The sequence below is a fragment of the Argopecten irradians genome, chromosome 5 (genome assembly GCF_041381155.1).
Source record: "Argopecten irradians isolate NY chromosome 5, Ai_NY, whole genome shotgun sequence".
Lineage (NCBI taxonomy): Eukaryota > Metazoa > Mollusca > Bivalvia > Pectinida > Pectinidae > Argopecten > Argopecten irradians.
This window is the reverse complement of record NC_091138.1, coordinates 18,065,853-18,210,031: the sequence shown is the minus strand read 5'-3', so window position 1 is coordinate 18,210,031 and position 144,179 is coordinate 18,065,853. Positions and strand designations below refer to the sequence as shown.

At 35.3% G+C, this 144,179-nt stretch overlaps 8 protein-coding genes across 14 annotated transcripts; 7 read left to right on the top strand and 1 right to left on the bottom strand.

The window, feature by feature from the left end:
* The first annotated feature begins 5,067 nt into the window (after positions 1–5,067).
* On the top strand, positions 5,068–15,477 carry LOC138323092 (nose resistant to fluoxetine protein 6-like). The gene is made up of 15 exons (XM_069267440.1): positions 5,068–5,829; positions 6,127–6,272; positions 6,745–6,844; positions 7,278–7,374; positions 7,641–7,810; positions 7,924–8,091; positions 8,614–8,707; positions 9,303–9,395; positions 9,626–9,791; positions 10,277–10,356; positions 11,333–11,455; positions 12,116–12,242; positions 12,778–12,964; positions 14,701–14,843; positions 15,104–15,477. The coding sequence occupies exons 1-15, from the start codon at positions 5,295–5,297 to the stop codon at positions 15,221–15,223; spliced, it is 2,349 nt and encodes a 782-aa protein (XP_069123541.1). The 5' UTR covers positions 5,068–5,294; the 3' UTR covers positions 15,224–15,477.
* Positions 15,478–16,827: 1,350 nt separating this feature from the next.
* LOC138323091 (nose resistant to fluoxetine protein 6-like) lies at positions 16,828–27,825 on the top strand. Its single transcript, XM_069267439.1, has 15 exons — positions 16,828–17,448; positions 18,936–19,081; positions 19,320–19,419; positions 19,818–19,914; positions 20,324–20,496; positions 20,687–20,854; positions 21,881–21,974; positions 22,985–23,077; positions 23,444–23,609; positions 24,018–24,097; positions 24,683–24,808; positions 25,638–25,764; positions 26,026–26,212; positions 26,495–26,637; positions 26,859–27,825. The coding sequence occupies exons 1-15, from the start codon at positions 16,914–16,916 to the stop codon at positions 26,976–26,978; spliced, it is 2,355 nt and encodes a 784-aa protein (XP_069123540.1). The 5' UTR covers positions 16,828–16,913; the 3' UTR covers positions 26,979–27,825.
* Positions 27,826–28,991: 1,166 nt separating this feature from the next.
* Positions 28,992–41,099, top strand: LOC138323089 (nose resistant to fluoxetine protein 6-like). The gene is made up of 15 exons (XM_069267436.1): positions 28,992–29,654; positions 29,783–29,928; positions 30,886–30,985; positions 31,458–31,554; positions 31,846–32,024; positions 32,384–32,551; positions 32,822–32,915; positions 33,581–33,673; positions 34,072–34,237; positions 36,402–36,481; positions 37,205–37,330; positions 38,380–38,506; positions 39,021–39,207; positions 40,295–40,437; positions 40,591–41,099. Exons 1-15 carry the CDS (start codon positions 29,108–29,110, stop codon positions 40,708–40,710), a joined length of 2,373 nt encoding a protein of 790 aa, XP_069123537.1. The 5' UTR covers positions 28,992–29,107; the 3' UTR covers positions 40,711–41,099.
* An 8,647-nt stretch (positions 41,100–49,746) lies between these two features.
* On the top strand, positions 49,747–65,741 carry LOC138323085 (polycystin-2-like). 5 transcript variants are annotated; one of them, XM_069267430.1, is made up of 16 exons: positions 49,748–50,275; positions 56,175–56,288; positions 56,779–56,906; positions 57,048–57,310; positions 57,576–57,803; positions 57,955–58,117; positions 58,231–58,467; positions 58,698–58,879; positions 59,198–59,417; positions 59,709–59,842; positions 60,068–60,185; positions 60,463–60,789; positions 61,325–61,504; positions 62,249–62,263; positions 62,657–62,673; positions 64,101–65,741. In XM_069267430.1, the coding sequence occupies exons 1-14, from the start codon at positions 50,038–50,040 to the stop codon at positions 62,255–62,257; spliced, it is 2,541 nt and encodes an 846-aa protein (XP_069123531.1). In that variant the 5' UTR covers positions 49,748–50,037; the 3' UTR covers positions 62,258–62,263; positions 62,657–62,673; positions 64,101–65,741. The 5 variants fall into 5 exon arrangements, with proteins under 5 accessions (XP_069123533.1, XP_069123531.1, XP_069123530.1 ...); XM_069267429.1 differs by lacking the exon at positions 62,249–62,263; XM_069267431.1 differs by lacking the exon at positions 62,657–62,673.
* A 10,150-nt stretch (positions 65,742–75,891) lies between these two features.
* LOC138323084 (uncharacterized) lies at positions 75,892–80,365 on the top strand. Its single transcript, XM_069267426.1, has one exon. The coding sequence runs from the start codon at positions 75,953–75,955 to the stop codon at positions 78,149–78,151; it is 2,199 nt and encodes a 732-aa protein (XP_069123527.1). The 5' UTR covers positions 75,892–75,952; the 3' UTR covers positions 78,152–80,365.
* Positions 80,366–85,878: 5,513 nt separating this feature from the next.
* Positions 85,879–110,107, top strand: LOC138323080 (piwi-like protein 1). Of its 2 annotated transcripts, none has more exons than XM_069267422.1 (20): positions 85,879–85,993; positions 89,442–89,588; positions 93,454–93,619; positions 93,950–94,025; positions 94,206–94,490; positions 94,796–94,991; positions 95,247–95,365; positions 95,674–95,754; positions 95,964–96,077; positions 96,358–96,549; positions 97,978–98,056; positions 98,790–98,888; positions 99,241–99,381; positions 99,566–99,868; positions 100,397–100,492; positions 100,835–100,951; positions 102,529–102,912; positions 103,707–103,774; positions 106,129–106,306; positions 106,512–110,107. In XM_069267422.1, the coding sequence occupies exons 2-20, from the start codon at positions 89,478–89,480 to the stop codon at positions 106,596–106,598; spliced, it is 2,892 nt and encodes a 963-aa protein (XP_069123523.1). In that variant the 5' UTR covers positions 85,879–85,993; positions 89,442–89,477; the 3' UTR covers positions 106,599–110,107. The 2 variants fall into 2 exon arrangements, with proteins under 2 accessions (XP_069123523.1, XP_069123522.1); XM_069267421.1 differs by having other exon boundaries at positions 93,947–94,025.
* Positions 110,108–113,684: 3,577 nt separating this feature from the next.
* On the bottom strand, positions 113,685–117,583 carry LOC138323082 (uncharacterized). Of its 2 annotated transcripts, none has more exons than XM_069267424.1 (2): positions 115,607–117,583; positions 113,685–113,806 (listed from the first exon to the last, which is right to left on the bottom strand). In XM_069267424.1, the coding sequence occupies exon 1, from the start codon at positions 117,575–117,577 to the stop codon at positions 116,471–116,473; it is 1,107 nt and encodes a 368-aa protein (XP_069123525.1). In that variant the 5' UTR covers positions 117,578–117,583; the 3' UTR covers positions 113,685–113,806; positions 115,607–116,470. The 2 variants fall into 2 exon arrangements, with proteins under 2 accessions (XP_069123525.1, XP_069123526.1); XM_069267425.1 differs by lacking the exon at positions 113,685–113,806 and adding an exon at positions 113,813–115,394.
* Positions 117,584–121,437: 3,854 nt separating this feature from the next.
* LOC138323081 (ubiquitin carboxyl-terminal hydrolase 39-like) lies at positions 121,438–133,458 on the top strand. The gene is made up of 14 exons (XM_069267423.1): positions 121,438–122,210; positions 122,892–122,955; positions 123,401–123,495; positions 123,991–124,127; positions 124,549–124,645; positions 125,006–125,061; positions 125,526–125,751; positions 126,301–126,446; positions 126,720–126,765; positions 127,041–127,264; positions 127,750–127,811; positions 128,485–128,626; positions 129,062–129,148; positions 132,427–133,458. The coding sequence occupies exons 1-14, from the start codon at positions 121,496–121,498 to the stop codon at positions 132,529–132,531; spliced, it is 2,202 nt and encodes a 733-aa protein (XP_069123524.1). The 5' UTR covers positions 121,438–121,495; the 3' UTR covers positions 132,532–133,458.
* Positions 133,459–144,179: the final 10,721 nt, after the last annotated feature.

Genomic DNA, 144,179 nt, shown 5'->3' with positions numbered 1-144,179 from the left:
CTTTTTTTCTTTACTGTTGAACATTTACCACAATTCATGAAATGCACCACTGGTCATATGTGTAGAGAAGCAAAATTGATATTAATGCGCCAAACCATTATGTTATTGTAGCCTGGCATTGCAGGGGTAGGGCGTTAGAATTGGACCTGCTGCCCCTAAGGCATGATTGTAAAAGGCGATTACATTTCGTATTTTATCTTATCTGTGCTTCCTAACGTCTCCCTTTTCACCACATCCCTTTGATTGGGCTCTGTGAGCTAGGCTCTTGGTTCTGTCCCCTGGCCGAGACACATAGTCTTTAACAATGATAGTTTCTGCTCCTGTTTCGCGCTCAGCTCAGTGGGTGGAACGACTGGTTTGCTCGATGTCAGTATGTGACCAGGTTCCGCTATACAAGATGACACAAACACGTACCACGCACTTGTTGTAATCACCCAAAAAATCGTTTTAAAGCATTTGTATAGTTCGTAACATATATGTAATAAAAGCACGCACTGCCCAGCGGATAGGACGTAATGATTGTACCTCCTGCCCCATTGCAAATCATAAAAGGAAACTAAATTTCAAATTTCTTCCGTTCTTGTTAACCGACATTGTCCTCCTTAAATCGAACGTTCGCCCCTGTGAGGAAGGCTTTGCGTTCTGTGTCGTGGAGGAGATATACCGTAGACATTTTATGTGAATATATACAATATGATGTTAGAATTTTTTTATTTAGTTACGAGTCTATAACAAAATCAGCGCGTTTGGCTATGTTGGGCCACCGTTCAATTCCACATGTAAATATATATGTTGGAGGGTAGACAACAGAGGAATGAAATAAAGACTTGCGTAAACAAGACACACGTTTTCTTGTGACACTGTTATGTAGGGTACGTGAGTATCACATGGGTGAAGGCAATGACCTTGTCACTAGTGTAATATTGGGCAATGACACACTTGGAACAGACGTCATTCTAGTTAGATATAGTGTATAAATATAAACATGACGTAACATATTACAAATCACACATACACATTTCGTAATATTGTTTGTGATGACTAAGAAGGGCGAGACCTCGAATTGATGTCTATTGTAGCAACTTTTCAGTAGAGTTAAATTTAACCCAAGGAGAGTCAAAAGAAATCATTTAATACTTCAAGTAACAATCATTAGCCTTCGTTATTTATGAATGCACCTTATATGATAATTCCACAGTTAATGAAGATGCCACTTTCAACGCGCTTCTAAGAAGTAAGATGAGATTTTTCGTACAAAACAATAAAGCTTGATTAATTGTGATTTATTTAATTTCATATGTTTGTTTGTTTGCTTGCTTATTTTAACGTCCTATCAACAGCCAGGGTCATGTAAGGACGGCCTCCCATGTATGCAGTGTGTAGCGTGTGTGGCCCTGCAGGTAGGGCGTTAAAATTGTACCTGCTGCCCCTATTGCATGTTCGTAAAAGGCGACTAAATTTAGGATCTTATCTTTTCTATTCTTCCTAACTGACTTTATGTTTCCTAATGCCTTCCTTGGCACCGCCTCACTTTTGGCCTTGAGTTGAGCGTTCGCCCCTGTGAGGAAGGCTCTGGGTTCTGTCCCCGGGCCGAGACAGACCAAAGTCTTTAAAAGTGGTAGTTTCTGCACCTGCTTGGCGCTCAGCATACAGGGATTAGGACGACTGGTTCGCCCGTTGTCAGTATAATGTGACCGGATGGGGTGTGTTTCTTTGTGTCTTCGGCGGCATGCTTCAGTGATATAGCACTATAAAAAGGGCAACAGTTCCACTATACAAGAAGAAACTAACACTTTTATAGACCGCAGTCTCCCAAAAACATTCCCAGGGGCGAACGCTAATTTCAATTGGTTAGAAGTTTGAGGTTAAAGGTAGGCATTATCGAAAGATATCGTACAATTATTTATGCCTAATTAAAACCTAAGATCCTAAATTTTAGTCGCAATATCCTTTAGGAATAAAGTCAAAGGGGCAAAAAAGGACGGACAATTTTTTTCTAGACGCTTCATCACCCAAAAGCCAATTGAGATAATGCTTAAATAATAATATATAACAAAGTATGACATAACTGTTAAAAAAGCTCCACTGACAACATAGCATAAATGAAGTTTACTCTTAGGGCCCAATTGATAGTAAAATCTTGTATACCACATATATGTCTAATTAACGCTAAAATGCATATGGAATATTTTTTGCTTTTGTAATCAGTTCCTCATTACATATCAGAGATAGTGTTTCAAGATGCAATTAATTATTCTAAATACTTTTAATTTATGTAAATTAAGTAAAAATAAGACCCGCAAACATTTTAATGATGGTTATAGTGTAAAGCATGTCATATTCACATAATTTCAGTGAGTTATTTTTAAACAAAACTGATAAACAAACTTAACAATGGTTACGAATTGAAATTGCATGATAGAAATCGGACTGGATGTTCTGTGTGGAAATTATAAGCGCTATCGTTGAAATGAAATGATGAAAGGCATTAACGAATAAGGCTGAAGAGATATTTTAAATTGATGTTTTCAATGTTTTGTGAGCAGAACGTAAATACAACGTTATTTCTGTAATTCATGTAAGACGATTAAAATGTATCTTAATGGTTTAGTCACCAGATGTGAATTGTGTCTTTTTTATAGGGTAGGGCGCCGGAGATAATACAGATATAATCATGTGACAGTTATTTCGAAATAAACAGAGATAACCCGTACTGTAATACAACTTGGCATTGTCAAGTAGTCCGTGTACTCGCAGAACGATAACAACATTACTCGATGACCTCCCGGGAAGATTGCTCATGTCCTAAGTATGCTGTAGTGCTTTTCGGGTTTTTGTTTGTTTATATAAAACTGAGTGCTTAGAAAATCAACTTTATTACACATGGAGAAATTCACAATGTACACTTGGTAAAAAAAATAGCAAAGTGTAGGTATCGGTATAGAAAAAACCAACATTATTTAGACAAAATTAACAAGTGATAATTCAAATGGGTGACCTTTACAAATGTCCTCTAAATGCCTCCACCAGTCATATTCCATTGCATTCGGTATCCAAAAGAGCCAATTCAAACCAATTTTCACAGCAATCAGACGATTTCTTTATTTCTTTATTTTGACCAATTAATATGTAATTGCGGTATGGTTTTCATTTCAATTCGAGAAATTGCCAAATTCACGACGAAGAAAAAGATAATTATAATGACAAGAAGAAACAGGTCAAAACTAATAAGGCCTCCACTTCGTACGGGGATTTATGTAATATGGAGCAGTATATGCACATACAATGTATATTTGAATAGATAATTAGTATGAAAGGATGATGATAATTATATAAAAAAAAATCAAATACCATTGCTTACAACCGATTACTTTGTTTGTTTGTCTGATTTATTAACGTCCTATTAACAGCTATGGTCATGTAAGGACGGCTTCCCATGTATGCGGTGTGTTGCATGTATGTTGTGCGAGGTGAGTGTACTGGGAGACTGCGGTATGTTTGTGTTGTGTCTTCTTGTATAGTGGAACTGTTGCCCTTTTTATAGTGCTATATCACTGAAGCATGCCGCCGAAGACACCAAGCAACACACCCCACCCGGTCACATTATACTGACAACGGGCGAACCAGTCGTCCCACTCCCTGTATGCTGAACGCTAGGCAGGAGTAGAAACTACCACTTTTATAGACTTTGGTGTGTCTCGGCCAGGGGACAGAACCCAGAGCCTTCCTCACAGGGGCGAACGCTCAACTCAAGGCCAAAATTGAGGCGGTGCCAAGGGAGGCATTAGCAAAGATAAAGTCAGTTAGGAAGAAGAGAAAAGATAAGATCCTAAATTTAGTCGCCTTTTACGATCATGCAATAGGGGCAGCAGGTACAATTCTAACGCCCTACCTGCAGGGCCATACAACAACCGATTACATTTTGACGTTTTTCACGTTTTGTGTAATGTAGTGTATGCAACTAAGTGAAAATAAAAATAACTATTTATTTTTCATAAATTGCGAAACAAGTTATTAAACATATAGAAATAACGTTCGGTGACCAGGATGTAAGCGCACGAGGGGTCTTAAAGTGGGAGGAAACAGGAGTGCCAGAGAAAAACCACGTGATCGGGTAGGTGACCTTCCGACCTTTTCACGCCCGTGCCACGGATCGAATCCCGGCCGACTAGATGAAATGAGCATGATAGTATTACCACTATACAACCGATCACCGGAACAACTATGACGTATGTAAAAGAGGCAATTTTATCATTCCTTGTCTTCTAAAAGGGAATCAATGAATCGGTTAATTGACAAAAATATTTTGGAAACACATTTTGGATTATCTTTTTAGTTAGATCCTGTTTATTGAAGTCCCAAAATCCGTGTCCGCCTCTTTTTTTCATGATTTGAATAATTAGAAGAAGAAAAAATAAAAAAAAATAAGATAAAACAAGACAAATCCTGTTGTAAATCAAGCAGAGATAACACTTAATTGAAGTAAAGATGGGCGGAGATGTTTGATAAAAATTCAAATAAATATTATGTGTTCCACTTTTTAAACGAACCGGACATTGTAACGTCGTTGCCGAGAACTGAATGACTACCGTTACCGCTTAAAGTCTTCATGAACTTTCCAACTTCCGTTTGGCAACGGCCGTAACTTCTATGGCGAAATGAAAGCATGTTGACAAGCACCGAGCTTCATCAACTGATATGTCAAAGTTACTAAGAAATCATAATAAATGTTCCTGATATAGCTAAATTCCACTACAAATTGTAATAATATCGGGGTCGAATCTAACAGCATTTGCAGCTAGTTATAATATTGTGATTCTAAAAATCTATGAGATTACCTAGTACAGTCGTACTTATCACAATTGCTAAACTTTTCAATTCGTGTGAAGATGTGAGACTATTTGTTCACACTATAAATACTGGGTACCTTCTGTAAACACTTATTGTAGATAACTTATCTCATTTAAGTAACGCCACCGCAAATAACCGTTTCATTCCTGTGTTGTCTACTTCAAATATTTCACTGATCACGAATACCGTATTCGTCACAAAGATATAAATAATAATAGAGATAACATCTCAATATTTGGTCTTTCTCTGTACCTGACGAGGTCATAAGAAAGAACGAAAAGGAATATTTGTTTTAATAATGGGAACTGTTATGTGACCGTTTGGTGACCTTGACATTCAATCGTGTCGTCAGGGTCAGTTTTACAAAGCCGTCCATATCAGTAGTCAAACCACAAGAATAGATCAATTTATACCTTCACAGGTTTTAAAAGATTCCGGACAAGATGTTTATTAAGAAAATAATTGTATGTGTTATTATTTTAACGACATGTTTGTTGGATAAAACGCTAAGTGACCTTTCAACGAGTGCTGCATTACCTCAGAACAATAGTGTCATTATAAACACAACATCCGGTACCACAAGTGTACATGCCCCACAGAATGGCACGATCTCCAATTCCTCAACATCAACGGGAAAACAGATTCCGAAATATTGGCAAGATTTACTTAGTTTTCTTCAAAACCTAAACTTTCCAGGTGTTTTTCAGGACCAGATCGGAAACTTTATTCAGTCTAACAATGTGTCTTTCCCCATTTCAATCCTGACACCAGAGAATCTACAGAAAGTGCTCCTGTTACAAGGCCCTGCTTATAGTAACTTACAAGGTCTTTCTCAGTATGCCGGGCAGCTTGCGAACATCCCAGACGAAATAAGGAATTTTACTGATGAGTTGGAACAAGGCATTTCTCCACAGTGTTACGGTCACTTACAGTCAATTGTCTCTGAAGTCTTCAATCGAGAACAATGGGCGATAAAGAGTAAGTAATAACACTTAAAATATGTTTTGTTTAGGCAATTTGATGGTTCATAGGGTTTTACATTAAGCTGAAATTAAAAAAACTAACAGGCAAAGTCCATTTGTTATATATCGTTTTTGACATTCAATAATCTGATGATGGGGACATCCATTGATTGTGCAGCGCAATTTCAAAGCTCTGGTGTAGGAGTATATGTTTCTTGTTATCTTATTTATCTAAAGCTGAAATGACAGAAATATGTTTTTCATGTTGATTTTCTTTGTTTTACCCGGACATATTTTTATCTTTGTCTTTAAGTGATAGATGCAGCAGGTAAAATTCAGTCGGGATTACTTGATGGGAACCTGGTGTGGCCCGGATCTTATGACGAGTGCCTGGCGGTGCATGCCGTGAGGTTTGATGGGAAGTACTGCTCGGCCTCTCTACCACTTACAGACTTATTGGTACGTTATGGTCTTCTCAAGACAAATATAAAAAATCATGTTTCACGCCTTCTATTATTCAAGTAAAAATAGTCTTTAAACCAGTTCATGTTATTTAACCCAAATGTGTGTAGTGATTTTATAAACTAAAGAATCATTTTCTCTGGGTCAATTATATTAAATTTCGGTATCATTTTTAACGTAATTGAGTTGGTAGTAGAATGTATAATGTATTTCACTATAAATTAACAATAAAAAATCTGCAAATGAATTAGTTATGATGTCACGACATGACGTCAGAAGCTTAATGTGCAAAGCAAAATGACTCGTGAAACTGAGTTTTAAACTTGATCAAATTACTTTTTTTGCAATTGTGATGACACGAATCTTCAGTATAATGCATGTTGTAAAATATTATCTAATTTACGCCATAATTAATTAAATAAGAAGCCCAATACATAATGTTCCTTTTCAAATGATGTGCTATCTTCAGGGGGCCGCCATGCCTATCCCAGGAGGGGTCACTGTGAAAATGGGGATTTGTATTCCTGATAGTTGTACTTCAACAGAATCAAAAACAGTGTTGGATCTCTGTAAGTTGGGATAAGACTTCTATTTTTTTATATCTTAAAGTTGTAAGTTGTAAGAACATTTTTTAAATAAATATTGATTTACTCGATTTAATTGTTTTTCAATTGATATGATTTGATATTTAGACAGTAGATATAAATGAAATAGATCGATATGTTTTTGTTGTTGTAATTTTTTCAATCATTATACATAGAGCCGAGTTGTTAAAATGTGCCGACATATCAACACCAGCCCTGAACTACTGGGTCGCGAGTTCGTATCTGGTGGGGCATTTGCCAGATACTGACCGTTTGTCGTTTTTTTACTCCGGATACTTCGGATTTCCCCGTCTCCTTAATCTGGCTCATTCTTAAAAACATTGGCTGTTGACATGCCAGTAAGCCAATTCAACCAAACATATATTATAGATATCGAATCGAATTATATTATTGTCAGTGTTTGGAATGGTACCAATTGGAAAGACTAAACTCAAAACATCCTCAGTTGAATGTTCAGAACCTAAAGAGTACGACGCTGTCGGTATAGCTGGAATGTAAGTATGACGTTAGCATATTTCAATGCGACGTAAAAATATAAATAAGTAAAATTAGAAATGTCTTAAAGGCGTCTATGTTTCTGCCTCTAGATTGAAGGTTGGTTAGTGTGAGATTTATAGTGAGATAATAATAACTGATGTCAATGATATATCAAACAACGTTTACTATCTGAAATAAATCACACTTAAACTTATAGAAGTTGTGTGATGTTGGCTGTAGATGATGAGTGTGTAGCAGTATTCATTATTGGTTTATATTCCAGTACAGTGGTTGGTTTGTTTGCCGCGCTCATGTTGTTGTCGACCATGTTTGACCTTGGTTACCAATACTACCAGCAGAAAATTACGAAAAGAAAAGAAAAGATTGAACTTTCTCCTGAGAGCAAAGACAAAGAGAATATGGTAAAAACGTCAAAAGAAGCAAACCGAGCAGGTGATACATATTTGAAAGGCAACAAATCTCTAGACTAACACGCGGGTTGAATCTTTTTTTAAATGGCAATTATATTTTGATTATATCCTGCTTGTATTTGTTATCAATTCAAGGCACACTAGCAAGGCTGGCCATGGCGTTTTCTGTGTACACCAATGGTAAGAAGCTGCTTAATACAGAACAAGGAGGTGGAGCTCTCAGTGCCATCAACGGTATCCGATTCCTTAGTATCTCCTGGGTTGTCTTGGGACATGCATTTGCCTTTGGTCAAGCTGGGATTAGTAAGTAAAGACAAGTCTGTAATAATTATTACCCTGATTTACTAAACGTGTTTTGTAATGTCGCTTAGTCAAGTCTTGGTATTTCGGTGTTAGATCAAAGCACAAACCTTGTATCTTGTTTTTGTTTAAAGCTTGTTTATATTCTGGTTTTGCTGGAACCAACATTGATCCAAAAGTTTTCATTATAATTTATCACATACCATAAGGGATCGAAAACAGAGCCGGAAAAAGTCCGTGTGCATGGTATTTGTGCCACGTACATTTGGAAAACTATATTCTTTAAAATATATTGTCTATCTGTAAAACACATTTGATAATTATGGAAAAATATCAATGTCTTTATGATGTCCGATTACTTACAAATGTCAGTCAAACGTTATAAAAGATAGTAATGAATGAATTAAAAGGAGGGATGGATATTACGTCACTCTTGTATTGGAACCATCCAAGTTAGAAGCTTTAAGGCAGAACATTGGTGCCCCATACATACAAATAATCATTACAAACACTTCTGTAACCTAGGTAACAAGACATTTATCCAGACATTCTTCAACGGTTGGCCTTCAATGGTTATAGCGAATGCTCTGTTGTCTGTCGACTCCTTCTTCACACTCAGGTAAATAATATCTTATCTTTGTTTTAAATATGTACTGTAACTTCAGGGTTGTCATCAGTTAAAGAACATGCCAGAAATACTACTATTCTGCCGTATGATAATTGCCAAAGACGGTAATTTGTGGACGACGTAGAATTCGTATACGTATAGCAGAACCTTTTTTTTTCTCGTGAGGATATTTTCGCGATTTCGCGGCCATGGCCTTAGTTATGAAAGTTTGATCTGTGAAATATTAAAAATCGGTCTAATTATCTATACACTTCAAGCGAATTCGCAAGAATTTCATTGCGCTTAAATACTTTTTCTAGTTAGAGTCGCGAAAATAACCGACTAGACGGTATTTGATTTTTATATTTAAATATAGCGGCTAAATGTCTTCGATGTTCATGTCCTGCGTTCATATAAAAGTTTTGTTATGTGTAATAAGCCAATAATTCGCCAATAAATACAATTGGATATGGTGTGCAACTTCAATAACGTATTCGAAGTTCTATTGTTTAGAGCTGACGACTAGATTCGTTTTTGTTATTATAGTTCTGCATGTTCTGTCTAGTATGACACTGTTCACGAAACTGAAATTGTACATTGTTTATAGCGGACTACTGGTATCTTACCTGTTTATGAAAGAGATGAAGAGGGAGAAGGGACGAATCAACTGGTTCATGTTCTACTTCCACCGTTTCTGGAGGTCAGTTCAATCAATCGAGAACAGCTATCTTTCTTACTTTTTTATTGAATAACATTTCTTCGATTATTCTAATTAAAGCAAATTTTCTAAAGGTCTTTCATGTGTTAAAAATATTGTTACATGATAACAGTTTGGTACTTGAAAAGGTATCAGGTTGTGAGTGAATTTAATAATGTCTAACTCGCATTTGTGATATTTTCTACTATCATTTGTTTTTCTCGCCTCACCAGACTTACCCCAGCCTACATGTTGGTGTTGTTTCTGGAGATGTCTCTCTTTCGTTATGCTGGAGATGGACCGTTCTTTTTAAAAGATGGGGTGGACGGAGATCTCTGCCGAAAATCATGGTGGACAAATATCCTGTACATAAACAACGTCGTCAAGGCGAAAGAAATGGTATGTCGTATATTTAATTTCTGGTTTAATCCACATTCGTATGAAATATCAGTGGGAAATTGGAATGATCCTATAAAGAAATAGACTGTCAGTATAAGATATGTTTGCGTAACTAAAACTTCGTGTAGATCCTGAAGATGTTTGTTCTATTAGGACGTCTCTGCGATTTAACACTTTTAAGACATTAAAAAAGGATAAATACAGAATTAGTTATCAGAAAATTCGTTAACAAAATTTGACTTTTAAGTTGGAATATTAGGTCGAAACTCTAAATCTGGCCCCGATTTCTCGAAACAAACTTAAGTTAAAAAACGAACTTTAGGCTAAAATTATTAACATAGATTATATAATAGAAATATTTTAAGTTTTGACTCTTATGTGGTCTATTTCCTTTCGAGAATTTGAGGTCAGAGAAGCCATGTAAATGCATGATTAAAAGGACTTGCTACAACTAAACAATTAGTACAGAATTGAATTTGTTTTAGTGTTTCAATTGGTCGTGGTATCTGGCCAATGACATGCAGTTCTACGTAGTGAGTCCACTTCTCCTGGTGCCGCTTTATTTGTAAGTCCTTGATTATACTCACCAGAACTAGGTTGGATTCGATATCGAAATAGTCGTTTTTCCTTAGAAAGTGTGAAGTTTGCTATGTATTTTCCATATACAGATAACACTTTCTACTCCTTTTTTTACGAATTGTTGAAATATTCGAAGTAGTTTTGTCTGTTTAGTATTCACGTTGCTTTGATAAAAAAGAACATTGTTATAATTCGATCATGCAATTGTAGTGGATGATCGAAACACCATTCTACTCTAGATATATATATATTAATAAAAACTCAATTTCAATGGACAGCAATCAATATCTGTTCTTATGGTAGTGATGATGGTGGAAGTATGACAATTACTATTTTCTGTATTGATTATTTTGTTTGCTCGACACATTGTTTGGAGTTGTCTACCTTACCGAACAACTGGGATGCCCTTAACATTGAACAGTTTCTCAAAATTTACTTGATTTTTGTCGAAATTTTACGCCATTCATGTAACTGTCTGCGCATGTGACGTCATACTCTCAAATTGATGACGTCACACGCTTCAGAAAATCAATATGATTAGAAATATGTGCATTCAGTCATTTACCATGCATTGTTGGGTTGTTGATTTTGATTATTAAAACACTATGTACCAATTGATCATCGTTTTTCTTCGATATAGTTTTACGCGGTTTGACTTTGAAGCGCAGATGAAATGGTTAACTATCTTTGAACCATCAGGAAGCACAAGACGGGATATTTTACACTCTAAACGCGTATATAGATGAGTTTTGTTATATCTTAGCGGCACGAGAAAAAAATCTATTACCTGTAAGTGATCGAGATCGGGTTATTTCAGTCTCGGGCTAAGATTTTGGAAGATCCCAACCTTGGCTAACGCTTCGGTTGGGATTATGTTACAAATTCCTAACCACAGGTAACAGATTTTATAAGTATGACTGTTGAATGTTTTTAATTGAACTGTCCTTATTTCAATATTCCAGTTCTAAAAAGATTGGTCTTGCCGTCAACGTTTTGGCCCTTTTAGTCATCACCATAGTTACCGCAGTGATTTCGAGCCATTATCGACTGCTGCCCACCATTACGTCCACCGATCCCGCCCTCATGTTTGTATATTTATTAAAACTTTTTTCTTTGATATTAAATCATGTTTCTTGTATCCTAGATATATGATTATACCTCATTAACAACCTCTTCTCAGATGCAATACAGGTATGGAATCATTGTCAAAATTTCTATGTCCTAACTGTAGGGGAATAGTGCTAAAATACTAAAGAAAGCAGTAAGAGTCACTATCCAACACACCTAATCTATCACATTATACTGATAACGGGTAAACCAGTCGTCCCAAACATTCCACTATTACAAGGAGGCACAACAGGAACATTGATCAGTACTCACAGTGAAGACATTAATTAAATGACCTTTGCTGTCAATAGGACGTAAAATCAAAACCATCAAAAGTAATTACACAAAATGCATACACGCACGTTCGATAATTCTAGTAATTATTCATAATGGGAGGAGTGTTTGGTAGTATTTATAGTACTACCGCAGGGCATCAATTTGACTCTTGACTTCAAGCTGTTTAAGAAGTCAAATAACTATTTCTCAGAAATCTGAATAGTCAAAAGACATGTAAATGATCAAAAGACATACTTTTTCAAAGAGTCAAATATGATTTTTGAGGGCGAAAAACCTACACTCAGGGTTCTACTGGATGTCATTCTACAGACTATTGAAAGTTTAAAACTTGAACATTTCAGGGAAAAATTTATCCACTACTTTTTCGACTACTACATAGTCCCTTGGTGCCGTATGGGACCATATATTGTTGGCATAGTAACCGGGTATATCATCTACCGCACCAATGGCGACTTCAAAATATCGAAGGTAACTTACTCAAAACAGGTTATATACTGCAATTTAGACAATGTCGTCGGTACACCTTTTTAAGTTAATGGGGCATTTTGATTTTAAATATATACATGTAGATAATTTATATGGAGCTTGTTTTAAGTACGATGCATTATAAAAATAAGATTTTAATATATATACTTTATACACATACAATACATGATTCATATGGCACATGAGTACATCACGTAACAGAATACCGGATTCTGATTGGCTACACACATGGGTACTATTTGCAATAGTGCCCGGGCCTTATTGTCCATACTTCGGCTCGGGCACTTTTCCATCCCTCGACAATACTATGGGGCAATAGTGCCCTCTCAACCAGGCCATAATAGATAATTATTTTTTTATTACAAGGTATTATTATAATTGCTTAATATTACAACAATTGACTATGTGATGGTAATTAGTCGACACGATTGAATGACAGGATTACATAATTATCATAATTAAACGTACCTCATCTGGCGCATTATTTAAGTACACTATATTCGTTGTATTTTTATAGGAGCTAAACCTTCTTATTTGGGTCGCTATGACTGTGGTTGCTTGTGTTGTGGTGTATGGAATTTCCGATCCTGTTACCGGAAGTCAATGGGATAATGGTATCTCTGCACTTTATAACGCTCTTCATCGTTCTGTGTGGGGAATGTGTGTCTGCTGGGTTATCTTCGCCTGTGTCACCGGTAATGGAGGTAAGATTTCACACCAATTGATTTTTTTTTTACTTTCTTGAATTTCCACAACCTGACCAACGATCCGATTCAAATGAGATGTATTGCGATATCATTCACGTATTTCTAATGACTTCATAACTACATGTAACGTCATAAATTTTGTTATGATATATCATATGACTGAACCGGCTAGTTATCTGATAAATGTAGATATAATGTATGTATATGAAATTGAATTCATTTGTAAATGGGTGATCAGGTGTTGTAGTGGTTACGCCACTGCCTAAGGTCGGGGGTCACCTAAACGATCACATGGGTTTTCTCCGGGCACTCTGGTTTCCTCCCATCTAAGACCCCTAGCGCGCTTTTATCCTGGCCATCGAAAGTGATTTGTATAAGTTGTGAAACTTCTTTCGCAATGGATGTAAAATGAATAGAGTTAATATTTTAAATTATTAAAAAATATTATTTAAGCACAAACCACTTTTCTTTAAACATTGGTGTAAGAGCGGAATATCTAAAATCAAACATGTATGGAATAATACAGAAAGCAGATTTATAACTTCCGAAGCATTACAGAATAAATTAATCAACAGACATAACTGAATATCAGAATTTGCTAAAATAAAGAAGGCAATACCTAGTAACTGGTTACAAATCTTAGAAAACCAACAAGAAGATGCCCAAGAAATAACTAAGATCACCGACGATCTATGTCTAATATACAATGAGAAAATTATAAATACACTTAGGACCTCAAAAGTTTTTAAACACATTTTGTATAGCAATAGCTCAAAAACTAAACAAATGAACAAATGGGAACACTACTTTAATAACGAGGATATAAATTGGAAACTAATTTGGCAAACAATCAAATATTCAATTGCAGATAAAAAATGTAAAGATTTTCAATGGAACTTATACAAAGAATAGTAAGCACAGAACATAAACTTAAACTAATGAAGAAGTCAAACGGCCTATGTACATTCTGTAAAATTAATGAAGAAACCTTAACTCATTTATTTTATTCATGCCCAAAAATTAAATTACTATGGCAAAAAATTAAAAAATGTCATTATAAGGCTATTTAACTTACCCCCAAATTATATTATGGAAGAAAAACACATTATGTTAGGACTGAATGCTTATTTCAACAAGGAACAGCAAATCATTACCAGTTTTATTATAATGACAACAAAATGGTGGATTTGGAAAACAAAAAACATTATTAAATATCAAAACACTGATCATGACGAAAATTTTATATTCAGACACACTAAAAATAATTTAATCAGAACATCAAACATTTTTGGATTGGATGGGACATTGGAAAAATTGACTACGATACTAGAAAATGAAGTGTGATTGTAATAGAACGAGAGAATGTAGAATGAGTCAATGAGAGGGATGTAAAAAATATACAACCTAACAAGCATTAAGAAAATATTAGATATTATATTGAATGAAATAGGAGTAAGTAAGAGAACGATAGTATTAGAGTAATTGTAATAAAAATGAGAGAAAATGAGAGATATTTGTACAACGAAAGGAAATAAAAGTGCGATAATATGCTGAAGTTAAGATGATCATATAACAAAATGCTTAAAAAATGAGAGATGAGAAAGTTAGTGAATGATGACTATGTACAAGTTGTTTATATGTAAAATGTTTTTATGCAATAAAATATAGAAAAAAATATTTTAAATTATGTCAATGCTTTTTTTTAAATCCGTTGAATATTCATTTTGTTGTAGGCTTAGTAAACAACTTTCTGTCGTGGAAGCTGTTCGTCCCCCTTGGTAGACTCAGCTATTGTATTTATTTGACGCACCCCCTCGTCATTTATTACTACCTGCAAGTTTTGCGAAAGCCATTTTACGCGACAAATTTAGAATTTGTAAGTATTCTGCTATTAAATTGTTTACGTAATCGCACGCACATGTAAAATTTGTAGAAGCTTTCCATTGCATAAGAAAAAATGTGAATGTGGAATAAAAAGATTACAAAAATATTTTTTTTGCACAAAGTAAGTATTTTCTTTCCTTCTTTCAAAAATAAATTGATTGTCTTTCGCATGCATACCTCTTCGCTGGATTTCATATTTCTTTAAATAATACATAATAAATAATTCAATAATCATGGTATGATTTGTTTCAGACTTACATTTTCCTAGGATCCCTGGTCCTCTCCATTCTGACAGCTATTGTTGCCACGCTTACCTTCGAAACCCCAATGATGGTTCTCGAAAAGATCATCTTCAGACGAGGAAAGAAATAATTGATGGACAACATTCCAAAGATGTATGTCGAGAAAATTATTTTCTGACAAGGCAAAACATGATTTTTTGAGTATTGAATATACAAGTGGTGTAGTTGATTGACAATTTAGAATTTAATTAAACTGAGCTAAGCGTCTTGATATTGCTCACTGTCTTATATAATTGAATTTAGTGACCAAGTATATTTTTGTCAAAAAACCTTCAATAACCTAAACATGTGAAGAAATTAAAATAAAATACCATTATAAAATGATTGATATGTGTTTGTGAAATATCCTATGAAACTATAATCAACCAACGTGTAATTTTCCAACTCTTTAAAAGAAAAACGACATTTACTATATTTTTTCCATAGAAAAATCTAAGTCATGTTTAAAACCAAATACACCTTGTTTATTGATCAACACGGTCAACAGAAGACGACATCAATTTGCATATATGATGTTCTGAATACTCTGATTTTTAAAAAGTTTGTAAAGAACATTTTGGATATTTTATCTTAATTTAGAAAATATCTTTTTATATACTTTCAATCCTGCATAATTCTCTTATTATTAATTTCTTTATGGTATATGTAGAAACTTATTGGACTGCTCTTGATTTATGACGCAAAGCAAACAAAATATTAAAACTAATTCTTATGCTCTAACTCGCTCACAAAGACAAATCTCCCGAAGTTTTGTCTACGAACTACTTTGCTACTGGTATGACTGGATATTTGTTTTTGTTTTTTTCACGTATGGTACCGTAGCGTAGCTAGCTATTTCTTTCCCACGTTAAGGAATTGTATCGAAACGGTTGACTGGAAAGGGTAGATAGGCATCTTACTTACCAATAACATCTTATATTGATTTATAACCAAGTACAATAAAATTATCCTTGATCTTAAAAATCTATAACCTTACACTCATACCAAACGCATATGGAAAACTTAAATACTATGGAGAACTTTCTATCCATTCCCTGCTTCCGCCTTTTCCAGTGTAATGTTCACTACATGTCCTAAATTTTACTTTGTAAATTCCTCCTGGCAATTGTTGAAATATAAATTCCTCCTTGCCATTGCTGAAATATAAATTCCTCCTGGCCATTGCTGAAATATAAATTCCTCCTGGCAATTGTTGAAATATAAATTCCTCCTGGCAATTGTTGAAATATGAATTCCTCCTAGCAATTGTTGAAATATAAATTCATCCTGGCAATTGTTGAAATATAAATTCCTCCTTGCCATTGCTGAAATATAAATTCCTCCCCAACAGCTGAAATATAAATTCCTCCTGGCCATTGCTGAAATATGAATTCCTCCCCCAATAGCTGAAATATAAATTCCTCCTGGCAATTGCTGAAATAGAAGTTCCTCTTGTATATTGCTGAAATAATAAATTCCTTTTGTATATTGCTCGTATAAATTTCCCCTACCAATTGCTGGTTGTCCTCGCTGTTGTGTGGATATTTTTACAACTATGCACTGGGTAGTCCTATATCTCACGGTAACACAACATGAGCGTGTTATCAGTACAGATCAAAGTATAGACACTAGTTTATCTCCACAAATAAAAACTCTCCATCCCACCACATTAATCATTACCAATGGTGTCACATATCTTGATCATTTAAATGTTTGTAACCGCGCTGTAAAGTACTATCTGCTAAAAGAACAACACAGACAGTGTGCTACGACCAGCAGAAATGTATAGACACAAGTATTCTATGATTTTAATTATCTTTATGACATGCTGCCCTGATCAAATACTTGGTACTAATTCAACAAATGGAACAATAACTAATTTCAATGGTGATTTTGTGAACACAACATCTGGTACCACACGAAGACCAATATCTCAGACCAGCGAGGTCGCCAACATATCAACCGCAGATGGAGCACGGCTCCAGAAATATTGGCAAGCTTTTCAAAACGTTCTTCTTAATCCAAACATTATAGGAGTGGTTCAAAAGCAGATTGGAAACTTTATTCAGTCCAACAATGTGTCTTTCCCTATTTCAATCATGACACCGGGGAATCTACAGAAAGTCCTCCAGTTATTAGGATCCGGCTCCAGTAACCAACAAGGCCTTTCTCAGTATGCCGGGCAGCTCGCGAACATCCCAAACGAAATACAGAATCTCGGGGATGGTTTGTCACAAAATATTTCTTCTCAGTGCAATAGTGACATACAAATCATTCTTTCAGAGCTCATGAATAGGAAACAATGGGCTATCCAATGTAAGTATTTTCAAATATACATATTGAATTCTATTGGTATGATGTCGGTAGTACACCGACTATCGCAAGCAACTGGACGTACTGACAAACAAACATCAAATAAGTATTATTGTTTGTAACCATATACGGAGAACATCTCTCGAAACCAAATATATCAATCAATAGAGTATCCGGTTAGGGTTCGGAGGTTCCGGGTTCGATCCACAGCCTAGTTGTGCAATGCCCCGCACCTACTTCACCTAAAGGGTTTTGAAGTTGAGAAATATGTGTATTAGCTTGATAACAAAGGTCACTTATGTTTACTCGAGGATTTAGACAATGATTTAATGACGTAAACAGAAAACACGATTTTTTTGATTTTTTTTTTCATTTAAATATATGAACGATTTTTTATCTTATCCTATCAACTCAACATTACATCATTTTATCAACACTGTGAATGTGTGTTCTCGTGTATTTTAATCAAAACTATTTTATCTCAAGCAATCCTTTATCAAATGAAAAAATACAATCTGTGATTTAGTTCTTACTTGTCCGTGTTTTATCTTGACGGTTTTATATGCAATCATTATATATATTTTATTTGTATCCTTAAAACTATTACATGACTTGTAGTTGGACCCTAAATGACCGTAGTTGTCGATGGGCCGTAAACTCAAAGAAACAAACAAACATATGTACTTAAATGAGGTGTTTATATCCAAATTTTCAATACAACATGTGAGAGCTTATCATCAAATAAAAGTACAATATAGGGTAAAAGCAGCACCGTATATATGACAGAAGTATTTATAGTTTTAGAATAAATAGAGGTTTGTAATGAGATGCAAAGGGAACATCAACGATATGTAAATTTGTGATGATCAACTTCATTCACCAAAGAATTTAGGTGAAATCATGGACGAATTTACAATCTCATCTCGAAATGTCAGAGCAGAGCCATTAAACATCTCTACTGTCATACAGCTAAACTGTTTTCTTTGTTGATAAATGGCTAATACAGACTAAGAGATAAGAGTTAAGTTTTAAAGAAATGCAATGTTCTCTTCATCCTGTTTATATTTCTACTGTATGAACTATGCATCGGTATATAACACTAAAAGAAAAATTGTACCGTGAATCAACCCGAAATGTTCGATGAGATTAAGAGAAATGAAAATATTTCTAGACAAATTCCGTTTAGTTCTGCAGCCAAACGTTCCGTATAGTCGTTAAATGTTTTAAAACCTATCAAAATAATGTGATTCCATCAAATTAAAATGTTTTGTCTTTAATCAGACTGAGGATGATACTTACCAGTAAGGTGGCAATGATTAAAACAACTGAAATCAACATTGATGGTTTGAAGATTGAGAAAAAAAATCCTGTTTTTTTTTCGTTTATTTTCCTATCCTTTTACTTTGATGTTAGATGCACTTCTCCTTAGCTCAGCCGAGTCCTCATCATTTACAATTTTTGTGCAAATGTACAAACCAATCTTATTACAGTGATAGATGCAGCGGGTAAAATTCCAGCCGGACTTCTTGATGGAAACATGATGTGGACCGGATCCTATGACGAATGCCTGGCGGTGCATGCTGGGAAGTTTGATGGGAAGTATTGCATGGCTTCTCTACCACTGACAGACATATTGGTACTAAAATATTTCTTTAATCATCTTAAAAACAAATAAATGACGATTTTCAGTGTTTTATTATTCCTTTACCCGATCAACATGTTTAAGAAATAATTAATCGTCGTTTCGGTATGTGGCTTTTAAGATTGAACATTAAGCGTTAACGAAATATAATTATCTAAATTCTGTTGAATTATATAAGCAAACGTTTCTTTCCATATCTATTTCATTTTATCTTTTTATTTTTGTCCTAAAGGGATCAGTCACTAATTTTCCAGGAGGTTTCACTGTAAAGATAGGGATATGCGTTCCTAATAGTTGTACCGCATTGGAATCAAAAACAGTGATTAATCTTCGTAAGTAAATCATATACCATGAAAAATAGAATCTAATATAAGTCTGTCTATCGGTCTACCCATGTGAGCCATTTTGGCAGGTCAGCACAAGGCTTGTCGGGAAATCGCCAATTTCAACACACAACACAAGTGTAACGCAGCCTCCCGAAATATACAAAAATATATACACAAGACTTGCCGACTTTTACCCTGGCTGTTTTGAGATACCTCTATATCTACTTAATAGACTCACTTCTGATTATTATCTCTTGCTTTGTGAAAAGTTAATGAAATAGTTTGATTGACTAATTTACGGAAAGAACAAAAGAATACCTATTTTATCGAATTTGATAAATACACGTTTACCGGTACATATTGTATATGATAATGACAATGACTGTTAAATATCCTATTGACAGTGTTAGAAATGATACCACTTGGACAATCTACACTCCAGACAACCTCAGTGGGATGTTCAGAACCTCTGGAGTACGATGCAGTTGGTATTGCGGGGTTGTAAGTATGACGTCATCATATACCATATGAAGCGACGATGACATAGGCTTGGTAATATTAGGAGGTATCGAGACGTATTGAGATACGCCATGTGATAGCACTGAACTCAATGACATTTACGTCGTTGTTATATAACGTTCAACTGCAATGAAGTCAGAATGGATCCATCAAATTCGGGTGAATACATGCTAAATAAAATCACATACGACAGTAACTATGCGTATTTGGGTTACTACTGTCATTGGATTGACGATATGCACCTCATTGGTATGTTTAAAAGAAATACACGAAATACATTGATATTTTGATGATTTCACTAAAAGAAAGAAAAACGCAAATAATATGATATATCTATAAATATATTTTATGTTCTTTTAATACTTTTATCCAAAACTTTTTCTGTTTGTAGAACAGTGTGTTGTGTCTTTGCTACCCTCATGATATTGTCCACGTTATTCGATGTTGTGTACTATCAAAAGAAATCTAAGGAAAAGGTTCTATCCGAGAGCATTGTTTCTTCAGAGAACCAATACCAAATCGATAGTGAAGTGACAGAACAACAAATAAAATCACAACAAACAGGTATATTAATGTTTTAACAACTCTTTGTTTCGCCTTAGTCCTTACTTTAATATATCTGGTTATTGTTAGTTTTGACAGTAACTTAAGATAAAAAGATAAATGATTAAACAGTACATATTAAGATTGAGTGGTCGAAATTTACCGAATCGATTTATTGGTGCATTTTGTTTCATTTCCTTTTATATAAAAGGCATGTTAACAAGGCTGGCCATGACGTTTTCTGTGTATACCAATGGTAAGAAGTTACTCAACACAGAACAAGGAAGTGGAGCTCTAACTGCAATTAACGGTATCCGATTCCTCAGTATCTCCTGGGTGGTTCTTGGCCATGCCTTCAGTTCCGCCAGGGATCAAATGCGTAAGCAGGACCCATTGCATTATCTTTAATTTCCATCAGCATATCTGCAGGAACATTTCGCTATTTATGTGCCAATACGTAATGAGTTATAAATTGTTTTTGAAATAAAATGCTTCGCATATTTTGTGACGAGCCCTTTTTCAGTGGCGTTCAGATGCGATGTTTGTTGATATCTTTGTATTAAACAAATGTGTTTTAATGGTATCTCAAAATAAAATTCAACCCTGCATGTTGTTAATTTCGTAAAATGGAAAGAACCTGGGATACATAGATACTGACAATATAGCTTAATGATTTGTTTGTTTGGTTGAATTAATGTCCTCAGCCAGGGTCATGTAGGGACGGTCTCCCATGCACGCGATGTACTGTATGTATGAAGTGTGTGTTGCGTGTTTTGGGAGACTGCGTTACATTCTTGTTGTGTAATCTTGTACAGTGGAAATATTGCCCTTTTACAGTGCTATATCACTGAAGCAACCCACCGAAGACACCAAGCAACACACCACCACCAAGTCACATTATACTGACAACGGGCGAATTAGTTATCCCACTCCCGGTTTGTTAAGCACTAAGCAGGAGCAGAAACTTTTAAAGACTTTGGTGTATCTCGGCCAGGGGACGGAACCCAGATCATACCATACAGGGCTGAGTGCTCAAATATGAGACGGTGTCAAGGTTGATGTTAGGACTAATAAAGTCAGTTAGGAAGACTAGAAAAGATAATATCCTAAATTTAACCACCTTTTACGATCTTGCAATAGTATAATGAAACTGTTTTGTGTGTTGGTTATTGTTCAGTTAAAAATCATATTAAGTAAGTTGCAGTAAAGGATGTTTCTCTTCTCAATAACATCATACTGCCGCATTAGTCTGCGATGACCGATTTATTGAGTTTGATGTTTCTGGATATTCCGGCATCCTACTTCTAAACCTAGTACATGCTGTAATACTGTATCATCATGCCGATTCAGTAAAAATGCTTTAATGTTCTGTTATGTTGAAAATCTGTTTTATTATTTATTGCAGAAAACCTGACGTACATTTCGGAATTTATCAACAACTGGACGTCAATGGTTATCGTTAATGCTTTGTTGTCTGTTGATTCTTTCTTCGCATTGAGGTACGTACATTATCAAATGTATTGTCCAAGCTCTCATCTCCAGACGGATACATTTTAGATGGGTAAAATGATTCAGAAGCTGCAATGTAGTAGCACTATAAAACTGATGTGACGGGAGATAGTTAGTGAGATATTTAGTGGGAAAGCACTAGTCTTGACTGAAGATATTTGGTGGACAGAACTATAAAGCTGTGACGCGAGAGATTCGATAGGCAGCACCATAAATTTGTGACGGGAGAGATTCGGTGGGCTGCACTATAAAGGTGTTATAGTGTATAACAATAACAGAAACGGAAGATATAAAAAGTAAAACTATATAGATTTATACACATAAGAACCACCATAAAACATTCCACTGTAGTATCAAATGAAGAGTTTTAGAGTTTTTAAGCAAAACTCTAAATGGCCCTGCAGGTAGGGCGTTAGAATTGTTCCTGCTGCCCCTATTGCATGATCGTAAAAGGCGACTAAATTTAGGATCTTATCTTTTCTTTCTCCCTAAATTACTTTGTTCTTCCTAGAGTCTCCCTTGACACCACCTCACTTTTGGCCTTTGGTTGAGCGCTCGCCCCTGTGAGGAAGGCTCTGGGTTCTGTCCCCTGGCCGAGACACACCAAAGTCTATAAAAGTGGTAGTTTCTGCTCCTGCTTAGCGCTCAGCACAACGGGAGTGGGACGACTGGTTTGCCCGTTGTCAGTATAATGTGACCGGGTGGATTGTGTTGCTTGGTGTCTTCGGCAACATGCTTCAGTGATATAGCACTATAAAAAGGGCAACAGTTCCACTATACAAGAAGACACAACATGAATATACCGCAGTCTCCCAAAACATGCACCTCGCACAACATACACGCAACACACCGCATACATGGGAGGCCGTCCTTACATGACGACCATAGCTGTTAATAGGACGTTAATTAATCAAACAAACAAACAAACAAAACTCTACAACTATTTTTGACATTTGACTATACAACTGGTTTGCAAAATGTTACATCACATTGTTTACAGTGGCCTACTGGTATCTTACCTGTTTATGAAGGAGATGAAGAGGGAGAAGGGACGAATCAACTGGTTCATGTTCTACTTCCACCGTTTCTGGAGGTCAGTACCTTGGTATTTGATTACCCACGGAAGTCGATAAATCATAATTGCCTCCAAATGATTCCCTATCAAATTGTTACTGTCCAGTAATCTCAAGTAACGTTTCAATTGGAGTGTAAACTCCTGACAGATCCAACATTTCTTTATCAAAGTGTCTAAAACTAAAGATGAAATAGATAATTTTAAAAAGGTGATATAAATAGTTGGTTTTTGTCATAAAATAACAAACAAAATCTAAGTATATTAATAGAGTGCACACCATGTGTTATTGCGGTTTAAGGCTAAATTATTAAGTTTTATCAAATTCCATTTCTTTGATCTATTGCCTATATCATTGTTTATCTATACTTTAATTGACGTCCCCAGGCTAACCCCAGCCTACATGTTGGTGATATTTCTGGATATGTCACTCTTTCCTTACCTTGGAGAGGGACCATTCTTTACAAAAGGTGGTCCAGATGGGGAGCTTTGTAGAAAGTTCTGGTGGAAAAATATCCTGTATATCAACAACGTCGTCAATCCCAAGGAAATGGTACGGCTTAAAGCTCACAACATCGTTTGTATACACTACACAACAACTAGACTTTACAAAACGTTTTTGTCATTAGGAAAACCACTATATAAAACTTCTGAACTTTTGGCACCAAATAAAGTCAGGAAACAATAAATGAAGCAATAAATATACCGTTGTATGCCGTTTCAATTACTAAAGGGCGTATATACCTGACAAAAACATAAAATATAATGTATAAAATAATTTTTTTACAGATGCAAATCAAAAGTGAAATTTCAATAGTTTTTTTTTAATCAATTTCTGAATATATATGAAGATTCATGGATTAAACCGCGTTTTTTCTTTTGCTATCATCTCATGAAGGAGTTGTCTTTCATACACACTTTATAATTGTATGTACATCAGTTGTTATACTGATTGTTCCAGTGCTTTCCATTATCTTGGTATCTGGCCAACGACATGCAGTTTTACGTTGTGAGCCCACTCCTCCTGGTGCCGTTATATTTGTAAGTTATCGACGTAAATAAGCAAACAGTAGTAAAATAGTAAAATACGAAAGGTTTTCCGTTTCAAAAATGTTTATTACTTTGAATAAGAAAGGTTTTTTCCACATTTAGACTTTACGGGAAGGTTGACAGAACAATACAAAAACATAGATTTATTATCCTTTGAAGGGGACAACTTCATCAATAATTGATGGAATGTGTAGTTCATATTTTTAGGCAAAGAATGTCAAAACAAAACCAAATCTCATCTGTCAATAGAATTATTCAAATTGTTGTGAAGGTCAATATTTGATATATACTTTCCTGGCGAATATAGGTTTGGGTTGACGGAAAAGTAAGCAATGGGGAAATCAATTTATAACATGATGCAAATCAAACTCGTCATCAGTGAAAAACAAATGCTAGTCAGAATATGTTTGAAGATGCACTAGAACAGAAGGGATAGAATCAGATCACATGGGTATGATATAATTGCAAACAGACAAGTTTTTTAACAGTACATATCCGCCATCTTGAATAAACCGCTACTTATTCTTCGTTTTCATTTGTGTGTTTTACAGATTATTTGTATCTTTGATATTTCAGTTCCAAAAAGATCGGTATTGCAGTGAACGCTTTAGCGTTGTTAGGGATAACCATAGCATCCGGCGTCATCTCCTCACATTACGGACTTCTACCTACACTTATGTCAGCCGATGTCACCGCCTTAATGTAATTACAGTATAACCTGTGTTAACCGGCCCGTACCTTATCAAGATTCATTGGAAAAATTGTATGACTGGCTATAACTCTATAACATACCGTATAACTTGTCAAAACCGACCCTTATCTAATTCGGATCCATGTTTATCCCGCCGTAATTACATGGTAGCATTTTCCTTCTTAATAGTAATTAAAGCATTCTAATTCAGAGACCTGTCTATACTGCCCAAATTATCTGATCCCTCCTGTGATCTCCGGTTTAGATAGAGTAGAAAATATTAAAACAACTTACGGTCAGTATTCATTACAAAGCAAATCTAACTTGAATAACTCGTGCCAGTGCATTTAATTTGTTTGTTTGTTTGATTTATTAACGTCCTGTTAACAGCTATGGTCATGTAAGGACGGCCTCCCATGTATGCGGTGTGTTGCGTGTATGTTGTGCGAGGTGAGTGTACTGGGAGACTGTGGTATGTTCGTGTTGTGTCTTCTTGTATAGTGGAACTGTTGCCCTTTTTATAGTGCTATATCACTGAAGCATGTTGCCGAAGACACCAAGCAACATAATCCACCCGGTCACATTATACTGACAACGGGCGAACCAGTCGTCCCACTCCCTGTATGCTGAACGCTAATCAGGAGCTGAAACTACCACTTTTATAGACTTTGGTGTGTCTCGGCCAGGGGACAGAACCCAGAGCCTTCCTCACAGGGGCGAACGCTCAAAGTGCATTTAATGGCGTGACAGACAACAACGAGCTTTAACAGTACCTTTTTATCCTAATAATGGTATATTATATCTGGGCCTATTAAGCGTACTTTTTTATATTTTTTTCAGGGGGCAATATTCTCATTATATATACAAATACTACATGGTACCTTGGTGTCGTATGGGACCGTATATTGTAGGTATAGTGACCGGGTACACCATCTACCAGACCAATGGACAATACAAAATACCAAAGGTAGGTTTATGTATGCCGTTAGAGTCGTACCTGCTGTCATCATCGCGTTGTTGTAAAAGGCGACTAAATTTATGATCTTGAGACCGGCATTGGGTTTGTCCCTTGGACAAGACACACTATAGACTATAACATTGTAGTTTCTACTACCACTTGACGCTCCACATTTGACCAGGTGGGATGTTTTTTTTCAATTTCTTTGGTGGCATACTTCAGTGAGACAGCCGTTTTATATTTGTTATAAGGTATTCCGTTACTATACAGGTGTTGAACCTCCTGATATGGTTGGTTATGGCAGTAATCGCCTGCGTGGTGCTGTATGGGATTTCTGGTCCGGTTAACGGGCATTTGTGGGACAATGGCGTAACGTCACTTTACAACGCCCTACACCGCTCTGTGTGGGGAATGTGTGTGTGCTGGGTTATCTTCGCCTGTGTCACCGGTAATGGAGGTAAGATTTACATGCCACGCAATTATTTCTACAGAAAATTAGAATATTTTAATGGTTTGGAATTTTTACATCAATATCCTCTATCTTGGAAGCCATTTTGTTTTTGATAGTAGGGGTCGAACTCTATCGTGCAGTACTACTTATCAGTTGTTATGTATCGCTCTCATTGGTAGACGGTTAGATTAGTAAGCCAAATATTACAGAATTCCAATTCCTTCCGTCGTGATTATTTCATTACACTAAGCACATACATGTATATACACGCTTTGATTCCCTTTCTAGGCATCGTAAACGACTTCCTATCCTGGAAACTGTTTGTGCCCCTCGGTAGACTAAGTTATTGTATATACCTGACACACATCCTTGTCATTAACTACTACTTCCAAACAATGCGCCAGCCATTATACGGAACAACTCTTGAATACGTAAGTATATATCAACCGGATTTGGTTTCTCTCTACCACATAACATATAATTCACAGCTTGATCAGTTCTTGGAGAACTGATTAAGTTCCATATAAGTTACATGGATAAAGATATATAACTGGTTTACAATGCAGCTGATATAATGAAATATTTATAGAATTCAAACTATTCTAAGCATTGTTTGATGAAGCTTACATCTATTATCAACAATGTATTTCAGACGTTCATCTTCCTTGGATGCCTAGTTCTCTCTATTCTGACAGCCACTGTTGCCACGCTGGCCTTCGAAACACCAATGATGGCTCTCGAGAAAATCATCTTCAGACGAGGCACAAAATGAAAGATCATTCGCAATACATACATTTAAGCATAAGCAGTAACTATATACAGTGTACGGATTTTTTACAACGTTCATTTGAATAAAATACGTTTTTGAATATTTTCCACAAGACATTGGGATTATGATCTTATAAAGATATATATATATATATACAAATATATACAGTCATTATTGCGAAAACGATAGGTTTTGTTACCAACTATGCAGTTTATGTTTGGGTCACAACCGACGATGATTTGTTTGTTTGTTTGTTTAATTAAATTAACGCCCCGTTAAAAGCCTGGATCATCTAAGGACGGCCTCCTATGTGTGCGCTGTGTAGCGTGTAGAAAGTGCGAGGTGCGTGTTTTGAAAGGCTGCGGTGTATTTGTGTTGTGTCATCTTGTATAGTGGAACTCGTGTCCTTTTACAGTACTATATCACTATATAGAAGCAAGAAGAGAGGGTTGTTAACTTGAACATCGACGATAGCTGTGATCATTAATAATCAAATTTAGTTTGTAACAGGATTGGAGTAATATCATATATAGTTTGGTGAATTAAACCGTAGAATTATATGATGTAAACAAATCACAAATGAATTGTAATGAGTTTGTTGCTATAAACCATCATTAAAATAATGGTTTTTATCTGAATATCGATAATATGACTGATGTGGCAATAAAATGTGACGACATCAGCTGATTTGAACATCAAAAACTTATGAAAAGAGGCATTTGTTCTAAATTAAAGGAACAGGAAATAATCGGTTTCCGTTAGGTAAAACTGTATAAATTGTGTTGCTTACATGATTTTGTGGATCATATTTGTTCCTATTGGTGTTTGATTAAAGAATTGGTTTTGCGTTTGCATGTCTTATTTTATACTTTTTCTGTACTTCGATCTAGTACAGTTTTTGTCGCGCTCTCAAAACAAGAGGTCAATAGTTTAAAAACAAATTGAAAATATACCCCAGGTCCAATTGAATGGCACTATTTGGTCTTATTTGCTTTATCCAAATGTAACACAACATACTTGCAATATTCCACATGTGGATTGTTATGGGGCTGCCGACGTTAGCGAAAATGTTGCAGTCTTAACCTATTGATAGTTTCATATTTAGTGTGTGATATAAGACTATGTTTCAAGTAAGTGGTCTCATGATTTTACAACAGAAACGCACCGATGATCTACAAGTTGTCTTCTTGCTGCAGAACAGATGCTATTCCATCTTTCTATTGTTTGAGATGGAGATATTTCTTGTTGCGACCAATTTGATAACCAGCAAGTGTTTAGATTCAGTTCTAATTGATGAATGAATTCCATTTTGCTGAAAGCAAATCCTTATCTATTATATACCAAATGGCTGCTGTTTTGATATAATATTATGCGCTTGGCTTTAGTCTTTCGAAATCACTGTTCGGGTTTTCATTAACATGAAGAAAACATTCAATGATTTCAAATTCATTTATTTATGATTTCTGATACCATTTAATTTTTTCTCGTCTGTAAACTTGTGAATAGAAAGTACATTAAACCTTATTTTATTAGTATGATGTAAAAATGAGTGTCATTCTGTACAGGTTATCTCCTTTTTCGTTTCTGAGCGATGTCACTTTTTCCTAGCTTCAGTTATATATATTTCATTTAGAAATTCAATGTACAACACTGTATGCCTTAGCAATCCATCTGACCTTTGATGTTATATGATAATTATTTATCATGTCTGTATGCAGATTTCTGACAGACTAATGTTTTTTCCGTTGCTCAATTAAAAAATCCTTGTATCAAGTGTTAATTCAATTAACAAGTACTAGTATTATAAAGATAGACACCTCTAGTAAAACAAACAACAAAATACAGACCGGTGCTATATAACAGTTTAATGTGTCATCGTTACATACCAGAGTTGTGGAACTTCTTATCATGGGGGGGTAGTCGGCAGAATGACAACAATGTTATGTATAAATAAGGGCATCACGTTCTACAGGTAAATGTAGGACGATACCCTATAAATTATAAAATATTCTTATCCGTCGCCTCTACTAATATCAAAAGGGCCGCTTCAGGTTACAAGCGACTGTCAGTTATATAATTAGTCGCACCCAAGGGACAGCAAGGAAAGCAACTGCTTATAGATATCAAAGAAAATGTACACGCGTGCTCTCGTTTTAGTCGTATTGATGTCATGTTTAATTGGTCAAATGCTTTCTGATACTTCAACAAATAGCGCATTAACGGGAATTACTCATGTCAACAACAGCATTGTTTATGCTACTTCCGGTACCACAAGTGGGCCAGCACCTCCATCAAGCGGAGGCATCAACTCAACCGCAATTAGTTCAGCGGGAAAACAACTTTCAAAATATTGGCAGGCTTTACAAAACTCTCTTCTTCAAAATCCACAAATTATAAACAGACTTCAAAAACAGATAGGAAACTTCATTAAGGCTAACAATGTGTCGTTCCCTATTTCAATCCTGACACCAGAAAATCTACAGAAAGGTCTTCAGTTCCTAGGCCCTGTTGCTAGCAACCTACAAGGCCTTTCTCAGTTCGCCGGACAGCTCGCGAACATCCCAAACGAAATACGGAATTTCAGCAATGGATTGGAAGAAAATATCTCTCCACAGTGTTACGATCACTTACAGTTTATTGTTTCGGAACTCATGAAAAGGGAACAATGGGCAATCAAAAGTAAGTACAATGCATTTTATATTTATTACTTCTAAATCAACAGCATATAAGATAATATTGAGGTAAAAAAAATCTGAAGCAATCAATTAAGCAACAAAATTCAGGTCGATGATATGATTTAATTTCAGTGATAGATGCAGCAGGCAAAATTCAGTCGGGATTACTTGATGGTAACCTAGTGTGGACCGGATCTTACGACGAGTGTCTGGCGGTGCATGCCGGAAGATTTGATGGGAAGTACTGCACGGCCTCTCTACCACTTACAGACATATTGGTACGTCATATCCGGATACTTAAAGATTAAAAGTTATACAAAAATATTATTCGATGGAATTATTTATACATCCTTTATCCGGCCTAGATGGTCTTAAATAATGTCAGAAAATATCAATAACAAATAAATCTAAAAAGCGATGTATTATTAGTAAAGGACTATGTCTGGTTTAAGCGGGGTTTTTTACCCCAAAATTGGGCGGTTTTTTTTACCCCAAAATCAAATATCCTGCACATCTTTAATAGAAAAGGTACGATATTTATTGCATTGCAGCTGTATTTGTTATGGTAACCATCCTAAACATGCAAAAAAAAGATGAAAATGTGGATATTTAGTCAATTTTGGTCATTTTTTCATCTAGAAAGTATAGAGCGCATCTTTGAACATGTATATTTCTGCAAATATTAATCAAACAAACCTAAAGATGTGTCTGAGGTACCTACATATTCTGAATTAATGTAAGTTTGTTCTAGATTGCTCTCTTTTGTTCCTTAGACAAAAACTGTCAAAAAACAGGCAAAAATGTCAAGGTTTTAAAATTCCATGTATAAAAAACCTATGTATAAAGTCATACCGAGTCTTGTCAACAATTAGAAAAATACCGCAGTTACCCACAGTGACTTGTTATGAACAACTGTGTGTTTTTTCACAGTTGCCTCTCTAAAGGGAGAATGGTATTATCATAGATCAAATTTGAAGGTTTCCATTCCAAACTATAAAAAAGGGCACAACTAGGCAACTAACAAGGACAGAACATATCACTCATATGGTTGAACAAAGACCATTTCCATGTCTCCTGGAATAATATATCCTGCAGGAAATAACATCATGGTAAAATCACATCCATATGTTCTTCACTCAAACTGTATATTTATAACCATACACCATCAAATAATCAATTTGTTATTTTCCTCATTCCCAAAATGGTTATACATGAAAACTATTCTTCTTCTATAGGGATCATTAATACCTTTTCCCGGAGGCGTCACTGTGAAAATGGGGATTTGTATTCCTGATAGTTGTACTTCATTGGAATCAAAAACAGTGTTGGATCTATGTAAGTACATGTATATATGTCACAATAGCATATCGGCAGTATACTGAATTGAAACATTTTATTGTTAAACAACACAAATTGGATACGGTAGTAGCATATTAGAGGGTAAACCAAATACCATGTTGTTGGATGATGAAAATATTATCATATTATTGAAAAAGTACTTATTCCATGGCAATCAAAGCTGTAAATTGCCATTAATTAGGGCGTATATAAATTAGCGCAATTCGGTGGTTCAATACCGGATATACTCCGTTATACAATTTAGCGCTGTACATGAACTATCGCTTAAAAGAATAAAACTATTGCTAAAATAAGTACGTTTACAGTTACATAGAGAGGAAAATAACATGTTTATAATTTGGAGCTTTTTAGGCTCCACAGTACCGAAACGAAAACTTTACATCGCTCCTACAATCAATTTAGGAAGGATTCGTTAGTAAATAATGTACATTTATTGTCATACTCGCAGTGCTTGGAATGGTACCACTTGGAAAAACTAAACTCAAAACATCCTCAGTTGAATGTTCAGAACCTCTGGAGTACGACGCTGTCAGTACAGCCGGATTGTGAGTATGACGTCATTATATATTCCTATGACGTTTCGGTGTGACATCACTGTGAGGAATTGACCCAAAAAAGAAGAAATGAAAAGTAATTCTTGTTCTATATGATTTTTTATAAACAACTACTTCTAATGCAACGTTGCATGACATGATACTATGAACGACGATGAGTAGTCAGCCAATCTTGACGCTCGCAAACAAATGACGTCACAAATAATACCTACGCGCAAGTGCAGATATTTTTGTAACATGTAAAAGCAGAATAGTGATTGTTCTGACATCGTGTTATTCCAGTGTCGTGTGTGGTGTGATTGGTACCCTCATGTTGTTGTCGACCATATTCGATGTCGTTTACCATCAGTGCCAGAAAATCTCAAACGAGAGGGAATCAGGACAGAATGGGGTACTCGGATATAGCAATAATAAAGTTGATGAAGACGTTCAGGACAAACCTAAAAAACCAAAACAGCCAGGTATTTGTTACATTTCAAATGGAGTACTTACCAAAGCTTACAAATAATGCAATTTTGTGATAACTGTTTCTTGCGATGAGATGATGATGAGGTGAGATTTAAAACGACGTTTTTAAATTCATACTGCATAATCTAATTCAAACCAAAAATAAACCAATAAAATGTATGTCTACAAGGTGCAAAGTTTACTTTAAACCAAAAATTCACTTACATAAATTTATGTCTACTAGGCAATGTTGTTGTGTACCGTCATACCAGCAATAGTTAATATAATGGATTCAACATCAATATGAATTTGATCTTCATCAGTAATTTGCGAGTGTTAATGATCCATTTTGACTTGATGGTTTTATTTTAAGGTATTTTGACAAGGTTGGCCATGTCGTTTTCTGTTTATACCAATGCCAAGAAGTTGATGAGCACAGAACAAGCAGGTGGCTCTCTCGGCGCCATCAACGGAATTCGGTTTCTCAGTATATCCTGGGTGGTCCTAGGACATGCATTTGCTTTTGGTCGGGATCAAATGTGTGAGTACCTAAACCTTATATTCGAAGTATAATTTGCCGACAGTTGTAAATTCTGTTACATAATTAGTGTAGCCTTGAAACCCAGTGTTGTTGTAGAGGTCATAATTTCCCCTGTATTTTCAAATGTGATGTCTTGTAACGAAACATGGACAATTGAAATATGCTTAACTGATAGTATCTATTTTTTATCTAGCAATCTTTCCTCTAGTGGTTTACGTGTTTCTAAACTTACAGCCATATGTTTGACCTATTGGTGATTGTCTAATTCAGTAAACCAGACGCACATTCCGGAATTCTTTAACGACTGGACATCCATGGTTATAGTAAATGGCTTACTGTCTGTTGATTCCTTCTTCACTCTCAGGTACTTAGTATCTAATGTATACATGGTTTTGTCTTAATGTCGTTTGACGAATGATGAAAGACTTTCACGTATAAAGAAATGACTGAATGACGTGAAAAAATATTAATTAAAATTCATTATGAAATAAAGTATAGAAAAATATCACTGATTTTTTACAACAGAATTGGTTTCGTTCATTAGGTTTTTAAAAAGCCTTAGTAATAGCTAGAGTCGTGTTAATTCTGTTGCCATGTGTAATTTGTCTTATGTTTTTGGGGGGCTGCGGTATATTCATATTGTGCCTCTTTGCATTTATTATTGACAGAAGACCTGTAAGTAGGTTAGAGAAATGAATTTATTACAGAAGGTTTTTGTGTGAAATTTTACTAAATATTCGTGTCGGAAGAGCTTCAGTTTGAAACAAAAGAGAAGAGTTGTAAAGTGAGAAGGTAGTGACTTGATAGAGATATCATTACGATGTCGTCACTGCAGACCGCTATAACGATAACACTGTTAAGGAAGAAATTTCAGTAAGATCAGACTACAAAATGTGTATTTGTGTTGCGGTATTCAGAAAAAGGTCTCCTTAGTTTCTGGGTGATATTGTTTATCACAAACTGTTTACTTCCTAACTCTAATTTCTTCATAATACCTGTATATGTAAGTCCATATTGTATTGTTGACAGTGGATTACTGGTATCTTACCTGTTCATGAAGGAGATGAAAAGGGAGAAGGGACGAATCAACTGGTTCATGTTCTACTTCCATCGTTTCTGGAGGTTAGTATAAGATATGAAAGGATATTCTTTTACTAACTATTTATCACTGAACCATATGACATTTACTTATAAAATCCATGATTGCCCCAATAAAATGTCGCATTCTATTTTTTTATTTGAAGACATTTCGTCGTGATATTTCTTTTTAAATCTCAGATATATGCTTTTAAACTCGCATTGTCAGCTTAGAAAAAAATCAACTCCTACTTGTAAAAAGCGTCTCCGTTATGTAATGGGTCTAAAACGAAAAACTTGTTGAGCCTTCCTGAAATGAAACAAAACATAGACTTGTTCTAATAACTAAAAACACACTATTATTTTCCTTCCCTTTTCCATGATTACAATACAATTTAATTAAACCCTTGGTGATATATCATATGTTACCCTGTCTACCCCAGACTAACCCCTGTCTACATGTTGGTGGTGTTTCTGGATACCTCACTCATCCCTCACCTTGGAGATGGACCTTTCTTTAGTAACGGTGGTCCGGATACGATTTCTTGCCGAACCACGTGGTGGGCAAACCTCCTTTATATCAACAATTTTGTAAAGGGCGGCGTGAATGTAAGGCAATATTAAAAATCATTGGTGTAAATATTTGACAAACATTTAATTAATATAGGTGTGTAAATCTGATCGCAACTACACTATCATCAATGAACTGCAGACCTTGTGTATATATTCTTTATCTTTATTCTGGATTTATTTGCTCAACATTTTCGTAACAAAACTGCTAATGAACATTCTCATACAGATAAAATATATACTGTTTTGGAATATCCCTATATATAGAGAATACATGGTTAGTATCTTACAATACAAGGTTTATTTTGGTGCAAGACTTAGGAAAGCCGAGATGACGAGGCTTTGCCGAGTCATCTCGGCTTTCCGTGTCGAGCACCAAAATAAACCTTGTATTGTAAGATACTAACCGTGTATTCTGTTTATCCTGCAACCATTATAGCATTCAAACGAAAGCAAATTGACAGTTATTTACTTGGTTTCGTTCGAAGCGAGACACTTCTTTGATGCGGAGGTAAAGATTCATTCACTAAACGGAATAAGAGTGTAATCCCTTTTACTGCCGTGGGAAATAAATAAGCGCATTCGCAAACAGTACCCGTAATTCTATTCAGCTTGATATATCACTGAAACAAAATAAAAATACTCAAAAAACACTCAATACTCATTAAAGAATTATTTTACAATACATACCTTTGCCATGAGCAAAGAAAAAGACGACACCGCCATTCGAGATTTTCGATATCGTAAAAATGACGTCATTCCGATGAATGTGACGTAACGTTTTAGCGGGACTGAATGACGTTTCATTCACCGGAAGGTTCAAGTTCTGGGTCAAGTTAGAAAAAGTGCCGTTAGATATGGAACAAATTCACGTGATCGCATTGACGGATAAAGCATTTCGTATTGACGGATAAAGCACAAGTTTATCCGGCAGTAGTTATCGGTCAGTATGTGGGACAGTTGCAGGATAAATACATTTTCATATTCTCCGTTGTCAAGTATGAGAACAATAATATTTACTCGTGTAATATTAATGAAAATATCATATTTATCTTTAGAAATGATCATTATTTTATAAAAGATTTCGATCAAAATTATATTATGCCTAGATGTTTCAAATATTGGTCTTTTCATGACAAATTAACATTTTTACAAGTCTATTCTCTAAAAAAATACAACAATTTTAATTCAAATATCAATGACAATATCCCCACAGGCTGGATTGACTTAAACCATTGACTATCCAATAACCTGACTGACTTGTCAATTTCCATTTTTATCTTTGGTTTGGTTTACAAAGTTTAACGTCTACAGCAATGGTCATTTGCGGACGGCCTCACATGTTTGCGATGTGTTGCGGTGTGTGGATGCAATGGTTTAAGATGCTGCGGTATATTCATTTCGTGTTGTGTCTCTTTGCAATAGGGGAAACTCTTATTCATTATATACTGGTATATGTGAGGTATACGGCCTTCACACATGTCTGTTTATCCTTCAAGTACTAAACAAATTTGTACGTTATAGCATGCATAAATAATCATAGCTTCCGACGTGGTACAACCATAAAGGAAACCTTACCCTCTATGTCCATAGCAATGATCGAATGAACAACTTAGGAAAGTTTGGTATCAATATTGTTTGATCGAATGAAAAACTTATGAAAGTTTGGTATCAATTAGAATAGGCAATGTACACATGATGCACAAAACACTTCAACTATATCTTACTTCTGTGATACTATATAACACAAAATAACAGGGCCCAGTTTCATGAACATTCCTTAAATCTAAGAAATCCCTTCACTTAAAATTCTCTATAAGAAAGCATTACAGATTTTAAGGAAGGTTCTTTGACTTCTGATTAATTCCTTAGCGTATGTAATGCTTTTCTATTGGGAAATTTAAGTTCAGGAATTCCTTAAATTAATGGATGTTCATGAAACGGGCCCAGATACTGCAAACGTACATATTTAGCGCTAACATGATCAATATTGATTTTGCGTTAAAATTCGATTACACCGGAATAAGAACGTTTATGGAAGCTTCTATAGTAGACCTGCAAAGAAAGGATATCGTATGTAAATAATCCAAAGTTTTATTTCAATTTTCTTATCTTGTGTACTTTGAGCATTATTCGGCATGTACTAAATGTATTAAGTATTAAAATATGTAATTTTGTAATAATTGCATTGCTTTGTTCGTAGTGTTTCGGTGCAGCGTGGTATCTGGCCAACGACATGCAGTTCTACGTAGTTAGCCCACTCCTCCTGGTGCCGTTATATTTGTAAGTATATAACGTCATTTCTCAAAATTACCCCCATGATGACGGGCTTTTAACGTTACAATAAAAAGAAAAAAAGATAAATGGATTCTTTGTGATAAAATACATGTATGGATCAAATTTTCCTTACATTGATTCTCCTAGTAAGACATCGGTAACGTGATGCTACCTAAATTGGTACAATTGGTACAACATTCTACATATAGATGTTTTCAGTTTTAATTTCATGATTTGTTTACTTGTCAGCAGTGGTGCGTCTATTTATAAATTGAGAGTTTTGAAGCATGTCCGGTCCAGCCCTGTGTTTCAGCAGGTTTGAGTACCCAAAATGGTACACCTCCTAAATTTGATTTCATCAGTAAATGTCTAGACACGATAAAAATGTTTGAACTTATTTAAGAAAAATGCAAAGATTTTTTAGTTTAATTAAGTCACATATCTCACATATCTGTCGAAAGTGTGTTTTAAAATATATGGTGTTTTTAGGATTGTTCAAGACAGTTACTATCAGTTTAGATTGTAAACTGAAAATTCTGCTTCCTATATATTAAAAGTGTGCCAATTTGGGTAGCGTCATGTTATACCTCGGCCCTTTTCCTTCGTTAGTTTGGTAATATTATTTCTTTAATCGGCAATGAATTTAAGACTTTGTACATTATCATGTCCGTCTAATACAATATCCTATATTTAAAACACTTACTCATATGCTTATCTTAAATATTTCAGTTCCAAGAAGATCGGTCTTGCGGTCAACGCCTTTGCCCTGTTGGTAATCACCATAGCAACAGCGGCTGTGTCTGCCCATTTCGAACTTCTACCTACGCTGCTCTCGACCGACGCCGCCGCTGTTATGTTTGTATAGTCTATCATATATATAACTCAGAAGACAACTTTTCATAACTTTTTTTTCAATATTTTGCTACTAAATTATTTTGCTTTTATTCTTCACATTTCTCACCAGTTCGTAATGTTTACCCCATTGTTTCGATTTGGTTTATTAAACACAACATAGGCGGATACAGAGGAGGGGTCCAAGGGTCCCGTTTTTAACATTTAAAATTAAAACCTGCATTATTAAAATAACATTTATTATGCACATTTATTTTTTTCATAATTATTATATTTATTAAACAAAATGTTTATTTCCGGATTTTACGCATGGCTGTTCTGTATGTAACACGAAATTTCCGAATCAGTGGCCGGTTTAAAATATATGCAGGTTGGTCTAAAATCACGCGTCCAATGTGCGGGTTTAGATCAGTTGTACCGATACGAATCTTTGTATCTGTAATGGAACCAGTACAAGGTACGCGCATGTTCCTTTGACTTTGTTTACCTTGAAAGTACAACTGGAGAGAGCAATGCAAAGTTCATTTGTCAAAGGAACATGGCGGTTATTTAGCTAAAGGTATGGTGCTGTATCTTGCTTGTAATGCGAATAAGTTGTATATATATGCCTAATTTTGTAAGGAACATGTTCACACGTTACAACAGTCATGTTCTAAACCTGAGCATAGCCAGCTCTTGTAAATTGACCACTATAAGGAATATGACCGACACAATCAATTTCACGTTTCTGATTTTTATCATTATTATATACTCCCGAAAGGGCATAAGAGTTTGGAGAGGAAGATCGCGCAAAGGACACTCCAAGCGAAGACAAGGAAACTTGTCGGACTGTGTGGTTCAAATATGCAATGGAAAATAAACACCAACCCTCAAAAAGTCTGTATCCGCCTATGCATAATGCCCAATTAAAAGCTACATGTATGTTAAATTAAGGACGCTCTGCAGTGTGTCTCTTTTCTTTTGCCCATTTTATATGTCGAAGCAGGTCCACCACAATGGCTTCTTTTCTAGCGCTGTGTGATAGAGACAATGCGTGTGTACATTTTTTTCAGGAAGGAATACCATCACTATTCATACGACTACTACATGGTTCCTTGGTGTCGTATGGGACCGTACATCGTCGGTATAGTAGCCGGCTATATCATCTACCGGACTAACGGACAGTACAAAATACAAAAGGTGGGTTTATAAAAAATTGGGTTTTTTTTTTTTTGTTTTTTTTTTTTAAAACAACATTTAATGCCCCAGACATGTTATACATCTGAAGGCTTTCAAGGCTAGGGCCTTGAAGTCAGCCTTAAAATTTATATATACAATGTATACAAATATAAATCTTTCGTTGTCTATTTCTAATAAAGGATAGCAAAAAACTTAAATCATGTCGCTGTCATAGAAATATCAACATAAAAATGTAGTTTACTGGCATGTGATTGTATCAACATATACTCGTATAATTCTAATTGTACAACACGGCAAGAGACTACTGATCTAGTGAAACATATTAGAAGTGGTGTAAATATCATATAAATATTGATCATTCATTTATATGAAAACTTAATCTAGATCGCAATACGTTTTACACTACTGGAAGGTTATATAAGGAATATGATGTCAGATGATTTGCATATTTACAAGAGTTTAACCTTCTCATTTGGGTTTTTATGGCTGTGCTTGCTGATTTGTGTATTTACAGGAGTTGAACCTTCTCATTTGGTTTCTTATTGCTGTGCTTGCTTGTGTTGTGGTCTATGGAGTTTACGGTCCTGTAAATGGAAGCCAGTGGGACAATGGTATCGCGGCGCTTTACAACGGCGTACACCGCTCTGTGTGGGGACTTTGCCTTTGTTGGGTTATCTTCGCCTGTGTCACTGGTAACGGAGGTACGATTTGAATCAGGTGTACTGTTGATGTTACTTGTGATATGAAACATTAAGCTATACAGTTTCAGCAAGTAATATCGAACTAAGAATATATCGTACGCTCTACATCATACGTCATGTGCTAGACAAGAGGCCCATGGGCCTTAAAGGTCACCTGAGTTAGAATATATAATGAAACAAATTAAAGACATATAAACACTATATGCTGGGCCTTGAAGTTGGTCAGTGATTTATAATTTGACGTTTTAGACTATGAAGATTATTTGCTTCCATCAAACCTGTGAACTTAGAAGTATTTTCTGAAATTTTAATCATTTTGACCCTGTTTGGTCCTGCCCCTCTGGTCCCCCAGGGGGTCATCGAGGACTGATATGGATGTTAAAATGCTATATCTTAGGCTAATAATTCTAACCAAGTTTGACTCATTTCCTATGAAAATTGATCAAAAAATGCTCATTAATGTGTTTTTCCTATATAAACTATAGTAAACTTGACCCCCTCCCCAAGGGGAAACATGAGACCCCAGGGTCATATAATTCACATTTTTTATAAAACACCTTTAGACCTTTCCATCTATAATTATTTGATTCTACTATTTCCAAAATTTTAGAAGAATATTTTTGAAGTTTTAGCCTATTTGACCCTTTTTTAGCCCCACTCCTCTACCCCCAGTGGGTCGGCCAGGACCATATTGATTTGATATGAAAATGCTATCTCAGGCTAATAATTCTTACCTAGTTTGACTCATTTCCTATGAAACTTGAGCATGAAATGCTCATAAATGTGTTTTTTCTATATAAACTATAGTAAACTTGACCCCCTCCCCAGGGGAAACGCGAGACCCCAGGGTCATATGTAAATTGTTTACGGACATACGACGGACGACGACGGACAAAAGTCGATTAGAATAGGTCACTATTCGTCTCAGGTGACCTAAAAAGCTTTAAACTACGTGAATTCAATGATAGAAAATGAAAATTATAAAACAATAAAAAAAGAACATCGAATATGTATTTTATTAATAATGATCAACAGTACGGTCCTTGCCATCTTAAATCCACTTTGCTATTATACATTTTTCATCTAGGTATCATAAACGACTTTCTGTCCTGGAAACTGTTCGTTCCTCTTGGCAGACTGAGCTATTGCATATACCTGACCCACGTCCTTGTCCTTTTTTACTACTTCCAAACAATGCGACATCCATTTTATGGCACAAATCTTGAATCCGTAAGTATATGCTTAGTCTATCGATTAAAACATTAGTAACTAACATTAACTTACATTTTACATCTTCGTTAATACAACATCAATATTGAATATCCCATTGTCTTATACAGTGTTCCAATAGGATGCCTTTGATAACGTTTTTATTTATTTCAGACTTACATCTTCCTAGGATCCCTGGTCCTCTCCATTCTGACAGCCATTGTTGCCACGCTGGCCTTCGAAACTCCAATGATGGTTATCGAGAAAATAGTTTTCAGACGGGACAGGAAATAAATGATGGACAATATTTATTCAATTATTTTATGGGATATAAGTGGAAATAATTCTGTAATAAATAAGTGACGTGAAGCAGAAGGAAACGACATATAAATTATATATTAATCATTAGATTTTAACCAGTGATGTATTCCTAAAAAAGATTCTTTTTGTGTAAAGGTACATTGTGATCCAGGTTTCTATACAACCGCGAAAATATACAGTGTTTGTAAATGTTCATCGTAATTATTGTATTTACGCCACTGAGTAATCTCGAAAATTGGTAACATCAAATGATTGAAATCAACGTAAGAAACGTCACAATATTTTTTATTCATATTTGTGATAATTGATTCTCACATCTTCTAGATATATCTACCTGTGTAATAAATGCCATCTATATGCGTTCAGAGTGTAAGAGTAATAAAATCTATTACCAGTAAGGGTCCGAGATCGGGTTATCTCCGCCAAGATTTTGTAACATAATACCAACCGAAGCGTTAGCCGAGGTTGGGATGTTACAATATCTTACAGGTAATATATTAGTTTTAGTTTCTATTTCTATAACAAAGTGTTTTGGTACATCAATAGTGTCCTGTACTATATATGCATTTGTTAATGTGACATCGTCTCTTATATCTGATGATATGTAACACTAGTGATCCCATATTATCTGTAAGAGGCGACTAAATGTGGGATCAAATCTTTTCCTTCCTTCCCAAATGACTTTATACTTCCTAACATCTCTCTCAACACTGACTCACTTTTGGACTTGATTGGAGTTCTCGGTCCTGCGAGGAAGGTTCTGAGATCTCTCCCCTGGCCCTTCTTCCTACACTGTTAGACGACGTCACTACATCGGCGTCATGAAACAAAATAATCTCTGATCCAGCCATATCTGTTATGCTATATTTAATACAGCATCCAACAAATTATGTACTCGATATCGATTGAAATTAGGATATAAAACAACACAAAACGTATATGGAGTCGAAACAACAACTGATTATATGTATTCTAAGTTAAAAGAAACAAATAGTTACGGGTTTGAGCTCGGTTGACACGAATGCCATTAATGAAGTGTAATTTACTTAGTTATCTGAAAGAATATCACAATAGATTTGCCACATCATATGCTATTTTTAATATATATATATATATATTGTCTGTTCAAATTGGCGGCAAAATTGAAAAAGGTAAGCTTATAAAGAACATGTATCCATACGTGAAAGTAATTTAGGCTATGATTAGATATCTATAGTGAGGTGATACTACACTATATATCATTTGTCAGTCTTTGATGACACCTTTCAGATAGTTACATGCTGTTTAATCCGAGAGCCTTCGGACGCATACAGAAATCAACATTATACTACCTTATTTAACATTTCCTGTCACCAAGTGTTAAGGATCTTATTTTCGATTTGCGGATGGGTTTCGACAACCTATTATCATCTGTGAACATAAAACATCCTACTGCTATATTTTAAAGAAAGATTCAACAATGTGGAATATTTCAAAAGCACAGCTAAAGCCAAGAGATATCCCTTAATATTTTTTAACTTCAATATAGTCATTTATTAATAAACATTTGAAAATATTCATTAGAGACTAGGATACATGAAGAAATTCCAAACATGCGGCTAAAAATTGAAAAAAAATAGATCATGATCGATACAGATAATAGGTTATTATGTGAACTGACTATTTAATTCATATAATCAGATATCAAGCAAGAGCCACATAAGACTGTTAGCTAACGTTATAGATGGAACTGTCACATGTAAAGAGCATTACAATGCTGATTTGGTATGTATGACTGTTTGGTAGACCAAGGTACGGGAATTGCACCACCGGGCCGACATCAACAGTCTACCTGTGTACGGGTCGGATTATTTATTATTGATAGCCTATGCCAATTAAGGGCTTTATAAATGTAGAGCTCCTGTCAGCTGGAATTCCGCTATCTCATCTATAAAACAGATAATTACCTGGTGGTAGCGGCGGATGCTGGGGACAGGACGGGGTTGTCATTGTTTGAATAATCCCTATAAATTAATATTTCTCTACGTATATGTATTATGTAAATGAATTATAGTCATACTTTCATAGTCTAGCTGTTTACACCCTAACAGAATTGTTCAGAAAAAAGACATATAGACGATAAGCGGATAAACTACACTATACACCATGTAACTAAAGAAGGTTAAATAATAAAGCCAACCACATTATCAACTGGGTATTTCATTAAACATTGCCTTTTTGTCTCGGTCCATACGTCCTAATTACAATTGCATCTACATTGCACATGAAACGAATTGGCGTAAGCCTCATGATTATGCTATATTGCATAGCTGTCTCGCCTTGCGGGTATGTATTGATTCTGATGCGTTGTGTTTACGAGCACAACATCATATTTTTTCAGAGAAAATGACGTGAATTTGGCTCACAAAATAATGACGTCACACTTAATACTATCCGCAAGAGCAGATAACTCTGTGATAAAGGAAGACAGAATAGTCCGTATTTAATGTATAGATATCTGCCATATATTCTCTATAATCCTACACATCAGTTGTCAATTACTTATGGCACTGGATGGTTCTATCAGCTCAATGATCGGATTTCTGCCCGAGGCAAAAATTCTCGGTGGAATGTTTTTAATCCTGATACATCTTCCTTGGAATTTGTCAATCAATGCAAAACCCAATAAAGCATCAGTGTTCGTTATGTTTATGTATTGGTAGGATGATGGTGATATATCATCAGCGCTATAGATATGCAAATAGCGTGACCGTTTAAAATTCTAAAATGACGCAAAATCAAACAAGCAACATTATAAAAGATAATTACATAAAACCCTAGTAGTTTGTTACGAAATCACTAGCACAGAACGGTTGAACAACCTACTAAATGATAAGGTGGACATAATGAAAATAATCATATATTGGAATACGCAAAATTGGTTGCTATGTTGTAATGTACAAAAGCAATCTAGGACAGGTAAAGGGTGACAACCTCAAGTGTAATCCCATCATCTCCGCAGAAGGTAAAGTCAGCCTGAGACATGCGACTATCCCACACCTACGACGAAATAAAGATTGGTCCAAGGAAAGGTTCTCTAACCGACAAGTACTCGGGAATTTACTTGGAATAACAACAATCAGACAGACTGACGAGGATTTGTTTTATTTTGCTGTAGGTTTTATCCCTCTAAAAGACTTTGTCTGTTACCCACATTATTCATACCATTACCTTGTTCATTTTTGTTAAATTAAACTCCTATTAACAGCCAGGGGCATTTAGGGACGGCCTCCCATGTATGCGGTGTGATGCGCGTATGAGGTGTGTGGTACGTGTTTTGATAGACTGTGGTATATTTGGTCGTTTTTTGCTTTGGACATCATTGCATAATGTTTTCAAAGAGTGATGTGACGAAGTACACTGTACAACTGCATTCATACCCCAATAGAAAACAAAGAAAGAAAACCAGACAAAAAAACATCCAGAAAAGTAGACTCACATGCAAGTCATGTTCAACCAACCGTCAACACATACTTTGTATGATATGGACATTGCGTCATATCAAGAAAAAAACATATATTGTTCTTAAGTAAACTTCAAAAAAGTATTTGACTGTTTAGCGAATAGAATTATGGAAATAGGTTCAACAAAGATACAATACCTGAACAAGTACTAATTAACTTACTTGCTCACACGAAAGCGTGTGTCAAGAAAGGAAATAAACTATCAGGATTATTTGATTGTAATGTTGGCCTAACACAATGTGAAAATTTGTCACCAATTTTGTTTCAACTTTATCTAAAAAAAAGATGCCAGCAGTCTCCAAACTATAGAAAGTCAGTGTTATGATAATGAATCACTTATCTTGTATGTTGATGACACCGTTATTTCGCCCGTGGTCAGTATAATGTGACCGGGTGGGGTGTGTTTCTTGGTGTCTTCGGCAGCACGCTTCAGTGATATAGCAATATAAAAAGAGCAATAGTTCCACTATATATGAAGACACATCACGAACATACCGCAGTCTCCCAAAACACGCACAACACACTACATACACACTACACACCGCATACATTGGAGGAAGTCCTTACATGGCCCTGGATGTTTTCTATGAACAATTAAAAATATTTGAATATTTAACAGATATGGTCATTTTATTAAAAAAAATAATGGTACCTTCATTAAAGCAAAAATCAACTTAGCGGAACAGACGAGAAAGGCTTTATTTGCTGTTTACAAATGAGTAAGAATATTTCGTTGCACTGACACTATTGTACAACATTTGAAGTACGTGGTTTAGAGAATATGACTTATTGAAAAATTCACTTGCAAGTATGTAAGCATGTTTTGATTTTGGGATGTAGACCACCAAATTATACGGTCTATTGAAAGTTAGGTGTTTTGGTATAATTTACAGTTACATGTAAGTTGAAATTTGAGTTTCAAATGGATTAATTTTGTCCATGGAAAATTTAAAAAGGAATTTACAGGAATCTTGTACATAGAACAAAATATATTTTAAACTTAACATTAAACAAAGATTTCGGGATCAATTTATTAAAAATTGTTTAACGATATAGATTTGTCAACAACTAAAGGGAAAATGTATAAAAATTTGTGGTTTTCAAATGGAGAAATGTTTATTGGAATTGAAGGAGAAAGATAGAAAAAAAAATGTTAAATTCTGTACGTCCAAACCGAAGGACGCTAGGAAGAAAAAAAAAAGACACTATCTCAAATTTGGTCACCGTTTATGGTGCAATGCTATGGTTGAACAACGTGATCTCGTATTATATCTTTGTTTTCTCCGATTTCCTTACAAATTTGTCTTATCTTGAAAATTGTTTGCGTGTTTGATGATTAAATAAACGCTGTATGCTGTGTGTTGCGTGTATAATGTGCGGGTGAATGTTTTGGGAGATTGCAGTATATTCATGTTGTGTCTTCTTGTATTGTGAAACCATTGCCCTTTTTATAGTGCTATACCGCCGAAGCAACACTCAGCACCCGGTCACATTATACTGACAACGGGCGAATCACTGGTCCCATTCCCTTAATGCTGAGCGCTAAGCAGGAGCAGAAACTGTCACTTTTATAGACTTTGGTGTGTATCGGTCAGGGGACAGAACCCAGAGCCTTCCTCACAGTTGCGAACGCTCCACAGAAGGTCAAAAGTAAGGCGATGTCAATAAAGGCGTTGGGAAGAGAGAACAGATAAAATCCTAATCTAGTCCCATTTTACGATCATGCAATAGGCGCAATTAACGTCCTACCTGCAACGCAACTAACCTTGAAGACGTTGATGAAACCTTAATAAAATAAAAACTCGTGCACAGGAATCAGAACCCTAATCACTCAAAGCTATTAAGTGATGAGCATTAAATGGAAAATGTTTCGCAAACAGGCTGAGGAAGAGGGAAAAGAATATAAACCAAAATCAAGGAAATTAACAAAAATCCCATTACATATTGATGAAGGGATTATACAAATCAAAATTGCTTATTACTGTAGTTTCACATTTCAATATTTATGACTAAAAACCAAACACATTTCTTCCAAAAATGTTGGGAATATTTAGCCGACTGTGTCAGTGATCATGAGATAGCACTAAAATTTGACAAGAGTATCACTATCATCAGGAAAAAACAAGAATGTAGCGCAACCTCCCAAAACACACACACGAACTCAAGGCATGTAACACATCAAATACGGATAGGACTAATGGTTTTGTTGATTTTTTTTATCTTATTTACGTATCACACAGTTTCACATACCTCATAAATCTTCCGCACTAAGCACGGGTACATTGTCCCCAAAATGGAAAAGTGAATTGTGAAAAGGTAAATTACTTAGTTCATATAAATCATTTCTTGTGAGTGTTATGTAGTCTTATCTGTCCATTCCTTTACATTTCATTATAACAGAAACAAATCAATATCATCAAATTATAATTTTTACATTAGAATGTGCATTTTCTTTAAAAAGCATTAAACGTTAAGAAATGTTTCTTAGGTCATGATTTCTGTAATGTTTTCCGATCAAAAAGAACGTTTGGAACGTTGATAAAAATTGGGCATGGTGTATCTTACTGCTAACATAATGAATATGGTAATGGACACTATTGAAAGACAGAAATGGTAATTAAGTGTATGATTGTCGTTTTTTAGATGAAACAACCATTGGTGATTAAGTGACTTTAATGATAGATGAAAAAGTCCATGTATTACTATAAATGGTTCGAGGTCTCTTTCTAAAATAAATTAACTTATAGAATGTCACCTCGTTGAGTATTGTTGGTTGTGTTATTGATAGAGATACCTGTACTTGAGTTCTGAGGTCTAAATCGTTACTTTATTATTCGTTGGCTATAAAACACACATCAGAATTTTTACAAAACAATACACCATATCGATTGTCTTTGTTGTACATGTAAAGGTAAGTATTGAAAATAACCACATTGATCCGATATATACTGTGAATCAATTGATTTTCCTCGTAAGGTCCTGAATTATTTGGTATCAATTAGTTTCGAATGAAGTGTTTGGTAGGTGCGAACTAAAATTCAACATTCTGATCTGGCGAGAAGCCAAAACAGAAGGTTGGCGGGCTAGTTATGGTCCTGCAGCTGGCAATCGATATATACCTGTGGTAGGTATCTCAATTGGTTCACGTGCTATGTCGTCAAATGTATCCATGGTTCCATCTGGTTAATCGATAGCGATATAAAGGTTGACTAGCAGCGTCCGTCCCGGAGAACTACAGACCCCGGCCCGAACAGGTACGTACGTAGCATCACAGCACAGATATCAAGGTGCGCGCTTTCATTATGTCGATCTCCATACGTGCATATCACATATTCTTCACGTTCTGAGGGTAATTGAAACCACTATGACATTTTTGTCTAGAATCGGTAAATAAAATACTAATAATCATGCGTATAACATACATGTATAAGATTGTAATTGAGACATTTTCGGTGGACGAAAACAAAATGTTTTGAAATTATTTCGCGTTACTAATACCATGCATACAATAGCAGTCTGATAGAAAATACGTGTGTTAAGAGAACAACAACTTTTGGCTTTTGTATACAGAAATAATGACAATATTCATAACGAATGTGTATTGTAACACACACTTATTTATTGTCATTTTAAAAGCATTGGTAGATATTGTGTTTACTTAAACTGGTTATAAACACGTGCTATAAAAAGGGATAGTTCTAAGGATTCATTTCCGCTTAATTAATAGAGCAATATTTAAACTTGTATCAACCGGACCTTCTCCTATCCTGTCAAATCTCAATAGCGAATATTACATGGTTATACAACTAATATAGTTCACTTTAAGATGCTCCACCGCTGATGGTTATTTTTCACTATCAAAAACAGGAGCAGACGATTTAGTATTTTTCTTCTGTTACAAAAGTTACTTACTTTACACTATTACCACCATTGAAAAGTTTGAGCTTCTGTATGAAATGAAGTACTGATTGCGCATGCACCGAAGGCGAAATAAATTATTTTATATTTTTTTTGTGTTAATTAGGCATAGACGTCTATATATACACGATTAAACACCAATTATTGTTCGAATGATGAATATCATTTATGCTCTGTCGGCGATGGAGCATCTTTAAAGATGGGTTCCGTGTATATATTCATTGTCCACAGACGTATTTTTTCAGTTGTAAAAGTTAATTTCAAACCCATGATAAATACAAAATAACTGATAAATAATAATTACTTATACAATGTACTGCAATTAACTCCTCAAACGTTTATATTAACACAATTAAAAGCCCACTACCTTCCCGAAACAAAAAAAATAAAAGTTCCTTAAAAATTAACATAGGAAAATGTATATCGATGACCTCGGATGAAGTTGTAACACCAAACAATTGCAAGTTTCCCTGTGCAATCTATGTAAACATTGAAGATTTATTTCGCTGTTTTGCCGTCTGACGTATTGAAAGTCAACTAACGAGTGGTAATTAGGACGACGGCGGGAAACATAATATGACCCACGTTATTAAAATTAACATTTGATTTATTTTAATTAAATTGTTCAGAAGGTGATGATAGGTGTAGTATCAATCGGTAAGCTAATAACTTTTGTGAACCTACAAAATTATCAATCTCGTTTTACATTCCCATTATCATATTAAAAATCAACAGTCGTTTCAGAAAGGTAGTGGGCCTTTTAACTTACTTGGTATACAACCCAAGAAAAAGAAAAAAAAACTATGTTTGCAGAGAACGAAACATTTAATATGCATGAAAGTGTCGTTAAATAATCATAAGTAATAGAATTATTAGAACATTTAATTAATTTGTATTACCCTTCTAGCTAAGTTACAACCATACACAAAGGATAATAATCCGTTAAACCTTTCTATATATTAGTAGTTTTTTTTTGTCTGATATATATTAGGCAAAAAAAAAAGACTAATGATATCTATAGGCATGTTATTTTTAGAACTTTTCTTTTGTAATTGAAATGTGCTCAGTAGATCTCGAGATATTGCATATTTTAAATTCAAATTCAATGACTCAGAATGATTTATTTAATCACTTTTTTTCGGTGAATTCCTATTTATCTTCATGTTTAAATAACTGAAAATGAATGCATGATAAAAATGTCATTGTTTTACTTGAATAACATTATTTTACACAGCTATGCAAATTGCATGTTTCATCCTAAATTTTGTCTGGTTTGAAGTCGATTTATGATTCCCTAAAATAATTAAAGGGAGTTAGCTAAAACATATTTTAGCAGCAGCTTCTTATAATAGATTAAGTTCTTTTTTATTCTTTTAATTTATTTATCTAGATGTCTACTTCAGTTATTTATTTCAAATGGACATTACTTTTAAATTACCGATGCTACATTTAAAACATACTATTTGTATTAATTTAATATCTTTGTCTACTCTAACCTAAGATTAATAATGCCACTGTAAACTTTGAAACAGCAAGTCCAACATTTAGAACTGCGTTGTGATTCGTAAAGGGAGGTAATTCATAATTTAGATCTTGTGACGTCACGGTTGGGCAGCCATGATTATTTTGTTCATTCCGGAAAATCAATACACAACATCCAGGTGAACTGTTACTATCAGCATGTTAACGGTAAACAACTGCGGTGTGTACATTTGAGAATTGTATCGATAACTATTTCTCTCGCTCTTATTCTTAACAGGAAAGGGGAAAACTTTGTAAATACACTCTTTGGCGAACTGTCAAAACTCATTGTTGTTTCGGGTACTGTGCTGTTTGAAGATTTAGTGATCCGATCAAAGAGTACAAGCTTAGAGGGATTATGCCGAAAGAACGTCCCGTTAGTGCGCAATCCCGCACGGCTTGGCCGGGCGAAATGGATTTTGGATCAGAGGGTCAATTTCGGGCCAGAGAAGACGCCGATATTGGTAGTCCTGTAGCAATGGATAACGATTATGGCCAGACTCCTTCACGATCAGACCGTGGGAAGGAGCAAAACCAGGTCGCAAAATCCAAACAAAACACTGGCTTCTGTGGCAAGATCGGAAGAGGAATTCGATGTAAGTATTTGTCTATTTCGTTTATCTCAAAAACGTATAAAAGTACTGTATATCTGTACTTTCAGTCAGCAGAAATAACTTCTACAGTATTTAGATAAGATCAGAAATCAGTCTACAGCTAAGTGACTTATGAAATAATTTGACAGAACAATTTCTATGCAGACGGACTTAGCCACAATATTTTATCACATTGCAAAAGAAGAAAAAAAAGAAAAAATGAATATCCTTTTTGAAAATTTCAGCATATAGAAAATCTATATATAAAGACTGCATGAATTGATACAAATTCATACAAAATAAATCGTGATTGAATTCTAGATGTGATTTGTAAAATTCGAAAAAATAGGCCTACAGTAGGCCTAATTTAATTATAATAAAGAAATATTTGAAGTTTGTATATATAGCAACATATAGTGGTTTACAAAGTTCTACAGTAACTGTAATGCTGTACCATACATAGGTTTCTGATATACTATACAATATCTGACTTAAAATCTTATTGTATATCCTGAACTTGGAGACCAATTATAGGCCTAAGTTACTGTTACTGTATGTATGAAAGGTGTAGCAATGCACACCAGGTTTCCTGATAAATGAACATTATTGAATGTTAGAACCATGGTCTGACTTTTGGATGACGTTATTTACCTACCATATCTACATTTATTGTTCCCATTTTACCTACTGATACCTGTACCTATATTGATTTCCCCCTGAATTATTCAGTGTATACCAGACGTAACCAAACATTGGTGCCAGTTCTATGGATAATTGAGTAGAATTTTATTGATCTCATCCATAGAACCCTCTGTTATAAAAGTATTGATTTTACAGGTAAGCTGAAACACAACATCACTGCAAAACAATGATCAGGATATAGATTTTCCCTCTTTTACATATTGTATGATGTTGTTCTAGGCCATAGAATTCATTGATTTCAGAGCCTTGTGAAACACTGAATATTGATTGACATTAATATGTATACGTTGATGTCCATTATGCTAATGTTTGCTACACATAAGCCTTACTTCTGTAATTAATGTGATGTAATATGTGTATTAGACCTAGAAAATAAAAGAAGAAGAAAAAGCGATTGGTTTAAAAAGGACTTAAAATTTCTGTAACTGATGTGTAATTCAGCTGTTTTAGTTTGTCTTTGATTTTTCCATCCATTTTGAAATCTGAATTTGAAAACAAAATAAAATTGTTTGCTATCTTGAAGATATTGATTTTAAAGTCATATTACCAAAAATAAATAAAGGGAGTTCAGGAAAAAAAGTGAAGAATTTATAAAAAACTTTAAAGATTAATGAAGTTTAATTATAAGCCACAAGACCCCATTTGGATATACCAATTTTTAGAAGTGAAATAAGGCCACATATTCGAAACTCACATTGTAGCCTGTTATACCAACAATATATAACTTGGCCACCATTAGAACCTACATTGGGTATGTTCAATTGTTATATGTAGGTATTAGTTTGTGTTAAATACCAGACCAATGATCATGATCAGATTGAACTATGGTATGGCTTACCTGTACACAAGTGTATACAAAACTTGAAATCTGGGTCATAGAACTGATTGAATATAACCCTTAAAGAAAAGTATGATACGTATACATTGGATGTGTTTGTAGTATTTCATTGATCTAGTTAAAGCAGTATGTAATCGGAGATTGTTAGGTATGTAGTAATAGTATTTTATTTAAGGATGTATTCTTCTGAGGTTTCAGTCCCGTTGAAGTCTCGTTTCGACAAACACAGACCAATGAAGTTATGAGATTTTCAAATACAATTATCAAGATCTGTAGCAAGTTTCCAGTTGCAAATTTTGTTAAGAAATTACATTTCTGTTTGTAGTAGATTTTTTATACGTGGATTTTAAGAAATGGCCCATTTGGTGGTCATTTTGAAATTGTGTCTTTTTTCGCTTTGAGTAGAGTCACAGTTTTTCCATTTTTTACTGAAATTGTTTTTACTTACATCATCACTGCGCCAGCAATTTTAGCTGTATCGAGCTAAGCTTTGCTGTAAATCTTTACTAGGTTCGTGGTAATTAAAATATTGAGCACTAATATCTGAAATGATACGCTTTTGTCACTTTATTTTTTACATTTAACGGTAATTTGAGCACTTTTATTTTTTACTCTAAAATACTGAAAAATAACAAATATTAAAATGGGGCAAAAAAGAAGCACACGGACGCCCGATTTTTTTGCCTGATTTAGAAAGAACAACCCTTTCCCTACTGATATGCAAAATATTAACAAAAGTTAAATACCACAACTTTTCCAATAAAGGGTTAAATTTGGCAAAAATGGCTGTAAATGGTTTATTTTGTATAGGGCTGGATCAATATATCGATATACCGATATGTATCGGTTTTCACCAGTGTATCGAATATCGATACGCAAACATGTTGTATATCGCTGTATCGTTTTACATCTCACCCTACTGTTTTTGTTATAGAAATAGGAAATTCCAAACAAAATTTATTCTAAAACATCATTCAAGTAAGAGCATTTCAATCAATTGGAAGTGTTTAAGGCATCTGTGTCACCTAGATGGATTAGAAATGTCTTTTCATAACTAAGAATACAAATTGACATCAATTAATTAACACAGATGATAAACTGAATCAAGTGTTTGGTAGATTTTTTCCTGGTTATAAAATGTTTTATCAAAATTGTCTTTTATTGTCACAATATTCAAAACACATTGGTCAACTGAATTTGAAAAAGAGGTCCACTTTATCGTCAATATGTATCGTGTATTGTTTCAGTGTATTTTCAATACGTATCGTATCGTTTTAGACCTTCTAATACCCAGCTCTAATTTTGTAGCTCAAAATTAAGGGGTAGGGGTAGCATATGTTGTTATTCTGAGAAAAAATATTAGTCTTTTTAATCAAAACTGGTATATTTTTAAAGAAGACAACTAGAAAATAAATTCTACATACATATTAACACTTCATTAGGATATTATGGCTTTAATCTCTTGTGTATATGGTTAAAAATTTCATTTCAAAATTTCCATAAAATCCAATATTTTGTCAACTAGGTTGAGTGACAATAGCTTAAAGGGACATGAACCTAAATAAACTATACAAATATGAGTAAAGTACATATTTACAAAATGTAAGACGTGTCAGATACCATACTAAGTAATATATATCAATTATTGTGCAAATGTGTCAAATAAAATAATTATAATGGAAATTCCATCTTTCTGTATTTTGCACCGGCCTGGTCGAATTTTGTAACGATAGTATTGTAGTGTTGAACTTTGGTGACCTCCCACCATGCACTGCACAAATGTAAACAAAATTGTGGGTCAAAAACGTGGGTGAAGCGAACACAAACAAATTCCGATAGAAAACAGAGTACGTCAAGAGTCAGCTACGTGCGCGATTGGGAAGTAGGAAAATATAAGTGGATCACTGAAATGCATGAGAAGGGAGCAACTTCCCACTTTATACTTGCGTGATGTACATATGTGCAATAAGTCAGGAACCTCCCTTCACGGTGCCCTATCGAATGAAAAGTCTCGCTTGACTTTTGACTTATCATTTTAACGCTAAATACAAATTGTTTTATAACAAATATGGCTTAAACTTAATTTGTCAACCATTGTAAATTAGAAAATAATCTTAAAATGTGGAAAACTAATATTCCATGTGATGTCATGTCAGCAAGTTTGTTGTTCATTATAACCTCGCTTTCGGCCAGCTTTCGTTTTGTGTTCCAAAAATAGAATATGACGGTCTATTTATATCATTTTTGAGGTAGGTATTCCCCACGTTTTCCTGTCGTTTTAGATAACCAATCATTGTAATAAAATATTCAATAAACATCTGAAAACCATATCTAAGCATACAGAACAAATTATTTAAGGTTCATGTCCCTTTAAAAACGAGGACATGGACATATGACTTTTCTTCCATTTTCTTATATGGTATGAACTCCTATTTCCAAAAATCTATATGAGAAAAAAAGTTTAATACAAGAAAAATTTGACTTCTCAGAGGAGTACATCCTTAATGTATGTATAACTATATAAAGTAATGGAATAGACAATTCACAAATTTAGCTCAACTGTTGCTTTTCTTATTTTCTATCTATGTATTTGTAAGATTTCTCAATTATAAAAGGTTGATATTTGGCCATGAGTTTCTACTGCTAATTAGATGGGGGATATATATATATATTAATATTATGTCTTCTTATGGTGGCAGCAATTAATTTAAAATGATAAATGAATAATTTCATTGAATCTGAAGGGCTAGGCTCTTATAAGTTGTAATAACTTTTTCCTTATCCCTTTGTCTTTTGTTTTGACAATAAAATATGTTTTTATCCCCCGCCCAACGAAGTTGGCGGGGGATATACAAATGGGTTCCGTCCGTCCGTCTGTCCGTCCATCCGTACGAATGGTTTCCGGAGCATAACTCTAGAACAAGTAGAGATATTTCCACGAAACTTCATACACACATTGGTCTTATGGTCTAGTAGTGCCTTTTGCTATTTTTAGGTTTTCATTTTTTCAATTTTTTCCGTAACCATGGAAACATTGCTGAAAATATAATATTTTTGTACCAGGTTCGTTTCCGAAGCATAACTCTAAAACCAGAAGAGATATTTCCATGAAACTTCATAGACACATTGGTCTTATGGTCTTGTAGTGCCTTTTGTTATTTTAAGGTTTTCACTTTTTGTACTTTTTTCTGTAACCATGGAAATATTGCTGAAAATGGCAGATTTTTGTGTAAGAATCGTTTCTGGAGCACAACTCTAAAACTAGCAGAGATATTTCCATGAAACTTCATAGACACATTGTTCTTATGGTCTAGTAGTGCCTTTTGCTATTTTTAGGTTTTCATTTTTTGCACTTTTTCCGTAACCATGGAAACATTGCTGAAAATATCATATTTTTGTACCAAGTTCGTTTCTGCAGCATAACTGGAAAACTGGTTGAGATATATGCACAAAACTCCATAGGCACATTAGTCTTATGGTCTAATAGTGCCTTTTGCTATTTTTAGGTTTTCACTTTTTGTGCTTTTTTCTGTAACCATAGAAACATTGCTGAAAATATCATATTTTTGTAGCAGGTTCATTTCCGGAGCATAACTCTAAAACCAGCAGAGATATTTCCACGAAACTTCATAGACACATTCTTTTTGTGGTCTAGTAGTACCTTTTGCTATTTTTAGGTTTTCATTTTTTGCATTTTTTCCGTTACCATGGAAACATTGCTGAAAATACCATAGTAAATGGTAAATGTTACTTTGCAAAACTCTACCCATCTTTGTGTATATAGTCTAATATAAATGTCAAGGCTGTATACCTGATTCAACAATTGCAGCCCAGCTCTACTTGAATTATACTCCATCTTTCTTTAGCTCAACTTCCTTTTTCCTGGTTTTTTTTCATACACATAAGTCTCCACAATCAAACTTACTTCAGCTTTGATATTTCCATTGGCGGGGGATCTGAATGACTATGTCCTTGTTAAAAAAGAAGACACAGTGCATTATATTAGAGAGAGTCTGTTGAGTTGAACTAGTCTAGTAAGAGGTAGTTTGATTTATAATATAATAAGCACATGTATGGTAATTAAAAATAAGCTTGTACTATTTACCAGTTCAAATTGAATTTGAGCTGAAATACAGTAACAGTTATATACAGTATACCTCTGGGCACCAGCAAAATCACTTCAATGTAAGCAAAATCGTTACACACATATTGCAAATCTGCCTTCTTTCTATCTTAAAAGAACATTGACAGGGAATAAAAATTACTATGTTATAGCCACAAATTTGTTGTAAGTGTATTCGTCATAGACATATTAATTACTGAATTGAATTGCTTATATGATATGATTATTTACTTGCACAGCACTATGGGCCACTCGTCAGACAGAAGAGACCAAGGGCAACCGGGAACTACATGTGAAGACCACTCTGAGAGAGCTGATCATCTACATCGTCTTCTTGGTTATCCTCTGTGTTGGTATGTTTAAAGTGTTTACTGTTACCCGAATTGAACCTTATCAGTCTTTATTTTGTGTGTTTAGGAATGAAAATGGTGTCACTGATTGGTTAGATAATTAGAATGAGAAATTTTAATAATCTGATTTCAAATGTTTTTTGTTATGAAGAAGTTGTACAAAATTAATGCATACATGTATTCAGATTAATATATTCATGGATTATACATCTTGTGATTTGGACATAAAACAGGAAAATTTACAAACAAAAATCCTGTGATCTGCCAATAAATATGTTATTTCAACCTTAATCAAGATATCATGCATTTCACAGATTAAAGTTTTACAACTACAACACAGATTAAAATTTTACCTCCCATTGTAACATTTACTATAAGCTTAACCTATAGGAATGATCAAGAGAATTTAAAACCCACAACCCTGATTACAATGTATAATAACTGCAGTTTAATCATGAATATTTCTCTGATAATTTCTCAATTTAATGTACAGTGACCTTTGGAATGACCTCCACCAAGATGTACTACTACACCAAGGTTATGAGTGACCTGTTCCTGTCTACCACTCATAGTGGTGGTGGCACTTTCCAAACCCTCACCAACGTTGACGATTTCTGGAAGGTAGATACAAAATCTTATTTTCCAAATTACTCATAGTTTAATTTATTTGTTAAAAAAGAAATGAGCGAAGATTTGATTTTAAGAATTATTAAATATCATAACTGTTGATAATTTTGTTCTACTTTTTACTTTAAATTAAAGTTCAGCAGAGAGACTCTCCTGAAGGGACTCTACTGGGAAAAATGGTACAACGGAGAAGATATCACCAACCCTGATGACCTTGGTTATATCTACTATGAGAACAAGCTACTTGGTATACCACGTCTTAGACAACTGAAAGTCAGCAGCAACTCCTGCATTGTCCATGAAGACTTCAGGAATACCATCCGTAATTGCTTCGACTCCTACTCAGAGAACTTGGAGGATAAAACGTCCAACACTGCGAACCATCCTGGTTACACAGCGTATGTACTTTAAAAACCTTGTTAAGATTCAACACTGAGCATTCATTGTTATCAGTTCTTTTCATTTGAACAAATATTATATAAATAGTGGCACTAATATGATATCAAATTCAATAAATTCAAGAAACTCATATGGTCTAATGTAAATTCTATGGAAGTTATGATGAACGCAACCATTTATCACTGCCTGTGCCATAATTTCTGACTTTTTGAATGGTAAATATTAGGTTCTGTTATTTGTTGATGTTTTCCTTGAATGTTCTAGGTGGACATATATGACGGAAGACCAACTGGACGGCTCGGGCCATTGGGGTCAGCTGACGACCTACAGTGGCGCGGGCTATGTTCAGGAGTTGACTGGAAACAACTATACGTCAGCCAAAGCGTTGATGGACTACTTGTTTAACGAGCGTTGGATTGACAGAGGCACAAGGGCAGTCTTCATCGACTTTACGGTTTACAACGCCAACATCAACCTCTTCTGTGTCATCAGGTAACATGTTACATTTCTCTTATCAGTTTTATCATTTTGTTCCCTTTGAATATATATATATTTTTTTGTATTTGTGTTTCTGTTTCATGATCCTGAAATAAATACGATAGACAAAGAGGAGTAATATATTGATGTGTGTTGTATTAAACAGGTTCCTGGTTGAGTTTCCTGCGACAGGCGGTGCCATTCCCTCTTGGACTTTCCGAACTGTGAAACTGATCCGATATGTGACTGTTCAGGACTACTTCATCATGGCCTGTGAATGCATCTTTGTCCTCTTCATTGTCTACTACATCGTGGAAGAATCACTTGAGGTACGGCTAAACAAATTGTCTGATTTATACAAGGCTGTTGTTTATCACTTTCTTTGCCATATTTTAAGTCTTACATTGGCAGTATATTCACACTTACTTCATTCTTTCAATAGATCAAGAAGCATAAGCTGTCCTACTTCAAGAATGTTTGGAACATCCTCGATATCTTGGTGATTCTAATTGCAATCCTGTGTGTGGCATTTGATGTGTATCGGACAGTGGAAGTGGACAACAAGCTTAGTGTACTACTAGAAAATCCTGACAAGTATGCAGACTTTGAGTTCCTCAGTTACTGGCAGACCAGGTTTGACAATGCTATTGCCATCGCTGTCTTCCTGGCTTGGATCAAGGTTTGTATTTAGACTCAAAAATTAAAGGCTGTAACAGTAATGTGTTTATCCAGTCCTTATTTTGAAATAAATAATTACAATATGACAAATAATTATTTTGACTATCAGCTTCATTTCTCATTTACAAAATAACTCTAAATGATATTTATCTGATGCTGGATGTCAAATCAGAATTTTGATAATGATATCATTTTGACTTATTATACAATTAATTTTCGATATGTTGACAGATCTTCAAGTACATCAGTTTCAACAAGACCATGACCCAGTTGTCCTCCACCTTGGGACGTTGTGCTAAGGACTTGGCTGGTTTTGCTGTGATGTTTTTCATCATTTTCCTTGCCTTTACACAGCTGGGATACCTGCTGTTTGGTACACAGGTCAAGGACTTCAGCAACTTCCAAAACTCCTTGTAAGTATAAAGGGTTGCCTATGGCGGGGTTTCTAGCACATTTGGTATTGGAGACATGAAGTGATTTAGAAGGTGTGAAAGAGACAGTAGACACACAATACATTATCTTCAGTTCCAAATAAAATTAGGAAGTCTGTATACAGATCATTGAGCAAAGATGTGTAGCTGTTCTAAAAGCTCAGTGACATGCTAAATTGAATCATTTGAAAATTATTTTCACTTTCAGATGAAAAATATATTACAGAATTCTTTACAGGAACATCTGATCACTAGTTGTCAAATAGAATAGACTTCAATGAAAATGTTAACAATTTTCAGCTTCACCCTGTTCCGTATCATCCTTGGAGATTTCGATTTCCACCAACTGGAAGCAGCCAACCGTATCCTTGGTCCAATCTTCTTCATGCTGTTTGTATTCTTCGTGTTCTTCGTTCTGATCAACATGTTCTTGGCCATCATCAACGACACCTACTCCGAGGTGAAGGGCGACATGGCTAACCAGAAGAACGAATTTGAGATGGGAGACTACTTCAAGAGGGTAAGATTGTAATGTTAAATCAATTGTCCATTTCAGTATATGATTTACTTAAACCTTTTGTTAATTAAATGCTGAAGCTCATTAGTTTTTGTGCAAAAATAAGAAACATCAAGAGTTACATTTCATCTCAGGAATGGATGATAAGGGGAGATAATTGAAATTGAGTTACAGTAAATGAGATAAATTGATTATACATAAAGTCAATGCATTCATTATTCAAATTAACTTTTCAGGCCATCTTTTAAACGTTTAAAATAAAATAAATCATGAGTTTAATGATGTTTCTTTCAGGGATACATGAAGATGGTTGAAAAGATCAACTTCAAGCGTGACAAGATTGTGGACATCCAAGAAGCTTTGAAGAGTGCCGACATCAACCAGGACCACAGACTGGAGTTTGATGAATGGCGTACAGATCTGAAAACGTGAGTAACAGTGGGTTGGGACTTTCTAAAAACTATCATTAACCATGTTAAATGACAGCTTACTTCTAGAATATGTTAGAGTTCATCTGAAAAAAATGATTTTGCTGTTGTGAAATAATCTAGGAAAGAAGTTCCAGAAATTGTTTTTGTTTTAATGAATCATGTAACAGCAAAAAAAAAAAAAAAAAAATTATTTTAAACTAACCAATAATTTTCTGTTTCTAGTCGAGGATATGCTGACAGTGAAATTGAGGCCCTGTTTGCTAAATACGATGTTGACGGTGACCGTATCCTAGACTCTGAAGAACAAAAACGATTGGCAAACGATCTCCAGGAACAAACGGTTAATATGATGTTTTTGGCAAAAGTCAATCTTATTGTGGAAAAACAGTTTGAAAAATATCCTGTAATGTATTGAAGGACAACAGTGACAAACGAGTCAATGTGGTTTAAAATTATTCTGCACTGTAATTAATTCAGACCAGAGATCAAATATCAAAAATTAATGTCTTTAGTTTTAGACTATATCTGAAGCTGTTCTCACAAAAAATTTTCTCCTTTTACAAATTTATCGTCAGTTTACATGTAAGTTTAGTTTTAGATTTGATTTTCTTCCACAGACTGCTATAAACAAAGAATATGATGACTTAGAAAAGAGTGGTAACAGACCAAGTACAGCTCGCAGTGGAGGCAGTTTCAATGATGTCAGTTTAGAGGACTCAGATGACGATGAAAGTGGCACAAAATCATCACGCTCAGGAAGGGCATCCAGTGGGGTTTCATATGAAGAATTTACAGTCCTCTCTCGGAGGGTAGACAGAATGGAACACTCTATAGGCAGCATAGTTTCAAAAATAGATGCTGTATTAGTAAAATTAGAAGCCATGGAAAAAGCTAAATTAAAAAGAAGGGAAACAATGGGAAAAATACTTGACAGTATAACAGAGGTAGGTGTCACATGATTGTGTGATGTTCTGTTCTCTTACAGGAGCTAAAAATCTTGTGGAACATGGGAAGAGATGTCTCCATTCTCATTCACTTTTAGTGTGTTGAATTTATATTGATTTGTCACATTGGTTTAATATTCCTTCACAAACAAATTAATAGTAATTTTATAAAGCAGAATTTCTAATTGATTTGAAGTGGTTAACTTCAAGAGTGAAAGTCTACTTAGATGTTTTTGATGTTTGAAGTATTATAACTCACTTTGACAGTTACAGCTTTCATGTTATGATTCTAAAAAGCGAAAGGCTTTGCAGATCACTCAAATTTACATTTTTTTTAGTATGTAGTCATCATAAAAATATTCTGAAAAATTAAACGAAAGCTGCAACTGTATAAGTTTTCATTGTTTAATCACTCAAATGTTTCCATTGGATAACATTTTTGATCTTGTTAACACTTTCCCTCTAACATGGTTTTATATTACATGTTAACCTTCACTGTGTTTAATTGTTTGATCACACACTTTGTTTCTTCAAGACTGATGGTAATACTGATGAAATGAAAAGAGAACAGATGGAAAAATTAGTACGTGAAGAATTAGAAAGATGGGATTCAGATGCCTCTTTTAGCCAAAGTGGCCGAGGGGCATCGCCCACTGTTAGTAGTGGTAACAGTTCCCGCGGGGCTAAAGGGCGCCCAAGCTCAGGAACAAATGTGGTAAGTTTAGATGTCTGCTAGTGGAGTATGATTGGTTTTGGGTATTTCAATATTCTGATAGAGTTCAAGGGACATTCCATCATTTGAAATAATTTTAGGGCTTTAAAGTGAAATTACGGTAAATACAGGAAATTTTACTGAACAATAAAAGTATAATTTTCAATTTTTTCCTACATTGATACACTCTGTTTAATTTGTGTTCTTGAGAGAGAGAAAAGGTTCCTAATTCATTTTCAAAGGCCTAGAAATTCATTCCTAATTCATTTTCAAAGGCCTAGAAATTCATTCCTAATTCATTTTCAAAGGCCTAGAAATTCATAAACTCATCTGAAATATTTCTTGATATTGCAAAATGAGAATCAAACATATATATGCTTACACCAAGTCCATTTTGCATAACATATAATAATGATTCTGCCACTGATAATATAACATGTGTAATCAATGTTCTAATGTTTATCGAATGCTTTAAGAACACTTTCCTGGTATCTGAATGATTGTCCCTTTACAGTGTGTTGTTTTAGTGTACAGATAAAACAAATGATTATAGGATTGTTGGACATGTACGGAATAACTAATATTGCTGTTAAATTTTAAAATGAAATGTTCTAATTCAGTACTGGTTTGAAAACCAGACAATATAACAATAACATTGTTCATTTTAATTTTCATTTTTGAATTTTAAACCTTTGAATAAGAAAATATTTCACATTATGATGAGGTTGATTTGTCTTTGTTAAAAAGCTCACCTAAAGAGACGTATGTATTCTAGGGCATTTATTTGGTTTTCACTGTATTTTTGATATGTAGTATTTTTTTCTTCGTGAATTGTGTCACTATCAGTATTTCTGCATAGTTCATATGCCATAGTGAAGATGTTTTGATATAGGCTTATTTTCACAACATTTGATCGGACTGAATTGGGACTGCTAATTTTGATACGCTTGTCCAAAATATTTTGAATTTGGAAAGAAATGATGAATGATTTGAAGAAAGAAAAAAAAGAAAAAAAATGTAACAGGAAGTATACAAAAACAGTAGCTATAATAGAATGTATAACAAATTCACGTTTTATTTCTTATTGTGACAGCAAATTTGAGGTGTGTTCAGATGCATTGTTTTCTCACAATTGTCTTTGTCATCTTATTTTAGTCCTCTGAAGTCTAATGGTAAATACAGTTCAATAGCAGTGCTTTATATTGTGTTTTTGATTTATATTTTTTACCTTTAATATTTTAACTTAATGAGTGTAAATGGGCTAGCTGACAATGCAGTGCAGTTTATAAAATGATTAACCAAAGGTCGAAAATTTCAAATTAACCTACCACAGATTGCAGGACTTTAGTAAAGTATAGCCTTTGAAGTATAACCCCAATTTTCCAAGAAAAGTTCTCTGAGAAATACCTTCTGCTTATTATTTTTCCACACCCCTTTGTATATAAAAACCATGTTCAGAAAATATTTTGTATTAATATAGTTTCTCTAAAATTGTTGACCTTACAGATTTAAGTTAAATAAAAAAAACCCACTTAAACTCTGGTATTATTTCTTATTTTAAGATTTTACCAGTGTTTAAAATGGTAATTGGTAATAAAGACAATATTTAAACGCTACTTTTTATTATCAGCTGTTTCACGTCTACCATACATGTACCAGTAGTTGGGCTTACATCATATTCAAAACATTTAAAAGCTAGAATGTTAATATGCTCCACATATGCCCCAGTATATTATTTCACAACGTAGGCTCCGCTGTTATTATCAAGTTTAATTTAATATGTGACAACTTTTTGTGTTCTGGATCTTTAACCAGATTTTACAGTGATATAACTTATAAAAAAAGGATTCCTTGGCAGTTTTGTGTGATCCAAAACTTAAATGTTTGATGATAGTGTACTTACATTGTTTTCCTGTGATCTAAGACTTCGGTGTTTGGTGATAATGGTTTCTTGCTGTTTTTGTATAAAAATTAAAAAAAAACTGTTGCCCATTTTAAAGATGTCGTTGTTTTGAAGTTGTGTATTAATGTGATTGTATAAATTATTATTTGTTCTCCCTGCATTAAGATATTTCAATATTCAAAGCACTGTTAAATGTACAATGCACTTTTTTGTATGCATTTATAAATACAATTCTTTATGATTCACACATTTCTAGCCTTTCATTGTAAAATTAAACATGTACCTTCCTAGTATGCTTTAGAATAGAAAGGCATTAGAAAAACATGAAATTATGATTTACTTGATTATTTTAACTATTTGTTGTATTTGATTTGAAGTAATGTGCTGAAATAGTATACTATTTGAAAATAAGAGATTATAACATTCTATAACCGATTCTGATGATGTTCCTTCTTTGTATGGAAAGAGATATCTGCTCTTGTAAAAAGGTATTGACCATCACATCAGTAGTTTGAGACTGAAAATTGTCAGTTACTGTGGAAAAATGTTCACAAACACATTGTAATATGCAAATGCCCCTACAGAACAAATCATTTGTTTTATTGTTTGATATTACCTAATTTCTTTAAGATGTGTTTAAGACACTTTCCTGCATCTATAATGTTTTAATATATTTATTTCTTTTTTGACTTTTAGGACTTCATATACGACAGAGGATACCAAAGTAATGTGTAAACAGACGATGACTGGAACTCTTTTCTCTATCATTCCTGCCTGGTGTTACGTATTTGTGGCTCGCTGTACTTGTTTCATTCGGTTATACCCACTTTGCTGGTGAAAAGAATCATGTGAAGAAACTCATAACATACAGAAACTTCTATAAGAAATTTGATCCAAGGACTAAGAAAAGCACACTGAATAGTGAATTCAAATACACTACATCAAATGGGACACTGAAAATAATAAACTAGCAGTATAACAGCTGAAAAACTCAAAATCTCAAAATATTATGGGATAACTTGTTGGCATTTACATCTATGTTTTACTGAATTTTGAAATCCGTCCATTTTATGCCACCGTCCTATTGTATACAAATATTATGAACAAATAGTTTATTGATGAGTATTTTACTTCAAAATAGTTTATTAATGTTTAAACTGCTGATTAATATATTACTCTGTGATCGAGAAGCAAAAATATACATGTTATTTGATGATACAAGTATGCAAGTACAGGTTGTGCTGTAAATCTAGTGCTAATATTTATTATTGTTTTCAAAGAAATCCAACCTTTTTAATCATGTCCATATTATCAAAGAATTTTTGAGAAGGAAACAATCGAAAGAAATCAGACATTTGTACAACACCTACGCAGGAGAACCAGCCCATTTTATATATTTTTTTTTCAGTTATTCATTTACATGTATATCTATGTATGTTATCTTTGTGTTTTAAATAGATTATATATATATATATTGGCATAAGAATCTCCCCTTTTAAATGGGATCAAATTATAAAAAGTTATACCGCAATGGGGTATTTTAGTTACACAATATAAACATTGATTTTAATATTGATTGAAATGAAATTCAACTTTCTTACTTTGAAAATCCGTCCATTATATTATATATTAATGAATATTGTGAAGTGTTTAGAATATTTCTAATTGTCTCAATAATGTTGCGGTATTTGGTAAGTGGTCCAACACATATTGTGAAGTGAAATAAAGTTGATAAGTGCTAGTTATCTCCCCGATCATCTATGGTTGTTCAAACTGAAAATTTCAAGTAATGAGAACTTGCAATTGGGAATAATATTTCATACATAGATATGGTAAAATAGTATTGTGTTCTTTGATTAAAAAACTTTCAATATTTAAGTTTAATTATTGTGTTCACTTACTGACCAACAATCCTCTACGGTCAAGTGCTTGACCACTTATTGAGGAGCATTGTCAGAACACTATACAGACTAGCTGTCTGTAGCACTATATCAGAAATCCGTCCAAGGAAATATACTACATCTCTTCACAAACTTCTCACAGGTGCTCACACTCAAACTTGCATATATGCATGTGTATTAGCAATAATTTATGACCAACTTATCTGAAGCTTTTCGTTTATAAGCAAGTTGATGAGAGAGGCTAAAATTTTGTGATTCTGTGTTTCAATTTGACATTATCCAGTATCACTGAGGAATGGGGCGTTATTGCTGTCAGGATGTTTGTGAAGAGATGACCTAGACTTCTTATAAATGTGATGTACATTTTATTTTACTATCTGAGATAGATGTTATTACTTCGTTAATGAGTTGATTAAATATCTTTCAGCAATATAAACCTACATCTTTGTTATTATTTGAAATATTGTATAATCTGAAATATTTGTTGTGCATCAATTTTCATTATTTTGTGCTTAAAGATGCTCCACCGCCGACAGAGCATAAATGATATTCATCATTTGAACAATAATTGGTGTTAATCGTGTGTGTATATATATATATATGTCTAATTAAAACCAAAATAATATAAAACAATTTATTTTGCCTTCAGTGCATGCACAACCAGTACTTCATTCCATATAGGATATAGTGCCACGGAATTATTTCGGGATGCAATTAATTTTTTGTTTTGTTTTTAACTTGAAGTAAAAAATAAAAACGCAAACTTTTCAATGATGGTAATGGTGTAAAATAAGTAACTTTTGTAAATGAAGAAAAGTACTAAATCGTCTGCTCCTGTTTTTGATAGTGAATAAATACCATTTGTCAGCGGTGGAGCATCTTTAAAGAGGTGTTTATATTATTATTATCAATTATATTTGGCGAACCACAAACATTTTACTGAAGAAAGCACATACAAATATTGCATATTATACAATATGCTGCACATTCAACATAGTTGTTCATAGAAGGTAAATCTAAAGATTTCATTTTGTACAGCAGATTCAAACAACCTCTTTTATAACCAGGATTTTTTCTTTTATGAAGGGGGTCTTAGATCATATCATGACATATGTATAGACTTAGTATGTCAGATTTAAGGATAATAAATCTACATGCACTAACTGAAATTATCTTTAATATATTTTAAAATGGGACAGTCTGTTTTATAGTGTGTACTAGTATACGTTGTATGACTAAAGACCCATTGAAACACAGAAGGTTTTACGCAATGCCCAGTATCCAAACATACAATAAATTAGTCCGCTAAAGCTGCCTATATTATTAGGCTTTTTTAGGTCACCTGACCATAGGTCATGGTGACCTATTACGATAGCCTTTTGTCCGTATTCGTCCTTCGTGCGTTAACTTTTTGTTGTGAACACGATAACTTTAGTAAATGTGAACCGAGATTGATGAAATTTTGTATGTAGCTTAATATTAACAAGATCTCGGACGAGTTCGAGTTTCAGGGTTGCTTGGTCAAGTTCAAGGTCATTGCTACTATTTTTAGAAAATCCCTTTCAGCACTCTAGCGGCTTCATTCCTTGAGTGATTTTGATCACACTTCACACATAGACAAAGGATCATAATATCTCGGACAAGATTGAGTGTGAAGATTGCCAGACTAAGGTCAAGGTCACTGTTACTATTTTTAGATAATTTCTTTGTCAGCTCTCTAGTGGCTTCATTCCTTGAGTGATTTTGATCAAACTGCACACAAATACAAAGGACTGAAAAGTTTGAGTTTCAAGGTTGCAGGGTCAAGGTCAAGGTCACCGCTACTATTTTTAGAAAATCATTTTCAGTGCTCTAACGGCTTCATTCCTTGAGTGATTTTGATCAAACTTCACACAAATTTAAAGGACCATAGTATTTTCGATACAGTTTCAGGATTGCCAGGTCAAGGTCAAGGTCACTGTTACTATTTTCAGGTCACCTGACCATACGTCATAGTGACCTACTGTAATAGCCTATTGTCCATCGTGCGTTAACTTTACTTTGTGAACATGATGACTTGAGTAAATGTTAACCGAGGTTGATGAAACTTTGTATGTAGCCTTATATCAACAAGATTTCGTACGAGTTCAAAAATGGGAATTATTTGACAGTAACGTACAAGTTATTGCCCTTTGTTCTAATTTTATCATTGTGCTTGAGAACAAGATAACTTTGGTAAATGTGAACTGATTTTGATGAAACTCTGTATGTAGCCTTATATCAACAAGTTCTAGGATGAGTTTGAAAAAGGGAATTTTTCTACGGTAACTATATTATAGAGTTCATGTCCTTTGTAATAATGCTATTATTGGACCTTGTGTTCTAAAGATATTGTGGTGCTTTATCAGAATTGTGAATTTTATAACCCTTGGCCTCTTTGTTTGCCCCTGGGGAGGAGGCTAAGTTTGCTATAGTTTATATTGAATACTTCTTGGGTATATTTTGTTTATTTTCTACTGGAAATTGTTCAAACTTTTGATTAACACTATAACCACAAGAGGACATTTTGCTATTATGTCATTTTGACCCTGTCTCATCCCCAAAGGCTGAGGGGTGGAGCCCAGTGGGGTCCAAATGGCTTAAATTTTTAGGTCACCTGACCATAGGATGATAAAATTAGAAAGAAAAATAACAACCATATGTCAGTTATGATAAATTGTGTTCCAGTATGCAAATTCATCCAAGACCTCATTGCATACAGAGTTTCATCAACATCAGTTCATATTTACTTCAGCTTCTGTGTTGAATACAGGAGGGGAAAAAATAACACACCATGTGTTAAAGTCCCCCATAGCTATTATGTTGGCCCTTAAATGACAAATTACTATTGGATGTCAGGTGACCGTTAAGGCCCATGGGCCTCTTGTTTTTTTGTTTATTTATTTTTGCCTAATATTAGGCAAAAATAAAAATAAAACTAATAATATAGGCAGGTTTAGCGGAATAACAATAAATAGGCCGATAATATGGGCTATCATAACAGAACAATCATAATCATCATTGGATTATTACAATACATGTAACACTTTATGTGGTGTTAGTGATGAGATTGTCAACACTCGAATGTCCCTTCGTCACCACGGACATCTGAATCATTCCCACTCCAAAGTTCACGGAGTACAGAAATGGGTCATTTTGTCGGTCATCTTGTTTAAACGAGAGTGTTGTTGTGTGCCCTTGACTTCAAGTGTACATAGTAAGATGTCAAATTGTAATGTTCGTCTTAATAAATTATGAAGAAATTCTAGATTGCTATACGTTTTCAGTTTGGAACATGCGACATCAACTCCAAATTAGATTGTATCAACTCCATCATCTAGCTTTCACACTACACATCCATACATGCTTCTTCTCTCAAAAGCGTTTGTTATAAACCTTTAAATTCTTTGCGTCCAAATTATTGTAATGAAAAGTTCTCTCTAAAAATGGTGAACGGCGATAGATGAAGGGATGTGCGATCGTTCTCGTGCAACTGTAATCTAGAGAATTTCCTAAAGGTACCACAAAATAGTTTAAATTCTATTACACAATAGTTTAATCTGTAGATATCTAAATGAAAAAACATGTTACTTGTGGTGCTTTTATTTCCGAAATCTTGATTAGTCTGGATAACACAATCTCTTGTTGATCCATTAAATTATGTGTACAAGTGACTTGTTGGTAAGAGTGGTTCGGTCTATTCATCATAACAAACGTATTATCTAGTTCAATATTCTACTTTGAAACTGAAGTGGGGAAAATTTCATCACGAATAATAATTGCTCCCAAAAGAATATTTCTCATTGTCAATTAACATTACCTTTCCGGAGCAAAATATAAAGGTTTCTTAATAAACATTAATAACATCAGAAAATGCATACCCATGACCTAAAATAAGATTACTACACCAAACATATGCAAGATTTCCTGCGTAATATATGAAAACACTGGAGAGTCAATTCGCTGTTTTGCCGTCTGGCGCAGTGATAGTCTACTACTTATTTATTTTAATCAAATCGTTCAGAAGGTGATGATAAATGTAGTATTAACGGTAAGTTAATAATTTTTAAGACTCTACAAAAATATCGATCTTGTTTTACATTCCCACATTAAAAGTTAAAAGCCGTTTCGGAAAGGTAGTAGGCCTTTAAGTCATCTACGTCCTTTCCTCAATGGTTTAAGCGGCGTTTCAAAATTTCCGTTTTCAGTATGCCGTCTATATCATTATCCTAAGTTTGAATCTCATAAAACTCATTACCTACAACGTGTGTTTAGTGATTTTAACATATTTTATTGTAATATTTTATATACAATGGGATTTGGCACAAATTTTCTGAGTGGTCGTGTGAGAATAACGTCATCAAAAGTGATTACTTGAAGGTTCATTATACCTTTCCGGTGCAAAAAAAACATCAATAACATCAGAAAATATCTACCGGTGGCCTAAGTAAAGGTTATTGCATGGCTTTCGAGTAATAAGGGATTTATTACTCCCGAGCGAAGCGAGGGGGGTAATAGGAGATTTCAGAAAAGATGGCGATGACGTCACACAAAGGTACATCCGGGCGCTCAAAGGTACAACTCTTATATCTGTACACATAAACATTGTGGGAACACAGCCGCTTGCGATGTTTGTTTACATTTTATTGTAATAAATAGTACGCCAATCCGAGAACTATTGCGTTATTTACATTTCAAAAAGTGTAAATAAAAATATTTTACAATAATATACAAATTTAAACATATAGTATTCATATATATTTACTCTGTTTATACTCCATTTTCGACCGCTACGAGAAAACACGGTCGCCATTACGTATTAACATTGACAGATATATTGCAAATATCAACTTGAAATTACAAATTAAATTCAAAGTTCCTCAAAATATAATTATAAGCAATTACTGTTTTCGAAGTGTTTCTTGATAAAACACTTTACGATGTGTGATTAGTGCAAAATTAAACATTTGCTTTCGTAGATTACCCCAAGCTCACGGCAGCCATTACAGTACAGCCGAGAACCCGAATTTCGTCCATTTTCAGTGTCATTAAATTACGTATTCTGGTTATTTTTTTGTCATCAATTTTGGGATTTAGTTTATAACATACAAATGAATCAGTTTGTAGGTTCTTTTTATCATATTTTTAAACAAAACTTTGAGTATTTAGGATTCTCGAAGCCGTGCGCAATATGTATCCTGGTCAGCATTTACAGTACTACGATCTGTAATTTATATCAATTTAAATGAAGTCTCTAATATGTATTCCACTTATCTAAAAGTAATACCACTTCAGTTTGAGACTTAACACAGCCCATGGGAAAAATAGGTACTGATAATGAAATATTAGAAATGAAATCTACAGCATGAAAACTGAACGATTTCACCATATTATTTTACGAGACCGGCAGCCATACGTGTACGTGTAAAACAGTAGTTTAATTACTATTCGTAATTTTGTTATGATACAAGAGTATTCCATTAAAACAACATGTACATATTAAATAACGAATATATATCTTAAACAAGTACTTTTTGAGATAAAAGTGTTAATAATTATTAATATGATTTATTTCCCCAACAATGCTGTGGCCTGCGGTGATCTACCAGCGACGAAGCCATACACGAGCGGCCGTGGTCTGGTCAGCTGGTTCACGTTTTGTTTATATCATATCGTATTGTGAACAGTTTTTCATGTATAACAGAAACATTATACATTGAAATAGATCATCTTTTCATAAACACCTTTTCACAACCTGAATTTATACGTATGAACAAAATCGGATAGGCCTACGTGTGATGGCCCGGCAGCGCTTCGATAGGTGGCTTCGACACTAAAATTTAGCAATAACCAAATGAAAATATAAAAATGTCAACATCCGTAACCTGTGAAACAATAAGAAACCATTTCAAAATCAGAATTTGCAAGTCTGAAAGCGTAAACTTTTGACAAAGTATCTATTTTGAAGCAGGGATGTACGTATCTGTTATTGTTTTTATCAGTCGCCATACTGTGTTTGTACCTTTGAGAACCCGGATGTAAATTTTCTGTGACGTCACGCCATCTTTTCTGAAATCTCCTATATAGGAGATTTCAGAAAAGATGGCGATGACGTCACACAAAGGTACATCCGGGCGCTCAAAGGTACAACTCTTATATATCTGTACACATTTATAAACATTGTAGGAACCAAGGACGTATATGAGAAGGATAAGTCACACTGGGTTTTAGGCAAAGACAGCGCAGGCGCTTTTGTGTTTGTGCACTGACCATGACGTTGGGCGACGACTGATTTCCTTTGATATCCGCCGCCGCAGCCTTTGATGTAGCATGGGGGTGCGAGGGTTACCGTCTTACTTTCTGAAGCGTGCTGCCATTTCGTGGCGGTCGTATTTTTTTAACGATAGTTTAAGACATTTTTTCTAAATTTTCCGTCTTTAAAGCAAGTTATAAACGTTGTGAAATTTTATTTACTTTACATTGGTGTTTCGTTTGACTCGATAAGACAAGTATTTGTTGAGAAAAACGGTTTTTATTCCCGGTTCATAAGCGTCTCGCGTGGTGTTTAGTAATGTAAAGAGACAGACACGAATCCTTCTCACTTATAAATCCTTGTAGGAACACAGCCGCTTGCGATGTTAGTTTACATTTTATTGTAATAAATAGAACGCCAATCCGAGAACTATTGCGTTATTTACATTTCAAAAAGTGTAAATAAAAATATTTTATAATAATATATGAATTTAAACTTATAGTATTCATATATTTTACTCTGTTTATACTCCATTTTCGACCGCTACGAGAAAACACGGTCGCCATTACGTATAAACATTGACAGATATATTGCAAATATCAACTTGAAATTACAAATTAAATTCAAAGTTCCTCAAAATATAATTATAAGCAATTACTGTTTTCGAAGTGTTTCTTGATAAAACACTTTACGATGTGTGATTAGTGCAAAATTAAACATTTGCTTTCGTAGATTACCCCAAGCCCACGGCAGCCATTACAGTACAGCCGAGAACCCGAATTTCGTCCATTTTTAGTGTCATCAAATTACGTATTCTGGTTATTTTTGTCATCAATTTTGGGATTTAGTTTACAACATACAAATGAGTCAGTTTGTAGGTTCTTTTTCTCATATTTTTAAACAAAACTTTGAGTATTTAGGATTCTCGAAGCCGTGCGCAATGTATCCTGGTCGGCATTTACAGTACTACGATCTGTAATTTATATCAATTTAAATGAAGTCTACCTAATAGGTATTCCAATTATCCAAAAGTAATACCACTTCAGTTTGAGACTTAACACAGCCGGCAGTCCATGGCATAAAAGCGGCTGAAATGAAATATTAAAAATATTATTTTACGAGATCGCCATATTATTTTACGAGATCGTCAGCCATACGTGTACGTGTAAAACAGTAGTGTATACCAGAAACATTATACATTGAAATAGATCATCGTTTCATAAACACCTTTTCACAACCTGAATTTATACGTATGGACAAAATCGGGTAGGCCTACGTGTGATGGCCCGGCGGCGCTTCGATAGGTGGCTTCGACACTAAAATTTAGCAATGAACAAATGAAAATATAAAAATGTTAACATCCGTAACCTGTGAAACAATAAGAAACCATTTTAAAATCAGAATTTGCAAGTATGAAAGCGTAAACTTTTGTCAAAGTATCGTCAAAAAAGTCCCGAGTGACGAGAAATCATGCAATAACTGACTTACTGCATGCTTCTTAACCTCGAACAAAAAGACAGGTTGATTGAAAACTATTCACTTTTCAATCCCTATACCCGTGATCCTCCAATTGTTCTCGATTTGATTTACCTGTACCTATTATGCTTGTGAGCACTTTTCAGTATTAGAGGTTCTTTGCTCAATACATCAGTTTGTCATTGTCCATCGTAAGGAGCACAAGGAGTTTTACCATGTGTAGAGATAAAAACTTTGATTCTGCAAAATGCTGTATCAAAATGAGTTTAGGAGATATCAAGGACGTATATGAGAAGGATAAGTCACACTGAGTTTTGGGCAAAGACAGCGCATGCGCTTTTGTGTTTGTGCACTGACCGTGACGTTGGGCGACGACTGATTTCCTTTGATATCTGCCGCCGCAGCCTTTGATGTAGCATGGGGGTGCGAGGGTTACCGTCTTACTTTCTGAAGCGTGCTGCCATTTCATGAGCGGTCGTGTTTTTTTAACGAAAGTTTAAGACATTTCTTCTAAATCTTCCGTCTTTAAAGCAAGTTATAAACGTTGTGTAATTTCATTTACTTTACATTGGTGTTTCGTTTGACTCGATAAGACAAGTATTTGTTGAGAAAAACGGTTTTTATTCCCGGTTCATAAGCGTCTCGCGTGGTGTTTAGTAGTGGAAAGAGACAGACACGAATCCTTCTCACTTATAAATCCTTGGAGATATGTACTGTATTTGAACAATTGGATTATTATCAAGCTCTGCTCAGTGATTGCAAGAAAATAACTAAACAAAAAGGAAATTGTCGGAAACTTTAAATGTAAGTTAATTTTATTTAAGATTATCATTTGTTGATATAAAGGTTCCTGAAGAGTTACATCTTCCTTACAATATGAAGTTGCTATCATATAATAATTAATTGAAATGATAATTAATTAAGCTTTTTGATGTACATTTAAATAAATGTGATTTTCTTATTGCATTGTATTTTTTAAAATTTTTCAGCATTGGTTAGTTGGTCTATTGATTAATCTAATTATAAGAACAAAGTGAGAAATGATTATCTCCCCTCTCTTACAGCATTTGTTACCATGGTGGACTGCACAGATGTCCAGCCCCTTTCATGGTCATTTTATAATCATGATTAGCCGTGAATGGGGAGTTAAGCCCCTTTCATGGTCAAATAATTCTGATTGGCCATGAAAGGGGGTTATTGTGGAGTCAACTGTGGTAGCAAGATATTTATTGGCCACACTTTTCTTTTGTGAGAGGTTAGAAGTATGCAGTAAGGTGAGGTTACAACACCAAACAAATACAAGATTCCCTGTGTAATCTATGATAACAGTGGAAAGTCATTTCGCTGTTTTACCGTCTGGCGCAGTTTTAGTCAACTACATTGCGGTACTTAGGACGACGGCGGGAAACATAAGACGACTATCGGTATAAAAATTAACATTTTATTTATTTTAATCAAATTGTTCAATAGGTAATGATACGTATAGTATTAACGGTAAGTTAATAACTTTTGTAACTCTACAAAATCATCGATCCCGTTTTAAATTTCCATTTTAGAAATTAAAAGCCATTTCGGAAAGGTAGTGGGCCTTAGCTTCTTTTCCAACATATGAAATCGCTCCCATCCCCATTTCCATGCACATACGTTTTAAAACACCAATAATTATAACTATTAATATTATAATTAATAATTATGAAACATAAGACGTTCAATGTTCCGGGACACCTTATCTTAATTATTACTTTTTTAGGTAGTCTGGAAGATACATATGCAGTACCAGAGATTGCTGGGCTGCCACATTCTATAGAGTTTATTTATCTGCAGTGTAAACAAACTTATGTAGAATTCTAATGTAATTCTATCGGTGTAGAACTGGAATGGTACGTTAAAAATACACATAGAATGACTCACCATTTAGCTCTACTGATGTAATAATATACTTATAAGATACCCTTGTTTTTATGTGGTAAGTGATTGACACGTCTTATACTGTTAGAATGGGAGACGTTAGAGGCTCTGTGCTATAGCAAGTTAGACGTTCATTCGACTTTCCGCCAAACGCCGTGAATATTTTAGTAACAAGCATGAAAAATTAAACGGTTTGTTAGTTGGTTGTTTTGTGATATCATAACAAAGATGTGATTACGTCGAAAACGGTAGCTATTGATTTAATCTCCAAAATAAATACAAAAATAGCGACACAGACCTTGTTCAATAATGCCAAAATGTCATTCCACTGTTTAACAGTTTATTCAACTTTAAAAGTACTATTGGCGGTTTAGCAAGCTTAAAAACAAACTAAGCAAACAAATAGTTAAGCAATGGTGTGTCCGACATTTACTAATAACAGTCTATTGTTTTGTAATGGGGTGGTGTCCGGTTCATCTAACTTGTTCGAAATGTCACGTTCGGTGAATGTTTGATCGTATTTATTTCCCATTCCCTGAAATGTATACACACCAAAGAGAAAGTCATTAGAAAACTTCCGGAGTGGAGTGCATCGTGCTGAATGTTAATATAAATATTGCTCTTACCGATGACTGTATTTCCAGCATCAAACGTTAGCTTTGAAGCACTGTTGGCTTGAGACAAAATTGTGTTCTCATTTTCAAGAATAAAAAACAAATGCGCTTAACGACTTATTTTATTTCTATGGTTTACACCAACTGATGTGTGGGTTAGTTAAGTACGATTAATATTAATGGGTAAATATACATACATATGCCGCCCACTGATAACATAAGAATAAACTTATCAAGCTTCCGCCAATCATGTATACCTCTACGTACATCTCTCCCTCACGACCTCATCCCCGGGCCGTATCATTTAAGCCCCATACTTAATAACACCTCTACAGTTAGAGAGCTCCACACAGAATCCAGATCACAACCCGAGAAGACATGGGAGCGTTATCATTATTGATACTTACGATACTTTTTGTTGTGATAACACCTTGTTTTCGATGCCAAGATATGATTGACAATTTACAATTGGAATGGAATTTAGGAAGTCAGACATGCCAAAACAGCTGGACATGTGCCGATAATGTAAGCAGTGTGACCAATCTGTGCGCGTGCGATGACACGTGTCAAACATACGATGACTGCTGTTTGGATGTTGATCAGGACAAAATTGTCAAACAACGTAACACTTACATATCTTGTCAATATGTACCGGAAATTAAAGAAAAAGCGTACGTGTATATCATTGACAATTGTCCGGGTATCAAAAATAACGAGAATTTAAAGATATTATGTGAGAATGGGACCTATGACGATGACATCACGATACGGACCCCGGTAACCGGTGTCCGAACCGGCGTTCTATACAGAAATATGTACTGCGCAATGTGCCACATGGAGGAATATGTTACATGGAGGTCGGGAATTGATTGTGCATGGAAGGTTGACCTCTACGGCAGAAATTATTCTTTACCTGACCTACGAAACGATTCGCACTGTAGAATTGTCCACGAACCGCCTCCATCATTGGTAGGTTTTGAACCAAGAGAATGTCTCCCAGTCATTGACACTTGTGAAGAGGAAACCACAAACGAAAGATGCCAACGTGAAAGCAGAGCTCTGGTTTATGGCAATGCTATATATAAAAACATTCAATGCGCGTTGTGTAACGGGGAAAATTTCGCCAATTTATCGTGTGATCCGAACAGTGTGGACATATTCCCCAGAAACCCAAACAAGCGCAAGCCCATCAACTATAGTTATAGATTGTTGGTGGACCTTCACGGACTCAAGAGTACTGGTGTGTCGTCCGCCAGGAGAGCAGCTGACAGGACAAACCAGAAAGACTTTTCTAATCTATGTCCAGAGTCTTGGATATTCGATCCACTGGCTGAAACCTGCCGCCAAATATTTTGTGATGTACCATTTGTATACAAAGACAGGACATGTAAATTATCCCCTATGGAAGATACCAACATCTCGGAAACATCATTGGATGACGAACACCATCTGTCCTGCCCGTTCTTACGTCTCAACCAAACTGAATACAGAGTGATTAACACAGATCAAGTATTTATTTTATCTTCTGGATATATTTACAGTAAAAACGACTCGTACATAGGCGCAGGTTTTGCCTTGGTATGTGTCCAGAATTTCGGAAATCAATCACGCCCGCTGGAAAGTGATAGTATAACGTTCGTTTTTAGCAACTTTGAGAGTGTTCTATCTGTAGTGTGCCAATGTTTATCAATTACAGCCCTGTGTCTGGGCCTGACGATCTACGCCTGCTTTTCAAAGTTACAAAATATCCCCGGTAAGAACTTGATTTGTCTGATGGCAAGCCTTCTCGTGGCCCAGGTGCTCTTCATCCTGGCGCCTCTCGCCATTGGTACAGACCATCTGTGCACTGCGATCGCTATAGTGATGCATTATGCCTACTTGGCTGCATTTTTCTGGATGAATGTGATGGCAGTTGATATATTTCTAACATTTTCAAGAGGTTTTGCTCAGTCGCGACCTGACAGTGTACAGCAGTTTGTTTGGTATTCTCTCTACAGCTGGTTGACACCCGCAGCTGTCGTCTGCGTTGCTATCATTTTCGATTTTGCAGCAACAGAATCGAACTCAAGACCCAAATATGGAGAAGCCATTTGTTGGATTTCAAACAGTTATGCACTATTATACTATTTCTTGATTCCTTCATTCGTCTTGGTGTTCATCAATATTGTATTATTTATTTTCACAGCCAGAGCCATCTATAAATCGGATAAAGATACCTCACGCATTCTCCAAAAGCAACAAACTTGTAAATTGCTCATATATCTCAAACTGTCCTTTGTAATGGGATTTACATGGGCCTTTGCATGTGTGGCAACATTTGCAAATTTACCGCCATTTTGGTACGTGTTTATAGTTTTCAATGCCTTGCAGGGCGTACTTATCTTCCTATCATTTGTGTGTTCCTCAAAGGTCCTCCGTCTCCTAAAATCGACACGGCTCTGTGCTTGTCTGCAGGTCTGTCACATGTTTTATGACCTGAGCTCAAATAGTTCAAATAGCACATCTTCAAAGTCCAACAGAACACAGATCACTTCGGTGAAGTCTGGTAAAACTCAGAACAGTGAGTCGGCCTGCTAAAGCTGCAAGTCTTTTTTTGTTTTTTTTTTGTTGTTGTGGTTTTTTTTAACAGCAAAAGCAGTCCGTGAAATTTATTTTGCTTTTATATTTTTTCTATCCTCCATGTAGAACGAATTTTTAAAAAATTGGTCGCAAAGTAGAAGCAGGGATTTTGCTGAATTTAAATTTAGATTCCTAAAACATCTGTTTTATGTCTTATAAACTGTAACTACATATGTAATTTCCATGTCATTGTGTAACTACATATGTAACTCCTATGTCATTGTGTAACTACATATGTAATTCCCATGTCAATGGGTTGTGAACAACATGTTATCATTTTGCTGGAGTTTTCAAACCGCATCGTTAATCGATCATTTTGCTGGAGTTATCAAACCGCATCGTTAATCGTCATAAAACATTGGTTATCAATAACTGCGCAACTGTCCCTTTAATATGAAATTACAGACGCTAGTTATGATGTCCCATCATGTATTCCATGTATAGTCAATTTAGTATTTTACTAACATATGCTATTACATACGAAATATAAATCAGTAGAATCTAGTACTTTATGAGTTTACAAGACTTAACACATTTCACAAATAAAGTGATATATCACAATACAGATTAAACTGAAGAAATAGCTTACGCTACCTATATGATCAGCATGTATGTGGCTTGTTGTGAATATATTGGCCTTTTTGGAGCAATATCCGTACACAGTCAATTAAACTCTTGCAAATGTCAATTTATATTTACGAAAACTATAAATTATCAAGAGTCCCTGTGAGTCAATTAAACTCTTGCAAATGTCAAGTTATATTTATGATAACTAGATTGGATTAAGGGCTACCATGTTTGTTCAAATGAATGATAATGGAGTATGTGTATGTATTTATTGATTATCAAAGTGTAAATTGGACTATACTTATCGGCTCTCCAGTTCTCCCTTTTTCGCATATAGATCAATTTGTTGCAATAGCTTCTGGTCTAGTTTTTTTTTTAATTTCTTTCCTCATAAAATGTGTTATAAATTTTATTTGTATACAAATCAAATACATTTGACAGTCATCTCGCGTGTCTAATTTTGGACCACAATGTTATATTTGTTTGTGTGGTTGTAAGATGAAGTGGGGCTGCTATGATATGATACCTAATTGTGTTGGTTAAAAATTGCAATAAAACTATCTTAAATGATGTGATGTTGATTCATTATTTGAAATAAAGACGTTCATCACACATGCCGGTATCTGTCTGTAAGACATAAATCATATTTATCTCGCGTGAATCTTAACCCTACGTCCATCTATAAAACTATAAATTTCACTTCCCTTAAACCGGACGTTTTTATTTCAGTATCGTCTTCAGTCAACGACCTGTGCGAGAGGCTGAGCACTTTTTAGTACCTCGACTTTAATGCACCCATGGCCTACATTCACACATTATCATTAGCGATCACCCTGTCCATAAGCTAGGGAGATTTTCGTAAATATCCGGGCCAAATGATTAGCATCGGTCCATTCCAGTTAATGGGGTTTGGAAGATGTCCACGGTTGGCTCAGTAGAATACTCCAGTACTGTTGACACGAGATAAAGAATCCACGGTCTTAAAAGACATAATATCATTCTTGATAATATATTAAATGTGAACTAAATAGTACGACACATTTATGTGTGCGGTTGTATTGAAGGATATGCCATATATTTATATAAAGGAGCATAGCTGCAACATGGAAAGTGTAAAATCTGTATACAAACTATTTATATAAAGGAGCATAGCTGCAACATGGAAAGTGTAAAATCTGTATACAAACTATTTATATAAAGGAGCATAGCTGCAACATGGAAAGTGTAAAATCTGTATACAAACTATTTATATAAAGGAGCATAGCTGCAACATGGAAAGTGTAAAATCTGTATACAAACTATTTATATAAAGGAGCATAGCTGCAACATGGAAAGTGTAAAATCTGTATACAAACTATTTATATAAAGGAGCATAGCTGCAACATGGAAAGTGTAAAATCTGTATACAAACTATTTATATAAAGGAGCATAGCTGCAACATGGAAAGTGTAAAATCTGTATACAAACTATTTATATAAAGGAGCATAGCTGCAACATGGAAAGTGTAAAATCTGTATACAAACTATTTATATAAAGGAGCATAGCTGCAACATGGAAAGTGTAAAATCTGTATACAAACTATTCAGTAAATGATCGTAATGTAAAGCTTTATTTGTATGAGTTTTTTTAGTGTTTATTATTATTTTTTATTTTTTTTTGTATTATATTAGCCTGGTTATCTGGTATGTTTTTCATCGGGTAAAATTAAATGGGTGTAAAACAGAACCAAACAATATCTATGACCTTGAGGAATTTTCAGAACTACGCGTGGTACGCATGGGCCTAATATCACTAAGGAAAATCTCAATCTGATTAATTATAGGTGGTTAATTATAGCGAACTGTGTTTTAATGAGATTGGGAATATCTTTACAGATATATTTTATTTGTTTTTTTTAAATTGTATTTATTTTTATTTTACATTTTTTTTACTAAAAACAGCTTATTCAGTAGTTTTTTTTAAATACAATAAGAGTAACAGCTTGCTGGACAAACGTTGAAGCCCCAAAAATATATGAACAGCTGAAAGTACATCCATATGACAACAATTGTGAACGTGTTTATCAACGGTTTTACTGGAATACATGTCTGTTGACGAATAAAACTTGCATTATTATAATCATATCCGTCATCATCACAGGGATCTGAGAATTAGTTACAGATTATATAATCTTGGACCCACCAGAGTGCCCTAAGAACATTTTTAGACGTTTTAGAGATCTAGAGCTCTAAAACGTCTAAAAATGGTCTTAGGGCACTCTGGTGGGTCCATGATTATATAATCTGTAACAAATTCTATAATGAACATCAGATCCCTGTGGTCATCATAATATAACCACATCCTCGATATTCCAGGGTTTCCGATCACTTACGATCTCTACACCCCTGGACTATCTCATAGTGAAATTGAAATTGAAGGCAGCTCAGCGGAAAACATTTGACCAATCACAGGCTAGCAAATATTTCATTTGAAGATTACAGAGAGAGCGACGCCTAAATTCAAAGCCACAGAGTCAACCACAGTGTACCGTTGTACACAGGGACCTGGCACGAAATTTTTTAACCAATAGTATACATATATATATACTATACTATAATATATATATGTATACTGTTGGTTAAAAAATTTCGTGCCAGGTCCCTGTGCCGTTATACGGCTCTTTTGATGTACATTACAGGACTAAATTACCTGTTCTATTCTGTTGCCTCCAGTTTTACTATGAGATAGTCCAGGGGTGTAGAGATCGTAAGTGATCGGAAGTCCTGGAGTATCGAGGATGAATATAACCACCGAATCAAGTCCTACGGTGTAAAAAAAAATGACAATGGATCTTACACCTAACATGTCATAGTTTGCCGCTGATGAGGTAATTAGACCTCCATATGCTTGTCAGATGATTTTCATGCACAGTTTGTCGGATAAATAATGCAAAAAATGTAAAAACAGTCTCGGTTCTATACTTTCACTTCATATATATAAAGCATTACAGCGTTAATTTTGTAGATATTTTGGTATCACGGAACAACGAAAAGTGTTTTTTGTTACTTGAAAATACTGAGTGCACGTATCAACGAGTTACTTTTTTTGTTTATACACCTAGCTATACATTTCCAGTTAAAGATTCCAGATTCCAATTTAGTGAAAATTAAGTGTATAGTAATACTTTTAGATGTTAATATAATAATATTTTAACACATTATTGGTTTCCGTGGTAACAAAATGGGCGACACTGATTGGTTGAAATTTAGATATTTAATATGCCACATACACTTTTTAAAAGTAACATTTTTGAAATGCTTTTTTGTCATAATAACAAAATCAAGGCCTCTGATTGATCAAAATTAAAAAGATTATACACTTTTCAGAGGTGGTGTTTATGCAGAAATATATATATGTATATATGTTTCTGGTTTATGCATAGGTATTTAGCACGCTGATAAGTCAAAGACCCACTATAGACTAGTCTATAGTGGGACTTTGACTTATCAGCGTGCTAAATACCTATGGTTTATGCTAATCATAATGTTAAAAATCTTATAGAAACTGCCTACTGCCCAATTTTTCTTAAAAATTTTCATATCGAAAGTATTATACAGAATTGTATTGATAATTTATGTTATAGGTCATCTGACCCGAAGGGCCGTGATGACCTTAGTCATCATGTTTCGTCTGCGTGCGCAAGGATTTATTAGTGAGAAGGATTCATGAGGCTGTCTCTTTACATTACTAAACACTACGCGAGACGGTTATGGTCTAATTACATTGTTGGCTAAATGTATGTCGTCGCTTGGCTGCAAGGTAGAACACAGACCATCTTCTTTTCATGTCATAACTTTATTCACTCATTTATTAGAGAGCTCCACATAAGGGGAGACAATACATATGAACTAAAACTCTGAACAGCAGACAAAGGGAGACAATATATCACGATACAATAACATTTACACACGTGGATGGTTCTACAAATAAATATATATATCATATATATAACATCCCCCCCCGCAAAACAAAAATTGGTCCCCAATTTTTCAAATAAACCATCCATATGTGTACTACAATAATCAAAGAATTTGATATTATACAAAGTAATTACTATTAACCAAATTTACTCATATGTTAATTATGAAAATGTGAAAGTCCTATTAAATCTTACTCAAAGCTTTATGAAAAAAAAAATCCAATTAAATGTAAGCTATCAACTTCGAATCTAGGAAATGTTCATATGTCAAAACCATTTCGGAAACATTGTTACAAATTAATATTCTAAATGCACTGTCTGTACATCTACACAGCAAGGCAATTCACTTGGTAATTAAAGGTATTCTCAATCTGTAACGAATGTCAATTTATATGTGAATAGGGTAACACACTGGAATATCCATCACTGCACATCCTATACGATATTTTGGAAATCACTGTTTCATGATGTATCTAAATATTTGACTGATAAACTGTTCGTGTAGTATGTCCGTTGCTGACTGATATTTTACATTTGCTGGATTTTCCTGTGAGAAAGGAATAAAGGTCCTTGGAATCTATGGAACATATTTCTTCGGATTTACATTGCGGTGTGGCAGCTATCAATGTCCTCTGGAGTAACCTTTCCTGGAATTTTCCCTCAGGTGGTGATCTCTGATGAGGTAGCTCTCGACAATGAGGTTGTGTGTCACACTTGGAACTCGCACTAGCTGGAGCTTTTACCTTAACTAAGTCCACAGCATTACACTGAGTCTGTACAGAAGGATTAACTTTCACAGCTGACTCAACTGTCTGTGTCATCACTGAAGACTTGGACTTCTGTGGTATCACATTAGCTGATGATTCCTGTTTACATGTGTTTACGGTACAACTGTCAGAACTAACACTAGCACTTTCCATACATTTCTTTAAATGTGTGTTTCTCCACTTCTCGGCTCTCTGTCTATCATGCCGTTTCTGAGATGGGGATTTGGAGTGTTTAGGTTTCTTTGAATTCCGACGTTCTTTAAATGTACCTGTCACTTGTTTTGTAGAGGATTTTGAATGACATCGCTGTTTTTCGGGTTTTTTCCCATGTGATATTGAGAGTTACTTCCCCTTCATTATCATGGAGCGAAAACGAGCATTTCAAATTTGGAAAGTCCAAATTAAAGGTCTCTAAAATCCTCAGTACATTAGTAGGAATCATTATGAATTCAAGTGTTCAGATGAAATATTCAAATGTTAATAGTGAATCACCATTGCATAAACTAAAGCATCTTCATATCTGCCATTTCCACGCCACGTGGTCGACCCGTGGGCGGCCACACACAAAACGATTACTGCACAACAGTCACATATTTGGATCAAACACCTACTTCAAATGTTAGTAAAACGAGTCCGAGTTTGGATTCTCCACCATGTTATGGTCTAATTACATTGTTGGCTAAATGTATGTCGTCGCTTGGCTGCAAGGTAGAACACAGACCATCTTCTTTTCATCTCATAACTTTATTCACTCATTTATTAGAGAGCTCCACATAAGGGGAGACAATACATATGAACTAAAACTCTGAACAGCAGACAAAGGGAGACAATATATCACGATACAATAACATTTACACACGTGGATGGTTCTACAAATAAATATATATTTACATTACTAAACACTACGCGAGACGCCTATGGACCGGGAATAAAAACCATTTTTCTCAACAAATACTTTTGTTATCGAGTCAAACGAAATACCAATTTAAAGTTTATTAAATTTCACAACGTTTATTTGTTGCGGAATATTTAGAGGACGGTCTTAATTTTGCGTTAAAAAATACGCCAGCTGATGAGATGACGGCTCGCTTCAGAAAGTAAGACGGTAACCCTCGCATCCGCAAGCTACATCAAAGGCTGCGCCGGCGGATATCAAAGGAAAATCAGTCGTCGTCCAACGCCACGGTCAGTGCACAAACACAAAAGCTCTTGCCTTCTTTCCGACATGTTGTTTTTCGGGTCGATCCGAAATCATAGATGGCCGCCACAGCCGCCATTTTGAAAACACTTTTCCTTTACAGTTTTACCGGTGCTATTTGGCTGAAACTTGCATGAAATGATCTTGATATGATCTTGACAAAGTACTTTTAAATCTATGGTTGATCCCAAATCAAAGATGGCTACCATGACACCATATCTAATTGATTTCTTATACGACTATTGCCAAGGTAGTCAGATAACCGCCAAGGCCTTTGGGCCTCTTGTTCTTTAAAAAGGCCCATTTAAAGGGCCCGAAATCTCGATGTTCATTTTCATTAAACTACCCGCACAAACATGTACATGTATTTTATCAAAATCAAATGTTTCACTTTTAATTTTTTTTTTATTAATTTTCAAACAGTTTTACCAAGGACGTATATGAATCCTTGATTTTACATAAGAGGAAAATATCTTAGTTTGAGTTGCTCATGAAAATACTTTTCTTTCCAATTTATTATTTGATTTCTGACATTAAAAAGAAAATATTGTTTCACCAATAGCATATCAAGTTGTTAAGTTTTACTGTAAGGAAAAATGCAAGAATAAAAATGCACGTATTTAATTTTGTAGTATATATTAATTTTAGTTTACAGAATTCTATAACTATTGTTTCGTTAGTGTACCTATATGGCCAATTTTAAATTGACTTAAAAGAAAAATCTCGCTGCATGATTACTTTTCACCCTTTGGAAAGGTTATTTTCCCGGATTTTTCATTTTAAAGGTTATACGTATTGCATGTTTTTGAAATTATCTTAAGTGTGGACAAAATCGATAGCATGCCAAATATCCGGAGCAAAACAAAAACCTTAACTTTCATTATGTCAAATATTTATCTATTTTTTTGTTCTGAAAAATCAAGGACGTATATGCTTATAAATCCTTGGAAAAATCAATTTGCAGTAAAAGCAATTAGGCCTATATGTATTTAATAAATACCATTAGAAAAGGTACAGAATTAAAAAATAAAGTTCAAAATGTGTACATTGACACATACCCAGAGAAATATTAGAAAAAAAAACAAAACAGACAAGACTAAAAATGCATATAAATAGTAATGCACACAGAACTTAACATTACGAAATCTGAATGTGACCAGATTTTGCAACTTATACATAGTTGTCTTTTCTTGTATTACAGCAATGCACTCTGGGAGAAATAGTAAACAACATCCGGGCAATCATTGAAACCGAGGTTTAGCGCGAGTAGAAGATTTGAGATGCTGTAGATGTAAAAAGTTTGTTATATGGTGAGATTTTAAAAGTGTTACTTAATTTCAGATGAAGAATTTGATTAAGGACCAATGCTGATTTTTATTTCATTGTCATGAAAACTGAAAGTAGAGGTATATAGTCATTATTCAACTGAACATAATTGTCAGCATGTCACTCGCCCCAGCTTCTCCCCGACTTCTGCAAACAAGCTCCATTCCGAACAAACCACATGGCTAGATTTGATAACTTAAGGCATATAATCGTGTTAATTGTGTAGGGTGTTTTATTTTTACTATAATTTAATTATATTTGTGCTGTATCTATCATTTTTTAATGCATGGCGTCTCCTCACAGCTCGTGTCAAAAATGACATTTGGCACACAAACAAGTGACCATGTGGTTTGCAATGATAATAAACGGGTCTATCAACATGGGACATGGTATTCAAATTTTTCATTCGACTCAGAATGGGATTGTCCCATAAAAACCCAGTTATTCAGATTATTGATCATAACTGATCTTAGAAATTCAAGTTAGAAATAAACTGAAAGGAAAAGGTAGGGACAAAATGAAAATAATTGTTTACTACTAACAAATGTAAATTTGAACAACCAATTCAATTTTCAGTTTTTAATTTTTAGCTCACCTGGCCCGAAGGGCCGGTGAGCTTATGTCATGGCGCGGCGTCCGTCGTCCGTCGGCGTCCGTCTGTCCGTCAACATTTCCTTTAAATCGCTACTAGTCATAGAGTTCTGCATGGATTGTAACCAAATTTGGCCACAAACATCCTTGGGGGAAGGGGAACAGAACTTGTATAAATTTTGGCTCTGACCCCCCGGGGGCAGGAGGGGCGGGGCCCAATAGGGGAAATAGAGGTAAATCCTTTAAATCACTACTAGTCTGCATGGAATGTAACCAAATTTGGCCACAAACATCCTTGGGGGAATAAGAACAGAGTTTGTATAAATTTTGGCTCTGACCCCCCAGGGGCAGGAGGGGTGGGGCCCAATAGGGGAAATAGAGGTAAATCCTTTAAATCACTACTTGTCCTAGAGTTCTTCATGGAATGTAACCAAATTTGGCCACAAACATCCTTGGGGGAAGGGGAACAGAACTTGTATAAATTTTGGCTCTGACCCCCCGGGGGCAGGAGAGGCGGGGCCCAATAGGGGAAATAGAGGTAAATCCTATAAATCGCTATTAGTCATAGAGTTCTGCATGGATTGTAACCAAATTTGGCCACAAACATCCTTGGGAAAAGGGGAACAGAACTTGTGTAAATTTTGGCTCTGACCCCCCAGGGGCAGGAGGGGCGGGGCCCAATAGGGGAATTAGAGGTAAATATTCAAATTCCTTCAGAAAAGAAACAATGAACCTGTATTCAGAACATTACTTGGCATTACAAACCAGGTGAGCGATACAGGCCCTCTGGGCCTTTTCAGTTTTTAATTTTTCCGAAATTGTATCAAAGTAGCTAAAAACAATGCAATGAAGTAAGTCTAATACAAAAAAAAATATGAATGGAATGAGCATACATTGTCAGGTTCGGGAAAACCACTAACTTAGCGTATCTATCATAGAGTGGGGGTATGTAATTTCGCACACTTTTGGCATTGATTTTAATGAATTTGAAATACTTTCATTCCGAACCAAAAAGGCTGGACTTACATCGGCAGATGTACAAGTGCTTCACAACACACGAGTATGTAGCCGGATATGCGCAGACGTATCACTGCGCACGGGAGCTGTTATTAACTTGAGGTTAACCTGTAGTTGAACGGGTTTGGGGGACGTAATTTCGCACACCCCTCAAACTTTCTTGTTTTTGGAGAAAATAATTATTTTCAAACATTTCATGGACCAACAACATCATAAACAAAGATTAAGTACAGTTCCAATCTTGAAATGACATCAAAACACAATTATATTTCTAAATCAAAAAGTGACATTTCGCCGCCATTTTCGTTACGAAAAATGACCGCTCCCCATAGTAAACAATGTAAACGAGGTCAAGAAAGTCATAGGGTGTCCGCAGAAAATATCTGTTTTCCGCTTATATTTGATGGATTTTCATACGGGTTTCGATATATTCTAAAAAAAGGATAGTTTCTCTACATATTTGTATGTGAATCAGTTATTTATCACCCATAATTTTTTATGTCAAGTGGTTGATTTTCTATAAATTTCTTTACTGAGATGGGCCGTATTGTTCCGATTTCGTTTTTTTAAAACAAACTTATCCTGAAAAGTTTAACTAAATATGACAAAATCACAGTGAGAGGCTTCCTTTAGTCACAACATAAACAACAGAGCAAATCTTTCTGGCATTTAAAGGAAGATCGCGAAAAATCGTCAGGTGTGCGAAATTACGTACTGTGCGAAATTACGTACCCTCACTCTATGCAAACTAGTGTTACAGCCTACCACAAATGGAGAATTAATTCGTTACTAAAAATAGATAAAATTGCTGTACAGTTGTGTCCGGTAATTCTGCGCATCTGGTAACTCTGCGCATGTGTAAACAACACCATTTTCTGCTGTCAAGAAATATTAGACATTCAGTAAATTTCGTATTACGGCAAATTATTGTCATTCATCAAAGTTCATGTTTAAATGCTTTATTGTTATAATCCGATCAAACCATGGAACGTGTCATAACATTTGATATTTGATTTTCATCCCTAGTTCAACAATTATGATAATTTTATTCAAAACAAAATATTTTAAAATCGCACACTACACCAATAAACCAATCAAACATGTATTGGCCTCTATACCAAGTGAAATCTCTCCGGAAATGACTATATTCTACACATGTGCAGACTTACCGGACATGTCAACATCTGCAGAGATCTGGCCGGGGGTAGTCACATTTTACACCTTGTAACTCCAATATTTTTAAGGATATTTCCTTTCTGTTCCATTGTTTCAAAAGATAAAACTTCAGCCTTTTTTTTTATTGATGTGCATTTTATTATATTTGCGCGAAAATAAAATAACAGAAACAGTATCGAAAGTCTTAAGTGCACAGACTTACCAGCCTGTACCGTAAGGTTAATTTTCCTAAAGTATTTTCACAAATCCCATTATTTAACTATGAAACATAATACAAATGCAAAATTTAGACTTACTTTTTGAAAACAGATGCAATACATTATACTTTGAGAAATGTTGCATCAAGTGCCTAAGTATCAAACACTTCTGTTGTTTTTAGTAAAATAACTTTATCTTGGCATATATATAAAACTTTTTTTTTTTTTTTTTAAAGTGCAGCAAAAGTTGAGATTTCAGTGATTTAGGCTATTTTTAGTAACAAAAGCCCATTCCAATTGGGCCATATTAGGCTATTTTTTGTATAATACACACTTGGTTGTTTTCCAACACATGAAAGGTATTGATCAGTTAACTTAAAAAGTGATTGATAATGCAGTTAGATATTTATTTGATAGATTTATTCTCGGTTTTATGATATTTTTTCTTCAGAATTTGCATTAATGTAGCAGTTGTGTTAACAAAAGCATGGCAACTGGAGGATATGGACGAGGGGGTCGTGGGGCTGCCCTCCTTCAAGCTCTTAATGCACCTGCACGTAAACCTGGAGGAACGGAGGAGAAGCAAGCTCCTACAAAGGTTTGTATTATCAAACCTCTAATTGAGATAACCAAAAGGACTAGTGTTATACTGAGCCATTTTTACTTAAAAGATAGATTCAAATTCCATATTCTCTGTATGTGATAGACTGACCCATCAGTTTGTAAGTGGGTCAGTAAGTAGGGAAAGATTTATTTTGTATCAGTATTTTGTGATAAATGTATATATGAAACACTAGAGGAATGTTGTTGAGTTTTATTTTTTTATATATTCAACTCTATATGGACACATACTATTTTCTTAGTATATATATATTATATATATAATCTAGCTAGTAGCTGGATAAAGAAGGTTTATAACCCTGACCCTTGCTGTATGTCAAACACAAACAACATTCTCCTGCAATATAAAAGTTGTAGTTCTCACACAAGGAAGTCAATTGCTATGTCTTGCTACTTTTATTAATTTTTAGCCCGCCATCATCAGATGGTGGGCTATTCAAATCGCATTATATATTTCATCATTCATGTATTACAGGAGAAGATGGATTATAAGTTATTCAACTTGTGTCTGATCCCATTTGTTTATATGCAAATAAGATATGTTTAAATCAAATTCAAATCGCATTTTGTCCGTGGTCCGTCGTCCGTCCGTCCTTTAACAATTCTCGTAGGACCCTAGTTGTGCATATTGTAAGTTTTTTACCGCTATTTCTCAGAAAGTACTGAAGGGATCAATGTGTATAGGCTAAGCCTGTTGTTCAATCCTATTGACAATACAACACCAATATGTCAATAAAATTTGATGAAATGAAAGTACTGAAGGGATCTTTCTCAAATTTCATGTGTAGATTCCCCTAGGACCCTAGTTGTGAATATTGCATTTTGGGACCGATGTCAACAAGATGGCAGACCGGTGGCACATCTTTGATTATTATAGTTAAAGTATGTTACTGTTATTTCTCAGAAAGTACCGAAGGGATCTTTCTCAAATGTCATATTTCGGTTCCCCTAGGACCCTAGTTGTGCATATTGTATTTTGGTGGCCATCTTGGATTCTGATAGTTAAAGTTAAACTTTGTTACTGTTATTTCTCAGAAAGCACTGAAGGGATCTTTCTAAAATTTCATATGTAGGGCTGTGGATTGTCTAACATGTGGCGATCCGATCCGATCCACGATTCGAGGTTGACGATTCACAGATCGGACCACGAATCACCAGTTAGATACAAGCAAAAGATTCAATTTAAGTCGAAACTGTTTTTTATTGATAAATCAATAATGCTCTTATATATTGATAAATGTTTGATTGATAATAAAACCATTTTTAGCAGTTTTACATTCCTTATCATTAAGCAATAGAGTTACAGGTGAAGTGCAGCAGGATTCAGTCACTGCAACTGTAAAAAAAATCAAATCATTTGAATTTTGAAATGACGTCTTCTCAAAAATACTACTGCACATCAATTACGGCATGAAATCATCATGGTAAGGCATAAATAACCATTTGAAAATATTTTCACTGTTACTTTTATTTTGGTCAAATACAGAATAAACATTGAGATTAAGAAAAAAATGTTTAAATCTGTAAGAGCAGTTACAATTTAATTTGGTTCTAGGCCTATAGTTTTTTTTATTTTTAATCAAGTGATTTATGATTTGGACTCATAATTAGCCTACCTTTCGTTTTTGACATAGGGTTCACATCTACATACTCAGTAGCCTAATGTAATATATTCGTATTTTTACATATTTCCGACCCGTAATGAAAACGAAATCAATTATCATCTTTTACATCTCTAGAATTCAATAATTATGTTTTATCATTATTATTTTATGAAGAATTCACAACACTGCATCGAAGCGTGGATACGAAAATAACATGTTGCTAGCTTTACTTCACGCAGCTCTTGTGTACTTCCGGTCTACTTCAAAGTGAAAACATCGATGATATTCAGATTTTAGTGTACATTCCTTCACATTTTTGAGCTATGACAGCATTAAAGAAGGTATTATTTTTTGCTTTTGAAAGATCGCGATCCACAAATATAAGGAGTAACGAATACTCGTATCCGATCTTTCTCAATAATTCGTGAATACTCGAGTACTCGGATACTCGTTACAGCCCTATTCATATGTAAGTTCCCCTAGGACCCTAGTTGTGCATTTACCTTTGGGACTGATCGGTCAACAAGATGGACAACCGGCCACCATCTTGGATTTCACCGCTGTTTCTCAGAAAGTAATGAAGCGATCTGTCTTAAATTTCATATGTAGTATGTTTAAAAAAGTTTGAAAAGCAGGGAAAAGATCCCTCTTTCCATTGTCAGACATAGATCATTCTTTGGTAGGGCTGAAACGATTAGTCGAATAATCGGAGGCGATTAGATATATGAAACTAATCGCTGATAATCGATTAAAGATTTTATTAATGGTTAATCGTTGCATGTATAGCAAGTGCATTGTAAACTGAATAAACACTTTGACAGATCATGGATTTCTGAGGGAGCCATTCCGACTGTAGTTTCATCTCTTTATGTACACGTTTTGAACTCAACAAAGCATATTTGATGCGAGAAATACTTGTTAAATTACGTCTGTGGAGTTTAAAGTCATTAATCAATGAGAAAGTGAATGTCATGAGAAAGCTTGCAAAACGCTGTTCGCCAATTTTCACTAGCGATTGGCTCCATGTTGTTACGTCAGGGAGGCCTAATCGCCGTCTGGACGCTCGGGAGCAGAAGGAGCAAAAATCATGAACATTTTAATTTTACTATTGCATGTGTTTTTCATAAAAAAAGAGAATGTTTTTGTTCATATTCCAATAGAAGATAAGAGCTGTTGATTTGTTTTATTTTGTTATCACGGAAATAAAAAAAAAGTTCATTGACGAAAATTTGGTCATGTCGCTCCGTGGCGATCCAGATTTGGTTGATTAGTCATACGTGTGAAGGTCATGTCAAAACAGTGGGTTAGCAGACTGGATTTAAACGATGTTACAGAAGATGATACAGGAACGAAAATTCGGGGCTTATTTGGAATAAAATATGTTTGTTATGTCAATAAATCTATTCTTATTTATTGGTAGGCTTATATTAAGTAAGGCATGTGCTCTGTCATATCGATACCAAAACATGGCGGACGTTTTCAGTAGTCAGTAGTGAGACAATATAGACTTTATCTAGTTGCCCTCAGTTCAAGTGATTAATCAATTAGTAATCGATTACATGTGACCGAATAATCGAATACAAAAATTATTAATTGTTTCAGCCCTTTTCTTTGGTGGGCGCCAAGATCCTTCTTGGATCTCTTTTCACCAATCATTATTTAATCTGAAGTTTAACTTATGTCAAATATAACTCAAGTCATAGATAGAAACTTGTTAAAAACCATTTAAAAAGGGGACTTTATTTTCACATCTGACTACTTTCGTATGAAACATTTGCTGGTTGGCTGATTTACTTGCAAGATTTAGCAAGCAACCTAATTTGTATTTAGCATTTTTGAAGTGTCTAAGTATTTCAAGATTTTTTTGACCAAAAAGTCATCAGAAGTTCTTTTTCCATATTTGATCTGAATATTTTATTGATCTCTCAATTTGATATTTGAAGCAATTATCAAATGTTTGGAACACAGATTGTAAAAGTGATTCTAAAAGTTGAATATGTATGGTAGCTAAATAAGAGCATATCTTATAAAGTTCAAATATGTGTGACAGTACAGGGTATACAAAAAACAAATTATTTTGTATTTCTGTGAATAGATATCTATGTAAAGAATAAATATTTTATTAAAAAAGTTATTCTTTGTTTTTTTGATACAGTAGGCCTTTAAGACATAGCAAGTTTGTAATACAAAAATTTATAGTCTGAATAAATTGGTAAGGAAACATATTTGCTTATACAGCAGGTGTCTCAGCCTGGTATGCTACAACAGACCAAGCCGCTTGAACCTGCTCCACCTGTATCTAGCCAGCCACCTCCAGCCATGCCTGTTGCAAGGGGCAGAGGTGCTTTAGGACTGCTGGCATCAGCTGCAGGGAGAGGAATCCTGCCCCCTAAGGCACACCCAGGTATGATAGAACACACAAAGTGGTGACCATACAAAGCAAAATGTGTCTTGTCATTTTCTAACAAAAGTGTAATTATAGTCTGTGTTTAAATTGGGGAAAAAATCTACACTAATAATTCATAGTAAAACATCTATTAAAAATGTGTAATTAAACAACAGTAGATGCATATAAACAGGTTGAATATTCTTATTTGAATTCTTGGTTGCTGCATGTTTCTAAATTTCAATATATATATATGACCACGGTATTTAAAATAATGACCCATGTTGATGAAAGTAGTATTAAAACTAAATTTGTCTATATATATTATCTTTGATTTCCTTACAGCAGCAGGCACAACAGCCGGAGTGCCCACAACAGAAGCAAGTGTTCCACCAAGAGGTGTAGAGGCATTATTTAGACTCACGTAAGTTTATAGTTGTTGGTTTCAAAAACAATTCTGTGTACTAAGAAATAGAATGATATTATGTACAAAGAAATAGAACAATTTTGAGTACAAAGGAATAAAAAATACTTCCCTCTATTGTTAATTGTTATGTTTATAAATTTATGATAGAATCGGTTTAAATGAACTTTCCTTATACAGGTCTGGACGAGGTGGTATGTTGGCTTCTGCTGCTGCCGCCAATGGAGCACGACAACCTGGCCAGATGCAGTCTGCACAACAGTCCCCGCCGAAACGATCACCACCACCTAGTGTCCAACAGTCTCCCCCTCCAATGGCACCACAGGTGTCTCCCGTCCAGGCTCCTGCCCCTGTGGCAGGTATGGGCATGGCATCTGGTGATGGGGGACCACCCACAAGCAGATTTGGCAGGATGTCATTGGATCGTGAGGAGGTTGTTCACAAACCTGGCTCTGTGGGAAAACCGTATGTACTTCATTTTTGTCTCTTATGTGATTTGTATATTACAATACCGCTGTCGTGGGAGCAGATAATTGCTGTGCATAAAATGTTAGGATTTGATTTTGAGCAGCTGATGGAAGAGGATTTGGAGAGAGATAGTGCAATGCTCAGTGCTCGATCATTTCAGATTTCTATTGAAGATACATTTAATATAAATTTGGTTAATCAGATAACAACCATTTCTTAACATTCATCAAGAAACAAGGACTACTGCTTTATATAAAAATAACTGGATGTAAAATTTAATAACACCATTATTTTGTTTGTAGGTTGTCTTTGTCAGCAAATTATATCCGTCTACGCTGTCTAAACCCTGGAGTGTACCAGTATCATGTAGATTTTAGTCCTCAAGTAGATTCCAAAAATATGAGATTCAAAATGATGTCAGAACTGAAGGACGTCATAGGAACAACAAAAGCATTTGATGGAAGCATTCTCTATCTGCCGATCAAACTACCAAATCAGGTATGCTTTCTGTTTTAATGAATATGTTGAATTATAAGTTATTAATGAGTTTATTTTTGCATTTATTCTTAACAAGTTATGAAATGCAAGTAACCTAATGTGTTTTCACTCAATTTAAAGTTTTACAATATCTTAGATTTAATGGTTAAAGTGGAAGAATGCATATTTACATAGGTTATTTTAGAACAAAGTATTTGATATGCATTGAAATGGAGACACTATGCCAGACAGTCATCTGATGGTTTTGTGTTGTAGGAGACTGTCGCCCATTCAACACGTCTGACAGACAATGCAGACATCACCATCACAATCAGGTTGACCAAAGTGGTGGCCCCAGAGGCCTGTGTACCTCTCTACAACATTATCTTCAGAAAGTGAGTACCGGTAAAAGCAAACACATCATATCTTTTTAGTTAGGGCTCCACAGGAATAGATCAAAGTTGTCATATTCATGCAGTATGTGAAACACAAACCTGACAATTTCTTACTGGTGAGAGCACCATAAGTAGATGGAAGATGTGAATTTGAGTCAATTTTGATATATTAAGACTTAAATGTTAACCCTTGATAAGAGCACTTATCGTAGAGTAATTAGTTGATTATAAATATTCCTGTTAGGTCTCAGGGAAAACTTTGGTTTGTGTGGTTATAAACTCATGCCAAGGTATTTTGTTGATAACAGGATAATGAGAATTTTGGAAATGGTGGAAGTTGGTAGATACTTTTACAACCCGAAGACACCTTCAGCAGTCCCACAGCACAAGTAAGAGGATAACTTATGTTTAGATCGTCTTATTCCTTATCTGTTTGTCTGTGATGCATTGTCGAATGTATTATATTAAAAGCTTTTCCTCAAGATTTTTTAGTATTTAAAGAAATAGAAATAATTGTACAGAAAAAATACCAAAGTAAACAAAAATAGTGTTTGTGTAACAGAAACTGTGAATGCGATTTGATATGTATTGATTTCAGATTGGAAGTATGGCCTGGCTATATCACCTCTGTTTGCGAAAATGAGGGTGGCTTAATGTTACTTGCTGATGCAAGTCACAGAGTGTTGCGGACAGAAACAGTCCTGCAGATGCTGTAAGTATCCTACACATATCTGTGAAGTGCTCAATCAGAGTCCTCTAGACGTTATATGATGTACCCTAAAATGTGAAACTGTTGAATTTAAAATCACAGAAGGAATTTGTCATTTACCAGATATTGTACCAACCACTTAACTTGTTACATGTGTGGCATTGAAAAAGTCCAGTTAATAAAGTATTATCATATTTTATAACAAATGAGTTTTACTTCTAAACCTGAATATAAAGGAAATATAGATAAATACTTCTCTAATTTGACATATATTTTGTTGCAGGCACAGTATTCTCCAAAGGAATCCACAAAGTTTCCATGATGTATGTAACCGTACCTTAATAGGAACTATTATCCTCACCCGTTACAACAATAAAACATACCGTATTGATGACATCCTTTGGGACAAGTCACCTCAGCACACCTTCAACTGTAGCAGCACTGGCGAATCAATGAGTTTCATACAATACTACAAGTAAGATGATAGCATGTCTGTCAACAAGCAGATTACAATTGTTACTACAAGTAAGATGATAGCATGTCTGTTAACAAGCAGATTACAATTGTTACTACAAGTAAGATGATAGCATGTCTGTTAACAAGCAGATTACAATTGTTACTACAAGTAAGATGATAGCATGTCTGTTAACAAGCAGATTACAATTGTTACTACAAGTAAGATGATAGCATGTCTGTTAACAAGCAGATTACAATTGTTACTACAAGTAAGATGATAGCATGTCTGTTAACAAGCAGATTACAATTGTTACTACAAGTAAGATGATAGCATGTCTGTTAACAAGCAGATTACAATTGTTACTACAAGTAAGATGATAGCATGTCTGTTAACAAGCAGATTACAATTGTTACTACAAGTAAGATGATTGCATGTCTGTTAACAAGCAGATTACAATTGTTACTACAAGTAAGATGATAGCATGTCTGTTAACAAGCAGATTACAATTGTTACTACAAGTAAGATGATAGCATGTCTGTCAACAAGCAGATTACAATTGTTACTACAAGTAAGATGATAGCATGTCTGTTAACAAGCAGATTACAATTGTTACTACAAGTAAGATGATAGCATGTCTGTTAACAAGCAGATTACAATTGTTACTACAAGTAAGATGATAGCATGTCTGTTAACAAGCAGATTACAATTGTTACTACAAGTAAGATGATAGCATGTCTGTCAACAAGCAGATTACAATTGTTACTACAAGTAAGATGATAGCATGTCTGTCAACAAGCAGATTACAATTGTTACTACAAGTAAGATGATTGCATGTCTGTTAACAAGCAGATTACAATTGTTACTACAAGTAAGATGATTGCATGTCTGTTAACAAGCAGATTACAATTGTTACTACAAGTAAGATGATAGCATGTCTGTTAACAAGCAGATTACAATTGTTACTACAAGTAAGATGATAGCATGTCTGTTAACAAGCAGATTACAATTGTTACTACAAGTAAGATAATAGCATGTCTGTTAACAAGCAGATTACAATTGTTACTACAAGTAAGATGATAGCATGTCTGTTAACAAGCAGATTACAATTGTTACTACAAGTAAGATGATAGCATGTCTGTTAACAAGCAGATTACAATTGTTACTACAAGTAAGATAATAGCATGTCTGTTAACAAGCAGATTACAATTGTTATTACAATTAAAATAATAGCATGTCTGATAAGAGGCAGATTACCATTGTTATGAAATACTTAGTATTTATGTTCTTCCTTACCTATTTTTTGCCACAAAGACTACAAAGAATCTGTCATATGGTGTACAGGAGAAAGATAGTAATTAGTTACTCAGTAGATTTGACCGTCATTAAATACCTCTTAATAGAATAGAACAAAGTCAGTCTTTATCAAAATATATTTCTTCTTTCCAGGAAAGCATACAACAAGACCATTTCCGATCATGAACAGCCTCTTCTCCTTCACAGACCGAAAAAGAAAATATTACCTGGAGTATGTGTTCTATAATGATCTAGCACTAAAGACAGGTGTTATCATTTTATATGCAACATTGATGACGTATAAACAAATATTTTTAATGAATGCATACCAATGTATCTAGCACTAAAGACATAGGTGTTATCATTTGATATGCAATATTGATTTCGTCAGTGTTTTTCCTGAGTATTTTGGGAAATTGCCACCTGGTAAAAATTGGGAAATTTTGTGCGATAAAAGTAGGAAATAAAAGATTTAAACTGTGTTATGGAAATTTTGTGAAAGGTAGAAATAGACAATTAAGCTTCTCTAAGAATCAAGTGTAAGAATGGATACTAAAATACAACATTCAGTCTTGGGATTTCCGGAATTTTTTAATTTCCTCACACAAAATATGCTTCAACTCATCATCATGATCACTGATTTGGGAAATTTAGACATAGATTTGGGAAAAAATAACAAGAAATACAATTGGGATTGGGCCTTATTTTGGCCCAAAATATATAGGCAGGAAAAACACTGTTCATATAAACAAATATTTTTAATAAATGCATACCAATGTATCTAGCACTAAAGACATAGGTGTTATCATTTGAAATGCAATATTGATTACGTATAAACAAATATTTTTAATAAATGCATACCAATGTATAAGTTATCTTCCGACAAGATAGCATGAAACAATTCACATAAGGAAAGCATTAAAGTAATGATGTTTTTGACAACATCACATCATTGTTTCTGTCAGGGCAAGGAAGCAAAGAGTGAAGCTATCTGTTTGATTCCGGAGTTGTGTTATGGCACAGGGCTGACTGATGAACTCAGAAGTGACTTCAAAGTGATGAAGGTAGATGTTTGAATAAACTTGATAGAATGATGTGTATTTGCTTAATTGCCTTCAAAACTAATGCGATATGAATTGATAATATACATATTGATTCCCAGAGCAAAGGAAAATTGATCCACTATTTGTAATATACATAATGTATTGAATATTGCTGCTGTGAAATGAAAAATAATGAAAATTGATTATTCATTAAGTTGGTGAAGTTTCATGATTTTTGCTTTTGTGATTTTATTTTGTTTCAAAAGGTCAATAGATCTGCCAGCCCATGAGATAAATATGTTTTAATTGAAAGCCGACTTTCATAGTTGTTTAGACTGCTCTGATATTGACCTAAAATGTTGTTTTTTGTAAGGACCTTGCCTGTCACACAAGGGTCACACCAAACCAAAGAAACCTGACAATGAAGAAATTTATCACCAGTGTGAATGGAAATCCAGATGCCAAAAAGGAATTGACCAACTGGGGGTTGGAGTTGATGGAAGACACCCTGTCTGTAAGTATTTGCCTAAAATGGCAAATATCTAGGCTGTTTGAATAAAAAAAAAACTCATCAAAAATTTCCTGAGATTTTTTTTTAATCTCAGTCATTTTGTTTTTTGAAAATGACTTATCGCACAACATGCTATTTTGATGTTAGCATTGAGCAAATATCCTAAAAAGACTTCTTATTTCTTTAGATGGACGGGCGACAACTTCCAATAGAGAAAGTGATATACGGAAATTACACAGGTTCAGCTGGCCCGAATGCGGACTGGGGTCGTGATGCCACAAGACAGCATGTGATTACTGCTGTTCCTCTAAAGAACTGGGTTGTGCTTTACACCAAACGTGATGGTACCAAGGCATCTAACTACATTAAACAGATGCTCCAGTGCTGCCCTCAAATGGGTATTGAATGCCAACCTCCCGTGCGGTTTGAGCTGCATGACGACCGAACCGAGACTGTGATCAGAACACTTAGGGAAAACATTAACCCTTCAGTAAGTTACTTTCAATCGGACATGTTTGATGAATGTATCAAGAAAGAATGATAGTTTTCTTTTTTATCCAAGTTATAGTTGGAAAAACTTGTTATATTATATGTGATTGATTTGATATCCTGAACATGGGTGGTTATTTTATCAGAATAGTGATTTGATATCCTGAACATGGGTGGTTATTTTATCAGAATAGTCCACCTAAAAAAGGATAGTTTACGGTGTAACTACATTAATTTGATTGTTTGATTAAAAGTATTTTGTTAGATACAATTAAAATTATCACTATGGTACTAAATAATGACTCAGCTTGAACACCTAGATAGTTTAAGTGTTACTATGGCCCAAAAGACATTGAGTGTCAAACACAAAGTATTTCTTCATGACCATATTAAATAAGTTTCCATATGTTTGATGCTTACCAACTAGTCATTACAGGCATGGTATGGTGAGAACTCCTATGATAGTGATGGCTTTATATATTCAATGGATGTTAAAGCTAACCACTGTGTATTGATATTTATTTTACAGATTCAGATGGTTGTGATTATATGTCCAACTAGTAGAGATGACCGGTACTCTGCTATCAAGAAGTTGTGCTGTGCAGAATGTCCTGTTCCCTCTCAGGTGATATTGCTGTTCTTCAAGACACTGAAATTTAATTTCTGTAGAGAATGATATTGTACCTGTTTTCAGTAATGAAAAGTCTTAATTCTTGCTGCAATATAGGCGAATGAAACCAAATACTTTCAATGAAATGCAAACTAAATAGATTTTTAATTCTCTTGCAAAACTTTTTGAATTATTTTGGAAACGCCTTTAAAGTACAGCCAAAATGACTGACCCATATGTTTATAATTATAAGATATATTTCTCATGAAACCATGAAAGTTTGAAGGTAAGGGAATATTTCATCATTTGTCATGGTTATGGTACTATAACAAAGAGATCAATATTGTACATTTACAGGTCATCATTGCCAAGACTATCATGAGGGAGGACAAACTCCGGAGTGTTACACAGAAGATTGCCCTACAGATCAACTGTAAGATGGGAGGAGAACTCTGGGCATTGGAAATCCCAATGGTATGAGGAGTTCTTATTCTTGTTGATTTTGAGCTTATAGTGGACCCATTCTCAATATAAATAATCTCATATTTTGGTGAAATTTCTCAAAAAAAAACCCAGTTCATTCCAGGAAATGGCTTTCCAAAATAACATTATCAGGTTTAACGTGTGTGCAGGACTATTTTTAGCTCACCTGGCCCGCAGGGCCGGTGAGCTTATGTCATGGCGCGGCGTCCGTCGTCCGTCGGCGTCCGTCGTCGTCCGTCTGTCCGTCAACATTTCCTTTAAATCGCTACTAGTCATAGAGTTCTGCATGGATTGTAACCAAATTTGGCCACAAACATCCTTGGGGGAGGGGGAACAGAACTTGTATAAATTTTGACTCTGACCCCCCGGGGGCAGGAGGGGTGGGGCCCAATAGGGGAAATAGAGGTAAATCCTTTAAATCGCTACTAGTCATAGAGTTCTGAATGGTATGTAACCAAATTTGGCCACAAACATCCTTGGGGGAAGGGGAACAGAACTTGTATAAATTTTGGCTCTGATCCCCTGGGGGCAGGAGGGGCGGGGCCCAATAGGGGAAATAGAGGTAAATCCATTAAATCGCTACTAGTCATAGAGTTCTGAATGGTATGTAACCAAATTTGGCCACAAACATCCTTGGGGGAAGGGGAACAGAACTTGTATCAATTTTGGCTCTGATCCCCTGGGGGCAGGAGGGGCGGGGCCCAATAGGGGAAATAGAGGTAAATCCATTAAATCGCTACTAGTCATCATAGAGTTCTGAATGGAATGTAACCAAATTTGGCCACAAACATCCGTAGGGGAAGGGGAACAGAACTTGTATAAATTTTGGCTCTGATCCCCCGGGGGCAGGAGGGGCGGGGCCCAATAGGTGAAATTGAGGTAAATCCTTTAAATCGCTACTAGTCATAGAGTTCTTTATGGAATGTAACCAAATTTGGCCACAAACATCCTTTTTGGAAGGGGAACAGAACTTGTATAAATTTTGGCTCTGGCCCCCCGGGGGCAGGACGGGTGGGGCCCAATAGGGGAAATAGAGGTAAATCCTATAAATCGCTACTTGTCCTGGAGTTTTGCTGGGATTGTGACCAAATTTGGCCATAAACACCCTTGGGAGAAGGGGAACAGAACTTGTATAAATTTTGGCTCTGACCCCCTGGGCGCAGGAGGGGTGGGGCCCAATAGGGGATTTAGAGGTTAATATTAAAATTCCTTAAGAAAAGAAACAATGAACCTGTATTCAGAACATTACTTGGCATTACAAACCAGGTGAGCGATACAGGCCCTCTGGGCCTCTTGTTTCTATTGGGGATGGAATGATGAAGATGATATCCTGTGCTAGCATCAGTTCAGTGGGAAATTACAAAGAGTTACGTTCCATCGCCACTAGAGATACTAGTCCGGCACTAACGTTATCGGTATCATGTGAATTATTCCCATAGAACCATTAAATGTTTAATTTTTCTAGTCTTTTGAAAAATGTGCTATTTCTATGGATCACTTGATCTGTATTACTAAATATACTACTTTTTACTTTAACCTTAATATATATGTTTTATTTTTCTTCACAGAAAAAACTGATGGTGATCGGAATTGATGTTTATCATGATGCTGCCAAAGGTAAGAGATCCATAGCAGGCTTTGTGGCGAGTACCAATCCCCAATGTACGACGTGGTACAGCCGAGTCTGCTTTCAGATGCCAGGCCAAGAACTGGTGGATGGCCTCAAACTCTGTCTCATCTCAGCTATCAGGAAATACCACGAGGTCAACCATGTGTTCCCAGAGAAGATCATTGTGTTCAGGGATGGTGTAGGTGATGGACAACTCCAGTATGTATCTGGGCATGAGGTGGAACAGTTAAAGGGCTGTTTCAGTCAGTTTGGAGAGGATTATCAGCCTCGTCTTGGTGTTGTGATTGTCCAGAAACGAATCAATGCTAGGATATTCCTCAAGGTATGGAAAAAAGTATTTAAACTAGAACTCCTGTAGTATGTTTGCATTTTGCATAAACTTAATCATTCCTTTGCACAAATAAAAGGGTAAAATTAATTATTAAAATATATTTTAAGTAGCTGAATTAAGTCGCTCTCCTTTTAATGACGGAGCCCTTAATTAAGTTATCACCTAAATTATCTAGTTATAAGTGTCTGTAGATTATCTAGAAAACCATGGGTAGGTGAGACTGGAAAATGGAAAAATATGAAATTAAAATTTTACACATAGATACCATATTAGCTTTAAAAAAAATTGATAGAATTTGCAATGGACAAAAGAGCTTTAAAAAAAATTTGATAGAATTTGCAATGGACAAAAGAGATCACAGAGGGATCTTGGCGCCCACCAAGGATTGATCAATCTATGTCTGATAATTGTCAGATGGATCTTTTCTTTACTTTTCAAAATTCAACTTTCAAAATCCAAGATGGCAGCCTGTCGGCCATCTTACTCAAAATGCAAAATGCACAACTATGGCCAAAGGAGAACCTACTTAAATTTTTTTAGAATGATCCTATCAGTACTTTCTGAGAAATAACGATAACAAACTTTAACTATCAAAATCCAAGATGGCTGCCTGGTGGCCATCTTGTTGATAGATTGGTCCCAAAATGCAATATGCATAACTAGGGCCCTAGGAGAACCTACAGATGAAATTTAAAAAAGATCCATTCAGTATTTTCTGAGAAATAGTGATAACAAGATAACAATCATTATTGTTCCATAATTTGTACTTGTGACATTTCCTTCAGGGTCACCGTGAGATGGAAAACCCACCATCAGGAACAGTTGTAGATCACACCATCACAAGGAGAGAATGGTTTGTACATTACACATCAGGATTTGATTCACAGTCCAGTTTTGTTTCATTTTTAGCTCACCTGGCCCGAAGGGCCGGTGAGCTTATGTCATGGCGCGGCGTCCGTCGTCCGTCGTCCGTCCGTCGTCCGTCTGTCCGTCAACATTTCCTTTAAATCGCTACTAGTCATAGAGTTCTGCATGGATTTTAACCAAATTTGGCCAGAAACATCCTTGGGGGGAGGGGAACAGAACTTGTATAAATTTTTGCTCTGACCCCCCGGGGACAGGAGGGGCGGGGCCCAATAGGGGAAATTGAGGTAAATCCTATAAATCGCTACTTGTCCTAGAGTTCTGCATGGATTGAAACCAAATTTGGCCAGACACATCCTTGGGGGAAGTGGAATAGAACTTGTATAAATTTTGGCTCTGACCCCACGGGGACAGGAGGGGCGGGGCCCAATAGGGGAAATTGAGGTAAATCCTATAAATCGCTACTTGTCCTAGTGTTCTGCATGGATTGTTACCAAATTTGGCCAGAAACATCCTTGGGGGAAGGGGAACAGAACTTGTATAAATTTTGGCTCTGACCCCTCGGGGACAGGAGGGGCGGGGCCCAATAAGGGAAATTTAGATAAATCCTATAAATCGCTACTTGTCCTAGAGTTCTGCATGGATTGTAACCAAATTTGGCCAGAAACATCATTGGGGGAAGGGAATCAGAACTTGTATAAATTTTGGCTCTGACCCCCCGAGGACAGGAGGGGCGGGGCCCAATAGGGGAAATTAAGGTAAATCCTATAAATCGCTACTTGTCCTAGAGTTCAGCATGGATTGAAACCAAATTTGGCCAGAAACATCCTTGGGGGAAGGGGAATAGAACTTGTATAAATTTTGGCTCTGAACCCCCGGGGACAGGAGGGGCGAGGCCCAATAGGGGAAATAGAGGTAAATCCTATAAATCACTACTTGTCCTAGTGTTCTGCATGGATTGTAACCAAATTTGGCCAGAAACATCCTTGGGGGAAGGGGAACAGAACTTGTATAAATTTTGGCTCTGACCCCCCAGGGACAGGAGGGGCGGGGCCCAATAAGGGAAATTTAGGTAAATCCTATAAATCGCTACTTGTCCTAGAGTTCTGCATGGATTGTAACCAAATTTGGCCAGAAACATCCTTGGGGGAAGGGGAACAGAACTTCGTATAAATTTTGGCTCTGACCCCCGGGGACAGTAGGGGCGGGGCCCAATAGGGGAAATAGAGGTAAATCCTATAAATCGCTACTTGTCCTAGAGTTCTGCATAGATTGTAACCAAATTTGGCCAGAAACATCCTTGGGGGAAGGGGAACAGAACTTGTATAAATTTTGGCTCTGACCCCCCCTGGGGACAGGAGGGGCGAGGCCCAATAGGGGAAATTTAGGTAAATCCTATAAATTGCTACTTGTTCTAGAGTTCTGCATGGATTGTAACCAAATTTGGCCAGGACCATCCTAGGGGGAAGGGGAACAGAACTTGTTTAAATTTTTGCTCTGACCCCCCGGGGGCAGGAGGGGCGGGGCCCAATAGGGGAAATTTAGGTAAATCCTATAAATCGCTACTTGTCCTAGAGTTCTGCATGGATTGTAACCAAATTTGGCCAGAAACTTTCTTAGGGGAATAGGAACAGAACTTATATAAATTTTGGCTCTGACCCCCCCGGGGGCAGGAGGGGCGGGCCCAATAGGGGAAATAGAGGTAAATCCTATAAATCGCTACTTGTCCTAGAGTTCAGCATGGATTGAAACCAAATTTGGCCAGAAACATTCTTGGGGGAAGGGGAATAGAACTTGTATAAATTTTGGATCTGACCCCCTGGGGGCAGGAGGGGCGGGGCCCAATAGGGAAATTTAGGTAAATCCTATAAATCGCTACTAGTCTTAGAGTTCTGCTTGGATTTTAACCAAATTTGGCCCAGAAACATCCTTGGGGTTAACAGAATTCCTATAATTTTTGGCTCTAACCCTCTTGAGCAGAAAGAGTGGGGCCCAATAGGGGAATTAGAGGTAAATATTCAAATTCCTTCAGAAAAGAAACAATGAACCTTACTAGGCATTACAAACCAGGTGAGCGATACAGGCCCTATGGGCCTCTTGTTGGGAGTCGGCATTATTACGGCGTTAGGGAATACATTATTGTATTTTATAGTTGATTACCGTGAAACAATACAGAATTTCACTCTACTACTTCAAATTTCAAATATTTCATTAATCTTTTCTGAATTCACTTGATTTAATTTGTTTCTTGAAAATTAAATTTACAGAATTTTTGAATTTAAAAAAATCTGAAAAATTAGATGTTAAAGTTTATAGCTAATGTGTTTTGTTGCTGATTTGTAGGTACGACTACTTCCTTGTGTCCCAGCATGTTCGACAGGGTACAGTGTCTCCTACGCATTATGTAGTGGTTCATGACAACACAAATCTCAAACCAGATCATATGCAGAGACTTTCCTACAAAATGACACATTTGTACTATAACTGGCCTGGAACTGTTCGGGTACCAGCACCTTGTCAGGTGAGTCAATAGTTGTGATGTATAGCAAAGAGATTTATAGGGATTAGATTGATTAATCTGAAATATTTATATAAATTTTGTCTCAAAAAAGGCTGGCTTTTGGGACCAAACATCCATATTTCTATTAAATCGTTGTTCTTAAAGTTAATTTACAGGTTGTTAATTAAATAGTTCCAACGATTTACGGAAATGTTTTATGTTTCAGTACGCTCACAAACTCGCCTACCTGGTTGGACAGAACATTCACAAGGAGCCTGCACCGGAACTGTCGGACAGACTTTTCTTCCTGTGAACACAAACTCATTCTTACCAAAATGCAGCTTATTCATTACCTCTTGTTCACTTTAAATTAAAATGCAAGAAGCGTGAAAGAAACAACCATATCTCGATTTCCAAAAGTGACATTAAAACAGTAGAACTGTTTGTTGTAGATAAACATTGCTCTGCACCAAGAGCCAAATTACCTGATCATAGCTTGGATTCAATAATGCATTCAAATTGTATGGAAGGATTATAATTGATTTTTGTTTATTTGTATGAAAGAAGTAATCATAAATCTGAAGAAAGATTATAAATATTTTAGTGCAATTTATGTTTAAATTTGATACCATGTGTTAGGTCGGAAGGTTATCTTGTTTACATACAGAATGTTTGAATGCATAGTATCAATGTATGGGCCTTTGCTGATCTGTAAAGATAGTGGCTGTAATCTGTGGTGCTATTCAAAAACCTCACTGTCAAATTATTCATTTCCTTCTTGTCATTCCTCAACAACAAAATCATATTCACGTTCTTACATATTGCTGTATAAAGATGGTGCTTTAATAACACTTCCTATTTTGTAAATTTAGATGATGGAGAAGAGTTGCGAGAGTGTGATGAAGTGGTTTGCATGTTATTGGTCTTGTATCACTGGCTGTGTATCTGTTTACATATCTGCACAAGAGGGGATAATCAGACGTACTGATATTACATTTAATTTCAATGTTAAAGTTGTTCATTTGGATCAATTCCTATTACAACAGTCACTAATAAGTTATTCCAACATTCATAGACTACCATTACTAATATTCTGTTTCCACCTTGTATTATCACTAATTCTCTGGTCTTTTAATAGCTAGCAGATGTTAGATGTTTTAAAATCTTCAGGGCTGCCTTTTTATTGATACATTAATACTTTAAAGATGCTCCTCCGCCGACAAATGACATTTTTTCATTATGAAAAACAGGAGTAAACAGATTAGTATTTGTCTTCAATGACAAAAGTTACTTACTTAACACTATTACCACCATTGAAAAGTTTGAGCTTCTAATTTTATTTCAAGACAAAAATATTAAAAATAATTAATTTCATCCCTAAAAAATGCTGTGGCACTATGTCATATATGAAATAAAGGATTGATTGCGCATGCAATAAAAGCAAAATGAATCCATTCATATGATTTTTTGTGTAAATTAGACATATACCGGTATATACACGATTAAACACCAATTATTGTTAAATTGATGAATATTGTTTAAGCTCTGTCGGCAGTGGAGCATCTTCAATATACTACTATGCAACTTTAAATTGGGAGTGGGGGTGGACTTGCTTCTGTTTGTTTCTTTCTTGATGTTAAGTTCATATCAAAAGTGATTGACATAATTTGTGAAATCCACTCTTGACAAGACTATTAAATATTGCATATTATTCTTTAAATACTCACTAAATAATCTTGTTTTATACTTTAATATGTTGTATTTATTTTCAGAAATCTCAAATTTGCATTTGCTGAATGCTTAAAAGGTGAAAGCAGGTTGTTTGATGTTTTTGTAGGGAAACTGATCAACCGAGATACAAAAATTATACTGATTCTTCTGTCTGAATATTTACATTGACATAAGATTAAAATCATTCACATTGACATAAGATTAAAATCATTCACACTCAAGTAATTGACAGTTTGTTAGCTGTCAATCAAGCAGCCAGGGCAGCATGTGAATTGCCTTTGGAATTATGTATGCTACGACATTTGCTCTGACATTGAATAGGTACACGTGCAAGTGTGAACGAAAGGTGTGATAAAATTTGTATCAGGTGACCAAACCAGATTCCTGAAATTTATTATCAGTTTTCAAAATAATTTTCTAAACATTTCAAAAAGTACAATTGAATCAAAATCAGCTTGCATACTCTTTCTGAGTGAATTTTACTCCACTATGCATTTAAGCATTCTAATCTATTTGAGTTACTTCCCTTCATTCCATTCTGTCAAAATTGATGTCTCATTGATGGAGTGAAAGAAAGGGAACTTACTCTGATAAGATCAGGATGTCAGTTGAGATGTTGTATAAACTAGTCAGTGTGTGGCTATAGCCTTTTTCTTGATTTTTTCTATGCAATCAATATTGTTTGTTGAATGTCCAGGTAGACACTTTGATGTTTAGTACGGACTATTCCAACATAGGTCATGTAGCAGGAGAGTTTTCTCTATTATAAAAACTTTAAAGCTTTCTCCTTTTAACACAAGATCTCAGTCACCCATCTTATGTTGAGGGAATGTTTTAAGTTTTATCCCTGACCGCCGATTCCTTCCTGTACAATGATGGAATAGCCCTTACAGATTTATTGATTGTAATTTTGTAAAATATGTTGCCATTTTTAAAGGATACATGTTTTACTTATGAAATTACTGTTTTATGTTATTCAGTGCACAGACATGTAACTGTTATTGAATCTTTGGTTATAAATTACTTGTTTAAGTATTTCTGATTATTTCTTTTAACATATATCATCCATTTAAAGTTGTTTTGGAAAAATGGAGGTGTTCAAATTTTATTGAGTAATATATTTTCCAGGTTAAAATATTTGATAAATATGAAGTTTAAACATATTATCGAAATAGATTTTTTCATAATGTATCCTTATTAGCAAGTCATCTTTGTTATTTTTGGATTACAAAATACAAAAGCTTGAAAATTACACTTTTGGGACCATTGTTTTGAAATTAACAAGATGATGATCTTTGATAATTAGCAAAATAACCAGTTGAAGGTATAAATGAATAAAATACTGATAGAAGTTTCTAAGTGTTCAAAAATTTGAAAAATGACCCTGTATTGTTTGAATGAGGTATCCTTGCTATAATCATAAATTCCTTTAGACTTATCAAACTCAACTACTTTTACATCTTTGTTTTAATACCAAAATTGCTGGTTAAAATATCAAGGTCACTGTTACAACAAGACAATTTTTTCTGACTAGTGTAAAAACTCTTACTTGGTTTGTCCTCATGTATTTCTAGAATATAACTTAATGTCATTTGATTTGTAGCTACTTGGCTCTTAACATAGAGTAGGAAGATCTTCAGGGTGTATTTCCCTTTTAAAAAGGTGGAAAATGAGTTGGACTCTTGGGACACATCAAATTATATTGAATCATTCAATTAGTAATTTTGTTACTTGAAGATTTTGCATAAAAACTGTCTATGGAAAACCAATATAACGATAACTTTTAGTAAATCATCAGCATGTAACTGTATCATTTCACTGTAAACAGAGGATAATTTTTTGAAAACTTTGAATGTGACAAAATTGAGAAGAAATAATCTTTGAATTTTTGGAATACAGTATTTTTTACACTAAATAGTAATACAGTAACAATACCTATCTGACAAGTACTGTTCCAGTTTAGTTAGACTTATTTATTCCTAAAGATTTTAGAAACTTTGTTGAAAGTAAAATTTTTATTTGTTGTGTGCACTGAAAATTAAGTTTGTAAAAGGTATTGATGAAAAAACATGTAATAAAATGTTATTTTTGGACCAGTGTCTGTTAATAAGTGTTCAGTGTCTGCTGTCTGCCCAAAGGACAAGTGAGCCTAGTAGGTCAAAGTCTGCGGTGACCTATTCTAATTGCCTTTTGTCCGTTGTCGTGGGTTCGTAAAAAAAAAATTACATTTTCGATATTCCCTCTAAAACTGCTCAATGAAATTTTCCACAAACCTTCTAAGGCATAAGGTCAATCAAAATTGTGAATTATATGGCCCCCAGCCGCACGGGGCTAGGGAATGGTCAAAAAAGGGTGAAATTGACTAAAATTTGCAAAAAAATCTTCTTCACCCTCAGATGTTGTAGAATCAAATACTCTTCATAAATTGAAAGGTCCCAAGGCCCTCCACAAAAATTGTGAATTATATAGCCCTGGGGTCTCAGATTTTTTCCTGGGGAGGGGGTCGAATTGAATATATAGTTTATATAGGGATATTACATTTATGAGTATTATTTGCTCAATTTTCATAAGAAATAAGTCAAACTTGGTTAGAATTATTACCCAGAGATAGTATTTTAACATCGCATCCATATAGGTCCCTAGCTGACTCCCAAGGGCCAGAGGGGCAGGGCCAAAAGGGGTCAGAATTTTGGTAATTGATGTTTGTTACAGCTATTTCTCAGGAAGTACTGAAGGGATCTGTCTCAAATTTCATATGTATACGTCCCTTGGGCTCTAGTTAGCTCACCTGGCTCGAAAGGCCGGTGAGCTTATGTCATGGCGCGTCGTCCGTCCGTCAACATTTCCTTTAAATCGCTACTAGTCATAGAGTTCTGCATGGATTGTAACCAAATTTGGCCATAAACATCCTTGGGGGAAGGGGAACGGTACTTGTATAAATTTTGGCTCTGAACACCCCGGGGCAGGAGGGGCGGGGCCCAATAGGGGTAATAGAGGTAAAACATATAAATCACTACTTGTCATAGAGTTCTGCATGGATTGTAACCAAATGTGACCAGAAACATTCTTGGGGGAAGGGGAACAGAACTTGTATAAATTTTTGGCTCTGACCCCCCGGGGGCAGGAGGGGTGGGGCCCAATAGCGGTAATAGAGGTAAATCCTATAAATTGCTACTTGTTCTATAATTCTGCAATGATTGTAACACATTTGGCCATAAACATCCTTGGGGGAAGGGGAACAGAACTTGTAAAAATTTTGGCTCTGACCTCCGGGGGCAGGAGGGGCAGGGCCCAATAGGGGAAATAGAGGTAAATCCTATAAATCGCTACTTGTCCTAGAGTTCTGCATGGATTGTAACCAAATTTGGCCAGAAACATCCTTGGGGAAAGGGGAACAGAACTTGTATAAATTTTGGCTCTGACCCCCCGGGGGCAGGAGGAGCGGGGCCCAATAGGGGTAGTAGAGGTAAATCCTATAAATCGCTACTTGTCCCACAGTTCTCCATGGATTGTAACCGAATTTGGCCAGAAACATCCTTGGGGGAAGGGGAACAGAACTTGTATAAATTTTGGCTCAGACCCCCCGGGGGCAGGAAGGGCGGGGCCCAATAAGGGAAATGGAGGTAAATCCTAAAAATTGCTACTTGTCCTAGAGTTCTGCATGGATTGTAACCAAATTTGGCCAAAAACATCCTTGGGGTTAACAGAATTCGTATAAATTTTGGTTTTGACCCCCTGGAGCAGAAAGAGTGGAGCCCAATAGGGGAATTAGAAGTAAATATCCAAATTCCTTCAGAAAAGAAACAATGAACTTATATTCAGAACATTACTTGGCATTACAAACCAGGTGAGCGATACAGGCCCTCTGGGCCTCTTGTTGTGCATATTGCAAATTGGGAGACATCGGTCTCCAATATGGCCAACTGGCTGCCATCTTGGATTTTGAAAGTAAAGTTTGAAAAGCAGAGAAATGATCCCTCTTTCAATGGTCAGACAGATCATTCTTTGGTGGGCGCCAAGATACCTTTGGGATATCTTGTCATGATTTCCTTGGATATTGGTTTACCGGTAATACAGATATCCGTTACCTCAACCCTTGTAGCCAGATTGCACAATTTTAATTTGCTTCCAAAAAAAAAATTTTCTTGTTTTAAGTCAGATCATAGAAACTATCTGCTTATAAAACAGTAAATTACTAGTGATTGGATAGGTAAAACATCAATCTAGACCTAATGTTGTATGCTTTGTTGTTAAACTTCTATAAATTGTACTATTACTACTGTTATTGCAGTAAGAAGAAAAAAAGATACTGAAATACAAGTAGAATGCATATTTATTTCCTTAAATAGGCAGGGATTGTAATAATACTTTGAGTATTGTAGGCTTCATAGAACAAAACATTTGTTGAGCAGCATCACTGAGAAGCGAGTCCATCCAGTAGGCTATTGTGGTACATACTGTGTACACAAGTGCATGTATGTGCTAGATTTGACATGTACTGCAGGAGGACCTAGATTTGAAAAGTCCTAAAGAAGACAATTACATTGTTGTCCATATGCTAGACAAATCAGTCTCTACACGTGCATTTCAGGCCAGACTTAAAATCAGCAAATTTTAGCTGCAATCAGGGAAAAACATCTTGGGGCTCAGCTACTGAAGTCTGTACCACGAGCAGCCTCTGGCCACAGCAAAACCATCTAACTTGGAATGCTAGAATATTTAAACCTGTGGAGACAGGCCTAGTACTGTTGCAGTCAGTTTTATGTTCAGGAAACAGGATTGTTCTGACTGGCATGCTTTTCAAACTCTTGCTGTAGTCTCTCCTCAAGTGCACTCACTAACAAGGGAGGTAACTGTACATATTGGCCAATTCTCCTTGCAACTGTCCCAGCTCTATCACACTAAAAACAAACAAAAAGTTAAGAAAAATAATAGTGTCATCATCCCATGCAGATGACTTATATTTAATACACTCTATAAATGGCACTTGAATGTTTAGCATTCTTAGAAGTAATTTACTACTGCTGCTGAAGCCTTTGTAAGAATATGTTGGTACATTACAGTTGGACACAATATGAGGGATTGGTAAGTAGACTCCAAGTATTATTCATTTTTTTGATCAGACTATAACCTTTCATTATTATGAGTCAAATTAATCATGACATGCTATGATCATGGTGTTGTATTTTAGAATGCTTCTTTCTGCATTTCAAATTTTCCTTTTTATCAATGTTGGATAAATAAAAAGAGACTAAAAACTTATTTTGCATGCAGACAAAGAATGATTGTTTTGTCTGCAATTATTATAGGTGTTTCAATGTATGAAAAACGTGTAAATTTAAAACAGACTAATTACAAACAGTGAAACTAGTTATGGTACCTTGTACACAGTAAAGTTGTGAATCTCTCCATTTTTGTCTTCAAATTCCAAATGAAACATTTCTTCTTTCACAATGTCATCTGCAATGAAGAAAAAATGTCAAGTTAGTATTATTCTGTTTTACTATGAGAAAGTCCAGGGGTGGATATAATGTCAGTGATAGTAACTCCTTGAGTATTAAGGATGGAAAAAACTAAAGCTTATAATAACCTTGTTTATGCAAAGGAGAAAGATATCTCAATTTAAAATTTGGAACAAAAGTCTGCAAAGATGAATGGTGAATGGTACCTTTATGCTGCCTCATGGGAGGAATGTAGACACCAGCTTCAGGTTTCTTGTTTTTGGAAGAAGAGTGTTTGGACATCTTTGACATTCCTTTCTTTGCCCTTACTTCTTTTTCGTATGAATTTCTGTAAGTTATCAACAGATATTGGTTGTCATATTTTTGATATGCATCAGTGTGTAACATACATTGGGCGTTCTAGCATATCTATCATGGTGCACTGATGCGTACCACTGAATATGGATGCTAGAACACCATTTCTTTCATACCTACGGGTGTAATACTGGCTGGTCTAGGGCAATACACTCATGCCGACTGAGACTGTATTGCATGGCTACCCATGCAATATAGCCTCTTGACGTCACGGCGTCAACAAAATTTCTATTTCCTCAGTAAAATTTTAACATTTTTTCACAAACTTGACTGGTTTTACTATCAAAGATGCAAATAACAGAATTTTTGTTGAAAATATTACGTTTTTTTTCATGTATGAAAAATTGACTTTCAGCCACGGATTTCATCGAATTTATTTCAAAATGACGGGATATTATAGTTGCAATTAAACGTCGAGGTATGAAAGAAAATTACTCTTTCATAAGTGGATATGAAGGATAGGGATTTTCTACCCTCGGGATCACAAAATGTTGCAAAACCCTCGGCAAGCCTCGGGTTTTACTACATTTTGTGACCCTCGGGTAGAATATCCCTATCCTTCATATCCACATATGAAAGAGTCTTATAATCTATCATGGTGTGCTAATGCACACCAATGGATATGCTAGAACACCCAATGTATGTTACATTCTGATGCATGTTAAAAATATGACAATCAATGCTTATATATCCATTTAAAGTAATCATTATTGTTTTATATTTACATTGCCACTGCACAGTACATATATGTTGCCCAGTGTATGTTATTTTCCAATATTAACATATCGGTTAGGCTGTGGCTACTAATGACTAAATCAGAGTTCAAGAGGTCATGAAAACACTGGGCTTAAATCAGTGTGAGAATTCACTGGAAAAAAAATGTTAAAATGTTCTTGAAATTGATCAATTTGAAAATATATACATGTCAAATGGATTGAAGTGTTGTATTTATCTTTGTATATCTGGTTTATCGATAGCACTATTTCATCTACTGCTATTGTTTAGTCGGTTGTCCACGACAACAAACCGAAAGTCAGTGACTCCCAGTATTTCCTACTAAATCATAGCTAGGCTATATAGCTACATGTAGCTGTTCCATCTACTGATATTTTTCTCTATGAGGAAATATAAGTTTTATCATTTTTTTTAGTTGCAATGTAAATATAATATTATCAACTTATAAATGATAGTTTTCAAGCCGTTTTTATGACCATAGCATTTTACTGGCCTTTTTGGTATTAGTAATAAGTGAAGTTGATGCTGGATGGATCGACATGAAAACAATTCCAATTATTGTAGACTAGTACAATTAAAGTACTGAAAGTATATCTAACTTCCTTTCTTGTTACATTCAAGCATGTAAAGAACAGAATCAGGGAAGATATACTTGCAATCTACCAAAAGTACAAGATCGGGTTACTAAAGTCTCACTTTTGACTTGAAACTATATTTCAAGATAAATAAAAAGGGCATCAAAGCACACTATTTGTAGTAGCTATGGTTTCAAGGAAGACACCAATGCTGTTGTCGGGTTCACTTCATTTATTCATTAAAATAATACCCTGTAACATGAATTACATCATATTACCATTTAATATACAGTTATCTATATACATACAATTATACGGCTATACTCATATGTTCAATATTACTTTACATGTTCTAACGGATAGTTAACCAGTTCGTTATCAGAACATATATAATAGCAATTAACAACATCTATATGTATAGATGGCAACTATTACATAACTATAGCATATATAAAAATACCCACCTCTTCAGTGTGAAGAGGGTTTCACCGGACCGTCGTCCGACGAGCTCAAACCACTCGTTTTATACTGTTAAAATAATAAAACAATACAATTAATTAAAACAATACGAATACCATCGAAATCACTCTCCGTCTGAATAATTATGCCCGATATTAAAATTTATCGAAATTCCAAAAATGATAAGTTACTTTTAAATAAACGATTACCATAATCAAATATATTAAATAGATATTATATTATATTATGATATATTTAAACTACATACAGGTACTTACAATTATGTATTGGGCTAATTTCCTATGAGTCTGCAATCGTTCATCTACTAGAGATCGATGTTGCCTCTTGGTCATCCAAACCCCAAGTGACCAATACCCCAGATAAACTACCCAACATTCACTCGACGTAGACAATAGACTAATACCATATAAGGACACAAATATGATTGACATACACATTACGTCACATTCACATAACTCATCGCTCTCACTTACACGTGCCTTTTCCGCGCGCGCGCCAACGATCTTGTCGCATTGCGTATCCGCGACCCGCGACTATCGCTACACGGACCATACGCGAACGCGCACTAAAATATAACGTATACAAAATAAAAGTAGTAAAATAACACTACTACATTCTCCCCTCCTTAGATGGAAGCTGTCCCCATCTATATGTCAAGGACAAACTATAAACAAAATAAATGAAATTACAATACGATAAAAGAATATACAACAAAAATCTTAATTTCAGCCACAAAATTCATCCCGTACTCCCCCGCTCGTAAAGAAGATGCCCTCATCTTCCGCAAGGGTTTCCAAAATAACATTACAACATGGTTACAAGTATCCAATGACAAAAGAAAAAAAAAACTAAGTGCTTAAAATTTTTAGCATTGCCTGTTGAGCAGCCGAAGGCATATCCCGAAAGGACGCTGAAGATACCATGTCCACCAGAAATAAAGCCTTCATTTTCCAGTCCGGCACCGTTTCAACAGGTTGCTGTGAACATACAAACTCGCCAGAGGTCATCCAATTAGGCGGTCGTCTGTTCCTTGTCGATCTCCTTGGCACTAGAATCTCCGGTTCAGGCAAATTAACATTTCCCTGTACTGCATCAGCAGCTGCATTCTCCGGTTCAGATTCCGACGTTTCCACATCAACGAAACCAGTGCGAGGTCCAGGAATATGTACCGTGTCATTGCTCGACCGGATACTATCCTGCGTGGGTGGCCGCTGAACACCGGAATTAATATCCATGCCCACAACATCCTCATCGGAACTGTCGCTACTATCGTTCCCGGACAGTGGTTCGACGAGTTCCGCCACAGATTCCTTCCGAAGTGGTTCACGTTCCAGCCTCGACCTCCTTATACGTGGAACTGGTCGAGGTGGAAGTTCAGGAAGTGGTTCCTTATCTATTTCCACAGGTATCGCTCCAATGGGAAGTAGATGGTTCCGATGGAGGGTTTTTGATTTCCCCTTCCCGTCTTCCCTCTGTATTGTGTATACAGGAATGTCTCCATTGGGCTGACTCTTTACGATGTACACGTCAGGTTCCCATCGATCCGCTAGCTTATGTCGTCCCTCAAAGGCCAGTACTTTGACAAGAACTCGGTCTCCCGGTTCCAAAACGGCTTCCCTACTACGAAGATCGTAGTCTGCCTTCTGTCGACTCTGCGATTCCCGAGCCTTCTTACTTGCCAAGCTAAACGAATGAGACATCCTGTTCCTTAAATTCTTAATATAATCCGGTAAAGAACGTGAAGTAGGTTCCTCAACAAATCCACACAAAAGATCAACTGGTAAACGCGGTTGTCGTCCGAACATTAGATGGAATGGCGAATATCCAGTAGTCTTGTGCCTTGTGCAGTTATAAGCTAACGTTAGAGATCCTACGTAGCTTTTCCAATCCTTTTTTTGATGAGGCTCCAGTGTTCCCAACATGTCAATAAGGGTCCGATTAAATCGCTCACACATCCCATTCCCACTAGGGTGGTATGGCGTCGTCCTTGATTTGGCGATGTGTAGTGTGTCACATAAGCTCTCGATTACCTTCCCCTCAAAGTTAGCGCCTTGGTCGGAATGTAACCTCCGTGGAATTCCGTAATGCTCAAATAAATCCTTGAAGCGCCTCAGCAGTCGCTTTAGCAGACTGGCTACGGGTAGGTATCGCTTTAGCGTACCGCGTGAAGTGATCAGTAATTACCAACACATCCTGGAACCCGCCTTTGGAAACTTCCAATTTCAAGAAATCCATACACACCAAGTCCATGGGCTGGGTGGTGACAATGCTTACCAACGGTGCCTTGACATCAATCTTAGACTTCCTGAAGAGACATCTTTGACATTCCTTTAGCCACTTCTCCACGTCTTTGGTCATGCCAGGCCAAAAAAATCTATCCCGCAGCAATGATAACGTTCTATCGCGTCCTGGGTGGCCCGTATCATTATGTAACGACGTCAACACTTGCTCGCGCATGGAAGCCGGCAGTACAAGTTGGTCTACTTCGCCCTCGTCATCAGACATGTGTCTATACAGCACACCACGTTTCAATTTCCAGCTATCCCAGCATCTCTTAAGGGTGGCGCTCTCTGGAATAGCAGATAACCTCTTTCGTGACGGCTTCAGGTTCTGCCTTATGACTGGCAACCATTCCCCAATGACATCATCATCTGCCTGTAACTTTCTCCATTCACGTGCTGTCATCGTGCGGAAACCATATTCGTCTTCAACTTCAAATGTATCCAATGCCTCTGCTGACAAACTCAAACATTCTACCAAGGGTCCACTACAGGTAACTGCTCCCTTACACACTGCTTGCACAGACTCTGCCGAAATGCTACATCCCGGAAGTCGTGACAAAGCATCCGCATCGGCATTGTTCCTTCCTGGTCGATACTTTATCTCGAAGTTGTATGCTGATAAAGCGGACAGCCATCTATGCCCCGTCGCATCCAGCTTAGCCTTAGATAGGACGTAGGTCAAAGGGTTGTTGTCCGTTAAAACTGTAAATTTCTGTCCATATAAATGATCATGAAACTTCTCCGTAATAGCCCATTTCAACGCCAAGAACTCCAGTTTATGAGCTGGGTAATTCCTTTCCGATTTACCTAATCCTCGGCTGGCGTAGCAAATAGGTCTCAAATGTCCATCCTGCTCTTGATAAAGAACAGCTCCTAGTCCCTGGGTACTCGCATCCGTGTGCAGCTCAAACGGCCGGCTGTAATTAGCATAACCAAGGACAGGTGGGTTGCACAGTGCATCCTTCAGACTCTGAAATGCAGTAGCCTGTTCAGACGTCCACATCCATTTAACGGTACCCACATCGGACTTCACTCTACCCTTTTTCTTCTTATCTCTTGTTGGTGGCAATAAGTTGGTTAAAGGCCGCGCAATCTTTGCAAAATCCTTTACGAACTTTCTGTAATATCCCGCGAACCCTAAAAACTGACGTAATTCCTCAGGATTAGTTGGTGTCGGCCAATCTCGTACCTTCTCAATCTTCTTTGGGTCAGCCTCAATTCCATCAGGTGTAACAATATGTCCCACGTAGGCAACTCTGTTAATGAAGAACTGACATTTCTTAGATGCAAGTTTCAATCCGTTGTCTCGTAATCTCTGAAAAACCTTTCCTAACCTCTCCAAATGCTCATCATAGGTCCTTGAGAAGATAATTAAATCATCAAGATATATCAAACAAATGGCAAGGTGTAGGTCTCCCATACATCGTTCCATTAAGCGCTGAAACGTCGCAGGAGCATTTGTAAGTCCAAATGGCATCCTTGTAAACTCGTAAAATCCTAATGGGCCAACAGAAAACGCAGTACGCTCCTTGTGTTCATCCTCAAGCTCGATCTGATGATAACCCGATTTTAAATCCAACACGGTAAAGTAATGCGATCCAGCTAAACAATCCAGAATATCCTCCACTCGTGGTAAAGCATATGAATCCCGTATGGTTCTCTGATTCAACTGACGGAAATCTACACACATTCTCAATGATCCGTCTTTCTTTCTTACCAAAACAACGTTCGAAGACCAAGGACTGTGTGATGGCTTAATGACTCCTGCAGATAGCAATTGTTGAAGATGAGTCTTGACTTCATCGTACATAGAAGGCGGTATCCTCCTGTGACGTTGTTTAAAAGCAACTGCATCCGTCAAATCGATTCGATGTTTCACGAGACCAGTACATCCAAGATCAGTGTCCCCATGTGAGAATATATCCTCGTAGTCCTTAATGAGTTTCTTTCCAATACGCAATTCATCTTCGGTAACAGCTGAATTTGAAAAGTCTATCTTGTCCATAAACGACTGAAGTATTCCCATCTCGTCATCAGATTTAGGCAACTCTTGTACAACCACCGGCTGTATTTCACACAAAACGGCCTTAGGAGGAATTACAAATGTCCTTGTGGTTAAATTTGAAAGCTGGATATCTAGCGGTTGTGTGTTATCACAATCGTAGGAGAATACAGTAGGCGTAACGTCTATATCCTTCGACAGTTTAGAACGTTCCGTAGGCTGAATGATAGCGCAAGTAGTCGGATAAGCACTTCGCTGATCTATGTATCCCTTTAGAGTAACCGTAGAATTGGGCTTCAAAATACAATCCATGTTTCCTGCATTCTTAACAAGACCAATGCTGTTACGATTCCTCGCTAAAACCTGTATTGTAAACATGGTATGTTCCATCGCTACTTTGAACAGCCATTTTGAAAGTCCCTCTCTGTCATGTGACCGCTATAGTCTGTTTCAATAAAATTCATTACCTGTATAACCTTATTCCATTCAGTGTAATAGGCATTATCTGGAACGCACTATAGTGGTCATGTGACAGCGAGGGACTTTCAAAATGGCTGCTCAAAGTAGCGATAGAACAAGACATCGTTTGCAAAATGAGATGGTTCTTTGTTTTCAATACATGTCACTTCATAATATATGTGCGTTTTGAGAGAAAAATATCTCCACTATCGATGTGTGCCAGTATGGGAACCACTGCAGTTGGATTATTTCTGTAATAGACCCTTACAAGAGGTAGGTCAACCTGACTTGATTTTCCAGAATAAAGTTTAGAAGGCTCGAGTAGGGATTCCGACGAGAGACATCTATCAGACGTCCGAATATAAAAGAGTCTAGAGGAGGAATCTCAATAGGGATTACTGTTACACCTATACATATATCATCGATATTATAACCTACCGCACTATATTCACATTCTTTCTTTTGCTGCAACGTGATGACATCATGGTATTGGACATTTAATATTCTTGCCTACTTAAACTGGTGAAGGTTATGCAAGTTGATCGTTTTGTTTTGTTTTTGTTTTATTTTAGCGATGAAAGTGTGATGGATTTTAAAGATTTAAAGGATGCTGAAACAAAGTAACAGTGAGACTAATCCCTATTGAGGTTCCTCTTCGGGACGTTTGATAGATGTCTCTCCTATTGAGATTCCTCCTCGAGACTCTTTTATTTTCGGACGTTTGATAGATGTCTCTCCGACGAGACTGCAGTGATGGAGCGTCTTCGTCTCCAACTGACAGCTTGCTATTTATGTACTGTATGCATCAACATATTTCCTGAGTTATGAATAACACGCCATACCTGTCCTCTTGGTTCCTTATAATGCTTTTCATGAAACCATGTTTCATATCAATTCTGGAGACCGGCGTTCCAGACATTTTTCAGAGAAGATGCTGCCGGCAAAACCTCGGCAAAAGTAAATTCACCTTAAATGTTTATGTGAAATACGTCATTATGTTTTGTGTACTTCGATTAGGTGTCAATATCACTTTAACGCTTAAGTCAAATATTTCCTTGCCGGTAAAACGTATTAGTGACCTAGATGCAGCTGTGTACAGTGCGTGACGTTTTGTGAACGTGCATGAAACTATGGCGGAAAATGAGAGCCATGAGCTCGCAAACGAGCTCAAAGGTATCTTGAAAAGAAAGCGAGACAGCTCGCATCTGGGCAAACTTGATGATGACAACCCAATAAGATCTATTCTGAAGAAAGGAAAGGTATCTCAATCAAAGGAATCAAGTCAGGAGTCACTAGATGTGCATACAGATGCTGTGCAAGAAACAAACGTTAGCCCATCAAAAAAGGGAATGTTAAAATCTTCAGTTGTTGTAGCATCACAACCGGGAAATGTTGCCCCTAAAAGCATTCTTAAAAGATCACAAGAAAACATAAATGTTGATTTAGTTACAGAGCCAGGTCAATCAGTTACCAGTCCCGTCAAAACATCTAGAAGTATATCTCAGCCTCAGGTCAAGCAAGAGATTCAAGATGAACTGTATGAAATTGCTGAGGCTGAACTTCTTTCTGAAGAACAGGAATTAGCTGAACAGCGACCCCCATCTCCTGCCCCTCAACCCAAAAACTCAACACATGATGACAAGCAAAAATCCAAGAACTTGGAACCAGAGCGCGTAAAAGATGAAAAGCGATCAAGCCCCAGTAAACATAAGTCTGGTTCTTCGAAATCACATTCATCTAGAAAAGAAAAGTCATCAGACAAGAAATCAAAGACGGTTAAGAAGCCAGAACCTGTGTTGCCTACACCCAGTGTTCCAGATGACTTTGATTATGATGATGAAATTGGTAAACTATAATTGTTTTTCATACATATTTCCCTCTTATATTATGAACATTAACCCTCAGGCTTTTATTTAGTATTTAGCAATATATCAAAAATGTTTCGTCAATGATAAATAAAATTAGATGTACATGTAGTCAATGACTAAACTATTTTCTTTGTCGATTTCCTCTAGTGATCCAAAATACAAATAAAATTATAATGATGTTTTTATGATAGTTTTTAGACCTTTCTCTTGTGTAATACTGTTGTAGTGGGATTGGACTGGGTTGATCATTGTTGACCAGATAGTTCATCTTAAGAGCATTCAGCCTATGTTCGGAGGTCCTGGGTTTGAATCTCGGCCTGACCACTTTATTTTCTATTACAAACTTGGAGCCCAACTAAAATACCGGGGCGATGGTATAAGAGTCTTGTATGTCTTTGAGGGCAAAGACTTTGAAGAAGGAGGGAGGAGTGTAGCGGGATTGGACTGGGACGATTATCGGTGACCAGGTAGCTCAGCAATAGAACATTTGACTGAGTGTTTGGATGTCCAAGGTTCCAATCATGGTCTGGCCGCTACATTGTCTCTTCTCCTATTACACTGGCAATAGATATATGATAATTATGATGTATTTGATATATTCATTTTTCATTTGTAAATAATGCTTTTATCAGTGTCTCTATTACACTTTTCTATACAGAACCCATCCAGGATCCAAAAGTTGACAGAAGTCGTTCTTGCCCTTATTTGGATACCATCAACAGGTGATGATCTGATTAATCTTTTTTAAGTTCTGTCATTTTCCCTGTTAAAGTACATGATGTTATATTGGTTATTATTTTAATGATACAATAAAATAACTAGATAAAAAAAAACCACTACCATTTGTTGGATCTGTATCAAATGATTCAAGTGATATTCAAGATGATGTTGAAAATGATAGAGTAAGATTGGTTGATATTGCATTATAGTTCATTCCTTCGTTGTCAGTATGAATGAACAATCTATACAGATAAGAAATTACATTGTCTGAATTTGTTCTTATTGTTTTTATATTATTTGAAGATAAATGTATTGCATGTTCACAGACTGCAGCTGTAAAGTGTAACTGAACTGATCAATTCTGCTAGTTAATAAGCGTAATCCAGACTGCCAACTCTATTCAGAGGATACCAGTTAATGATTTAAAATGTTTGTTTTCATTTTCAGATCAGTGTTGGATTTTGATTTTGAGAAATTATGCTCTGTTTCATTGTCACATATCAATGTGTATGCTTGTCTGGTGTGTGGGAAATACTTTCAAGGTAAGTATACAGTGACATTTGTCCAAATAGATTAATTTCATATGGTTATATTTCTGCTTTTATAAATTTTCCATTCAACTTTTTAAAGATGCTCCACCGCTGACAAATGGTATTTTTTCACTATCAAAAACAGGAGCAAACTTTTTTTTTCTTCAGTTACAAAAGTTACTTACTTTACACCGTTACCCCCACTGAAAAATTTGAGCTTTTAATTTGACTTCAAGTTAAAAATATGAAAAATAATTCATTGCATCCCGAAAAAATTCCATGGCACTATATCCTATATGGAATGAAGTACTGATTGCGCTTGCACCAAAGGCAAAATATTATATATATAAATATTATTTTTTAAGTTAATTGGACATATATATACACAATTAAACACCAATTTTTGTTCAAATGATGAATATCATTTATGCTCTGTCGGCGGTGCAGCATCTTTTATCTTTTTCAAGAGGATTTTTAAATCACTGTATAAATGTTTGCCTGTTGTAGGTCGAGGTAAAATGTCCCACGCCTACACACACAGTGTACAGGACAGCCATCATGTGTTCCTCAACCTTCTCACACACAAGTTCTACTGTCTCCCTGACAACTACGAGATCATAGACTCATCTCTTGAGGACATCATTGTAAGTTTATCCGATAAATCATGGTTATAACGTTTCTCAAAGGAGAAGCAAAATCACTTTATTATGAGCATACCAGTAAAAGATTAGTATAAAGCTTTGGATGCATGAGAAATAATGACAAAAGTTTGTCCAAATTGATGTTCCTGACACAGTTCCTAAACAGTTATAATGCTTCTCTTCATATAAAAGCTTTCAAATACACTGATGTCTATGTCCTTAATCAGAAATGAAATACACTCTATGCGAATTAAAACAGATTTATCATAGTTTTAGATCTTTGAAATTTAAATTGAGATTTGATCATCAAATTGGTGGTGACAATAAACTTTATAGCTATAGTAAAGAAAACCTTTGATGTTTGGTTTGGATTAATTAGATTGTATGTTTCCAGAGAAGTTGATCTTTTCCTGTTTTATTTTAGTATGTGTTAAACCCCACTTTTGCATTAGACCACATTAAGAAGCTGGACTTTACAAACAAGTTATCTCGTGCTTATGATGGGACAACATATAACCCAGGTAAAGTGATCTTCTCTGATTCAAGACATGGTTTATATCAACAAAGGGATTGCTGAACAGTAGGATTAGTACACATATCAACACAGTAATATAGTAATATTTTGCAATGTTATAATGTTAACGATAAATACTACTGTTAATATTTTGCAACATACCAGTAATTTTATGTACAGTATTAAATATTATTCACAGAGAGACTTTTCACATTAACAAATCCATTAATCCTGTAATTAAGCTAAAATTTTCCCTCCATGTAAATTTTCACAAATTACAGTAGTTCAGTCAGAAATCACCTTACACCTTGGCATGTCTAAAATTAAAACTGTTACTGGTTGTATCACTCCTGTTTGTCTTTATTAGGTATTGTTGGTCTCAACAACATTAAAGCCAATGATTACTGCAATGTCATTTTACAAGTAAGTACTATCTGAATTGGGTTCATTAATGAGACAGATAAAAACTGGAGTTACTATCTCTCGTCATTGTTAACCCAATGTCTATGTCACAGTGAAACTGAAGACATCACTGACGAATCAAAGACCTACAGAGACTTCCTTTGACAATTACAGAAAGCAATGCCCAAATTCATAGCCATACTGAGTATTGAGTGGATATAACAACAGTGATAGTAACCCATGGAATATTTAGGATTGTCATTATATATCTCAAGCCTCTACACTTTCAATCTGTTGATTAAATCTAATAAATAATCTTAATAACTAAACCACAGGTATCATAAATGTGTTTCATTGTCTATTAATATTTTGATATGTTTCTTCTTTGACCAATTTTGATTTCCTGAGATTTGTTTAAAAGGTACAATTTCAGCGCATAGGTTGATGGACTATAAAAGTTTAACTTGTTGGTTCCTCCTCTCCAGGCCCTGTCCCATGTATCACCACTAAGGAACTACTTCCTCCAGGAACAGAACTACAAAAAGATCAAACGGCCTCCTGGTGATCAAATGTTTCTTATCGTTCAACGCTTTGGGGAATTGATCAGGAAATTGTGGAATCCTCGAAACTTCAAGGCTCACGTCAGTCCTCATGAGATGTTGCAGTCTGTAGTCTTGTGTAGCAAGAAGAAGTTTCAGATCACTGAGCAAGGTATGTAATGAAGGTCATTGTTTTAAAATAAGGCATGGAATTAAAACTACACCATGGAAAATATAAAATTTCATTATAAGATCATCATTAATGTAAACGACCCCTTCTACCATAGATTCAATTTTTGCAAGATTGTGATGTTACTTTATGATGTCAATGATTTGAATCAAAATAAAAGTCTTATGTATATTGTTACAAAAAGTAGTTGCTGTATGTGATAAATAAAAATCTTAAATTGCTTTTCTTTAAGTAGCTATTACATTGTAGATAATACATGTATTGTTACTTAATACATGTATTGTTAGTTAGTACATGCATTGTTATGCTGTATGTCACACCTGTATTGTTATGATGTATGTCAAATTTGTTGACAGAGTTATCTCCCTTCAACAATACTAGACGGCAAGGTGCTTGTATCTGTCTGTAATTACAAATTTTGAATGGGATTCAAAATGTTTTGCGTATTTTATTCATTGTACCAAGTAAAGGTTAGACCTTTCTCATCCCTGCCTGGTTGATAAAGTTGACTGGTTAAGTTTTTTCGGACAGGTGATTCACTGGATTTCATGTCCTGGTTCCTAAATGCTTTACACTCTGCCTTGAATGGTACAAGGAAGCTCAGCAGTAGTATTGTCAACAAGACATTCCGCGGCAAGATGAGAGTGTACACTCGTAAGGTGCTGCCTGTAGAATTGGTAGGTATATTTTGAACTCTAGCATTATAGTAAGATTTTTCCAGACTAATAATGAATGACATTGTTTTTCAAAAACAAGTTTGTAATATGCTTTATTGATAATTTATAAATTAGTAAAACTCTACCCTTACGACCTGGGCTTCATATATCCTGATCTCAATATCCCCATTCTCATTATCCATACATTGTACATATATTCACTTATTTCTTAGGATAAAAGTAATTTATTTTTGGATTCAAGGATTGAATGTTTTCATATTTTGTTCTTATCAGAAAGATGAAGAGAGAGAACAGTTACTGCAAACAGATGAATATACAGGTAATTATACATTGTATTAAATAAATGTCCTCAATGTTATGATTTATATTTTTGTTTTTTGATTAAGAAACAAGCTTTCTTTCACCCATTAAATTTCTTTAAATGAAAGATGTATTTGCTCTAGTTTAATAGGGTATTGCATCATAGCAAGTGCCTTAAGATTAAAAAGATTTATATGTAATACTAAATCCAGTTTCACATTTAGTCTTTATGTTATATCCAATAAATAGAGATGTACCACATTAGGTAATACTAACTGTATCTATCCCATACAGAGACCTACGAGGAGATTCCTTGGCTGTATCTGACCTGTGACCTCCCACCTCCTCCCCTGTATCCAGACGAGTTACGAGAAAATATCATCCCCCAGGTGCCTTTCTCCACTATCCTAGCCAAGTTTAACGGGATCTCGGAGAAAGAGTACAAGACACACAAAGACTCGCACATGAAGAGGTTTGAGTTGACACGTCTGCCTCCCTACATCATCTGTTACATTAAGGTATGTTCTCATATACTAGAAATAGGCAGAGTTATGTAGATATGTTCTCATAAACTGGAAATAGGCAAAGTCATGTAGATATGTTATCATAAACTGGAAATAGGCAGAGTTATGTAGATATGTTCTCATAAACTGGAAATAGGCAAAGTCATGTAAATATGTTATCATCAACTGGAAATAGGCAAAGTCATGTAGATGTGTTCTCATACACTGGAAATAGGCAAAGTTATGTAGATATAATCTCATCAACCTAGCAATAGAGTAAATAACTTGCTTTAACTGCTTTGTGCAGTAAGATGGTTCAATTGATTATAATAAGTTAATTGATTGATTGTTGTCCACCTTGTAATAATGCATGTTTTTGGTGCAGATTGAAGAACTTTTATAATGTCCAGTTAAATACTGAAATTCTTAAATTAGTAATGAGATCAAAAATAAATTCAGGAAAAGTGGCGATGTACCGTATTTCAATTTATCACTTACAGAGATTCACGAAAAACTATTTCATTCAAGAAAAGAATAGAACGATTGTCAACTTCCCTATCAAGTAAGTATGTTTTATGGTGTCAGCAGTACACACACACCCCCCCCTGGTAGTTGTTACAACACAATAAATAAATTTAGTAATTATGTAATTTACCCACAAATTCTGCTACTTCATCTACTATTAGCAGGTTATTCAGACTCCATTTCCCCATTTCCTTATCATTTCCCTATTTCCTTAATCATTTTTGTCGATAACATACAATCAGGGATGTGACTCTCCCTCTTTCTTGGGCATTTCCTGATTTTCCTCTGATTAAAACAATATTTATGAGAGAAAAAATAATGTCGGATGTAATCTGAAACATCATAAAATGGCCATTTTAAATGCTAGGGAGAGTGTTTCCTCCTCATACATGTATCATTTGAGAGATTCCCTCCCTTTGTTGATAGGTCAATCACACCTATCTGCATTAGCATTAAAACTATTTGATATGTAGTAATGAAACTATATGATGATATTTGCTGTGTACTTTATTTGTCTGTTAACAGACTGTCTGTAAAATAAGTTTTAAGCACTGAAACTAAAGATTAGCTGTGTAAATGTCCTTAAAACACTCAAATGCTTATGTCAAGGTCATTTAATAGTTCATCACAATAGATATACATGTATTTGATTTTGTTCGTGAAAACACAAAAATCAATCAGTAATAATTAAAAATTACTTAATTTCACAGGAACATTGACTTTGGTGACCTGTTAGCTCCAGAGATCCGAGCTCAACACAAGCACACGACGTATGATCTCATGGCCAACATCGTCCATGATGGTGAACCAAAGTCAGGGAAGGGCACATACAGAGTGCATGTTATACATAAGGTAAGCATATACAGAGTGCATGTTATACATAAGGTAAACATATACAGAGTGCATGTTAAGATAAGGTAATCACATATAAAGTGCATGTTATAATGAGGTAAGCACATACAGAGTGCATGTTACAAGAAGGTAAGCACATACAGAGTGCATGTTACAAGAAGGTAAGCACATACAGAGTGCATGTTACAAGAAAGTAAGCACATACAGAGTGCATGTTATAAGAAGGTAAGCACATACAGAGTGCATGTTATGCATACATATGGAGTCTGAAGAGTACACGCTATTATGAATTACCGTTGGCCCGTTCATACATCCATTTACTGAATCAACCATCCTAATGCTCTTAAGTTTTTGCATGCTAGCTTAGGGAATAATTTAATGACTTTCAAGACTTTTGTTGTATTTGGATATTGATTGGTTAATTTTCTATTTTAGGGTCTTGGTAAATGGTACGAGATGCAGGATCTCCATGTAACAGACATCCTTCCCCAGATGATCCCCCTCTCAGAAAGCTATATACAGGTGAGTAGTCCACGCTCTATGATCATGATACAATCTGTGACTTTTATAGCAAATCAATCGGCCATCGACACTGATGTAAGACCGGGTCACCATTTACAATAAAGTTAGTGTTGAAGCTTGAAGTTTTAGTAAAACTTAAATTCTTACCAATACATGGTCTCCACGCTGACATCCCTTGCCTTAAGTTATTTTCCTAGTTTGTTCGATCTTTTATTGTCTTTGGAAAACACCTCCCAAATAGTGTCTCACAGTTATGAAAATTTGCTGATATACGTTTTGGATGAAGCTATAGGAAGTTTGCCAAAAGAAAATACCTTAAACTATTATCTTGGTTAGGGGCCACACTAATGAAATTGTTCAAAATATTTAAATGATTTCACTAATCAAGATTTACCTGGTCATAGAACCTGTTTCTCGTAGAAAGCCTGACAAGACCTGTATAGGAAAACAACTGGACATTAACTGTTCTATTCACTAACAAGAGTCCTTAATTATAGTTAGTTGATGCTTCTATGATGATAAACACATGATGTAATATTCAAGGTTTAGCAGTAACATCAATTGACATTTTGAAAATATGTCATCAAAGACATTGATATTCAGTCATAATAACAGAGGTAAATTATACACAAAACTTCAAACAACTTGAATATTAGTGAGACCCAGAATGGTATTGACAATAATATTAGGACTTCTTTTCTGAATGAATGAAGTGTAACCCCATTGGAGTGAAAATTCAGCTGAATGAATTTTTCGACAGAAATGCCTAGCAACTTCTCTTAAGAGGACAATATGTCCTGTATCGGAATATTTGTTCTGTAGCATTCTGAGGAGAAGGTTTTAAAACAAAAATAATATTGGCTTTCATTCATTGTTCAAGAGTGACAAGAATTTTCAAACATTTGTGTATTTGTAATTTGGTTAATCAAGGGCGACCAAAATTATGTCTCAGAGGTTAAATGTTAATTTTAAGATGAATTAAAATTCAAGAAATCCCTTACACATATTCTATTAATATTGTGTCTGTTTTTTTGTCTAATTGCATTTTCCATTTGTAAACTTATGATCTTTTGAACTTATAAGTGTGACTTTTTTTTCAATAACTGTAAAGCTATCAAAGGAGAGTCTACATACAAAATCCAAAATGACTGCCTGTCAGCATCTAAGGCACAAGGAAAGCATACATATTTTACTTGAGACAGATCCCTTCAGTATTGTTTTAGAAATAGAAGTTCAACTATAAAATCCATGATGACTGTGTTGTTGTCAGATTGGCATGAAAATGCAATAAGCATGTCTAAAAAGAACATGAAGTCTGAGAAATAGAGATAACAAGAATTAATGGATGGAGGGAAGGACAGACATAAGGCAATTTGTGATGATTGTTGGCTAAATTAAATGATTGGCTAAAATGTCTTGTGTTGGCCCAGATGTAAAGAAAGATTACCATGAGAAAATCAGCTTGATTGGGCAGGTGAACTCCGACCTTTCCATGTCTGTGTTTAGAATCAAACTTAAAACCAAAGCACTCAGACATATAAGATATGTTGTATACTAGTAGTTTCTGCTTAGTCTGTTAATGTACATGTATATGTTCACTAAATATGTGGTGAGCAATGCATGCCTACATTTGATCCAAGTATTTTAGTTTGCACTGTAAATATTAACTGACTGCAGTGGGCTGATAGGCACGACTAAAAAGGACATTTTGTCTTTAATATTGTAGAAGTTATGTGATTGATAAGGACCAGGTCTCTGGAGGTCTCTGGTTTTAATCTTAATGTGAAACAAACAACTTCTATAAGTCGTGCAATCAAATGACATTTACTTAAGACCAATATGTATGTGTTACATGTTGTCCACTTTATCCTTTGCTGAATAAAGTAACTTGATAAATTAATTTTTATTTGAAATTCCAAACCAACACATATAGGTCTTAAAAATTATGTAATGTAAATTAAACAACCTTCATAAGCCATGTGATGATCAGATGGATTTCACTTCAGACCAACAGGTGATTGATCCATGCAGTCCACCATGATCCTTTACTGAATAAAAGTCACTTGGTAAATTATTTTTATGGGGACCAAACATATAGTCCTTAAACATTTGGTAGTTGAATATTCTACAAATAAATCTCTAATACACCTGAAAGGTTTATGATGATGACTTATATAAGGTAAATGACATAAAGGGAATGTAATAAATCAGAGAATTAATGGTTGTGATATTGATTTGGATATATACATGAGAGGATCTGTGAACATAAATACCCCGATCGTACAGAGAGTTTAACATAAACTCTGGTGATAGATCAGACCAACAGGTTTCTGTGAGGAGTTGAAGAGTCTCTTCACACAATGGACTCCCCTTGTAGGGCAATGTTTGGTGTGTGTAAATACCAGGGTGTCATACAGTGAGAGAGTAGGCTGACCTCTGACCTATCAACATTCCTCATCTCAAGCTACTCAACATTTGGTCTACCTACCTTAATAAGTCTGTGTTGGTTTATATATCCAGAGTCACACTTAATTATTTGTTATGTGCATTAAGGAAATCAATGATAAATAGGCGACCTTAATCAGATATTTAGATAGAAGGTACTGGGAAAGTCAAAGTAGGATTGGTTTTGGTGGAGTTGGGAGGTATTATGACAATGAAAAAATGATGATTTGATGAATTTTGAAGGGGTTGGAATGTATTTATAGAAGATATTGAGATGATATGTGTTAAAGTACATAATGTAGTAAGAAACCACGGCAGTGAGTTGTGTTTGAAATAAGTTTTGTGGTTCTGAAACAATAAGAAGAGTTGTTTAGAGTCAAGGAATACTAACTGTTTCCAAATGTCCTTCTTGACTTATATATGGCTGAGAGGCCTGTTTTTCTGCCAGTAGTTACTATGAGTACTGTAAAGGGTATAAAGTTTTCTCTTTTAGTTAACCTTAATCCCTTTTCTAGGTCATTGGACTACATTTTAGTTTAAGCTATTTCTCTGAGTTACTTCAGCATTTCTCCAACCCTTTTAAAACTATCATGTCCTTAATTTATCCTGACCATAAAGAATGTTAAATCAATGAAACCAATTAAACTTTCTGTGTGTTTACCAAACAAGGAAGTACATCTGGCTATTTAACTTATTAATTGGTTTGAATTTCAGACCATCAGCGTTTCAGAATTTCTCCAGGTCTAAAAATTAAATAAACCAGAGATACAGACATCATCTGTATTAGCATTATAAAGACATGTATGGTTGATATTTATGTTTGTGTATTTCAGATCTTCGAGTTGAGGAGAGACATCCCTAACCCAACGTTTGGTATGTCAGCTGAGGAACAGCCGCCACAGCCAGAGAGCTTCGTTTCCATGGAAGTTGGTAGCTGATTGGTTGATTTACCAAATAGAATATTGAATGCAGTTTCTTCTCACAGTGAATGGTAAAAGGTTACCAAGAGTTTTGTGTGGTACAAAGATTGGTGTATGATTTACTACAAAGATTGGTGTATGATTTACCACTGTGTAGACCAGAGGAGTTGACGTTATTGAGTTACCTATGAATGCCAGTGGATTGTAGTTTTTATACCGTACCATAATTTGTTACTAACAATGCTGGTATAATAGATATTGGTCAAGTTGACCAATGCAACAATATACCACAGATGGTAGTCAGTCACTTACCAATGTCAATTACTTGGTAAAAGATAGGGATAAAAGGTCTTGATGGAAGATTGGTATGGATATATATGTATTACCATGTTGTAGAAGTAAATCTGTTTTAGTTGGTTAAGATTACTCCTGTTGTGATGGGTATTACCAATAACAATGTGTTTTAAAGATAATTACCTTCATATATGAAGAATTTGACAGATGAGGTTTCTAATCAGTCAATTTCATAGGAGAAATGTGTCCTATAAGATCATGGATTTATATTGTTTTTGTAAAGGAGAATGCTGTTGTCATGGAAAATAAATTCAGGAGCAATCAGCTTATTTTAATTTGTATGTGTGGAGAAAGTTGTAAAAAACCAACATTGAAGGGTATATAATGCAAATTAGGGGCAATAATTAATAATCATGAATTGCCATCGGAATATGGTAAAAAAAATTATGCATGTGGTGTAATATGCCTTAGACGGTTAGCTACCAAGAATGACATGCGAATGATTGGAAGTTTTATGAGGTATGAAGATTTTCTTGTGAGAGGAGCAATATTTGAAGACTCTTGTGAGACAAAAAACAATATTTGAAGACTTAAAATATTGACAGTTTTTATTTGATATAGAAAAAAAAAAGAATAAATGCATTGAAATTATCTGGACGTTTGTAATTATATAAACAAATTAAAAAAGACATTTCTGTAGTTGAGTGACAATGTCAGATTGACATTATAGTGGGCACACTTGTGCACATTGGTGCATTTAATTATCAAATCCCATTTAGTCTGAAGTTTATACTGTAATCTAGGGTTTATACTGTAATCCTTGATTCTTACACCAAGTGAGATTTATCTTACAAATGTATTATAAATCAATCATGCATGAAATTGGTCACACTGAACTAAGACATTGACTTTGCCCAATAGTGTAATTAATTTTCAGTTTAGATATTATCATTTATATTTCCTAGGTCTTAAGTTCCAATAAATCAGATAATTGACCATGGTTTAATGATTTTATCATCACTTGTGTGAACTTTTCATGAAGGGTTATTACATGCAAAACACATCAAACATTTAGCTGGTGTGCTGTAGGAACCATTGTATAGGTAAAACACAGCATACTGTCAAGTTGTATATATGTAATCATTGAATCTGAATCAGGATCATTAAGTACAAGTTTCTAACCATTGTACAGGACAACCCTAAGGAGTCACAGTACTAGATGTATAACGATACTATACATAGTTAGGAGCTCTGTAGGAACCATATTGTAGGTAAAACACAACATACTGTCAAGTTGAATATATGTAATCATTGAATCTGAATCAGGATCATTAAGTACAAGTTTCTAACCATTGTACAGGACAACCCTAAGGAGTCACACTAGATACATAACAATACTATACATAGTAAGGACCAGTGATATAAGAGTTTTAGAATTAAGCATAGTGACTGACTCTCAGTCTGTTCATCTGTCCATCCACATTCTCAAACTGCACATGGTAATGATCATTGGTAAGTACTGTGCAATAGAAGAAATCCAAGATGACTATCCTTCCTGTTGTAGAGCAATTTGGTCTAAGAAAAATCCCATTCTGGCTAACTGAATGAAATGAAACTTTTTATAGGAATTCATCTATATCAATAATTTTCATTGGAATCAAAGGTTCGGACCATTGCACCAAATTACTTCTACCTGGGTTCGTCAGTTTTCAATATCTAACAGTGATGATCACCATTAGAGTCCACTAATATCAGACACCTAAACTGATACCACTGCTGAGAGTGAATGCTGGTAATCAATTTTGACTATATGACTTTTGAAGTCAATGAAGCAACTCTGGTCTGTATATCTGAAACTTTTTGTACAGTTGAGCTTTTATAATTAAATGATTTGCTGTCTGTTGCCAAATCATTTGTTTACAAGATATTGTTCATGTGTCTATCAATATTTCACATAAAGGAATTTACATCATTACAAATTAATATTTAGTGACTTGAACATTTGTCAGGCTTGTTAAGAATCCTAGTGCTGAAGGAGCTTTTATTCCATTAATAGGTACAAAGTACGATAGCCTGGTTCATCCAGTTTCTCCCAGGAATTTACAATGAGACCCAATTTTAAGTAAAAAAAAGGACGTTCGCCAACGCAAAAAATCAAATTATATCCATAGTGATAAAGAAATGTTAATAAATATAACTCGCAAAAATCAAAGTCTAAATCAAGAAAATAAAACTGTTTACCATAATTGTTTTAATACATATAAGGAATTGGTGGCCTCTTGATCCTGAACAGGCTTTGCTGGTGTAATGTGATATCCCGTGTATTCTCTTTAGAGTTAATATTTCGGGTCTAACTACATTTGTACTAGTATTTGAATAGTTACAAATAGCCATTAACAGTTAAATCCCGATTCAATAGTAATTTAATGCAAGTATTCATTCTTATTTGACTATTCTATTTCAGATAACGTGAAAGACGTTCGAGTATTATATTAGTATAGACTTGAGAGCTATTCAGTCGACCATATGTAAACGTGGCTCTGTTTAAATCAATGTGGAACCAATAGCAATCCTCCCAGGTGTTTATGGTCTCTAAGTCGCATAATGTTTTGGTATTTAAAGTGCTTGGTTGTGCTGGCGGAACTATAAGGCTTATACAATGCACAGTCATTGATTCTTCATTACTGCTGGGCCTATACAGGAATCTTATCGTAGTTAGTCGGTCCTCGGGATTGACGATATTCTTGTTCTGTAAGGATATTGATCAGAACCCCCGTTTAAATTTCAATATCTTGACAGTCGTTTAGGATTGAATTGCAAAGTCAATTGTAATGTAATTATTCATGTAATTTATTTATTACTCGTCTGGAACTGGAGGGTACGTCTGCTGAAAGCTTAAGGGTTGATAAAATTAATGGACGATATGATTGTTTTAGTTTTGTGTGCAGAAAGTTTGGATAATGGTGAAGTTAAGTTTTCGTTTCGTCTGATCAATGTTTGGTTGATGGTACAAATGAATCTAAGTTTAGTCTGAAGAAAGTATATTTGACGTAAAATTGTCAGCAGAAAGGTTCGCGGTAAAGCTTTATCTAGATCCGTCTGAATGAAGTGTGATTTAGCATTAGTTTCTTCTGCAGAAAGTATTGTTGATGGTAAAATTGAGTTTTAGTTTCGCTCCAAGGAAATTTAGTTGACGCAAAGTTGTGTTTCGTAGTATTCGTCTGTGAATAAGATTTAGCTTTAGTTTCGTCTGAATTAAGTTTGGTTATTGGAGGAAACTTTGTTTAGTTTCGTTTACAGAAAGTGTGGTTGATGGTTTCATTTCGCCTGTGGAAACTTTGAAGGTGATGGTAATTTGGGGACTTCCTTCTGAAAGTTGAATTGATGGTAAAAGTGCATTCACCATAAGAAAAGATTTGGCGATAGTCACTAGAACGTTCGCATGATGAAAACGTAATTGTAGGTGGATATGTTCAAGTACAAACCAAAACGTTGATTGTTGGAGCGGGTTGTGTTGCTCCTCTGTATGAAACGAAAATAGAAATACAAATGTAATATTTTCCTTAGAACCTGGTCATATTGTAATTGAGCACTTGTGTCGCTCACACTTTAAAGTGAATAGTCGGGCAAAGAAAACCAGTCTAAAAGCGTTCATTGGCCTTCCAAAAGTTCTCACATATTAATACGACGGCCAAGTTTTGCTTAGTTTCCCAGTTCTGACCATTAAAGTAAAGAAAATTTGAAAGCATTGAAAGCGAGGCTGCGTGGAAATGTAACCACGGACATAGTGAGCCGGGAGGACGTTTTAGAATTTCCATACTTTAAATTAATTTCTTCGTACGCAGACAGTTTTTGACGAAAGATTTTATTTTTCCATTTCATAAGAAATTATACTGGATACATTCACACCATTTTTACCGACTTTAGCCATCCTTGCCCGACTGTTCACTTTAAACTTTTGTCAATTTTGGTTACATATAAATGAATTACTGTATTGCCCAATGGGAAGGCTTACATTTCCTAGTGTTGGTTACGACTTCTTCTCTGTTGTGTTGATGCCTTGTAAAATACAGATACTGTAAACTGAGTTGTAAGGTATTGTATGGTTTTAAGTTAGTGAATGCCGAATCTTGATTATCAAGTTAAACTGTTTAATAAATATAATGAATATAAAAAAGTCCAATCGGGTAATCCATTGAAATGCTCTCTGGTATTTGTCGTAACAAGACATTCGTAATTTCACTCGTGCATGCCTTTGTATAATTATCCTTATATATATGCATACCAAAAGCTATCTGTGCATCAATATTGTGGTGTATATATTGATTTGATTTGGTGAAAGCGTAATTAGTTGTGCCTGTGCATAAATCGTCTCCGATAAATACTTGCACAACTGTTGAAGCTAAAAGAAGCAATACTTTTCAGTGTCAGTTTCCATAAGAACCATTAATATATATAATCCTGTCCGCTGTTGTTCCCCATTGCCTAGGATTCAACTACGTCCATACTTGTAGACGGTATTATTGATTATTACCGTTCAAACATTAGGATATTTCATGGGAATACGGTAGTAAAAGTTACAATTAAAAAAAGAAAGACGAATTTCATTGATGGTACAATTTCGTTTTATCTTCGGCTACATAAAGTTATAGTGGTGGTGGTGAAGTTGTGTTTCGGTTTTGTAATGGAAAGTTAGGTTGGTGAGAAAACATTTAAAGGGTTCGTTTGTTGAATGTTTGATTGATATATGAATAGTATTGTTTCGTGCAGAAAGCTTTGATTGTTTAAATGATGTTGAATTGATGATTAACATTGTATCACTCGGAAAGCTTTATTTTGGGTTTCTCTATGGAAAGCTATGGAAAGTGTGATGATAAGATTTAAATAGAGTTTGCCTTTAGACGTTCAAAATTTAAAGGTAATATGCATAACTAACTGAAAGTTTGATAGAATGAAGACGTGCCTTTAAGGAAAAAATTTGGGTCGTTTTGACATCAAAGTGTTGTATTCTTGTGAAAAGTTTGTCTTCGAATAATATGATAGATGGTAGAATTTGATCGTTGGTATCAAATCACTGATGTATACATCGTCACCACTTTTCTTAGAATTCTTGCAAAAGCTTAGAAAAAGATGCAATATCTTTCAATAGAATATATCGTTATTGTAAAGAGTATTTGACACAATGGATGTCTAAAATAAGTCTATAGTTTGCAGTGATTAAACATAGGGCAAGGAAGTAATTACAACCGTATGGACAAAAAACAAATTGTAGTGATTAAACATGGGGCAAGGAAGTAGTTACAACCGTATGGACAAAAAACAAATTGTAGTGATTAAACATGGGGCAAGGAAGTAATTACAACCGTATGGACAAAAAACAAATTGTAGTGATTAAACATGGGGCAAGGAAGTAATTACAACCGTATGGACAAAAAACAAATTGTAGTGATTAAACATGGGGCAAGGAAGTAATTACAACCGTATGGACAAAAAACAAATTGTAGTGATTAAACATGGGGCAAGGAAGTAATTACAACCGTATGGACAAAAAACAAATTGTAGTGATTAAACATGGGGCAAGGAAGTAATTACAACCGTATGGACAAAAAACAAATTGTAGTGATTAAACATGGGGCAAGGAAGTAATTACAACCGTATGGACAAAAAACAAATTGTAGTGATTAAACATGGGGCAAGGAAGTAATTACAACCGTATGGACAAAAAACAAATTGTAGTGATTAAACATGGGGCAAGGAAGTAATTACAACCGTATGGACAAAAAACAAATTGTAGTGATTAAACATGGGGCAAGGAAGTAATTACAACCGTATGGACAAAAACAAATTGTAGTGATTAAACATGGGGCAAGGAAGTAATTACAACCGTATGGACAAAAAACAAATTGTAGTGATGAAACAGGTAGACTACACTTTATTTGTCAGGTGTTTCAGTTTCTTACATTTGAATGTAAGTTTAGGAGGAAAAGTTGATGGTAAAATCATGTTTTAGTTTCGTCTATAGAAAGATGACAAGATCGTACTTCTGTTCCGTCTCTAAAAAGTCGACTCATAGAATTAAGCTTTAAATTAGACTGTGGAAAGTTAAGTTGATGGTGAAATAAGGTTTACTTCGTCTACAGAAAGTTTGATTTATGATAAAGATGGTATTTGGATAAATTAAGGAAAAGTGGGGTGAAAATGGCTTCATTGTGTTGCTTGTTTGTAAAACGTTCATCTTCAGAGAATTACAATAACAAAACTTGAATCTTTTTCACACAACATCGGCACATTAGAATTGAACACTAGTACCACTTGAACTTTAAACTTGTGCAAACTAAAATTAACTTCTACCACACTTATGAAATATTGACCAATGTTTTAACTTACATTTTCTCGTGTTCGGTTTCGCCTTACTCACTGTTGTGTTGGTCCGTGTCGTTTACCGTATAAGTGTTAGAAAAAGAAGCCACCGTATTAATGTCAAATTTAAAAAAATGAATTTATCAAATTGTTCATATAAAAAATGAAAATTACAAAAAAGAGTTCAGCTTTGTAATTAAATTGTTTTCTGGTAGCTGTCAAAACAAAACATTCTTATATCATTATATATCTATATCGAATGTTCCAGTACATTAATGTTTTGATGTTGAATCTCTTTAACATTGTCTTTTAGAATTAGTATATAATTGCTTGATGCATCTGCACACATCGTCACTAGTGAATGCGTGTACATTGTACTTGCAAAACCTTAGAAACTAATTTCTATGAAAATTATCGTTACCACAAAGACGCTTATACGAGTAAAGTGCATTTTCATCCGCCCCTTCTCCAGATCTAGACACAATGGATGTCTATGATTGACATTAGTCTATACTTTGTGGACAGTAGTGATTAAACTAGTCTACCTATTGTTTGTCCAGGTATTTAGAAGTGAGTGATAGTGATTCCGTAAATCACTGTAATTCCGGGCAACTGTTTACCTGTAAAACCAGAGTTAAATGGTGGGATTTTGTTGTCCGTCTGACAGATTGGCTTTATCAAATAATCATACAATCTTTTACGTTTTTAAAATATTTTAGAACTTTTTATACTGTACTGAAAATTATCTACATGAATTAATACTATTCCCGTAGCATTAACATATTTCCTAAAACGGTAGTATAGATTAGGAAAGAGCCAAGAAAGTTTGTTATACACTGGATCAACAAGGAGCTATGTAGATCATTGGTTACTCAGGTGTATGTAGGTATGTTAATGCTATATAACATTACCTTTCGATCTACTTACCTGGCTTACTTACCTGAGATACTCACCTGGTGCTAATCAAGAGGAAAGTTTATAAGTATTATATAGACATACATTTATCATTGTTAAACTTTAAACAGTTTGGGTGGATGTTTACTTTATTGAATTGGCTGTCTGTTGACCGATCGTTTTAAATTTTATCCGGAGTGCGATAATTGTAGGTTTTCGTCCTACCGGTACTCAAAGTCACTTAGTCTATTAAAGATCAACTCTCTCCTGTAAAAACATAACCTTTTAGTTCTTCACATTGGACTGCGGCACATTGGCTTTATTCCAGCGGTTCTATCTTGGTCAAACATGGTGTTGTGGAATCGGTTTGAGCATTTTGACATTTTTATTGTCTTGAAAAAAAATAGAAATAAACACACGCAATGGTTTGCATGTTTCATTATCTTTTGAGTTGTACAACTTGTGACTTTCACGATGTGTATTGTTGAATTGACTTCGCAACGTGATGAAGCATTATGACAGTATTTGTCATCAAGGCATTACATTCTATGATTTGACATTGTTTACGTCAGTCCCTGTTATCCTGTGATAAAATTGTAACTTTATTAGATTCAATTTTAACTCGTCCTAGACCAGGGCAAGATAAGTAATGATGTTTGATAATAGGCTTTGCCATATTGGTTTTAAGAATTTGTAATATTTGTTATTGATAACAAGAATCCCAGTAATAATATTACATTCCATTCGATTCCGCAAACTATATTACATTACTGTACACGTTATAGTTTTAGAAAGCGATAGCGTTACGACGAGATGAAAACCAGCCTTAGGCTGTCTATTTTTTAATTCGTCAATTTCTGTTATTTTATGCACAGCACATTATGTTTTACAAAGTAAATTATCCTGTCAAAGTTAAATTGCTGAATGAATTTGCTATCCGCATTTTGGTCCTCATCCTCGATACTCCAGGAGTTCCGATCACTTACGATCTCTACACCCCTGGACTATCTCATAGTAAAACTGAAGGCGGCTCAGAGGAAACAATCTGAACCAATCAAAGCCGGCTCGCAAAAATTTCCTTTGAAGACTACAGAGAGAGCGACGCCCAACTTCAAAGCCCAACAGCCAACCACAGTGTACCGTTATACGTCTCTTTTGATGTGCATCAAATGACTAAATTACCCGTTCTGTTCTATTGCATCCAATTTTACAATGATATAGTCCAGGGGTGTAGAGATCGTAAGTGATCGAAACCCATGGGGTATCGAGGATGTTTGGTCCTATCTGTAGCAAGAATAGGACCAAAATGCCGATCGCAAATTCACTCTTTAACAGAATAATTTACTTTCAAATTGAGAAAAAAATGTGTTGAACATAGATTAATGACATGGAAAGGACTTAGTAATATGATAAGAAATACCTGCAACAAAATAACAAAACAGGGTCAACAATTAAAGTGACCAAGATGAATATAAGCCATCGAAAGTTCTCGATAAACTTGAAAAAATAAATTTTGTGTTACGGCTTTTCAGTAATGTGTGACGTAACTGTTCTTTCGTCAATAAAGCAGTAGCTCGTAGCACTCTAGAAATTGCAGTTCATGTTACATCTTTGATCTCTATTGAAAAAACACTGATATGTGTTCTGTGATAATAAATGCACCAATGAAGTGTTTTAAGGTGTCTGGGCACAGTAGGAGTTGAATTCCAGAGTTACATTATATCTGTTTATCATTGCCATCCATACAGGGGGTGATGTCCTGGCGTATTTAGCGAACACACTTAATAAGGTGTCCTTCATGCTTTGGGCACGTTTTGGTCCTGAATGTCGATAAGGATTGTAGTACTCCTCAATGTTCACTTAAGCTATGTAACCGCTCTCTTCACAGTCATCCTTGCATACTGCGACACACGTTCATAGCTGTGTGATCTTGAAACGTCGATATGTCAACACCTAGTATTTGGACGCCTTTGCTAAAATTATCATTGAAACGTAATATGGCCGAGATCTTTGATTTATATCAAGCAGTGAATGCTGTGTGTCGTACCAGACCTTACATATTGTATGATACTGGTCAGTGATTGATGGATTAGAAATCCAAGTTTTAAAGTTCAAGTCATTCCCCATGAATTGTACGGTATCGCAAATACAAACATACTATCCTCTTCAGTTGTCATGGCAAAATGCTAAAAACTAAACAAGTCAACGAAGTTAATCTTAAATGAAAATATTTAGAAGTAAATAGACTATTTGGAGAAATTGGAATTGGAAGTTGCATCGACCATGTCAAAGGCAGCACGAAAAGAAATGTGAATAGAATCGTTGGCTATTTCGATGTAATCATGATATTCGCTCTTCTGTTATCGTTTTGGAGTTTGTGTACGTGATCGTTTGGAGGTTGTGTACGTGGGTCTTAAAGTATGACAAAGATTTAGATTTTATCGGTGATTCAGAAGGTAACAACTTTTGATTTTTGGTCGATGATGAGTTATGATGTACATTTCACAACATTTTCTGTTAGCAGAAGGTTACATCGTCTGCTTTATCCCGAGGTTTAACTTTATAAAGTCTCTGTACAAGTAGGTTGCACTTGTACATATATATCAGCCGTAACACTTAATTCGTATACACACAGGTCTATGCGGCTTCCCCGATATATGGTATTGATGTCTAATGTATTGACCAGATCGTCTTTGAACTCTACATAAAGTGAATTCTATAGCGTGAATCACATAAACTTCACCCTAAAACGACGGTACATTATAAAATCAAATGCTCTCGTTGACTTCAATACGAACAAATAGTTCACAGGGAGAGTGATTTAATAACAAAATGGAGAGAATAAAAAGATCGATTCCAAACTATAGAACCCGGACGGTGGGTGTGAATTCAGATGGACGCTTGTGGTTAATAAAACCTGAGTTGATGTTTCAGGTGTGTTGACTCGAGCAATGTGTTTAATGGTAGATAATGTTAAGGCAGATCGAATGTTATAGTAAATACGTAGGGGAGGTTTAGTGAATTAGTGTGAAATTTTATGGTCTTGGCGTTGGTATGCCTGCATGGCTCCGGAGTAGGCACGTCAACATGTTAAAATGTTCTAAATACCAATATATGTATACGATTGTTAGTCGAGTTAGATATTAACCCAAACTGATCAATAGATTAGCGGGAGACATTTTATTGATATCTCGTGTCGCACCATGATATCGTCGGATATATATTTCCTATACCTGTCCGTTCATTTGTCTGAAGCATGTCTCTGGTTTCCTTCCGATAACAATATGATGGATTTTTTTTCAATATTTCATTGTTGTTCGATTTCATGTAATACAAAACAAATATGAAAAAAAATAACCAGCCATTATTTCGCAAAAGTGAGAAGACAATAGAAACGATTTCTTCACTAATCCTCTTGTTCATGATAGTTAGATCATAAAAATACAATTCTGTGTGAAAACAAATGTGAAGGGGGTATAGAAAAGATGACTTCGAAGCAAAACGTAATCTCCTTCGCAGAAGAAATCGAGCATAAGAGTTAAGGCTATGCCATGCACAGTCTCGCTTACTTGGTTGGTTTGATAGCAGCATGTATACGGTCATTTAATGAATGGCGCCCTTGTATGCAATGTGTTGTGTATGTGAATGTATGTATATTTTGAGTGACTGCGGTTTGTTTGTGTTGTGTATTTTTGAAAAAGTGGAAACTATTGCTATTTCATAGTGCTATCTTACTGAAGAATACCGACAGAGACATCGGACAGCATACCCCACCCGGTCAAACTTAGTCGCCCCACTCCCTTTATGCTAAGAAGGAGCAGAAACTACCATTGTTTTCATGGTGCGTCTCGGTCAGGGGATAGAATCAAAAAATCACGCATACTATTGAAGAGAAACAGGACAGAAAAGGGCTCAGAGTTTTGGATTCGCTTCTTGTTTATGCAGGTGAAAATGGAAAGCATCTGGGACTGTGAGGAATTCGTTATGATATTGGACTATAGTTTCGTCAAGAATTCCAAAACCTGGGCTGGTTATATGACGGAAAATGCTATTTTAGTCCAGTATTTTATACTAGTTGATAGTAAGTCACAAGGACCCCATGAATCCAGTCCAAACGA

Bases quoted from the DNA above. Each gene is read 5' to 3' on its own strand.
- LOC138323092 (XM_069267440.1), top strand. From the start codon at position 5,295: ATGTTTATTAAGAAAATAATTGTATGTGTTATTATTTTAACGACATGT. The intron at 6,845-7,277 runs GTAAGTTGGGAT...TATTATTGTCAG, and splicing joins AAAAACAGTGTTGGATCTCT to TGTTTGGAATGGTACCAATT. The intron at 9,396-9,625 runs GTCAGTTCAATC...TCGCCTCACCAG, and splicing joins TACTTCCACCGTTTCTGGAG to ACTTACCCCAGCCTACATGT.
- LOC138323091 (XM_069267439.1), top strand. From the start codon at position 16,914: ATGTATAGACACAAGTATTCTATGATTTTAATTATCTTTATGACATGC. The intron at 21,975-22,984 runs GTACGTACATTA...CATTGTTTACAG, and splicing joins GATTCTTTCTTCGCATTGAG to TGGCCTACTGGTATCTTACC. The intron at 26,213-26,494 runs GTAAGATTTACA...TTCCCTTTCTAG, and splicing joins CTGTGTCACCGGTAATGGAG to GCATCGTAAACGACTTCCTA.
- LOC138323089 (XM_069267436.1), top strand. From the start codon at position 29,108: ATGTACACGCGTGCTCTCGTTTTAGTCGTATTGATGTCATGTTTAATT. The intron at 29,929-30,885 runs GTACGTCATATC...CTTCTTCTATAG, and splicing joins TACCACTTACAGACATATTG to GGATCATTAATACCTTTTCC. The intron at 40,438-40,590 runs GTAAGTATATGC...TATTTATTTCAG, and splicing joins ATGGCACAAATCTTGAATCC to ACTTACATCTTCCTAGGATC.
- LOC138323085 (XM_069267427.1), top strand. From the start codon at position 50,038: ATGCCGAAAGAACGTCCCGTTAGTGCGCAATCCCGCACGGCTTGGCCG. The intron at 50,276-56,174 runs GTAAGTATTTGT...TTACTTGCACAG, and splicing joins GATCGGAAGAGGAATTCGAT to CACTATGGGCCACTCGTCAG. The intron at 57,804-57,954 runs GTAACATGTTAC...TGTATTAAACAG, and splicing joins AACCTCTTCTGTGTCATCAG to GTTCCTGGTTGAGTTTCCTG.
- LOC138323084 (XM_069267426.1), top strand. From the start codon at position 75,953: ATGGGAGCGTTATCATTATTGATACTTACGATACTTTTTGTTGTGATA.
- LOC138323080 (XM_069267421.1), top strand. From the start codon at position 89,478: ATGGCAACTGGAGGATATGGACGAGGGGGTCGTGGGGCTGCCCTCCTT. The intron at 96,550-97,977 runs GTAAGATGATAG...TCTTCTTTCCAG, and splicing joins AGTTTCATACAATACTACAA to GAAAGCATACAACAAGACCA. The intron at 98,889-99,240 runs GTAGATGTTTGA...GTTTTTTGTAAG, and splicing joins GTGACTTCAAAGTGATGAAG to GACCTTGCCTGTCACACAAG.
- LOC138323082 (XM_069267424.1), bottom strand. From the start codon at position 117,577: ATGTGTGAGCGATTTAATCGGACCCTTATTGACATGTTGGGAACACTG.
- LOC138323081 (XM_069267423.1), top strand. From the start codon at position 121,496: ATGGCGGAAAATGAGAGCCATGAGCTCGCAAACGAGCTCAAAGGTATC. The intron at 122,956-123,400 runs GTGATGATCTGA...TTTCATTTTCAG, and splicing joins TATTTGGATACCATCAACAG to ATCAGTGTTGGATTTTGATT. The intron at 127,812-128,484 runs GTAAGTATGTTT...TTAATTTCACAG, and splicing joins ATTGTCAACTTCCCTATCAA to GAACATTGACTTTGGTGACC.